General features: G+C 47.9%; 2 protein-coding genes across 3 annotated transcripts; both read left to right on the top strand.

Moving 5' to 3' along the window:
- Positions 1-6,331: 6,331 nt before the first annotated feature.
- On the top strand, positions 6,332-19,012 carry NPM1 (nucleophosmin 1). 2 transcript variants are annotated; one of them, XM_057415116.1, is made up of 11 exons: positions 6,332-6,490; positions 7,169-7,248; positions 9,815-9,934; positions 10,690-10,783; positions 11,529-11,632; positions 11,947-12,008; positions 12,507-12,561; positions 14,105-14,194; positions 15,064-15,165; positions 17,615-17,689; positions 18,651-19,012. In XM_057415116.1, exons 1-11 carry the CDS (start codon positions 6,427-6,429, stop codon positions 18,687-18,689), a joined length of 885 nt encoding a protein of 294 aa, XP_057271099.1. In that variant the 5' UTR covers positions 6,332-6,426; the 3' UTR covers positions 18,690-19,012. The 2 variants fall into 2 exon arrangements, with proteins under 2 accessions (XP_057271099.1, XP_057271100.1); XM_057415117.1 differs by lacking the exons at positions 11,947-12,008; positions 12,507-12,561.
- A 13,670-nt stretch (positions 19,013-32,682) lies between these two features.
- Positions 32,683-103,572, top strand: FGF18 (fibroblast growth factor 18). Its single transcript, XM_057415120.1, has 5 exons — positions 32,683-33,153; positions 33,422-33,458; positions 60,226-60,406; positions 85,286-85,392; positions 102,501-103,572. The coding sequence occupies exons 1-5, from the start codon at positions 33,122-33,124 to the stop codon at positions 102,765-102,767; spliced, it is 624 nt and encodes a 207-aa protein (XP_057271103.1). The 5' UTR covers positions 32,683-33,121; the 3' UTR covers positions 102,768-103,572.
- Positions 103,573-115,103: the final 11,531 nt, after the last annotated feature.

The raw sequence follows: 115,103 nt of genomic DNA, 5'->3' as shown, positions 1-115,103 counted from the left end.
CTTGTCTGTCCTTCCTCCCTTTTAGGGATGAACATCTGCAGTTGGGCCCTAACATGTGAATGACCCCTTGAAAGCTATATGCAAGAATACAGAAGAGGTGCAGCAGCACCAGCATGTGCCGCCACCAGCACACAAGCAAGGCTGTCAGCCTCCTTTGGCTCCGCTGCCAGCATGCAGCTTTCTCCAGTGCTGAAGGATCTCCTGATGCAGACCTTCACACAGCTCTGCATAAATAATGTGTTACAGGCAAAGTTGGGGATGGGACAGAACATTAAAGAAGGATGATGAGGAAAACTTCTAGTGTCCACCCATGGTAGCATCAGCAGGCTGCAGGTAAGAAAGAAGGCAGCCACATCTCCCTGTCCTGAGCTGGCTGCAAACCCACCTGAAGTGGAGAGAAATTACAACCCCAAGGACAAGTCTTCTCACAGCAGCCCCACAGGGCAGCACAGCTCTCACCTGTGTTGTACCTCTGTGTTTCAGGCTGACACTGTGCAGGACAGCTCTGTCCTTGCTGCCACTGCAATGCTGGAACAGCAAATGGCACATTCATGACAACAGCTAGTGCTTCCCCTGTGCTGCCCCGCATGATGGTTGCAGCCACAGAATCCCAGACTGGTTTGGGTTGGATGGGACCTTAAAGCTCCTCCAGCTCCAGCCCCTGCCACAGGCAGGGACACCTTCCACTAGAGCAGCTTGCTCCAAGCCCCTGTGTCCAACCTGGCCTTGAACACTGCCAGGGATGGGGCAGCCACAGCTTCTCTGGGCACCCTGTGTCAGCGCCTCAGCATCCTCACAGGGAAGAGCTTCTGCCTAAGAGCTCATCCCAGTCTCCCCTCTGGCAGGTTAAAGCCATTCCCCTTGGCCTGTCCCTACAGGCCCTTGTCCAAAGCTTCTCTCCAGGTTTCTTGTTAGCCCTTTTAGTTACCGGAAGCTGCTCTAAGGTCTCCCTGAAGCCTTATCTTTTCCAGGCTAAGCAGTTCAGATTAAACTGAAATATCTGGATTTCTGAGCTTGCCAGTGGTGGCTTTGAAACCAAGGAAGGGTAAGTGTTTCGATGCCACTTAAGATTTTGGCCCTGAGTTTGTTGGGGCAGAAACTATTGAGCAGTGAAAAGGAAGGGGAGCCCAATGAAGAGGTTATGTGACAGCCATGGGGCAACGCAGCTGAAAGCTGTGTCATTATGTCAGAATGCAAATTAGGATTACATAGGAAATCTTTATTGTGTCTGTAGCTTCTGATTGCTTGCCTACAACTATGTGCTTTAACCGTGTTTAGAATGCCATTTCCTAAGTTTTCTAAAAGCTTACTAAAAAGAGAATTCCATTAAGGGAAACCATGTTGACTCAGATTCCTTCCTCAGTTCTCCCTGTACAGCTATTTCTAAATCACTTGTATGCTCTTGGAGCTATGCTGAGTATTACATAGCATAGAGTTGAACAGAGTAAAATGATCGATATTGTAATGGACTTCTTCTCCTAGAACATGACAGAAATAATAAATGTCGTGATATATGGAGCCCTATGGAGCCAAACAAGACGCGGTAAGCATGTATCTCCTACTTCCTACCCTTGTTTTGCTTCTCTGTGTCTGTCCTTTGTTTCCTCCCACATTTATTTCCACAGTAATGGAAGACTGTAATTGAATTAAAAGCAACTCTGTACGCACATGAAAATGCTGTGGTGGCACTGCTCCCCTTCCACAGGCCTGGGTGGATGTCTGTAACCACAGGCTGCTTTGTGAACTGCTCAGTGCCACAAGGAGCAGGTTTTGGATGGTTTTGACCAGTAGCCATGTACTCCTGTGGCATTACACCAGATGAATGTCCATGCAAACAGCTGCAGCCTCTTTCTCTGTTACTGTGCAGTATTCAGCTCCCAGCTCCAGTCTGTTTGTCATTCAGGTCATGCCAAAACGTCATTTTAAATTATGATACTGGTTGCCATTTTCAAGCCAAATCAAAGGTTTTATCTGCATCTGCAGGGCTCTTCTTGGCTGATCAGTTAATGATGCTATTCTTCTGCCAGTGACACCAGCCACTGCGCATGGTGGGTTTTCCTGCCTCTGCTGCTTCACAAATCCCTGTGCCCACATTAAGGGCCACCCTTAGAAGTAACTGCTTCTTAAAGATACCAAGAGATGAATGAAACCAAAGATTAGTAAATGAAATAAACCTGTTCCTTCTCAGGTTTTCTAGGGAGATTTTAAGCAGAATAAATGGGAAGAGTGGTTCATCAAGTTTATGTGATCGCCCTGCTCTCCCCTTTTTTTGACTTTGGCATCCACAGGGTGTTATTTCTACACGAACAAGCAATGCACAGGTCGTAAATTAGCAGTGTCTATTGTTAATTTGCATCCTACCTATAGGATGCAAAGGAAGAATAAAAAAAAAGATTGTTAGTTTTTCTGGTTTTGCTTAAATACTCCTGTCACATACAAGTGTGTCACCCTATATTTCTGTAAAGAGAACGGCTGGCATGAAGATGAGCAGGGAAATAGGAAAAACACCACTAATTTTAACCCCTACCAGCATTTCCAAATCAGCTGTCATCAGTACTGGGTAGTTAGTGCACCACCATAGCCCAGACAAACCGCAGACACCTAGCCCTGACAGCATGACCCACATTGGTGCTGCAGTGAGCAGGGTGCCGTATCCAAGGTGCCTTCCAGCTGAAATCATCCCGTGGCTCTAGAAGAGAGCTCTCACAGCAGCCACGTCCCAGTCCTCACTCACGTGGTACACTGCACTGCTGTTTATTAACAGTATACTGTTCATACTGTTCATTATATTTATAATATTATTATACTTTTATTATTACACTGTATTGTTTTCACACACAACTCAATTTTATTATCATTGTATTTTAGTGAGCCTGTGGCAACCCGCTCGATAACACCTCAGCAGATGATCTGCTTTAATGTTAACAAGAGTCTACACAATCGTATCCTGCTGAACCCATGGCTCAGGTAACCTTGTATTTGGAAAACTAGTTGTGTCTTGCTAATCGGAGACGTTACATCTGAAAATAAGATAAATTAGATGTACTTGCTGTTTTTAAAGGGGTGAGCTTTGTGGAAGACTGAGAAAGAAGGTGAATGCCACGTTTTGACAGGTAAGATTCGCTTTACTGTTGTGTCAGTTGTCTTATTTTCAGCTTCCGAACTTGATGTTCTTCCTTTAAGAATGCAGGTGTAAGGAGTTAAACATTTCAGAGAGACATGAGCACTAAGAGGTTATATACCATTATTTTTGAAGAATGAGCGCTCAGCTAAAAGTGATCTTGAGATTAGCTAACTTAGAGCACCCAAGCAACACTTTCACAGATCACCCCTGGCCATGAGGGCAGCCTGTAACAGAAACCCAAAGATATGCCCTGCTGTCCTGGGTTTAGCAGTCGCAGTCAATTTTTCTCCTTCTTGGTAGCTGGTGCAGCGTTGTGTTTTGACTTTCAGCCTGGGAACAGTGCTGATAACACCGATGTTTTCCGTTGTTGCTAAGTGATGTTTACCCTGACCAAGGATTTTGTGAGGCTCATGCTCTGCCAGGGAGGAGGGGATGGCCATGCCACTTCAGGCCATCGGGGCAGAGATGCAACATATAGATGGGCCCGTGATCGAGGGGTGGACTTAACAATGGACACTATTGCCCAGGTTATTCATGAGTAGGAAATGTGCTGCAATCAAACAAGCCAAACGGTTAAAGCTTCTTTGGTATAGAGGACGATGGTTGAAGTATAAACATGGGGAGGCCTGGCAGATTGACTGTATCACACTGCCATCAACCCGCCAAGGCAAGCGCCATGTGCTTACCATGGTGGAAGCAACCACCGGGTGGCTGGAAACATACGCTGTGCCCCATGCCACTGCCCGGAACACTATCCTGGGCCTTGAGAAACAGATTTTGTGGTGACACGGCACCCCAGAGAGAATTGAGTCAGACAATGGGACTCATTTCCGGAATAACCTTATAGATATTTGGGCCAAAGAGCATGGCGTTGAGTGGGTATATCACATCCCCTACCATGCACCAGCCTCTGGGAAAATCCAACGGTACAATGGGCTGTTAAAAACTACACTGAGAGCAATGGGTGGGGGAACTTTCAAGCATTGGGATACACACTTACCAAAGGCCACCTGGTTGGTCAACACCAGAGGATCTGCCAACAGGGCTGGCCCAGCCCAGTCAGAACTTTTACATATTGTAGAGGGGGACAAAGTTCCCGTGGTGCATATGAAGAATTTGCTGGGGAAGACAGTCTGGGTTATTCCTGCTTCAGGTAAAGGCAAACCCACTCGTGGGGTTGCTTTTGCTCAGGGACCTGGATATACTTGGTGGGTAATGCGGGAAGATGGGGAAGTCCGATGTATACCTCAAGGGGATCTGATTTTGGGGAAAACAGCCAATGAACTTAATTGTATGCTGTTGCCTGCTGTGTAATACTATTATAGCCCATCAACTAGATGTCTCCAGGTCACCAGCGACTGGCCCTGACTTCCCTCCAACCATCATCCCAACAGAGAATGAAATTTGATAGAACCAGACAAGTTCTGCAGTAAAGGAATGATCAGCATCAGCAGGCAACAATCCAATACTGCACACAGCCTTTCCTGCCCTGAAACATTTACAAGAGATGGAACCTGACATCATGGACTGAATGGACTCGGCAGCATTATAGGGATTGGTCCATGCACTAAGAAAACGATCTCTTTCTCTTGGTCTGTGCATATGGAGGTATATACCTGTGGGAGTGATGGTATATTGAAAATGTGAAATCTGAGCATGATGTGAATGATATGGAATAAGGGGTGGATAATGTCTTGGGTTTAGCAGTAGCAGTCAATTTTTCTCCTTCTTGGTAGCTGGTGCAGCGTTGTGTTTTGACTTTCAGCCTGGGAACAGTGCTGATAACACCGATGTTTTTGGTTGTTGCTAAGTGATGTTTACCCTGACCAAGGATTTTGTGAGGCTCATGCTCTGCCAGGGAGGAGGGGAAGCTGGGAGGAAGCAGAGACAGGACACCTGACCCAAGCTAGCCAAAGAGGTATTCCATACCACAGCACATCATGCCCCAGGGGGTAACTGGGAGTTACCTGGAAGGACACGGGGTCTTCTGGGTCGGACTCGTTTTTCGGTGGGTGGTATCATGTTCTCTTCCCTTGTTATTTTCTCTTATCATTGTTGTCGGTGGTGGTAGCGGTGGTGATTTGTGTTGTACATTGGTTGCTGGACTGTTCTTGTCTCAACCTGTGGGAGTTGCATTCTTTCGATTCTCCTCCCCATCCCTCCGGGAGTGGGGGAGAGCCCCCAAGGGGGGCAGACGCAGGCCTCGACTGCTTCCAGCCCAGCACCACTCACTGGGAGTGAGTGAACAAGCTGGCTGGCTGGGTTTAAACCACGACACCTGCCCAGGGTCACTGACAGTCTACATGGGCTAATGCATACACAAGCCTTTTCAGAGCTTGTGGCTCTCAATCTGACTGAATTCTATTGTGAGAGACGTCCTCATGTGTCCATTCACGTCAAAAAAGTAGTTAACTCCCATCGCACACCAGTCGGAAGGGGGGTTCCCAAAATACTGCTGCTCCCTGGTCCTCAAGAGCGCAGTGGCCCAGGGAGCAGCAGCTCCTCCTAACAGGTATGCAGACAGGAAAAAGGATGTTCTATTTCATTAGAGCCGAGAGGAGCCGACTGCACATGGCTCACTCAGCGCACCAATACCAAGCGTTTCCCTGCAGCAGGAGCGCTGCCAGCCGCAGCTCCAGGCTCGCTGTGACTCGGGCCTGGCAGCCGCATGGCTGTACCCGCGCTCGCCGGTGGGGCTGGCCGCTTTGCCCGCAGCGTTAAACCATTCGGGTCTTTGCTGCCGCTGCGAGCAGCTCTGAGTCCCACCTACGGCCGCTTCCCCTCGGCAGCACAGCCCGGTCCACCGGCAGAGGGGAGGGCACCTGAAGCGAGAATCGGGTCGAGGCTGCCCCTGTGCCGCAGCACGCCCGGTGCCGGCCCCTTGCCGCCCACCGACAGCCATTTCGCGGCGCCGCGGGGCCGGTGCCTGCGGGCTAACCGCGACAAGCGGCCACGTGCCCGGCCGGCACTCGCCCCGCACGCCTGAGGAGTACCCGGGGGAAGGGAAGGGTCGGGTCCCGGCCGGGGGCACCCCGCGGGCCCGCAGCCGCTGCGCTGTGGCGCGGAGCCGCCTCCATCTTGTGATGGGCGAGGCCGCGCGCCCCCGACCTGCGCTCGCGACCACCCATCCGCTGGCGGCGCGTGCGCAGAGGCGGCTCGGGGGGGGCGTGCCGCGGCGCGTGGGTCTCGCGAGAGCGCCCGGGCTATATCTGGGAGTGGGCGGGCACGGGGCTTCCTTTAGTGCGCGTCCGCCCGCAGCGCCGCAGCACGTCGTGGTCACCCTGCGCGAGCAGGCCGAGAACATGGAGGATAGCGCCATGGATATGGAGAGCATGGGCCCCCTGCGCCCTCAGACCTTCCTGTTCGGTAACGGCTCGCACCGGCTCCGCGCTCCCCATCGGCACCGCCGCTCCCTTCCCTCAGGCCTTGGGGCCGGGCGGTGGGGCCGGTGTGGGGCGGCAGCGGCTCGTGCGGGCCTCGGGCCGCACCTCAGTGGGTTGGGGGTGGGGGAGGGAGAGGCGGGAAGGGCTTTGTCGGGGGAGGGGGCGCACGGGGGGGGGTACGGCCGCTTTCGGCGCGCGCACACCACGTGGCGCGCCGCTCGCACGTGGCGCGGCCCGGCCCGGCCCCGTCCCGCTTTTGTTAACGGCGCTGCCGCCCGCCCGTTCCTAAGGACACGGCCGCGCTCGGAGCTCCGGGCGCTGCGCGAGCACATGGCGGGGTGTGGGAGCACGTGGAGGGTGGTCGGCCCGTGGCGCGTCGCGCTTGCCGCCTGCTCCCGGGGATGGCGCTTCTCGGGCAGCGATGGACGGGAGTGGGCTTCGAAGCACCGCGTTAGGAGCTGCGCTGTCGCAGCAGGCCGCGGGCGCGCCGGGGGTTTTCCGCACCCCGCGTGTTGCTCTGCTCGGATGTTACGAGCGCCTTTAGTGGGTTTTCTGTGCAAGTACAAAGCCTCGAAGCCGCGTGATGTAAAATACTGAGCGGGTAGCAAATACCCTTGTCAAAGTAAAACCGCAGGCATGTAAGTAAATGTTCTTTTCATAGGTTGCGAGCTTAAAGCAGATAAGGATTATCAGTTCAAAGTAGATGATGAAGAAAATGAGCATCAGTTGTCTCTGAGAACGGCAAGTATCATTTGGTTTTTAAGCTCTTATTTAGTGGCACGCAGAAGTTTCTTTTTAACATGGAGGTATTAAAAGTTTTAAGATATGCACTGATGTTTTATTGCTTACAGCAACGAATGCAAGGCTGGAAGAGTTTAAAAATGAATTCACAGTAGGTTAATAAAAGTATACTAAACGTAATTAAAGGCCAAAATTTATACTCTGATATCTCAAATGCAATAGTTCAGATGCTACAGTAGCAAGGGACGGAGGGTACATTTATAAGAATAATATATGGCCATGTCTTATTACACTTTATTATAAACTTTATTTTGACCATATATTTCCAGACAGAATTCCAGTGGTGTTTTTTAGTAAGCACCTAATAACTAAATGTAAATGAGGGAGGGACATTTGTGTTTTAATTTGTTGTCACTGGTTTTGTCCTCTGCAGTTGTAACTGGGAAGTAACTGTCTTGTCATACAGATAATTCATCTAAGACTCCCTGCTGAGCAGGGTACTCCTGGTAATCAGGATTTGTACACTCGGAGTTAAATGTGTTGGGGTGTCTAATCTTTCTGCTGCTACGCAAGACACAATATTTCAAGGCCTTTGTTCTGGGCTGAGCACATAGCAGGAAGATAATATATCCCAACTTCACAGGCAAGGAATTTGAGTTGTAGCATCTCTACTTCATGGCTTGTTATTTGGTTTTATTTAAATACAAAGAGATACCTTAGATACAGAGAGATACCAAAAAGATGGTATTTGGTTTTATTTAAATACAAAGATTTCCTAGATACTGGGAAACAAGAATCTTGTAATTGGATTATTTCATGCAGCAGAATTGTTTCCTACAGGAGACTTGCATAATAACACTCTCCAAACATTCTCATAGTGATACCTATAACACTTTGAATTGTAGGCATTATGGTTTTGTGAATCATGTGTCTTCAGTCCTTAAATTTTATGGAAATTGCAGCCTGGGTTTGACAATTAACTAATTAGTTCTTAATTGGAATTTCTTTTGTGGGAAGAATATAGGGGTAAAGCATGTATAGGATAAGTTCATATGACTTGTTCTCATATGTGAATGTTTTTAAAGACATGATATACAGGAGGAATGGCGATTGAAATAACAATTGGCAAGCTAGAAATGTCCCAAGAGACTTGGAAGGTCTTAGACATAGCTACAAACAGAAAACGTGTTGGCCAGTGTGGAAGATAAAGTGTGAAGGTGGCAAATGCCTGGTGACTGGTCTGTACACCTGATAGAAAGCTAGCTATGTAAAGACTGACTGATACAGTTAAGGTACAGATGTGGTGATGGACTTGGGTATGAGGTACAGGAGGTGGGGATATTAAAGTGAAAGGGGAGGAGGATTGATGCATGTAGAGTTAAAAGGGGTATGAGGCTTTCTGCAGATGTCCTACTAGTGATAGCTGAGAACATAGAGGGATGGTCATTGCTTCATTACCTATTTATTGCCAGTGTGCATTCCTCCATTGCAGAAATTAAAGCACAGGAATGGATGCTTGCCAGACAGAGTAAATAACTTACTAGTAACTGCTCTACTATTGCTTAAACTGATGCAAGTTATAGGAGTAACTGCGGGTGGAGGGCATGTTCCTAAATTCTTGTCCCAGTGGGTAGTCACACTAGCTGCATGATTTGGTGATGTTGCTAACCCATTTGAGATGTGAGACATGGGCAGCAGTTTCACCTCTTTAAATTTACAGTAACAAATCTTGTTGGGAATAGTGAATCCTGTATCCCATTTCTCAGTCTTTGGTCTGATACATTAGTTGTGGATCATAATATATAGCCTGCCTTAAACTTAGCTCTTGGAGAATGGAAATCAAAGTTGTATGCTTCTGACTGGAGTGTTTATACCCACATACTCCACAGAGGGCTGAAAGCTTTCTTTTTCTGGGGCACTGGTCTTGGGGAATAATTGTTGTACTTCAAGGTTCTTGGTTTTCACATCTCTTTCATGTAACCCTGGTGCAGATGCCAGAGGTTCACAGAACTGGAATTTCAGGCTTGTCCCATGTCTCACTAATTTGCCTCCCTGCAGCTATGATTTTTGACTTGTACTCTTATGTAAGGAATCCAGGCACTTGAGTTCTGAAATGCTCTGGGAGAGCAGTTGTCAGTCTTTGGTGCAGACGCATATGCATAAATGACAGTACTGAACTGAGCAGTTAAGATCTAACTCCCCATTGAATGTCAAGAAAGCAATATAGTGTGAAGTGAAGCAATTGGCAGATGAAACATGGCAGGAAGGATAAAGGCTGTGATTCTGTAATAGTGGTTACAGTTGTTTCCCTTCCTCTAGGCATGTGGTTGTACTTCTTGCTTTGGGCCAGCTTCAGTGTGCTGAGTAGACTTGTCACTGACCCCATTTCAGGCAGTAATCTAGTAGCAGAAGGTTACTTTCAACCCTCCTCAGAACATTTGCCTTAAGTTGCACCTTGCAAGTGCTGGTCTTAATATGGAAAGAGGATAAACAGCGAGTAGAGTTTTAGAGGACTTCAGAATACTTTGTAGGATTCTCAGAATGTATGCTGTTCTTTATTTCACAGGTTACTTTAGGGGCCGGAGCCAAAGATGAATTGCATGTTGTAGAAGCAGAAGCATTGGATTATGAGGGCAATCCTATTAAAGTAGTACTGGCATCTCTGAAAATGTCAGTGCAGCCCACGGTAAGTACAGGAATGTGGAAAAATCTCATAAAATTGGTCTCAGGTGAGGAAGACCGGTTAGAAAAGGTTTTGGTTGGCTGAGTTCACTAAACATGGGGGGGGTATGCCTAGTAAACTTAGTCTAGTCATCTGGAGATGACAGGCTTTTGTTCAAATCACGCTGCTTTTAAGGAACTGGCAGTCATTACACACATCATCTCTATATATACAAATGTATGCATTTGCAAGCAGGTTACGTCTATAGCCTGTGTTTCTTTCTTTGAGCCTGGGATAAGAAAAATCTAGTTTTTATTCAGGTGCCAAGCTCTTACGGTATTCTAAGGTGACTGCTACCCTTCCTTGATTTTTAAGGGCCTGCTTGTTATTCCTGCCATCTGGAATGTAATTTGAATCAGTGTTGCTGATGTTGTACAAATGGAACTGCACAGTGTTGGGGGCAGGTGTGAGGGATAATGTTTAAATTGGTATTGCTGCCAAGTGGAGTAGAAAAAATTGTGGATTGGTCTGGATTTGAAAGGTGGGCTTTAATTTACGGTAAGAGATGAGAGTGTAATGAACCGTGTTGTGGCTTACCCTGATTTTTTTACTCTAAGCAGTTCTGGAATATTCTGACAGATAGAAATATGGAGTAAGTGTATTTGCCTTGGAATTTACAGGTGTTAGTGCTCTTGGTTCCATTTGATTGATTGTCTGTAAGAACACTTTGCCTTTAATGTTTGAATAAAAAAATGCCTTTTTTTTTATTATTCCTTTAGGTTTCGTTAGGTGGCTTTGAGATCACGCCACCAGTGGTCTTGAGGTTGAAATGTGGTTCAGGGCCTGTTTATGTCAGTGGACAGCATCTCGTAGGTATGTATTGCTCTGGTTACTAATCTGTGACCTTGCTACCTCTCAACACAGACAGAACTTGTATCTGGTGTCTGAAGCACTGCGCTTTCTAATACTGACCCTGTGAATCTTTAATTCACTGTCCTCAGGCATGAAGTAATGGTAGGGCCACAGAGTTCAGAGAGATGCTTGCATACCTCTTCTTGCCTCTGGTTTTGTATGCATAAGGGTTGCTTGTCAGCCTTGCAATCGAGTTCTAATTTCCCTCCTTAGAAGTGGGTGTTAGTGTCTCACAGCAGAAAGCTGTGAGCTTTCTGCTTACCACTTCAGAATGTGAGAAGACTGCCCATGAAATAGTTTTGAGTTCATACTAAAAACTACACCAGGACTACCCTTCTTCACAGAATTGTCTTTAAAAGTGATCTTTCTCTCCAGAAATTATGCTAAATGTGTCTCAGAAATGGAGACGATCTTACTCTTTCTATGGCTTTTCTCTGAGGAGGGTTAATAGGCAGTGTATGTATGGTTATTCACACATTTGGATTTCAGTGCAGCAGTATCTATATATAGTCAACTAAAAAATATTTTGACCTCAGTGGTTCAGATCACTGCTAGAAAGCTTCCTCCTATCACTCATTTCAGCACCTCAGGAAGGCTGTGCCAATTTAATTGACAGCGGTACTCTTCTGCTTGTTTCTTACTAGCAATTTTGCTTTAACTGTTGTTAAATGGGTGAGGTTTTTATGCATTGCCATAATTTTATCAGCATTAGAGGAAGAACCAGAATCAGACGATGAGGAAGACGATACAAAAATCGTGAACACTTCGACAAAGAGACCAGCAAGTGGAGGAGGAGCTAAAACACCACAGGTATGTGCATCTATGTGTGTGCATATAAACACATACACACTTTCAGTCAGCTTGTCTGAAGAATTTTCTTTTGGTTTGGTATTATTGCTGCCTGTAGGAGTAAGCTGTGTGCCACAAGAGGGTTGAAAGGTTCATGTGCTTAGAGCGTGCTGCAAATTTGTCAGTAGCTTTTGACTTGGTGTCTGTAACATGTTGGGTTTTACCTAAATTGATAGAAGATAGTTTTGTGCCTATGCCCCAAATTGTTTTGCATCGAGATTGCTGTTTATTAAGGCAGTGGTACTGATATGTAAACATATTTGATCTTTTCAAAGAAAAAAGCAAAATTATCAGAAGATGATGAGGATGACGATGAAGATGAGGATGATGATGATGAGTATGTATTTTTGTTTTGAAAATGTATTGTGAAATACGGGGTTAACTGCTTTGGATTGGTTTGTGTGACTGTGCATGTTAAGTGGACAAGCTGCTTTCTTTTATCTTGGCTGCAAAAAAGCCGAATTGTCTCAAATTTGTCTCTTCGCTGCAATTTTAATTAGTTATTCAAATATGCAAAACTGGGTTATAAAATTCAGTATTATATAGTTTATTAACCTCAAAGTGAATAGAGGATTGCTTTAGTAGTGCAAGTCCTGAGATACACACCTTTGGTATTCAAGCAGAAGGTAGTGAATGCATTTAACATCTTGAACAGTAGATTTTGGCCGAACCTTGCCATGTGTTTAATGCAAGGTATAAGGTAGACTTTGGGACGTTACTTGCTTCCTTCATGAGTAAAACATTTTATTGGGAAGGAGGGGGAAGTCTAATTCCCAAAGTGGTTAAAGCTGTGAGTATGAATTTTCAGTTACGGTGACTGCCTTTCTAATTCTAGTGATGAGGATGACTTAGAGGATGATGAGGAAGAAATGAAAACACCAATGAAGAAAGTAAGTGGTGCATATGTATATATATATATATACACACATGCAAGCACACTGTGACCCTCCTCACCCATGAAGAAATAAGCAGCCTGTTTAATGAATTTGAAAGGTAGTGATAACACTAGGTGTACTTACTGTTTGCTGCTAAGTTTGTTCAGACAGCAAGAGCTTAACTTACTGCTGGGTGCTAATTAACTGTCCTGATGGAGTCACCTTCAAGGATTCATATGAAGACCCCTAAAGCAGAAGGGAGGGAGGGGAAGATATGTATGTTTGACAGTTAACTGTTCAGGTTTGAATTCTGTGTTTGTTGTAATGCAGAAGCTAATTGATGTGTACTCCTTTGTGCAGTGTTCTGTTTAATAACGGACTACGTATCAATACAAGAGATGATGGAAATGAGGCAGATGGCTCTTTAAATCAATGAGTTTAAGCACAGCTATTTGGAATGTGTGAATGGAATGCTTTTGTGCTTTAGTTTAGGGTGTATATTTTCCTTAGAAATTTTGGTAAGGCTTTAGAGCACTTCATTGTGAGTGTTACATTCACTTGATGGTAGCTGTTGAACAGTAAACAATCCTGTTCACATGTGGGTTGGGCTTTGCCATTTCAGTTAGTCCTGCATACTGTGAGAAGGTTCTTTTTAGCAACCTAACTTTAAATAATAAAAGGATGTAAATGTGTGAGCCTGCTGCAAAAGGTTCACCTCAGGCAAGCAAGTAGGAGAATGTGAAATTTAATCAGCCCTGGAGTGCCATCTGGTGGCAAAATGAACTGTAAGGCAACCTGGCAACTGCAAGGTTTGACTTCATGCTTTGGCTTCAGTTTGCATGTTCATACCTGCTGTTTGGAAACAAATTTAACATTTTACTTCATTATATGCTCCTTTCTTCTAACAAATTTTATAGGTGACATTGCCACAATAGTTTAAGACTTGGTAAAGACAAGTCTGAACTGCAGATTTCCTGCTGCCTTACCAAATACAGTGTGGCTAAATGAAATGGTCCCTCTATTTATATAGAAATAGAAGAATCAATACTTAAATATATATGTAGCACTGCCAACACATCCTGGATGTTTCTGTATGAAATGCCAAATGAAGTAATGGTTGTGGTACAAAAAGCAAATAGCACTGAGTCAGATTGTTAACTGCAGTGCCATCTAGAATTAGTCTTAATGTGATATCTGTCCCCAAAAGTAATACATGTGTATTACATATGCACGTATATAATTCTGTGTAATACAAGTATACATGCTAATGTATAAGTAAAGATGTAACAAAGAAAATGTAGTGGAGGTCCCACATAACAAAACTTGATCTTGGTTATGTTGTATATTGTGCTGTGCCCACAGTTTTTTGAGTTACTGTAGTGTATGTGCTTTTTGCCTAAATAATGGATGCTGATCATGTTGCACGGGCAATGAGAATGCTTTTTTGTTTGAGGCTAAATAATACTTGCATTGTCACTAGGTCCTGATTGGTATTTTACCAAGCTAACGTACACTAGCGGTTTTTCATGGCCAGTGAACCTACATGCTTTCTTTTCAGCCTGTCCGTGAGGCTCCAGGAAAAAATATGCAGAAAGCAAAGCAAAATGGAAAAGACTCTAAGCCGTCCACACCAGCATCTAAGTCAAAAGTGAGTGAAGACAAACGAGTAAAATAAATGTATCTTCTAGTGTGGAAGCTAGTTCTCTTGTCTAATGGTAAATTAATATACTAATGGTAAGTTAGGTTTTATTGAATCTTAATATGAAACATGCTGGGGATACTGTTCATTGTGTCGTATTCCTCTGTGAAACTCTTCAGTGATCAATATAGAACTACAACAGCCAAGATTAGAAATCAGGCATGCTGTCTCTTGTTGAGTATTGGAGATCCCATAATATAAAATATTGTACCTCCTGCTTGTACAAGAGGATCACTGCCAACTGTGTTGCTGCTGCAGTACAACACAAGGAGGCTACTGCTAATAAGAGACTAAATTGATACATTTTAGAACTAATCTTTGTAGTTGTTGAGCTTCCTTGCACGGCTTTGTCCTGCTGTGTGTACACAGGTATGCATGCCAGGAAAGTAGATGCAGAAACTTGTGTGGGGTGGATGACAGGACAGCATCTGGAAAACAGTGCAGATTTCTGCCTTTTTTTAAAGCATGACCTAGTCTAGCTGCAGTTATGGAGGAAACTCAAAGTGACTGAATGCTTGGGCTATTTTTTGTTTCATTTCTGTTGGGAGGAGCTGTGCAGGCATCAGCCCAGAAGCATAAGATGCTAGCTGTGCTAACTGTATTAACTTCAGAATGAATGTTCTTGTCTCCGAGAAGTGTGATGGGAAACACAAATTTAACTTCTGTGACTTCTTGAAGCTATCTGAAGTATCTGTGGTGGTTGGTTGTCCTATTCCATATAATTTCTACAGTAGCTTTTAACACTCTTATTGGAAAACTTGATCTTGTATACTGAGTAGCTTTACTTGCAAGTTCCTAACAAAATGAATAATTTTCAGACTCCAGATTCCAAGAAGGATAAATCTCTAACTCCAAAAACACCAAAAGTCCCTCTGTCGTTAGAGGAGATTAAAGCAAAAATGCAAGCGTCTGTAGACAAGGTGAGTTTTTGGAAACTTCAGGCTTCCCAGCCTTACTTTTTGCGCTCCACAGATGAGAAAAATTGGATGTTTTTATATAGAGTATTTTGATGTTGATCTCAGAGAAATGAAAACTCATGAAGGACAGAAGTCTCTGCACTCAAAACAAAACCATGTTGTTTTTGCATTCCTCCAGTAGTGGTGATGGGTAATTTGGTGTTTTTTAGGGAACTGTCTTGGTTAAACTTTGGAGGGGGGGGGAAAGCCCAAACAACCAAAAAATCAAAGCAATAAGTCTTAGGGGGCAACATTTGTTCTAATGGTGACTTAACTAGTGTATGCATTTTATTTTAGGCAACTAGAGTAAAGCAGTTGTTCATGTGCCTGCAATAATAGCATGATGTTGAAGTAATACCCAGCTTGCCTGTCCAGATGCTTGTAAGGCTGTATAACTTCCAGAAGGGGGAGATAGGTGCTCATGATATGCATTAATGAATCAATGAAGAACTGAAAGCATTTGCTCTCTGATCTGGAGTTATAGGGCTAATTGAGCCTCCCTTCAATGGATGTTTCACCTTTTGAAGGTCACAAAGGCAGTTGCTTGGCTTCTTCTGGTTATCAGCTTGAACTAGCACTTCTTGGTTATGCATATGAGTTCTCTTCTTACAAAAGTTACTGAAATATAAAATGAAAGTTGTGTTTTAGTTACAGGCTGGTTTGGTAAAATGTGTAGCAGGCAATAGCAATTCTTTCCCCTTTAGCCAAGTCTGGAAACCTTTGTGCTAGGAGCACAGTGGAATACACATCTACTGCAGAATAGGTGGTAGTGAGGACCTGACATCCAGACTACCAGTTCTGGTTTTACTTCACCTAGCTCAGGAATGTGCTTACAGATCATAATTTCATTTGTGACTGAACCAGATTCTTTACTGGAGACTTTTGTAGCTCATGTCAGTGCTGTGAAGAATTCTGGCTCGCTGTTTGGTCTGAGATCAGCTTTTCTCCCATACAGTGGCAATTAAGTAATCTAAAAAACTAGACTTGTTTTAGATTATACTTAGATTCTTAATGTTTTGTGGCAGTTTTGACCTAGGAATGCAAAATAACACAGTGTTTCAGTACAGAGTGGATGTAGAGTGAGCAATGACAGATTGTGATCTGGATCGAAATGCATATCCCTGAATTACAAGCCTGACAGTGATGGATAGTATTGTTCTGTTAGGTCAGGCTAACCTCTTGGATCTAGTGGATGCTAGGGTGGATTTTTGTGACTTGGAGGAGCCACAGTTAGTGTTTCTGCAGTATAAGCAGAAGTGGCTGAGCTGCTCACAGTAGACTGATGTCCCTATGGAGGGAATTGCAGCCCAGATAACTGGCAAGTAGCTTTAGATATACTTTCTGTTGTTGAAGAGTGTTTTTACAGGAAAGTGTTTTGTAAGCACAAATATGTAGAAGCAATAGCAAGCAGCTTAATTCAGTGTTTACAAAGATGGTTCTGTGGCATACCTTAGTAAGGTGAAAGGTTTGTGTGTTGCCATATACAGTAGCACTGCTAGCTGCCAGCCAGCAAGTTAGCAGCAGTAGAGTGAAACTGCTGTATTATGTACTAAGCAGATATCAACAAGCTAATATAAAAGCATAAGTACATAAGATTCCAGAGGTAAGACATTGTCCAAATCCAAGCTTTTTGGTTGCAGCTTCAAGTATTTCCAATATAGCTTTGTTTACATTTGAATATAAAAAAGCTGTTTTCTTCAACGTACCAAGTAGTAGCCAAGTGTTGTATTATAGTTGGCTAGGTGTATTTCAACTGATGCACCTGGAAAATGGGAAAAAAATACTTCTCATGGGCCATGTGAAACAAAAACAGTGCCTCTTAAAAGAGAGTGCTGTCATTTTGCCTGGGTACATGAGATCTGAAGATAAGCTTAGTAGGTCCATGAATCATTACTGAACCATACTCTTTGAGTATGTACAAAGACAGTTTCAGAGGTGGAGGCAAATGTCTCTAGAGCAGTTCTTTTAATTCATAGGACTTATTATTAGTCTTAAAAGGTAGGTGGGAAATTGCTTTATGTTCTACTTTAAAGAGCTGAAGTCAAAAACCAACCTGTGAAGGGTAGTGGTATCTTAAGTTGCTGTGGTAGGAATCCATAAATATGGAATTTGTTCTAGTTTATCTGAATAGCATATGCATGTTGACTATACAAACAAGGTTAATTTAAGTGGTGAATGCTGGAGCATGAGCAAAGATGCTTGTTACAGCCATTTTAGTGTGTAGGCACTCACTACATCTTACTCTGAGAGATAACTGGGTACTGTAAAGAATCAAATTTCTTAAAGTGGATTACAGGCAGGTTGATTGGAAACGTTGCAAGGTGAATTCAGTAAAATCCCATGTGCATTGCAGTGGGTTTAAGCTTCAGGATGACCTGCATATGCTAAAGCTTCTGTGTATTTTTCAAAATAGGGTACTACCCTTCCCAAGCTGGAACCCAAATTTGCCAACTATGTGAAGAATTGCTTCAGGACAGAGGACCAGAAGGTAACTGCATTTATTGGAACTTGATAAAGTCCAAAAACTTTTATAACCTTAGGGATTCTTTTCCACTTCTTAATCTTTACAAGCCTTGGACTGCTTCAAAGGGTTATAAACCACGAACAATACTTCAGATTAAATAAATGGGAATGGTTTTAAGGGTTTAGTTGGCCAAGATGGGAAAGCTAATATTTTATTACATTTTTCCAGCTTTTATATGGTTGGTAAATTATCTCTTGCTTACTAAACCCACAGAATTTTCCTTCTGGCACCCAATTGGCTAAGGAAATGAGCTGTGGTTTTCCTTGCTGCTGAATTTGGCCACCTAGGCCAGTCTGCTGTTCAGCCTTTTGTTAGGCAGGGTGTCTGGGAGGGGGAACTGTTTTGCGATTGAGATTATGGCTTTCTTGCTTCTTTTCCTCCCAAAGTCAACTCTTGTAAGAGGGCAAGCCAAAAGGTGGTATCAGGAAGCAAGTTTCTGAATTAGTTATTACTCAACATATACTAGGCTAAAATGTGTCTTGGATTTCCCCTATCAAAATTCCTGTAAGTTAAAACTTTCTTCCAGTGACAGAATTCCTTATGCTTTCCTGCTTCCCTCAGTGGTTCAGAGTAAACTTGTCTGTTAGACAAATTGATAGGTTCTTGAAAGAATGTTTCAAAGCATTTTGCCTCAGCTACTGGAGCTGCTCTGACATTCACCAGGGTAGGCAGAGTTCAGCCAATATTTGCCTAGCTGGTCCACACCCATCCTCTCGCTTACCTTTGCTGAATTCAGACTAAGGTGACTTGCAGTGAATAACGGTCTTGTAGCAGAAGGACCTAACATCTTGCTTTCAACTTGATTTTTCTCTGAAAGGAGTGCATTTTGTTGTAATTTAATGCCAGTGTTTTGTGGAGTAAGTGGAGATAGTAAACTGAAAATAATAAGAAAAATGGATTTAAATTTCTTTCTGTGCACTTCCAGGTCATTCAAGCTCTCTGGCAGTGGAGACAGACTCTGTAAGAAAAGAAAACAGTTTTAACAGTTCATTAAAATCTGCAGTCTTACTCCTGTAACCGTTATTTGGCTGTTCTTTTTACAAATGCTCAAAGAGCTTTCCCTACTGTGTCTGATAAATGTCATCCAGATTACCTTGCCAAGAATGTGTTGTCCAAAATGCCTGTTTAGTTTTTCAAGATGGGACTCCACCCTCAGCTTCATGTTAAGTATGTATGGAATGTTTTGATAAGGCATGGTGGTGGTGGTGGTGGTCAGACAAATGGAAGTGGTGGGGAGACTAAATGTATGTGGAAAATTAAATAAAATTTTAGTATTTTAATAAAGTACTATCGTTTCTTTTTTTATGGGCTGGGGGCAGGCTGCACACTGAACCCAGAAGATAACAGGGCTTTAAAGTTCTCATAGGAACCACTGCTAAGTAGCTGAGCTACTGCTTTTTACCAGGTACACATCAGATATTCTAATTTATGTTGTCAACTTCGAAAACAGCTCCAGTTCCATGAGCTTTACAACTACAGAGCAGATGATTGGTGAGAAGACATAAGTGGTGAGTTGGGCTTTATTGTTGTCTGGAAGTGACCACTAATTGTATAATTGCCTAAACCAGCCTTTCCTGCATCTCAGTTTCTGACCAGCATCATTGCTCTTTAGTTTATGGTTTCTCTTTTAACAAGTGAGTTTGTGGGGCTTGTGAGTCCGCTTGTAAAATGTAATACTGCTGATTTGTGAGTTGCTGGCTGTGCTGTTCCTCTGAGGGGCTGCAGTCTGAGGTTCCCGCTTAATGGCTCCTGTGAGTGTTTTGTGAAGGAGAGAATCAGCTTGAGTGGTGTAGGGTGTGCCTGAAGAGCTTGCTGAGGAAGACCTGTGCCAAGGGATAAATTCCTGGGAATGAGGAGGAACTAAACAGCAAATCCCAAAAGCATAGATGGGTAGGTAGTCCTGTCTCAGTTCCTTTGGTCTTTATTGCCTACCAGTGATAAAAAGAGTTGAAACAAGTGTTTGGATCATTTTGGTTGTTATACATAGTTTAGATGGTTTGGTTGTCATACAGAGTAGATGACTAAGGTATTAAGGGCTCATCCAGAGGAGGAGGAAGGGTGCATGTCATGCCTGGTAGTGAACCAGCCTCAAGGCTCTTTTCTAAATGCCATATCATTTCAAGTGCTTGAATGCCATATCTGCTTAGTGACTGCAGTAATGGGGTGACAAAGAATACTTAACATGAAAAAATTTAAGTGGTTGTATGGTAAAACTACCTGTTTCTATAGTTGAGATTCTGGGCATGATGGAATCACATGCAAGTCTCCAGAAATAAATACATTTTGGAAAAATAAAGCCAAAGTGCATGGTGAAGTAAAACACAGTGCAAGTAGTCTAGTGTCAAAGATTAATTTTAACTTGAGTATAATTGCAGCATGTGGAATGGCTGAATATCAGGGTTTGAAACGCCTATTTCTGTGGGGTTATGTCAATACATGATGTCATATGTACAAGTGAGAGCAAATTTCCCTGGTGAAATAGAGCTAACAGCACAGACAGACTTATTTAAGCAAAATTGCCCTCAATTTTGGCTGAAACAAGTGAAAATTGTACAGTAATTTCAGTAAGAGGCTGTCCAGCCAATGAAGTATTCTGAGTATTAGACTTTTAGGAAAAGCAGGGCTGTTGTCTGTCTGTGGGTCACTGACCAAAGTGGGCCTCTGGGGCACAGCTGCCCTTGGCATAAGCCTTGCAGAGGGAAGGTGGAGCCTGTAAGGGGCAGTTCTAAAGAAAAGGGTTCCTGTGCTGTAGCCAAGACATTATCATAGAATCCCAGATTGGTTTGGGTTGAAGGGACCTTAAAGCTCATCCAGCTCCAACCCCTGCCACGGGCAGGGACACCTTCCACTGGAGCAGCTTGCTCCAAGGCCCTGTGTCCAACCTGGCCTTGAACACTGCCAGGGATGGGGCAGCCGCAGCTTCTCTGGGCACCCTGTGCCAGCGCCTCAGCATCCTCACAGGGAAGAGCTTCTGCCTAAGAGCTCATCTCAGTCTCCCCTCTGGCAGGTTAAAGCCATTCCCCCTGTCCTGTCCCTACAGGCCCTTGTCCAAAGCCCCTCTCCAGGTTTCCTGTAGCCCCTTTAGGCACTGGAGCTGCTCTAAGGTCTCCCTGGAGCCTTGTTCAGGCTAAACAACCCTAGCTCTCAGCCTGTCAAGTGCAAGTCAAAATTGTCAGGGTGCTGTAAAGCATGAGGCATCTTTGAGGTGTCTGCATCATGGCATTAGAATAACTCTTGGTCCTGGCTAGCTTGCTGTGTTTTCTGGTTTTCATTCGTGGAGCTGTGAGAAGCGATCTGTGTGTTGATCCGCTGCCCTGCTCTCAGCACTGTGGTGGTCTGCCCGTCCCTCCTGGGGTCAACCTCGCTGCCTCTGCCAGTCATGTCACCAAACACTTTGCTCCTGTTGGTGCTGATGACTTCATGGGGCTGCTGGGCTATGCAGCCACATCCTTAGGCTACATCTGCCAATTCTTCTGCTTCTTTGAATAGAATGTAAAAGGTTGAATTAAAAAAGTTCTGTTAAAGCTCAGATGTGAAAATACCTGTTGAGGATCCCAAATACCAGTGCTCATCATTGAAGGACTGTTCTTGATGTTCTACAGAGCTGAAATATATTTCTATGCCAGTAATGGTGTGATTGCAATAAAGCTGTAATGTTTGATAGGTATATTAGGGGTTAGAAGCCTCTGTTGTGCTGGTCTTTGAGGATGGCTTAGAGATCATGGAGGTACGTAATCACATGCATTGATGCAAATACAGGCTTTCTCAATCTACCTTCCCTTTGCAGGAGGGTAAAACCTCTCCATGTTTCTGTCCATTGACTTGCCATTTCCCCATGAATTTCCCCTGCTGCCTGTCTTGTTGCAGGACCCTTCTGTTCCTTCCTTTTCCATGCTTTGTTTCCTCCATGCTTTGTTTCCTTCAGTATTTTGTGGTGCCCACAACAGAGAGAAGGCTACAGCTGAGCAGGGCTGCACCGGGTGTGCAGCAGCACTGTCCTCTGCTGCGCTGCACTGACTGCTTCCATATGGATCTACTTAGTTTCCAGGTTTTTGGGTTCAGAGGAGGTGATAAACAGGAGGATACTGTCCTGCAGGAAAAGAAGCTTTTCCAGCTTCAGGTCTTGGTCTGGGGCTTATTCCTTGAGTGTTAAAGAGAAGTGCTTCTGGTCACCTTGGGCCTGTCTCAGGGTTCTGTTCGCTTCTGCGAATCAAACCAGCTTGCTAAAATGGTGTCTGAGCCCAAGCAAGCACTATGATGAGTATGGCGCTGCGTTGTTTTGCCTGTGCTCAGCAATTGTTGCAGCCTTTGGAGGGGAACCACTGGAGCACAGCTGGCAGGAGAGCGAAAGGGAGTGTGTGTGGGCTGAGGTAATGGAAAACAGGGCCAGGATGGGTGGCGGTTCTGGGCTTCTTGCCACCCAGACAGTCCCTCAGGGTCTAGGTTCATGCTGGAACATGCTCTCTGTCCTCTCCTTCTCTAGTAACCTTGCCCAGATACCCAAAGCTATGTCCTGTCTCCTTCCCGTGTGCCGTTACTAATGGCCAAACTCTTCCAACCTTTCCTTCCCTCTTTCTATGTGGAGCAAGCACATAGATCCTTATTCCTCTTGCCGTTTACCCAAAGGGGAATTAAAGACTGGATCCTACTTACAAAATGTCATAGAAAAGGCTGCAAATGAATTAGTTTGGAGCAAAGTGTTGGATGGGGCACCTTTATTCCCTGGCCTTGTCTCATGGGCAGTAGGTCCTGGCAAGCAGCAGCAAGTGCAATGGGTTGTGTTGGGTGAGGCTTGGAGGTTTTGTGATTTGGCATTTATTAAGGGTTGCTTTCTCTGCGTCCTGCCTCTCGTAAGCTGGATGAGGAGAGCAGAGCTTGGGCCCAGGAGAAGCAGTGCAGGACTTTGAGCTGTGTCCTTCCCTTTGCAGACAGTGGAGGAGATCCCCCTGCTCTTGGCTTCCTGGTGGTTTCTTTTGTATACGTTCCCAAGTCCGGGAGCAATTCCGTGTTGTGTCGGATCAGCTCTTCAGTGACTGTTGGGTTGTCTTATGCAAGTGGAATTTAAGTCACGCCTAATTGAGACCAAATAAATTGATGGAGTATATCAAATGTTAAGATGATAGAAGTGCAGTGGAGATCACTGGGCTATTCTAATTGTATGGCTGCATGGCCTGTGGTCAGTTGTATGGAGATGACTTTTGCTCTGCTCTTTAATTTCTACAGAAACCTTTTCTTCTTCCCTCCCACCACTTCTGTCAGCTCTCCCTAACCAAGCTACAAGAGCCTTTATAGGAAAAGGATCTTGGGAGAAAACAACATGAATGAATAGAAAGAAGATATAAAGGTGTTTGAGGGTCAAAAGTGAGAATGAGAAAAATGGTGATGCTCAGCAGGGGACCTCTAAGAGTGCCCAGCATGAGGGCAGTGATGTGCTGCTGCCCGGAGGCTTGGCCAGCCAAGGGGATGGAGACGGGCATACTTAGAACAGCAAATGGCAAAAGGAGGGGACATAATTAGGCCACTCAGAGTTGATGTGCCTGGTTCATCTTAGACTGTTTGGTTCGTGCTGGTAGTAGAAACAGTCTTTTTCTTAAGGCAATTTAGTTAAAAGGCCCTGCAGTTGTACTCACCTAATTGCTGGGGCCCGAAGCCTGCCGAGCCCCATCCAGTTCTATTGAATTCTCTGGTATTTAAGAGAAAATACGTTCCTCTTGGATGAGGATAGACATTTTCAAATGGAGCCCTAGGGCTTTTAACTGATGGGTTTTTTTAATGAGAAATAACTGCAGAGAGCTGAAGGTGTATTGTAACTTGTCGAGGTACTTGGCATTTCACTGCTGTAGCCACCTTTATCCCTGCCTGGTTTGGGTAACTTCTCCCATTACTCCTTACATTTGTCCCGAAGCTTGTAATTGTGGTATTTTCCCAAGAACATCCTTGATGAGATGTTTCTGGTGACACAGATCGTGATATACTGAGGCAGTACATATTATCCCAGCATTGCTTTGAGTGTTGCTTCCCAAAGTACCTGCTGCTTTAGCTGTTCCCTGTGTGTAAATCCGTGTGTGTGGATGCTGAGAACAGTAGACAGCTACAGCTAGTAGGTGAAGCTCTTAATGCAGTTGTAAGGCCTCCTCTGCCTTTTAGGCCATCCTTCCCTGTCCCTTAACTCTTTTTCCCATAGTTCTAAGCATTTCCTTCAAATTTTCCACATGGAAATAGGTTTTAACTAAATGACCTCCCCATAGCTGAGGGCAATAGTGTGTTATGGGATCACCATACTGAAGGGGCATGGCCCTGGTGATCTCCAGAGACCAAAGGACAGGGAGATTTGGGATCTTGGTTTCTTTTTCAGGGTCTCAAACTAGGAAAGATACTAGGAAAGATGCTTCTGCTTGTTCCCATGAGCTTTATAATTCTGGATGGTCCCTTCCAATCCCTTCCTAGTTTTGTATCTTGCCACAGCCTTCTCCTTGTTAATTTGGTCCTTTACTACTTCTCTGTGTTCTGACCCTTAGTTCCTCGTCCAGGCTTTTCTCCCCAGTGCTGTGGTGAGCAGTCTGTACTCTTGGTCTCTAGAAAAGGTTTGGATACCGTGGTGCTCCTGCATGAATCCTTTTGTGTTGCTTGGCAAAGTGTCCCTGGAGCCCATCAGAGGCTGGTGCCCTCACTTGGATCACAGTGGAGAATGCTGCTGATAAAAAACCCAGCCCTGCTGCTGTACAACCCTGCTGCCAGAGTACCCAGAGCAAGGCAGGAGCCCACAGCAGTGCTGTGGGAAGGGATCAGACATCTCAGAGAGGAGGAGGCTCCACAGACAGGGGTTGAGATGGTGGCTTACAGGAGACCTCAGTCAAAGAGGTTTATGTTTAAGAGCTGTTGAGCTGAAAAGCCCCAAGTTAAGGAAATACTGACTTCTGAAGATTAACAGCTCGGATTTTTATTTTATTTTATTTTTTTTTAGGTAAAGATGAAACCATGGAGGAATGCAAATCCAAGAAGCCAAGCCCTAGGATTTAATGCAGTGCAAAGGCTGCGAAGTGGAATGTCCCACTGGTTTGTGTAGGGTTGACTGCAGAGGTCTGCCTCTTGCCTTGATTGAGGAGCATTCAAGCAGCAGCTGCCATGTGATTTCCAAGGGGAGCTGCTGGGTGGTAGGACCAAGGAAAGCCCGTGGGCATCCTCCCTGTGCAGGACACCAGGGCAGGGGTGGCCAGGCCAGGGGACGTGGGGTGGCAGCACACGCTGGCTGAGGGGCCTTGGGCTACCCAGCAGAACGACATGCTGAACTAGGCCCATCGATTTCTTCTTTAGCTTAAGATGTCCATCATTTTCAGGGATTTCATTTTCCTTGTTCCTCTGCTGATAAAGTGCTGAGATTTGTTCAGTGAGCATGCTGTCAGAGGAATCAGAGGTTTCAGTTCCTGAACCCCACTGAAATTCAGGCAGTGTTTCAGTGGAGAAAAACCTTTGCAAACCCTGAAATCCTGGCTGCTGGATAGGAGGCTTTGTTAGCTGTTGGGGTTTTCCCCTTACAAGTAATGATTCACATCAGAGTATGGGCTGTATGCTGAGTTCTCCCTTTGTATGGGGCTGTGAGATGTTCCTCTGCTCTGGAGCTGGAAGAGACACTGCTCTTGCCTCTGTTCCTGAGGAGCTGGGGAAGGGCTGTTGGCTGCAGAAGCTCTTGGGAGCATCCCTGCTCTCTGGAGCTGGGACAGTCTCTTGCAGTGCTGTGCTGGCTGTAGGGGGTTTTGGGGTTTCCCAGCTCCCTCTGTCTTCCCAAGGCATGGTGCTCTTCCTTGCCCCAGCTCCCTCCCAGTCAGCAGAAGGCTGTCCCAGTTTGTTACCCCTGTAAATGCTACAGCATGCAAGCTGCGGTGCTTGATAGCCTATTATCTGTATTTCTTACTTTATAGCATTCCATTATTCTGACAGTTTATGTTTGGTTGTATTTGACATGCATTATGTGCTGCTTTGCTCTTCATTCTCCAAGGCAGGAGTTCCTGGTGGCCAAAAGAAGCCTCCCCTGGGTCATGGCAGGGAAAACTCCAGCAGAGATGGACTGATCATGCATCCAGATGTATGCTCTCACCATTGAGGGGCTTCAGTTTATTCCTCACAGCTATCCTCTCCTTAATGCTGGACAGCAGATGTATTGTCTTTATCCAGGCTCCAGAGACCTTCACCTCTTTCCACTTTGGGTTTCTTAGCAGATATTAAATAGCAAATACTTCTTGCTGAAAAGAAGTCACCGCAGGAACTGGTGCTTCTCTATTTGCAGGATTAACATCTCTAATTCTTTGTGCCATCCCCACTGGCTGCCATGACGTGGTGTGCCAGTCATGTTCCAGGTTGGCATCTGATTTGTAGGGCTTATAAAGCCAGCTCAACAGTCACAAGTGAAAAACTCAGTGAGCATAGGGCACCCAGCAGCAAAAGCACTGGTTTGGGTTTTCCTTTTGGTTTGTTGGAGGAAGGCTGTTATGCATGTTCTGATTCAATGTTCCAAATGCTTGGTGTGGGAATTTGGCATTTCAGCTTTCACTGTATTTATGCCTTTGTTAAGGATTTCAGTTCATTTCTTCTTCCTCCATGTGTTGTCAAAGTCCAGGCAACCAGCAGGGCAATTGCAGACGCATCTTGGGGCTCTGCTGATCTCCCTGGCTTTTCATCTGTCTCAGGCTTGGTGAAATCCCCGTGTAAAAGCTTGCAATGTATGGTTTGGGTTGCTTTTGTTCCTCCTCATATGGTTTGGTTATGTCCAGGGGGAAATTTCAGCCAGCTAAAACCTAAATTCCATCTGAAGGTAACCGATAAGTGAGCCTTCCCTGTGCTTTTAGTATGCAGTGACATCTGTGAGCTTCAGGGGCTGAGCACCAGCACCCAGCACCTTTCCAGCCTTGAAGCTGCTGTGTGATGCCCTGTAGTGAAGCAGTGTGCTGGGGACCAACCATGGCTGCAAAGCACCAAATGGCTAAACACTAAGTCATTGCATGCTGCTCTTGCCTTCAGACCACGCTGATGGAGAAGGATGGAGCTGCTGCCTTCTGCTGCTGCCTGGGCAAGGCAGGGCGAGCACTGCAGGGTGGTTTGCCCTGTGGGGGGCTGCAGAGGGCTTGCAAAGTGCTTGCAGGATTTTCATTCGATTTAAATATACAAATATCTAAATATGTGTGCTTTGTGATTCCAGCACTTCAAACCAGGCCTTTAGCCTGGAGTTTTGTGGCTGGCTGATTCCGAATCCTGACTGTGCTCCTCATGTTCCTTCTGCAAGGTTGTGGCTGAATGTCATAGTGCTAAGGCTTAACTGCTCTCCTCCCAGGTATCAGTTCAGGGTGGTTTTAAGGTGGCTCTTCGGGCAAACAGCAGTAACTGCAAAGCATCCCCTCCCTCCCTGCTGGTCCAGGCTAATGGCAAAGTCTTTCTAAAATCCCTTCTGACCTTGGGATGGAGTTGCCTTTTTGTGTGTAATCTGGATAAGGTCAAAATACATCACAGCCCTTCTGAAAGCTGAAATGTAGAAATCTTCTTACATTAATTTTCAGTAAGAGCTGCCTATGAAAACAACCCAAGGATGGAGATTCAGAAGATGACAAGAGCAAACAGCACACCGGTTTGGCTGAGATGTAGAGCTGAACTTTGTAAAATGTCAGCCCAGGTTTTTTCTTGTTCTTTAAATCTGAGTTCCAAAGCAGAAGGGGCCCTGGTGGCATGGTGTGCTAGATGCAGTGGGGTTGGATGCTGTGCTGGCCTTTGCTGCCAGCTTCTCATTCACATCCCAAAGCGACATCCAGTGGGTGGAAAGGTTTCCTGCTTAAGCATGCTGCTAAGTCCTTGGGCCCTGTGAATGGGTTTCATGCTCTGTGAAATAGCCTTTCATTGAGTGCTATGAACTGCTGGAGAAGGGCAAGGGAAACCCGTTGCACCACGGGCACCTTCACAGCCCCACAAGTGAAATCTGGCGCTGCTCAGGCTTTGATTTGAGCTGCTGAAGAGCTATCACTAATCCAACAAGCCACCGAGGCACTGTCTTAATAACATGATCTTAATTCAGGCATTTGCATGGGTGAGTGAATGGTAGTAGTAACCTTGGGACAGCCCAAGGAGCACCCAGCACTGCAGAGACATTACCTGTCCTGTGTATTGCTTAATAAAATGTCATGAACATCAGGCTTTGGGGCCCATGCTGTCCTGGTCGTCAGGCCCAGAGCTGTGTGAAAAATAAACAGCTTAAAATCAGGTGCTCATTTTCCAGTGGGAGTTAGCTGTGCTGGCTGGGTTTATATACCTGCTGCCCAGTTTCTATACTGGCCATGACGTGCTGTGGTATGGAATACCCCTTTGGCTAGTTTGGGTCAGGTGTCGTGGCTCTGCTTCCTCCTGGCTTCTTGTGCCCCTCCTCACTGGCAGAGCATGAGATGGAAAAGTCCTTGATCAGAGTAAGCATTACTTAGCAATAACTAAAAACATGAGTGTGTTATCAGGGTATACTGTGCATCAGTATCCACTATAGCCTTATACTTCTGTGGGACTGATGGGCCAGGCCATCTGATCCACACAGTCCAGTAAACCCGATTGTGCCTCTCCTCCATCTGGCTGGAGGCAGGGCCCCTCTAGTAGTGGTCATAAGATCACTGGGAATCTGGTCAAATAGCAGAGTTCAGCAGAGAAGCAATAGGCATGGATGAACAGTTGTTAATGCTATGTATACATGTATATTCGTAACACTATGCAGCTAAGAGTTATTTCTATTTTCCCACAGGCATGTGTGAGCTGCCGCACCTATTTTCTGTGCTCAGCTGTGTTCTTCAAGGCTGATAGCCTGAGAGTCACTTAATATTGGTATTATTCTCTGGGTAACTCTTGTGGTTTTAAAGATCAAAGGGCTTTGTCAGGCTATCGAGGCACAAACCGTGGATCTAGTTTAACAAAAGAGCTCGTGTGCGATTGCAAGTGAAATGTTTTCAGCACTGGGAAAAGGAAAACCCAACCTGCCCTCTTTAAGCCCCTCCCTGGCAATTCTCCCCATCTGGATGCCTTTTCCTGAGTGCAGATCCTGTCCCTTTGGAGCTGGAGGATGTGCTGCCGGCACATGGCACAGCCAGGGCCAGCATTGCCTGTGGGGAGTTTGTCCATGCGTAGCTCACAGCTCTGCTGTAGCTGCTGTAATTGTCCCTGCTGTTGGGGAACTGAAGTGACAAGTGTTCGCAGCAGCTTCACAAATCACTTCTCTCCCAGGCCCTGCAGTCCTGGGCCAGCTCAGGTGTTGGACGATGCCATCAGTTGCTATCTAGGAGCCTTTACTTGGAGGTGGGTGACGGGGCTTCCGTGATGCAAAGCCCTGAAGTGGTGGGACAGGTGCTTGTGGACACTGTAGGGGTTTCCATCCCTTCCCCGGTGCATCGCCAATGGCACTTTTTATAAGAGCAAGTAATGACAGGCCAAGGGGAATGGCTTTAACCTGCCAGAGGGGAGACTGAGATGAGCTCTTAGGCAGAAGCTCTTCCCTGTGAGGGTGCTGAGGCGCTGGCACAGGGTGCCCAGAGAAGCTGTGGCTGCCCCATCCCTGGCAGTGTTCAAGGCCAGGTTGGACCCTGGGGCTTGGAGCAAGCTGCTCCAGTGGAAGGTGTCCCTGCCCGTGGCAGGGGTTGAAACTAGATCAGCTTTGAGGTCCCTTCCAGCCCAAACTGTTCTAGAGTTCTGTGATGGTTCTATGATTCCTACATCAGGCTGGTCCTATGAAGGACCACAGTAGAAAAGCCCTTCAGATATTGTTTGCATCACTGGGGTGCATGGGTATAAAACATGGTCATACTTAAAGACTCTAAGGTCCCTGGGGCCAGACCAAATGTTGGTAACATAAGGCAGCTGGTGAGCTCAGGGTGTTGAAGGCTCTGCTCATGTGGAAGAGAGGGGCAGGTTGTCTGTGGGATGCTTTGGATTTGAAAACCTCACCAGAACATCCTGACTTCTGTATTATGGTTGCTGAGTGTTGTCTGTTCTTGTGGAAAGGGAAAAATTGATGCTTTAAACTGGCAGTGTCACGGGTATGAGAGGCTGAGCTTCGTGGCTTGGCAGGATGAACCTAACGGTAACAGAGCAGCAGGTTGGCATCATCGCAGCCAGTTCCAGGTACCCGCTTTTTGCATGGATCCTGCTTCCTCAAGGAGCAGGGATGGGGACAGGAAGAGAGAAAGGTGACATGGGCTGTTGGTGGGGCAGGAGAAATCTGCTTTCAGCTGAGGACGTTCTTGGTCTGGTGTGGTCCAGCATGCACTGCCTGCCTGTGGGAGGCTTGATGGCCTTTCTAGGAGCTCACGCGACCTTCCCACAGCCAACCTCTGCCACCCCAGTCAGCACATGGCTTACGGCAGTTTGATTTTACAGCCCTGCATCTGCATCTAAAGAAGGGGTAAAGTGAGAAAAAAAAGTACCTGAGGAAGGCTAGAGAAACCCATCAGGGCCCTGCTCCTGTGCTGGGGACATTCCTGAGGCAGCTCAGGTGAATTGTCTGATTGCTCTGAGTTTCAGTGGTCAGGAGAGGTGAGAAGGAGCAATCAAAGCCCATGCTTGCAGATGGCTACGAGCAGCCGTGAGTGTTAGGGAGGAATTATTGCATTCTGGCTTTGCAGAGGTTCTGTGTGCATTGTGCAGGGTCTCCTCAGCTGGCAGACACTGGGCTATATTGGACTATACTGGTGCTTTTCCTGTGGGTGACTGAGCAGCGCCCAACAGCATGAGCTGTTCCTGGCGTAGGCTGGGTTCCTCCCCACCCACCCTGCTTTGAGGAAGAGAGCCATTGGTGGTGAGTAGGAATATATTGAATGTTTTCACATCTAAGCTAAACGCTCTCATCCTCCAAGTTCCCAAATTCTGTTGGTACTGATTCTATGCAGGTGTCTGGGTGAGCTCAACTTGTAGGGCTCAGGGTGGTGGCTCTTGGCCATCCTTGGAAGCCACTTTCAGCTGTGGCATGGTGCCATGGGACCGCTGTGACAACAGAGATATGTGGTGCCAGTGGTGGCAGTGGCCTCGGCAATGGACAGCGGCTTAGAGTTCTTTTTTTCACAGAATCATAGAATCAGCTAGGTTGGAAAAGACCTTTAAGGTCATCAAATCCAATCTTTACCAAGGCTTTTGACTTGTGGATCCATAAGCCCTGAAGTGTGAAGTCATAGAATCATAGAATAGTTAGGGTTGGAAAGGACCTTAAGATCATCCAGTTCCAACCTCCCTGCCATGGGCAGGGACACCTCACGCTAAACCATCTCACCCAAGGCCTCATCCAACCTGGTCTTGAACACTGCCAGGGATGGAGCATTCACAACCTCCCTGGGCAACCCATTCCAGTGCCTCACCACCCTCACAGTAAAGAACTTCTTCCTTAGATCCAATCTAAACTTCCCCTGTTTAAGTTTTAACCCGTTACCCCTTGTCCTGTCACTACAGTCCCTAATGAAGAGTCCCTCCCCAGCATCCCTATAGGCCCCCTTCAGATACTGGAAGGCTGCTCTGAGGTCTCCACGCAGCCTTCTCTTCTCCAGGCTGAACAGCCCCAACTTCCTCAGCCTGTCTCCATACAGGAGGTGCTCCAGTCCCCTGATCATCCTCGTGGCCTCCTCTGGACTTGTTCCAACAGTTCCATGTTCTTTTTATGTTGAGGACACCAGAACTGCACACAATACTCCAGGTGAGGTCTCACAAGAGCAGAGTAGAGGGGCAGGATCACCTCCTTCGACCTGCTGGTCATGCTCCTTTTGATGCAGGCCAGGATGCAGTTGGTTTCTGGGCTGTGAGTGCACACTGAAGCCGGCTCATGTTCATTTTCTCATCGACCAACACCCCCAAGTCCTTCTCTGCAGGGCTGCTCTGAATCTCTTCTGTTGTATATCAGTATCTTCTTTGTGTATATCAGTATATTGAGGTTTTATGAGAACTTGCCTTGGTCACTTGTTTTTCAAACTTCTTAATGTTTCTGTGCCTCTTGGGCCTGAAACTGAGGCCTGAAACCCACTGTGATTTGGTGCCTGAAGGGTCCCCAGTGCTGAACCCGAGGGATTAAAGATTGCTGTGCGATTTGTGCCTGGGAGCGAGTGTGGAGCAGCAGGGCCCAAACCCTCCATTATTCGAATGGAGAATTGGGAAAGCTTGGAGTTATGAGCTGTGGTTATGCTCTCACTTAATAAGGTGTTAACTGACATTAGGCTCTCTTCGGAGTTAGGCTATGCGTGGAGGTTAGCAGTGCCTGGCGTTTTGTCTGCTCTAAACCAGCTCTCGGAGACGGGGCAGGAGTCACGGCGCGCTCCCAGCGTGTGAATGTTTGCCTCTGCCTGAAAAATGAACCGAGACCTGGGCAGGGGAACCCGCTCCGCTTCCGCGGGCTGCCCGAGCGCCCGGCCCCGCCGAGCCCAGCCCAGCCCAGCCCAGCCGGGGTGCGCGGCGGCGGCGCGGCCGCTGGAGGGCAGGCGAGCCGTGCCGGAGCGGGCAGCGCCGCCGGGGAAGCAACGGGTACCTGACCCCGGTGTCAATATCCCGCCGTGGGAGCGCTGCCGGGCTCATGGACCCGGACGGGCGCGGCCCGGCCCTGCCCGAGGGTGCCCCGACCCGGAGGGGGGCACAGCCGGGGCTGGCGGGACCCCGCTGCCGCCCGCCTGGAACGCGCCGGGGACTGGACGTGCTCCTGCCCCTCGGAGGTAAGAGAGCAGCGGAGCGGTCGCTGGCACGGAGCGGGCAGGGGCAGAGCGGCAGCGGCCGGTGTGTTGTGTGGGGGCGATGTGTGTGTGTGTGTTTCCCTTGGCGCTGCGGGCGGCAGCGGCACTGCCCGCTCCGTCGCGGCTCCCCCCCCCCGCGCCCCCCGCCTTATTCTTTATTCTCTCGCTGTTTCACAAGCCCCGCTGCCGCTCGCCCTGCGCTCCCGCCCATCCCTCCGCGCAGCCGGTGCCCGCCCCGTCCCGCCTCCCGCTCCGCGCCCCGCGCATCGCCATGCCGCCCGCGCGGAGCGGCGGGGCGCGGAGCGGGCGCGGGGCCGCCGAGACGCTTCATCCGCCTCGCAGGGCCGGGCCGGGGGGGCGGCGGGGGGGGGGGCACTTGCTGATGGTCGGAAGTTACTGACAATAAGCACCTTCATCCCCCCCAAAGGCGGAGAGAGAGAGAGAGGGAGAGGAGGAGGAGGAGGAGAGACAGGGGGAGAGGAGAGCTGATGCCTAAGCGAGTCACTCGGAGGAGGCAAAGCGGGCGGTACCACAACTTCTCGGCGGCGCGGAGCTGCGCGGAACGGCGAGGAGCAGCGCGGAGCGGAGCTCGCCGGCCGGATCGCTCCCATGTCAGGGCGGCGGTGGGGGACTGCACTCCGCTAGCGTGAAGCCACTGACCTCCCCCTCTCCTCGCCCAGCGATGTATTCACTGCTCTCCGCCTGCACTTGCCTGTAAGGATTATGGCATATTTTGAAATATTTTTTTATTATTTTTTATTGCTTTTATTTTTTTATTAAACTCTCATTTTGGCGGCTCCGGTTGCGTTTTCCTTGCAATCAGGTGGTAATGGGGACTCGAGCCTTTCTATAAGCAGAGCATCGCTTTGCACCCTTTAAAACATTGCAAACAAAAACAAAGCTTAAAAAAAAAAATCAACTTTAACCATTTTACCGCATCATTTGATCTTTTGTTGCCTTTTTTGTTTTTTCTCCTCTCCAGATGTTTACATTTCCTGCTGCTGTGCTTTCAGGTACAGGTACGTGTCCTTTCTGTCCTCTTTCGCTTTTGGTTATAAAATAGAAACAAAGGCGGCGTGCTGACCTCGGAGTGCCAGCCAGGTTTTTGCGAGGGCTTTCACTTGTTTCCCTCTCTAGTTTTTATAGCCGTATTAAACCGATCCCCGCGGCAGATGCTGGAGCGTCGAGCGGGGCTGCCCGTCTCGCCTTGCGGCCGCTGGGTGCCCGCTTGTGCCGAGGCACCGCTGCGGGCCGCGGGCTGGGGCGCAGCCGGGTGCGACCGGTAGTGGGATCCTCTGGAGTGCATTAGCCTGGCTAATGATGTGCGAGGGAGTGCTGGACTCTCCTCCTTGCACAATGTTGATTGATGCACTTGCCTTGGAAGAGCAGGCGCTCTCCTGCTCGCCCTCTTTTTTCCCCTTTGCTTTCTTTTTCTCATTTTTTCCCCCCTTTCCTAGGGAACTTACTCCCAAAAACTGATACTTTGAAAAACACGAGTTTCCTAAGCCAGGAGAAGCAGGCTGCATGCTTCCCTCCCTATTATTCAGTAGAAAGCCGTCCAAGTCAGCTCCTGCCTTTGATCCTGCCTCGGCAGGAATGAAGCCGTTGGAGGAACACCCTGAGCGGTGAGGCTCTGCAGCCCCGGCGCCTGCCGGACGGGGACGGTGTCTGGTGGTGCAGGGTGGACGCTGTCTCCTGACACCTCCTGGGATGCGGGTTTTAGCCGGGTCTCCTGGAGCAGACCCACCTGCAGGGCCGGGCAGAGCAGGTGCTGCTGCTCCAGGGGCTCCTGCCCATCATCCATCCCATGGGGCTGGGGACCTCTCATGCACCCCTCAGCCCCATGCTGTGCTTTGGCTGCGGTTGCACCTGCTCGTCCCTGCAGAAACCCAACAGAAGTGAGGGATGGTGCTGGGTGAGCATCAGCAGCACAGCCTGGGCAAGTGCAGCCGCAGCCTCCAAGGGGGCTCCCGTTGCTCTGGCCAGGGTAAATCCCAAACCAGCCCCATCCCCAGCTCTTCCACCCCTTAAAAAGAATAAATCCCTGGTCACAGCCTTTTTTTCATCCCCTCTGAAAACTGTAGCTGGAACCTAGCACCAGCAGAGCCTCCTCACGAGGAGAGGATCCACAGCTGTAAATTACCCTGCGGTTGGAAGGTGTTTGCTCTGTTTCTCCGGTGCGTTTTCAGTTGGGTGTTTTGGGGTTTTCTGTGGGTTTTTTCCAAGCCCAAGGAATCCCAGGCTGCGCCGGGCTCGCAGCGACGGCACCTTTGCAGCAGGGAGACATTTTTGTGCGCTTGTGCGGTAACTGAAGTTAATCAGCCTCCAGCCCCCTCCCTCTCCCCCTCCCTTTGGTGCTTTTAGTGAATCAGAAAAAGTTTGGCTGGCTGCCTGGAAAGCACTTGCTAAAATCTGATCTCTTACTTCAGCAGCCTTAAAACAAAGTTATTGGCATTTATACAGTTGGAGCTTGCAGGCTTCCAAAGCAATAAAATAATAAGAAAGGGGGGGAAGAAAAGCTCTGCTCTCTGGTGCTATTAGAACCATACTTGCTCCATTCCGTGCTGATCTTGCAGCGTTTGGCGGAGTGTGAGGCAGGGATTCGCTGCAGGATTGTGTCCTGGGCCGTGGTGGATCTCGCTGGGTGTCACACCGAGAGGCGAGCTCTGTCGGCGATTAGAGTTGGGAGCCAAAACATTAGATTAGTCATACTCAAGGGCCTTCGAGTGAGTGTTTACAGTATTAATGGTAGATGAAAAGATGTGAATGCTGTAAGTTTTTATTGCCCGTTTTGTTACACTTTCTTTCTGGATTTATTCACAGGATTACATGTTTTGAGCCTGAATGGGAGCGAGGGATTATAGGATTTCTTTTATAATGATCAGTTTGGGTAGGAGTTAGCCTTTGGTGAACTGGAGTAAATTAATGCATCACTTAGGTTTAATATTTATTTAGGCTAAAGGAAGTTGTTTAGTTTTGCTTAAAGGGCTCTGTGTTGTATTGGGGAGATTTAAGAGTGCCTGTAATGGATTATATTCTAAGGCTGCCTTTCGCCCTCCCGTGCAAGCCATGATCAGCGGTCGTCCCACATGTAGCCTTAGAATTGCACTCCTCTGCAGCTGACTGTTACCCTGTGGCTCAGCATGCAAAGGTAGAAACCCCTCCAGCCTGCACTGGGCTGGAGATATTCTGGGGCAAAATACCATAGCTCGGGCATTTTGGGTAACTTCTGTGAGTTACTCATGGTTGAAGGCTGCCCTGCGTTGATGTGGAGCTGCCTGCAGTTAGGTGGTGCAGAGGCTCTGCTGCTGGCTAGAAGCTTTCTTGTAGACCCCGAGCCCCCCTCTGCAGGTGACCCGGTTGGGTGCAGCATCACCTGTAGAGAAGGCTGTGGATGAGGTGATCTCCTCCAGGGACTTGCCATGGGGTGAGATTTCCACTGAGGGATACCAGCAGGAACAGCGTGTGGCAGGTCGGAGGGAAGCGCTGCTGGAGCACTGGCAGCTGCGTGCTGGCATGGCCATGAGAGCAGCCCTGAGGAGGACAGCTCCTTCTCTGGTCCCTTCCCCTGTGTCCCCAAATCGTTTCCTTCTCTTGTATCTTGGGAAGTTCTGCTGCTGCCTGGGGCTGCTGCAGTCCCGAAGGCAGCAGGGGCGCTGGATATCTTTGGGGACACTAGAGGGATTGTTTGCACAGGTTGTTCTTAGCAATGCTTTTTGCTCGCTAGTAATCTCTCCTCTATCGCTGATCTTGAACATCCTTCAGTTTAATTCTCCCACTGCCTTTTCACACTTCTGGAAGGAATCTGCCCTCTTGCTTTTTCTCTCTTGGTGTCCCAGAGCGGTTTCAGGTTTGCCTTTGGAGTCAGTCTTCACATGGGCAAGAAACCTCATGGGCAAGCACCTTTTGTGGATGGTGTGGATTTCCCTCCCTGTGCCATCTCTGGCAGCCCCCATGGCCCTTAGGACATTGGGGTCAGGAGCATGGGACCTCAGGAGCTCAGAGGTCCCTCTTTGCTGGGGCTGGAGGCAGCTTTGGTGTAGGCTGAGCAGTAGGATGCACGGGTTGGGGTGCTGCCATGGTTGGCAGGAGCTTCCAGCTCTTCTGCCCAGGGCTACCTCCAGCGCATCATGAGCTGGGCTATGGGGTGATGCTGACATGGGCTGCCCCAGCCCACTATAGAGTGGAGGTTGATGCTGCCTCAGCCTCTTCTCTGCCCTGATAAACTTCAACGTTTTCTTCTACATGAAGTGCATCTGTCTTAGATTATGAAGAGGTCCCTGACAGGGCCAAATCCTTTGCTTTTATGGCTCTTGTAGGTTAAGATCCAGCTTTGGAATCTGATCTAGAAGCAAACAGGAGGTCAGAAGAGCGCACAAAGCAGCACGGGGCTATTTTCACATCTGCCGGTGTTGTGTAAGAGGCAGGCTGCTGCGCGCCGTGCCAATAGCAACTTGTGTTTCTCCTAAGCTCCTGTGCAGCGACAGACAGTTATTGTTTGGGGCTTTGTAAAGTGAGACACAGAGCAGCGTTGCTTCCACGTGCTCAGTGAGCCAGAGCCCACGGTCTGGCGAGGCAGCGCGCAGCACACATCGGAGGCGTGAGCCTGCTGAGCGCTCCCTCCCACTCCCCATCTGCTCCTCTGCAGCCTCCCCGGGGCCACTGGACGGGGGCACCGTGGTGGAGAAGCCGGAGCATGGCCCTCACCACGGCTGGCTCCTGGCTGCCTGTAGTGTGGGTGCGAGGCGGTGCTGGAGCCCAGGGCTCCCTGCTCGCCCTGCCCTCGCCCTCCTGGCAGTGGTGCTGGTGGCTGGTGCCCAAGGCATGGTGGATCGCATGGCCCCAGCAGGGTTATTCTCATGCTTACCCTCCCTGCAGATGGGCATCCTCCTGCCTTCACCCTCCTTGGGTGTCACATCTGACCTGAGGTGGTGGCCAAAGCTGCGTCTGCTGCCAGGGATGGAGGTTCTGAGGCTTAAGCATTGCTGCATCACTTCTAAAGCCTGTGCCGTGGGATGTGGCAGGGCTACTTCGATGTGATGTGCTGCTCCTCATGGCAAAGCCCTGCATGCTGAGGCTCAGTGGGGTCCCTGTGACCTGCAGCTCCCAGGCTGGGAGATATCCTATGTTTGGCATCTCCACTCAGCCTGGACTGGGACCACCCTCTGGCTCCACGAAGGTGTCTGAGCCCCGTCCTCCATGACAACATCCCAAGTGAGTTCCACTTTCCAGCCTTGTCTCGCTGTGGTTCCTGCAGTGCTGCCATGCCTGCCTGAGCTTACCCACCCTGCGCTTGTGTGGGGTTGTGAGCGCACAAGGTGTGGGAGTGATGCTGTGAAGGACAAAATGTGGCAAAGGTGACCTGGGAAAGGCTTGAGGAGTTTTCTGCTGATTTTTCCCATCACAGCCAACTCTTTACTATTAGGCAGTGAGAAGATAAGAGAAACTGCATAAGCAAAGCCTGATTTAATTAGAGGAGGAGGAGCTCAGTGGTGTTGATGAAGTGCATAACCCTATCACGGGCTGGAGTTGATGAGCTGGTCCATGGCTCTGGGTCTGTGCTGCTGCTGGATTTGCTGTGGTGGAGGCAGTGCCTGCTTGCATGGCTCCGCAGGGGCTTGGTTGAGCTTAAAGTCACTTGTTCCTGTTTCAACCCCTCTTGCTCTCCAGAGCAATCATGCTGCTTGCCACGAGGGAGTTTTATTCCCCCCCTGATAACTCATTGCTCCAGTGTGTGAAGTGTTGTGTCCTGAAGCTGCCCTCACTCCCTGCTTCTGTCTCCTGGTCTTTGGAGAGCTCAGGCTCATGGAGGAAGAGGAGGCACGTTGGAGCGGTTGTCTGGATGGGGAAGTGGCACCGGCCTGGCGCTCGTGCTGATGCGCAGTCTGGTTCTCCTATGGGAGAAGTGAGACTGAGGTTAGCACAGGGTGAGTGCAAGTGTGGGTCTGCCTGCCAGGGATGGGGTGCACAGCCCGTGCCCCCCGCAGCGTCTGTCCCTGCCTGTCCTGGGCACATGCTGCCTGTGCTTCCCACGGTCCCCAGCTCTTGAACACGCCGTGCCAGGCCCGCTGCCAGGAAACCCCTCCAACACGTGTTTAGCAGGAAGATTTGCAGGGACAAAGCTGGTTTCCAGATTCCCATCCCAGCGAGGCAGAAACAAACATGAACTCCTTTGGCATTTGGGGGCTTGGCGTTTTCGGGGTGTGCTGTGGCAATGGGCAGCAGAGCAGAGCTGCTGCTTGGAGGCTTCGATCCACATGTATTGCAGTTTGCCTTTTCAAAGCTCTGGAGATGTGCAAGATGCTTCAGAGAAGCAGAGAGGAACTTGGGTGTTGTTGAGGAGAGCATGCAGAAGGGCACAGTGGGTGCAGGGCTCAGATTTCCCCTGTTTTAGATAGCTGGATGCATCGTGGGGTTTACATGTAATTACTGTTTTGCTTTCCTTCTTGCCCATGGCACGTCCAAGCCTGGATGGAGGCGGGTGATGCTGGGTTTGGAGCAGTGCTGCCCGCTCAAACCCTATTTGTTTTTGCTTGTGGAGCAGCTTGGCTGTAGCACACTGAGGTGGGAAAGAGAAGAGCACAAAGCATGAAGGGTTGATGCTTCCATAGCCCTGTGGGTGCGTTTAGGACATGGTGATGCAGCTGATGGTGGGCCCTTTGTTGAGGGGCCACTTGGGGCTCAGGGAAGAGGAACGGTGTCAGGGGGGACTTGGGTGGCCACTCAGAGGATCTGATTTTGCTGTAAGTTGATAGCGCGGAGCTGGGCAGCCTCCAGTGGATCCCTCCCTCTGCTGCGGGGGCCTGAGCTCGAGAGAAAGACTCCCCTGGGGCTGCAAATCATGTTTTTGGATCTGTGAGGCTGCTTCCGGGATCCTTGGGAGGACTTTTAGGGGTCTCTTCCTTTCCTTAAGCGCTGGGAAAACCCCTGTCACGCTTTCCCTCCCTCCTCGCTGAGATTTCACTTTGTTTTTTCCCAGATGTGGACATTTTAGGTACCAGTTGTGATAAGAGAGGTGAAAAATGGGTTCAGTGTGATATAAACAGGGAAAAAAATAAAGGAGTGGCTGCTGCTGGTGCCCGGGCAGAGCTGTGTGAGGATGGATACCTGCTGCCAGGGCCTTTGCTTAGAGCAAACTGCTCCTGTCCTTGAAGGCTGGGGTTGGTCACAATATGGGTGCTGGGGGGGTGGAAGCCTTGGGCACAGGGGGACACCTAAATACCCTCCTGCCTGTGGGTGGGTGAGCATGAGCCCCAAATGCTTTTGAGAGAGATGCTCTGCTGCATAGCATGATCTTCCTGTGCTCTGCTACTGCGACCGGGGGGGGCTTCCAAGTGGGGATCCATGGCCAGAGAAGGTCTGAACCCATTTTTTGTGTTTCCTTCCCTGGGGTTTTGTGTTTTGTTCCCTGCGGTGCCATAGTAGCAGGTACAAGCAGAATTATGCAGAGCTGTGCATTCCGCTGCCTACCTGGTATGTCTCTTCTGTGTGCTGGTACCTCTCCAGATGTCCATGGAGGATTAAGCATCCAGCGAAGCAGCTGGAGGGAGAGGAAGAAAAAAAAGAAACCTCGAAATAGAAAAGACTGTCTGGCTCTGCCAAAGTATTTTCCTATTGGCATTCAGCAGCCTCGCCATAGCATGAAGAGAAAGAAAGGGGAACAGAGAGAGGAAGGAGGAGGCTTAGCCTGTCATGGTCTGCGTGTTTCCCTTTGTGCTTGCTCCTCGCCGCGCTGGGGGCTGCGGTGGGTGGGAGCCGATGTGCCAATCTTCCCAGCTTGGCCAGGGCAGGCAGGGGGCTTGTGCCCCTGCGCTGGGCTCTCCCGCTTGCTGGGACACGGGGCCGGGCTCCTCGGGCAGCGCTTCCGCACCTCCCTGCCTCTTTGCCCGCACAAACAGCTGGATTTCAGGCTAAACCACAGGGCAATGCTTTCCACGTAGCAGCGGCGCATCCTCCCCAGGCACAGCACCGCGCCCTTTGCCAAACTCCACTTACCCCCTGCTCGCAGCACGCAGTTGGTTTTTCATGAGGTTATCAGCTTTATTCCGCTGCAGCCAGTGGAAAAGGGGCCGTGCTGCTGGGAAATCCGAAATGCCTTTAGCATCCTGACCTTAGGGTGCAGTACCGGCGGCTGACAGCACCCTCCGGCGTGCAGCTCCTGTCTCAGTGTGGTGCTCCTGCTTCATGGCCGTGTTTGGGTGCGTGCCCGCTGGCCACGCTGGCTGCTTTGGAGGCAAGCTGGGAAGCAAGGGGGAGGATCTGAGGTGGTGGCGTTGGGAGATCACAGCTCCTGCCTTGGGGGGGCAGAAGAAATGGGATAAAACCTGGGCGGTGAGGAACAGGTCCTGCTCACCTGTGGTGGTGGGAGGTGAGGCAGAGCCCAGCCCTTGGGGTGGAAGTGCTCTCCCAGGTTCAGCAGGGCAGACATGGGGTGGTGGGCCACAGTCATGACCAGGCTGCAGGGCTGGATCCTGCATTCAGTGGTGGGGCAGCACCAAGGGGAAGCAGAGTGGCGAGGGGCCGGGTGTGCCCTGTGATTCCTCTGTTAATGTTCCATCATCCGAATCACACTGGGACTTACGAATCCTAAACCTCACCGAAGGTCCCAGGGAACTGCATATTGCATGGATACACAGCAATTAGTAACGGGTTGCTCTTCCTACAAGGTATTTCCAGTATTCCTTATTCCTCCCAGTTCCTTCTTCTCCTGCTGCGTATTTCAGATCCCTTTTTTTCCTGCTAAAATACTATCTTTGGCAACAGTTTTAAGGACAGCTTGTTAAAAAGCTGTTGTATCTTTTGGAATACCCTGAGCTACTCTTCTGCAGCAATCCAGAATGAACAGAAAGCGCAGAGCAGTGGCAAGCCTGGTACATAACTGGCCTTGCAGCATGTGTGCTGAGGGCCCATGGGCATGGCTGGCGGGATATGAAGCCCCAGGAGTGTACCTTAGAAAATGGGATGAAGGATAATATTGATAGAAGGGCATTTTGCTGCTGCTTTGTTAATGCATTTGAAGAGAGGGATGGTCTGGAAAGCTGGCACAGCAGTACTGCGATGGCATGGGTTCCCTCATTGCAGGTGGGACTGGGGTCACCAACCCTAATGCGCTGCTCCTTGGGCTTCTCCAGTCACATCTGAACTGACAGCAGTATTTCTTCTCCCAAGCTCGATTCAACCCATAGGCAGAATTTGATCCAGTTGTCCAAAGGCACAAGCTAACAGCAAGCGCGATGCGTACTCTACTTCCAGCCATGATTTCCAACTATAAACTAAAAGCTGATTTTGACCCCCTTAAGCTGCCAAGCCCTAAGGTTACAACCCTGTCTGAGTAGCGTCAGTCCCTCGGTGTGGGGCTGTACTGTAAGATTGCATGGTGCAGCGCAGTATTGATTATCTGTGAAATAAATTGTGATGTATGTAGTGCAGGTTTCTGACCCTATGGTCGCGACCTTGCTGTGATTGGGGAGATTTCCGACCAGCTGAGATCAGAATAGCAAACAGCCCCCCAGCAATCAATAGAGAAACCAGCAGGTCTGGTGGCTGGGGCCTTTTACAGGAGTAATGTTTGATCCCACATACCCACAGCGTTTTTATCCTGGGGAACAGGCAGTTCTACAAACTCCCCATGAAATTAGATATGAGACTGTGTTGGGTGCTCAGCTGTGCAGCAAGCCAGCCTGAGCATGGGGCAGCCAGGGACAAATAACTTTGCAGTGCAAAAGGGGGTGAGCACGTTGTCGTGTTGGGGTTTTCAATGGTCAGCAGAGCTGGTACACCTCGAGTGGAAGGGAGGAGTGAGGGCAGCATGGCCAGCCCAGCACTGTCTGCAGGGCAGGCACTGAGGGTCCACCCTGGTTCTGTTGTGTATATATTATGAGTTCAAAATAACATTATCTCAGCCCCCACAAGAGAACTCTTGCGCCTGTAAGCCAAACTGACTCATCTGTGGCAAAACTCATAGCTAGGTTGGAGGGCTGAGTGATTGGAGGTGTGCAGATGCCTGCAGATGTGGATCTGGTGAGCCCCAGTGCTTTACCGCAGTTATCCCCCTAAACCTGCCACCAAAGCACTGCCAAAGTGGGGGTTGATGGGACTGGGCTTCTCTGAGGCACCCAGAGAGCATCATCCTCACCCTGACCCTGCTGGTGTGGGCATCGTGGGGGTGCCTCCAGCTCCTGGGTCGGCTGCGCTGCATTTGCCAGTTTGGAGAGGGTGCAAATAAATGGGAATAGCGTGCCAGGGAGGCAGAGGGCTTGCTCTTGTGCTGTTTATGTTGAAGGAGTAGGTAATATGAATTTAATTGCACTTTGAATTTAGCAAACAAGAAAATGGAATTTATTTGCTCAGTTTTCATTTCTTTCTGGGAGCCTGATTTCCCCAGCATGCACCATCACCGTGCGTGCCAAGAAGCTGAAGAACACCAGGTTAAGTTGTGGGGTTTCGCTGAGGAAGAAAATCTGTGCTGACTCTGACACAGGGCCAGCAAGGCAGAGCTTTCAAAGCTGCTCTGTTAGCTAGGTGGTGGGGAGCTACAGCCATTCCCACACCAAACAGGGAACTGTTCCTACTGTTTCATGGGCACTGTTTGTGTGCTGGGGCCTCTGACTTGCTCTAACAGGTCCCTTGCGAAAGGATGCTCAGAGAGCAGGGGGTGGGGAGCCACAGTGCTTTACAGCATCCCAGTGCTGTAGGCATGAATGCCCGTGGTTCAAAGAAGGGGCTGTTGGCTGCATGTCACGAGCTCTCCTGTCCGTGTTTGCCCACAGCTGGCCCGAATTTCCCCCAGCAGCATTTTTTCCTACTGATGGTGCATGGTGATGGATGCAGCAAAGCGTGTCGGGCTCCCCCTGGTACCCACAAGCAGCACAGGGATGCAGCAGCCACACCTCGGAAGGTGCCTTTGCGATTGTAACGCCTCTTTTTCTTTTTCTTTTTCCTCCTCTATTTAAAAAGTTTCAAAAAGGATTCATCTTCCAACACTTGAAAATTGTTCCCTGCAAATGGAATTAAATCCAGCTTTCCCCTAACTCAACAAAGCAGAAAGATAAGAAATCCTATTTGTTCTGCATTTGCAGCATAAAGATTTCCAGGCAGAAGCACAGCTAGGAGAGATCAGTACAAATGTTCTATTAGAAAGCAAACCGTGCTTGTCATTTCTGGCCCTGGGCTCGCATGTTTGTTGTATCGGATCCTGAAGGCAGATTGACAGTTTGGTTTGGATTAAATTCAACACACGGTTTATGCCATACTTTTGATAAGGCTCAATATTAATCTGATTCTTTTTTTGTGTGCGGTCTTCAGTGCACGAGCAGCAGAATTGTCTGTTCCTAGGGGTGTTTTTACAGTGAAACCATCGAGGAATTTATTTCTGGAGGGAAGATGAAATTACTGATTTAAAAACCTCTCAAGGTGGCAAGTAAAGTTGAAATCCATTGACTGCCGGCAGTCAACTTGACATGACCTGGGCAGGTTTTGAGCTATTTCATTAACTGGTACAAGGTTTTCTCTAAATATCTTTGCAAAGGCAGCAGAGGAGGAGACCGGCTCGTGCAGAGGGACCAGAGCAGGTTCCTCTTTCCATCAGCATCAGCTCACAGTTCTGGTCAGCTGGGAATGGAGGTGATCACCGTTTGCACTTGTACACGCTTGGGTTTCCTCATGGGAGTAGTGGGCATTGCCACTGTCTGCTGGTTCTCTCAACAACCTCTTTTGGTGTGTCCCAGAGATGAGCTTTTAGGTACATTAGCCCATGAGGTACAGACAGTTATCTGTATAGTATATATTTATTCTGTTTATCAATGGGCTTCACTCTCCAGACTGGTGTCTTTTGTCACTGCTCTGTTCCCTAGAAAGCAAGCAGGGAAAAAAGGTGGAAGAACTGAGAACGGGGAGGACCAAAGGAGAAGAGCAAAGGAGGAATTACTTGTTGCCTTTGAACTCTGTGGCTCAGCAGTTGTGCTCCCGGAAACCTGGCTGCAAGGGTTTGCTGTAGGATGCAGTGATCTGTTGTGGCTAATGTTGGGGCTACATCCACCTCCAATGCAAATGTGGTTGTTTCATCAGGGGTGAAGTTGGTCTCAAAGCTTATCTTTGGTGCTTGAAGGTAACCAGTGCTGGCAGGACCTGTTGGGTGCTTGTACGTTGCTGGAATAGGGTGCTGGAGAAGCTCTGACTTGACGGTGATGCTGAAAGCAGATGAGATCCTTATCCCAACTACGTATTAACTTCATAGAGAATGAAGTTAATGGAGCTGGAGATAAACATTGCCTGGGTCTGCATTCATTTGAAGCTACCTCCAGCAGGAAGTCGCACCCAGTGAGGTGCTTAAGCAAGCTCTCCTCTGAGTGATGGAGCTCCTGGGGCATGTGTCTTGGGGTGAAGCCCTTGGGTTCTCAGCAAGACGTTCCCTGCATCCATCCGTGCTGGGTGAGCCTCAAACGGAAAACGTGTGTTTGCACAATTAGCGTGGCCCCTTCCTTCCCTGGCAGCAGAATGGTTTATTGATTTCTTTGGCCCGCTCACCCTCACCCATTCAGCAATAATGACCCTTCCACCCCAACCCTAAATCATCCCAGCCTGCCTCGCCCGTAAGCCCTCTAATCTTTTTGGGTTGTTGTTGGTATTTATGCTCGTGGAGGTTTATGATCTGTCGGCGCTGGCTGCTGAAATGCTTTATTTATCCATGCGCTGGGCCACACAGGGAGCGTCCTTATTCTGGTATCATGTTCAGGATGCTGTAGTTAAGGTTTGTGTCAGCACTTCCATGCACAAACCTTGTTATTCAGGGGTTTTGCAACTCTGTGGAAAAGAAAACCAGCGACCTGGCACGGCAAGGGGAGGCTCGGAGGCACAACATGAAAGCCCAGCAACCCACTGCCCATTTAGGGATTATTAGGTGGGCAACCTCTCTGCTGGAGGAAAACAGCCAGAAACATCTGCCTCCTTTGGTTTGATTTTATAAGAAGAAAAGCCCTCTTTTGTGGGCTTGTATTGGTGTCAGATGGGGAAAGCACAGTGAGGTAGGACACAGGCTGGAATCCTCTCTGGATACTTGAAAAATAAACATCTGGAGCAAAACTGCCTTCTGCTCTGAAGAAATGGTGTGGAGGGTTTGGGGAGGGCAGTGGCTGCTCCCTGCCGCCTCACTTCACCCGGCCGGCCCGGCACCGAACAGTAGGCAATGGGGTATATAAACCTGATTTATTGCCCTGTTAGTGCAGGAGCTTGTGGGCTTATAAATTACTTGGAGATTTCTCGATAATAGAGGGAGTGTGGTATAAACAGGGGAGATAATAGGGCTTGAGAATGTATTTCAAAGAACTTTGAGGGAAGGGAAGGTTTCGTGGCTGTTGGCAGGTACGGGATGATGGCTGGCTGTGGTGGAGGACAAACCTTTACAGACCAGCTCAGCTGGGATGCTTTGTTATTGCTCCCTCTTAATGGCTGATGGGTTTTGTGGGTGCTCCGTGGAGCAGCCTGGAGCAGAGTTGATAAGTCAGTGAAAATGCCCACAGAGCCCGTTAGCCTAACACAGCAGGGTTTGCATCTGGGCAGCTTGTTTAAGCAGGATTGATCAGCCCCTTGTGTCTGCAAGCAGGAACAGGCAGAGGTGAAGCACTCTCCAGCTCCCCTGGAAAGGGGACAGTGTGGCAGCAGGGTTTTTGCAAAGGGAAACAGGCAGTGCCACATAAATGCTCGACCCTTCTGTTAGCAGGTACCAAGCCTGTGTGACTGACAGCCCTAAATCACTGCTCCAAAACCATTCTTCCCATCTCCAGGATGGAGCTGGCAGGTCTCGCAGCTTCTCTGCGGACTTGTGAGAGTGCCAGGCTTGATGAGGAGCATCTCGACACCCTTGGCGGTGTTGCAGCTGGCAACATGTTTTCTTCAGTAAATGTGAACTTTTAAGCCATTTAACATCTTGGTCTTACTTGGGGATGTCTTTGGGGTGAAATCCTGCTTTACCGATTGCTCCTGGAAGCTCTGCAGCGTGTTACTGTGCAGCATCTCAGACTGTGGCTCTGAGGTGGGGCCACCCTGGAGATAAGATAGGAAGCAGAAAAGGTTGCTTTTAACAAGACTTAAATTGAGTTTTGCTAAATAAAAGTAGGTCTTCCCAGGTAAGTAAGTAAGCGGGACGCTTTCAAATAGAAATGGGCTCTGTCCACGTCCCACATCAGCAGGGCTCCTGTGGTGATGTATGTGGGGTTCGGAGGATGTCCAGGGAACTCCATCCTGCCTTATAATTCATTAAACAGTTTTTTCAAGGCAAGCAAAACAGAAGGCAAGATCACCAAAAAATGCCTCCCTTGCAGAGACGAAGGAAATTTTGCACCTTATCTTTCAAATAACTGATCAGATTACTGACGGAAATCATCTCTGGAAAGCCCTGTTCCAGAAATAACTTGCAAGGCTTTTGTAAACAAAGATGTTTCTCATGTACGTGGGAAGAAACTATGTGGGAGCAACTCTTAACACTGCAGGTGCTCGGTCCTGGTTGCTTGGGGAGAAGAAAAGGAAACTTGTCAGCAATGTGTTGGCGAAGTCTGCAACCGAAATGGGGAAAAGCTGCTTGAAGGACAAGTGGTGCCCATCTCCATGGCTGTGGTTTCACAGTTGCCATTTGTTTCTAGGTAGTTTGCTGGCCTACTCCGCTTCTCACCCAGGCTGCTCTTCCTCGGTGCTGTTGGGCTTTGTCTTTACCAAGTCCCAGTGGGTTCGGAGAGCTTGGTGGCTTGCTCCTGGGAGCTGGTCTCCTGCTGGGTTGTGCTGTGCTCTTGTACTGGTTCCCTGCTCTCTCCTCCTCAGGAGCCTCCAACATCATTTCCAAACCTAAGCCTTTCTTGTGACACAGCGATGCTGGGCATCTCTGAACCTCTGAGCGAACAGGGCAGACAAATCTTACATCCCCTCTCTTCCTTTTCTGTGAATTCTGGGGTTTGATGCAGCTCTGTACATTGCTCTTTAAACAGTGCTTTTTTCCTGGCTTTTCCGACAGCAACCTAAGTCAGCTTGTCTGATAGACCATTTGGATATGGTGGGTGAAGCCCAAGGACAGAGAACATGTCGTTGCATATTACCAGCATCATGGACAAGAGGGAAATGGAAGGAGAAAATTGATGCCCTGTGGTGGTTGGTATTTTATCGGGGGTTTAGACCTGAGGAGAAGTCCCTGTCTCTGGACCATAGGCTGAAGTTTGCAGAGGTCTTCATATGCAGCTCCTTTTCCTGTTCAGACACTAAAAGCTTTGGATCAGCCTGGCTGTTGGGGCAGGTCTGTAGTGACCCCTCGCAGTGCTGCCGTGTGCCAGCCACATTCAGCACCACCAGCCCTGCTGCCTTTATTTCACTGGGTGAGGATGAAGGGCCCAGGAAGGCCGTCCCCAGGCATCCCCATCGAGTGTTGTAATTAGGCTCTGACAAAGAGATCAGTCCAGAGAGACAGGAGTTCTCCCTCTCAGTAACTGATACTCACAGGCTGGCATTCAGGAGACAGGAAACCATTGAGGCTGCTGTGTATTTACCAGTTTCCAGTGATACTTTGGTAGTTTCTGTAACATGGATTTCATACTTGCCCTGAACCTGCAAACGTCTCCCTTCAGAGTGGTGCTACTGGAGATGGTGGGAGTAAAGAAGATGCTCAGCTGAATGATGGAGAAGACAAACTTTAAATGTAGGAGGAGAAGGTGCAAGGCATGGGAGGTATTTTGGGTGTCAATCTGCTAATGTCAGGTAGTCCTAAAAACAAGCATGAAAAAACTGGAGGCAGACTAGAGGGAAAGAACACCAAGCAGAAGTGAGGTACCGGCAGTGCAAACATTCCCAGTGGAATGACTCCTGCAATTTCAGTAAATCCCCTGATTGGCCTCCAGTTACTGTTAGATGGACTAACTTCCCTGTCCTGGGTCACAACCATTTTCTTATATCCCAGCACTGTGCAGAGGCTGCCAAACCAAGGGATGAGCGAGCAGTGACACCTGATGAGGGCCCTGTCTCCTTGGCACCATTCCTGGGTAGGGTCACCAGGTGTTATCTTGCCAGAATAAGGAGTGGGACCGTTTGGAACTTAGTAAAAGGTTTCCAGAGAGGAAACTATAGAGGAAAAGTGGCACAGGATAATTCAATAGGGTCTCCAGGCAGCTCTGCTGAACCAGCTGTGTGCTTCTGGAGAAGCCACCTTTCACATCAGATCAGTGCTTGGGAGCTGCTGTCCAGGGAGGCAGTTGTTGAGCCACATCTGTGTCTTCAATGCCGATGCAATGGAAAAAGGTGTTTTGGAAATCGTGTCCTGAACTCGTGTGTGCTGCTCGGCAGTTGCCATGTTTTACCCTAGAGGGAGTTGCTTTTCTGCAGTGGGAGCAGGGATCTGTGTGTTCCTTGGACGAAGTCAGGGGACCGGGATGAAAGGAGCTACCAGGGTAAACATCGGATCACTGCTGCGGTGCTGCCGGTGCAGATGTTTATTTCTCTTATGGGGAGATTGGTCTCTGATCTTCTGTCTCCTCCTGACAGCGGTGTTTTCGTGGGTATCACTTGGGTTTCCCATGTCTTGTGCTTTTGCTTCTGTTTTTACGGAGGTCCCAGCTGGGCTGGTATCAAGAAGAGGAGCCAGAGATGTCACCTGAGAGATGATGGGCCCGTGCTTTAAAACCAGCACTGTAAATCCTAGGGCTGAACGACTGCCTTTTCCCAGGGTTTGGAAAACGCCTGACTGGTTTCAGTGGAGTGGCCTTGGGGTTTCTGCTCTGCCCCGGTGCCGTGGCCAAACGGGTCTGCAGCTGGAGCATCTGCCCTGGGAGGAAGCTGCTGCTGTGGAGGGAAGGAGAGAAAAGCTCCGGAGTGCTCTGAACCTGGCAGGTGTTCCAGTGATCGGGCTCAGGTCTCATTTGAAGAGACCAACAAATTGCTGGGAAGTATTTTTAGTGGGGTGCTGCAGCTTTCTTCCCAAGAGCACCCCGCTGGGACAACTGCCCTGGTCTCTGCTGAGACCCCGCTGGGGTGGCCAGGCTGGGCTCCTCCACCACTGCGTGTGAAACAGGGTAATGGGGACGAGCCATGGGCTCAGCCGTATCCCACAACGAGTGGGGCAGGGGAGGGGGAGCCCCTCACCCTTGTTTGTCACCCTTGCAGGTCTCCCTGTGCTTTGTGCAAAGGCTTTTACGTTGTTCTAGGAGCATGTTGGAGGATGCTGCTGGGTCTGCTTTGAAAGGGGTGTACTCTGCAGCTCACTGTGCAGAGGATGTGAGTTCACACACGGGTTACTGTGCCGCTGCCTGGTCCAGGACCAGGCTTGCTCTTCATATGTTTTGGGTTGGAGAGACTTTACGGTTTCCTCTGGAGGTTTTGTTTCTTGAATGCCTGTTTCAGCTGCTCAAAAACTAATCAACAACTACTTACAGCCGTTTGAATTGCTGAATGGTTTTAATTCCTGTGCATCAGGGCAGTTTGTTTCAGAAGGAGCATTTTCCCCATTAAGAAAAGCTATTTGGTTAAGGAGGTAGAGACAATTGCAGCGTGCTGAACTCCCCGAATCCAACTGCTGGCTTTGTGATCCATGGTCCCAGAGAGGTTGGTTGGGGCTGTTCTCTTTGAAGCAATACCTGTGCTGCGAGGAGGGACGCAGGCATGGAACTACTTCTGAAAACTGCTTATGTCCTGGTGCTAGCAAGAGGGAGTCGTGCTGGGGGCACGGAGCCATGCAGGGATCCTGGGCCACGCATGGCCCCAGTGAAGCCTGAATGTTGCCACTGGTCAGCAGAGCACATGGGGAATTAATGAATACTGAAACCTCCCCCTGAGCAGGGAGTGCACCCCTCGGGAATGGGGCAGTTATTTTAGGCTTTGTTTTACCCTCGTTGAACTCGATGGTGTCAGAAATAACTATGGTGAAGCGGTAACTATGGGAGCGTAGCTCTTCCCCAGCAAAACCACTTGGGGAGAAGCCATGGCAGGAGATTTCAGCCATAACGGGGAGTATTTTGGAAAGCTTAGGCTTATGGAAGCAGTGATTTTTGTAGCTCAGGACTGTTGTGAAAGCAATTGTAGTGTAACACATCCTCCAGAGCCGACCCTGTCTTCTCCCCGTGGGTTACGTGTCTCGGGATGGGTTTGATCTGTGTGGTAGGATGTGTCCAGAGCAATGTACAGTTCGGTCTCAGTCCTGGGGAGATACGAGGGTTTCTGCTGGCACCAAGGTTTGGGTTGCTGTGATCACAAGCTGTCCGGGTGGTTACAAGGTGATGCTGTTCAGGCGGTATTTGGCACCAAAGAGGATGAGACCTGAGCCGGGGTTGGGAAGTGGCAGATGGGGCAGTGCCTGGAGGGGATGTGGGAGCTTCATCCTGTCCCTGGATGACTCCACCATGATCTCAGGTGAGTGGCAGAGCTAAATGAGCTGTTGGGTGACACGTGATCAGCTTATTCCTACATTTCTTCCAGTAAAATTAGTGCAGAAGTAAATGGAACATCGTACATGTTGGAGAAGCAGGTGCTGAACATGGGAACAAATTTGGAGCCCTGAAACCCAGACTGTCCAGCTTCTGTCTGGGAGTTTATTTACAGCTATGGCATTAACCCTTGCAAATTCCTGCAGCCCAGGCTGCACAAAGATGCCCCATGGAAGCCTAAGGTGGCCTCATGAACACCATGGAACTGTGTTTCAGTAAGCAAGGGAGGAATCTGTTTGTTGAGCTGTTTGGTTTTAGTTAAATATCCTCTTTTTTTTTTCCTCTAACTTCTCTTTTTGAAACTCTTTATTCTGGAATCATTATGCTATTTCCTAAAAATATGGTTTCACTAAGATAGAGTTGAATATTCTGAAATGGATAAGCAGTGGGTCTTGTGGGACAGAGGTGTAGCACTCAAACAAAGCTAACTGCTTTGCATGAGCGTGGGCTCCAAGTCTCCCTGCGTCCGTATGTCTTCCTGAGACACAGTCAGATAGATAAACAGCAACTTTGAGTCAGGATTGCTGAGGTCAGCTTAAACTGGTGTCATGGATGTCCCATGAGACGTTTTAAAGCTCTGCCCAGATGTTGTGTCCCAGTTTGGGAACAGCAGAAAGTCCAACCACAGTTAAGGGACAAATGTGCATTTCAGCGCGTCCATCTGCTACATGGAGGATCTCAGTTTTCCCCCTGAGACCTCAGTCAACGGATGGTGGTCAGCCAATGGCTGGAGCTGCAGAACCAAGCACCCGCAGACCCCTTTGAGTGCGTGAGGACATGCAGCGACCCTTCAAAATGATCCTGGGGAAATGAGGTGCCAACGCTGGAGTGGTCACATCTGCGTGGTGTCGGGTCGGACCTTCCTTCCAGCTCTGACCTCCCTCACAAGCCCTGGCAGCAGCTTTGGAAGGCAGCGTTTTGCCAGTCACAGTGGAAGTCAGAAGGACCACCCAGTTCTGATAAGGGCAATTGAGAAAGGAAGGGGAAGATTGTGAAAAGAGGGGCAAAGGGGCACAAAGGGAAGAAAAAAACCCCACTGCTGAACAAAAATGAAGATCAAGACCGCTGTTAAACACGCTGCCTGCGAGGGAGGTCTCCACCGTGCCTTTTCTAATCTAGAGCCAGCAAGGATTGTATTAACAGCTTCAACGCAATGGAACAAATTAATCCCTGATGTAATTGAAATCGGTGAGGTCTCACAATAGGTGAGTTTGACCCAGTGGGATAGAAATAGAACAAGTATTGGAATGAAGGAGTGAAATGAAGTCACACTGTTCAGCCATTGGTATTTCATTCCTAGAAACAAAGGCCAGACAAATGCAGAGAATACATGGCTCTGCTGGGCATGGTTGAAAGCTGCTCAATAATATCAAGCTTTGAAGGGGTATTTCTGTGTGGAGAGGAAGTATATAGCAGAGATATAACAAGCATTAAAAAGAAAGACAAAGAAAGAAAGGAAGAAAGAAAAAGCCCTGCTTGCTCGTTGCCTGATTGATAGCTGTGGTAACAAATGCCAGCCCTGAGTTTAAAAATAACAACATATCACAACTGGGGAAAAATATGAAAAATAGTTAAAGTCTGAACTGTATTTCTGGAGAATCAAAACTGTCAAGAGCTCGTGGCAAGAGGGAGCATCCTGCAGATACCCCTGCATTGGAGATGCATGGGGCTGGTTTGCTTTGGTTAGTACAGGTAGCAGGAGCTCGTCCCATGGGGAGATGGTGCCTTATGGCACTGGGAGGTGGCTCGTCTTGGCTGCTACATCCCTGCTGCACCAGGGCACAACGCAGGCTCCTGTGGGAGGAAGGTGATGGCACAGGGGTGGGCTCCCCTTGCTGCTCTCACTCGTGGTAATTGTATTAATAACGTGACCTGGGGGCTGCAGCCAGTGACCTTGCTCTGAATCAGTGAGAAGAGGCAGATGCAGGTGGAGATGTGGCGGACAGGGTGTTGGAGCTGCTCAGGAGAGCTGCACTGCAGCACCTCAGCATCATGCTCATGCTGGGCTCTGCACCGGCTGGAGCACTCACTGCATGCGCCTGCATGTGAGCATGGCTGGGCCTTTAAAAGTCATTAATGAAGGCTGAAACCCTGCTCTTCCCCAGACTGAGCCGTTTCCCAGGGTGGAACAAGTTTAAAATGTCACCATCTCACAAACGGTGCGTTTTCACAGTTCTGGCTATGGCTCACTCCATCATCAAAAGGAGAAACTGGGTTTTCTCGAAGGTGGCATCATCTTTCTCTAGAAAATGGCCAAATACTGACTGATGGGCCATAAAACATTCGTTTCCTCAAGCTCTCAGGTTCCAGGTTTTTGGCACTCGCTCCTGTCTTCCTTGTGGTTTCATACCAGGCTCAGTAACGCTGCTGTCTGCCATCCGAGGGTTGATGGACTCGTTGCGTTAGGGGAGCTGGATAGCAGTGGTACCTGGCTTGGAAAGCTGGTGGGATCTCGAGGAGGTGCTGGGCAGTTTAACTGAGCACTAGCTGTATTCCACAGGGGTTTCAGAGGGAATGGATGTCTAGGGCTGCCCAAGGAGGTTTAATGTGTGGCCTCTCTGAATGCAGCAGGCAGCTCTCTGGACAAGAGGAGGCTTCGCTTGCAGAGCAGCTTTTGGATCCAAGTATGTGTCACCTCGCTGAGCTGTATGTCCCCTTTTCCAAGCCCTGGAAATGGTCTTCTCTTTGGGTCTTGTTTAACATTTCTGAAATCCAAAGGGATGGGCAGGCTCGACCCCCTCATCACCCCGTTTCCTTCTTTCCAGCTCCATCCCTACACGCACTTCACTTAGAGTGCATTTAACAAAGAGCAAACATCCTTGAATTTCACATACTGCAGCAACTTGAAAGAGCTCAAGCCAAAGAAGTGAGTGGTTCAGTTTCAGAGCATATCTGTGCAGGAGTGTGGGGAGCTCTGGGTTTCTCTCCAGGATGGGCTGATGTCTCCATGCCAAGGCACAGCTTGGCACCCATCCTTGGTGTGGGCAGGAGCAACTCTGCGATGAGGGCAGATGCAAGAGGGGAGGTGGAGGTGGTCTGGTGCTTGGCTTTCTTTCTTTCCCAGCATGGTGAAACGGATGTTGGGAAGAGAGCAGAGAAAGGAAATAGCCTGAATGCATTGCAAGGAAAAGCACACAGAGGAAAAGTATTCAAGCTGAAAGACATTGTTGGTACATGAACAAATGAAGGTAAACTGGATGTAAATATATGAGGTAGAAAATTAGGGAAGTGTTTCTGAAACAGTCTTTTTCTAAGGAAGCAAAGACAAAAGGTGGTTCATGACTCAATTTATGAATGGGCTATAAAGTGCTACAGCTCTCATGGAGCAAGATCTTTTGGCATCTGGGTTTTAAATAGGACATTTGTGCTTCTCTGATGAAATATTTTTTTCCCACTGAAAAAAAAAACCAACCCAAACGCCCCAAACCCCAAAAAGCATTTAAAGTGAAACACTTCATAAATGCCGTTTATGGAGTCTCAGGCCTACATCGTTTTGAAGAACTGCTTCCATGGAGCACCCACTGCATTGCCCTTTCTCACAGTGCATCCTGGAGGATACAGAGTCATCATCCAAGGTGTTGCTTCCCAAGGACTGAGAGTGCAACTTAGCTTTTTGGATATTTATTTTTTAAGAAAAAAAACCAACAGTTTCTGTTGATTGCAAGAAGAAACAAACCCCAAAGAAAAGGTCTAAGTTCTGTTATTTTCAAAGGCTTAGTTACACTTGTGCAGTTCTGGCACTGCCATGCCGTAGACTCTCTCCAGTTGGATGCACAGAGATTCATTCCAAAGTGCCCTCTCCCTTCTCTCCAGGTTCCTGCTGTGCATCTGAATATGGAGGCACTTTGTGTTAGGTACATTTCCAAATGTGCTTCTGAGCCCAAAGAAGTGAATACGTCAGAGCAGTGTGCATACACTTTAATCTGGCTTCGAACTAGGCTCTGTAACCTGAACGTAACAGTATCCTGGCAATGGATTCACTTTGCAGTTAAGAGGAGGAAAAAGCAGCAAGTAAGGAATGCATTGTGTTTCACAGTATGTCGAGGATGGCTGTCATGGTGAGCTAGCAAATCCTGCTGTAATTGGCATAGAGGAATTTTGCCAAAGTCATGGAAGCAAAGTGGTTTGTTACTTGCCTTTGCGGACTTGAGAGAGATCTGTCTTGGATATCCTCTTGTTGACCTTATTGAGTTAACTTTCATGTGTTTAGAAGGTCATGGAGAAAATCATTAATATTAGGTTGATTTGATGGCTGAAAGGTAATAAGTATTTCCTGCTTATCAGATGGGGTTTGAAAGGACTTTGAATAGCTTGATTTGTTTATCTTATGCAATTGTTACGGCCCTCAGCGAGAGGGATTTTGTATTCCGAGTTCAGTTTGGGGAATGACATATGGTTTGCTCTCTGATGAGGCTTGGAGGCTCTGTAGGATAAATAGCAAAAAAATCAGGAAATTCTGAAGTCCAGCTCCCAGCTAACTTGGCCATGCTGTGGGCCTTGGACATCTCATGCTGTAACGCTTTATGACATGAACAATAACAGATTAACATCCCCTTTTACTGGAAAACTTAAAATAGAAGAGTTGAAGTGCTTAGAGGCGGGTTGGATGGAAAGCCAAATCCCATAAACGTGGCTTGGCACCATGAGGGTTTCATTGACCTTAGGGAGGTGTGATTGCTTTCCGTTCACAACAAGGCATCGGTGTTTGCAGAGATGTGGCACAAGCTTGGGTAGGACTAACATCGCAGTGCTGCTGTCAGAGGCTTTTGCTGTTCTTGAGCGTTTCTTGGATTACTTAATGGTGAAGCCTTAGGCTGCATCAGCAAAATGGTCTTTCCCTTGCTCTCCACCTGGGTTTGCACAAATAGCAGAGTTGTTCTTTAAGATGAAGGGTTGCTGTAAAGACGTTTAGAATGAAATCCACTCATTGTTTCAGAATCATTCAGCAAAAAAAAGCACTTGAAAATCTTCCAGTATGGGCTGTGTCTGAAGACAGATGTCATTTCTGGTTTCTGTGGCTGTTTGGAAAGGAGGTAGGACTAAATGCTCCTACCTTGGATGATTGGGCAAGTACAACAGGGGGATGGGAGAGCTGTTTCTTCTCAGGAGTGAGGCATTTCTGATGCTTTAGCTGCTTGAGGTGCTGGTTGTTTTTAAAAGGGGTTTTGTTCGCTCCCTTGCCTAGATCTGTATTGACACCTGTATATGTATGATGTCTGTACAGCTGTATGTTATCACTGAAGGACATAGTGACAAATAAGTAAAAGGGTGAGGAACTGATTGGAAACGAAAAAAGCACAAAAATAAAAATGAAACCAAATTTGATGCTCTGTTTTAACAATTGGGATTTTGCAGACCATAGACTGCTGGCAAAGAATGAGATGGAGTTACATGAGACCTACTATCCTGAGATGTGGAAGTTGTCCTGCATAGAGGGTGACCCATACCAGTTGGATGTATTTGCAAAATAGTCCACAGTATAACCCCAAATCCCACCAAAATGCTGGAGGAGATAGGGTGATGCAGGAAATCCTTTTCCTATCCCTGGGGAGCATCCCACAGGGTGTGTTGCTGGTTCGGAGCTAGAAGGTGCAAGCTGCTGTTCATGTCAGGGACCTGTTGTGCTGAACTCTGGATCCAGGATCTTTAGGTTTTGCTACGTCCAGTATGGACGTGTGGATGATCAGAATGAAAGGCCAAAAAAACCCAGGTTGTCATTTTGTGTATCATGTTTTTATATGCAGTAATAATATATTAATAGTGAGAAAAAAGAGATTTCCTATTACTTTGGTGAACAGAAGTGGAAGCCTTGAAGTTTTCACGGGGGAATGGGACTAAAGACATCTCTGCATTCATTTTTGTGTGGTTGTGATTGTTATGGAAATGCATTTGGGGGTGGAATGACTTGGTTTTAGGTGACCTTCTTCAGTGAGTGTTACCAAAGGAGGCATATGTTACCAATTTTTCTTGAGATTTCTGAAAGAGAGTCTCTCTTATGGTATATACAACTGGACTTTCTTATCTCAGCAAAGTTAACTGCTTGAGGGAATATACTCTTTAGGGCAGGGATACTGTGAGAATGGATTTCAACGATGATCAAATAGGTTTTATCTCATGAAATCGACACTGCATGAAATTTTATTTTAGAGTATTGATGCTCTGCTGTGGGCCAGATGCAGCCCAGGCTGCACCACCTTGGCCACACTCCAGCAGAGCATCCTGTTTCAGCAGAGTGGTTAAGTCTGAGCTTATCTTTAAGCAGCAGCTAAATCCTGGTGGTTTCACTTGTGCTCTGGACCAAGGGACGGGTCAGCTGCAAGAGCCTGTAGCACGTTGCCCTTCAGGGTTTCTTTCCCTGGGTTAGAGCTGGGCCTGTTGCTGGGGAAGTGATGGAGTGGTACACGCTTGGGCTGACTTTATTTGTGGGGTTTGTGCTCCCTCTGATCCCTGCATATCCAATTACTGCTGGGCTTGGACAAGGTGCTGGGGTTGTAGGCGATGCTGCCTGGGCAGGAGGAGATGTCATTCCTCTGGGCTGCAGTGTGCCCTGCTTGAGCAGGTAGGACATGTTTAATTAGCTGATTTGGGGTAGGAGAACTGTGACAAATGCGTGCAGGCATGTTTGTGCCATGCTGGGAGCAGATCACAGTACAGGATGGCTCCATGGGTGCTGCAAGGTCCACCCGAGCACTGCGGCTGGGGCCTCTGTGGTGTGAGTGCTCAAGAGACAACTAAAATAGAGAATTAAAACATGTTTTGGAAAACAGATTGCCTGTTCTGTTTGAAGTTTCCAGGAAAGCAAAGCAACCTGCCCTTCCCCCCGCTTCAGATCCCACCTGTTTTGTCTTTTTTTTTCCCTTTCCTAGAAAAATGTGAAATTCATTAACATGTGGTGAAAGCAATGTAGCGACGTCATCTTGATTTAAAATCTGTTTTAAATCTTAAAATGATGGAGCCAGAATCTTAACTGCAAATAGCCTTGCTTTTGTGGGTACGAGGCAGGCTGTCAACGTTTTACTTGAACATCTCTGCTTTTAGTAATTTAGCATCCTTTGCAATAATATAGTTTGAAAAGAAAGCGAGAAAATCTGTAGAAAGAAGAAATTAATATTATTCATGTCTAAAGCTGAGTCCTTGCTGTGCTCTGACACAGCCGCGGTGCCTGGGGAGAGGAAGGCAAGCAGAGCTTGGCTTAGGGACAGGGATGAGCTTGGTGAGCATCCCATGGTGCCCTCCTGCAGGTACCAAGGCTGCTTTTCCACATGCGTCCTCAGTGTTGGGCCACAGCTTCTTGGTGCCCTGAGAGGGGCACCCCTTGGTTTCCTGAGAGGGGAAGTATCACTCCCATTAATTGTGCAGTTCTTGTCTGTCACCTCTGTCATCACCTCCAATGTCTGGTTAGACCCTGAATTTCCTTTTCTCAGCCCATGCATTTAGCTCCTGCAGTCTCCTTCTGACTTCTGACCATAAAATGGGAGAGTTAAATCTCTTTCCCTTCTAGGACTTGGGATTCAAATAGCATAATCCCAGCATTTCATAAAGGCAGCAACATCCCTGTGAACCTCATTGCTGTTGCCACTGTGTTGAATATAATGTTTTTGTTTGGGTTGCTTAGTGAAGGTCGGGTGCTAAGCAGCACTGCCTGCCCAAAGTTTTCCTCCTGCAGCTGATCTGTGTGTCTACTCGATAACTGGAAACGCTAAAAAGTTCTGTTTGAGGTTTTGACTTTCAGGGAGTATTTGGCTTCAGGATATTTGCTGGTATGGTATGAGATGACATATGCAGGAGACTGAAGTGGGGTTGTTTTGTGTGCTGTGGCCACTTGCTCTTATGTGTTTTAGCCTGGAACAGACCTGAATGAGGATTTATTGACCGTTTCTCATTTGTATTGCCAGCTCCATCCTCGCACCAATATATCAGAATACTAGGTTGGGAGGACAAGTGTGCTGTAATGGGAATACGTTAGGAGGAGAAGTAGTAACCCTGCTAGGAGTAAATGCTGGTACTCTGCCAGTCCCAAAGCTAGGTGTCATTAAACTCCCATGTGATTCTTATTTTGTGGTGGGTTTTGTCTCTTACATGCAAGTGGTACCCAGCTTTATAGCTTACCAACAATGGATAGACTTTGACTGGTCTTTGTCTTGGTCAAATTAAATATTGCCTATCGTGTGGTGTGTGTGCCACTAGATAACCTTTTGCTTTTGGTTTCCAATTGATTTATTGTCCTGTGAAGGGGGTCTGCCACCAAAATATTGTCCATCTGGGAGTTTGGCAGCATGGATGTTGTGGTGCAGATGCCTGTGGGGACAGATCATGAAGCCATTTCTGGGCTTTCATGTTGTTTGGGAGTTAAGTGCTTCTGGGGGTATGTGCTGCCCAGCCTCCCCTGAGAAGGTCTGGGTTGTCTGGTCCTCTAACCTTGGGCAAGGCAGGATGAGTCTCTGGAAGCAAAAGCAGGAATCCTGTTCTGCTGTTTCTTGGGAGCACTTAAGATAAGAAACAAGATCTCCAGAGAAGTGTCAGAGAAAGTTTCTGGTAATACTTTAAGGCTGTGTTGAACTAAGGTTAATTTAATCCATTGGCAGAAAAAGGAGATGCAATGGCTCAAGCGAGCAGACCCCTGCTGATACTGGCCTCATGTCCGGACGTGCTGGTTTGGCTCTCGCTGGTCCTTGTGATCTCACCCCAGGCCATGGCCCTGTTGAGGTGGAAAGAGGCGTATCCATGGATGGTCACCAGTGAGTTGGCTTCACTGAAAAGCAGAGCTGGCAAAAAGTTATGCAGGAGAGTGCTCACGTACGGATGACACTTTGATTGTAGTAGATTTTATGCCTGTGCAAAGCTAGAGTCCAGTCTGCTAATGTCAGCATAAATAGTTTTTTTTTCCCTTGACTTTGTACCTGCAGTTAATCGGGGAATTAATGCAGCTGGTGAAGGTGAAGCACAAAATCTCTGAAATGGAGTTGTCCATCCCCTTTCTCCCATACGTGACCGTGTATCCTGGTAGAACCTATGCCTATGCAATGGAGAGCCTAATTTACGGCCAGCGTGACTGACCAGGATTAAATCAAAGCAGGACGGAGCAGAAGTTTTTACTCAAGAAAAGACCTACAATTTGATTGTAAAACCCCAGGTATGGCTTTCTGTGGAGAGCCAGATCTGGTTAGAGTTACATGTTGAGTGCCTCACACTGCAGCCGTCAAGGGAAGGGCAGCCAAATTAGAGTCCTCTTGTGCCATGTGCCTGTCGGCAGGTTGATATGTGATCTTTCTGTCCAAGATGCTTGTTTTGTCTCATGGTCTGTTCTGTTTTCTCCTCTCTCCCCATTCGCTCCCAGATGTTTGCTGCCGAGGAGAATGTAGATTTTCGGATACATGTGGAGAACCAGACGCGAGCGAGGGACGACGTGAGCAGGAAGCAGCTTCGGCTCTATCAGCTCTACAGCAGGACAAGTGGGAAACACATCCAAGTGCTCGGCAGGAGGATCAGTGCCAAAGGAGAAGATGGAGATAAATATGGTAAGAATATTTATTGGGATCCCCCAGCCTGCAGGTCAAAGGCTTTAGTCCTGGATGTTGGGCTGAGAACCTCTTGGGAGAAAAATAAGAAGAGCAATAAAAGAACAGGATAAAAGGGGAAAAAACCTTTCCAGGTTAAGAACATTTGTTGTGTCGGAGCAGGCTGTCAGCCCAGCTCCCAGCTGCAGGCAGTTCCCACAGTCATGTCATGCTCCAATTTATTAGTGTATGATGGTGCTTGAAGGGAAAAATCTTTTTCTGCCCAATGGATGAGCTCGGTGTTGTCAACTGTAATCCATGCATGGTACCCCGGCTGGTGATTGGGGATGTTCTTGCCCCATGAACTCTGAGTTGGGTGAATCTAGTGCTTCAGTAAAGCACTCTCATCTTTCTGGATGGAGGGATATTGGGTTTGAACTGGAATTAAGCAGACGTCGGAACTTTGAGAGTACCCCAGAGGAGAAGTTGAATCTCAGGGCATGTGGATCCTGCAGGAACTTGAATAATCGAACCATTGCCTGGTTCAAGCACCCTGTTCCACTACTCTCAATGTGATTTGCACACAAGCAACATGCTACAAATGCTGCTAGCAGGCTGAATTATGAAAGACCTCTGTAATTCTGGTACGTTTCAGGAAGGTTGTGGCAGGGATGCTTTTGCTCAGGTTGGTTGCTGGAAGGATTTTAGGTTTGTTCAGAAAACTGGTTCTTTTTCTCTTATGGATGTACAGCCTGTGTGTTCACACGTTGCTGCAGAGATGTGTGTGTGTGTGCATTAGCTGGCATCACGTTCACGTGAGGCAGTGGTGAGGTGGCGGTGGGCTACGATAATGGCAGGTCAAACTGTGGGAATGGTTGTTCCCTCGGGGAGCTCCAGGCAGGATGAGGTACACAACTGTGCTTGGCATGGGGGCAGCTGCTGCCAGCGTGATGCCACGGGAGGTGACAGCAGAGACAGCACCTGGCTGGTGTGAAATGAACCCCCACGGCTGTTGTGGAGGGTTATTGTTGTGTGCGGTTACCCCGTCTCTCAGAGAAAGCCCTGCCCTGAGGTCTCATCAACTTTGTCTTTTGTCATGCCCAAATTTCCAGATAAAACAAGAGTGGAAAGTGCCACTTGGCTGCTAATTATTGTGTCATTTTATTGCATTCATCCTCTTAAGGTTTGATATGTAAACCAGTCTCTGTGTGCTGGCTGCTGGCTTCCCAGGAAACGCTCCTGCCCACAGTGACTGTCAGGTAACGAGATGTCGTTTTTCCTCTCCATAAAAGAAGGCAGCATTTACAGTGGGGTGCAGCAGGGAAGTGTGCCCGTGAGCAGCTGACAAGTGCTAATTTATGTGTCAAAGCCCATCTTGTCCCCTTCATACATATGCAATCGTGTCTGAACAACAAATCCTCACACAGGAGCGTGCTTGCTCGTGACCGCTGGTGATGCTGCACAATTGCAGAGCCTCAGATTGCCCGTCTCGGGAGCTCCCCGGTGCCCGTGTCTCTTCTTGCCACCAAATCCTCTCCGCTCCTGGTTGCTGGCATCCTCGGAACAACTCAGAGTGCTCTGCTCATTTGCTGACACCCCGCCTGCTCCCTCCCCTGCGCCTCCTAATAAAACTCCTTGAGGCGTCAAGCTGCAAAGCCTTCCCATCCCTATCCGTGCTGAAAGGTTATGGAAATCTGTTGTGCATCGTCTTGCTTGGCACGGGAACACGTAGAGCATGATAATCGGGGAGACAGTGAGGTGGGACACGGAGGTCCAGGATGTGACCACGCAGAGCTCCTAGCTGTGATAATGAAGGGGGGAGAGATGTCGGAGTTACTGAAGTGAGAACCATCTGTGTTACAGCCAAAACTGGATACAAAGGCAATGACACAGGATTCATTATGTGCTGGGAACCCCTCCCCCCGCGGCATTATTATGGAGTAACCTTTGATCAAGACCAGAGAGAGGCTTAAACCAGGTCTGGGGATCTCAACAGTTGCAAACTTTTGATCCACATCTCTGTCTTGCTGGTCGGATTCTCCTCCGGCGCAGGACACCTTTCCTCTCAGGCGGCAGATGGCTGCCTTTCCTCCTGCCCTTTCTCTCTTCTCCCCTCTTCTAGTGCCTATGCTGGCACGGTGGGTCAGAGCCATGCTCAGCACTGGGCAGTGCCACATAGCCCCACTGCTTCTCCACTGTTTTAACCCTGTCCCCACCGGCAGAGGAGATGATGCTGGAGGTGATGTGGATTGATGTCCTAAGGATTGCAGCCTGGGGGATTGAGCAAGAGCCAATGTCCGAGAAAAGAGATGCGGGGAAAGGTGCCCATGAGCTGGCTCCAGCCCCGAATTCTCCCAACAACTCAGTCCCATTAAGAGAAGGTAACATTAGACAAGGGTGACACAAAGTCACTCTTAATGGGGGACGCTTTGTGTGGCTGGAGTCCACAGCGCTCATCACCAGCAATTAGCACCAGCGAATTGTAAGGATGAGTGAGCTAATAACATTTTAGCACCTCTTTCCCCTCTCCTCCCGTACATTCACAACTGGTTAAAGAACAGTGTCCAAGTGAAGAGGTGCTTTTTTCTCTCTTTCTTTTCTTTTCTTTTTCTTTTTTGCACATATACAGCTTCCAAATGGCTGGCGTGGGAGGGTTGCCCTGCCTTTGAAGGGAGGTTAGTTTTATTGCAAGGTTTTATTGACTTCTGTAAAACTTCTCACCTCTTGGTAGAAGAGAATGTCCAGAAAAGAGGGGAGGTGGCAGCTCTCAGGCAGTGAATTGCTCATTTCCAGGCAGCCACCCTGAGTGCAGCACAATGACCTGCCAGCCCTGGTTTGTGGGGAGAAGGCTGCGGGAATCGGCTCTAAGGAAACCCCTGGAATGTTTTACCCGGGTTTGCAAATGCCATGTGCAAGGAAAAACGCGTGTGCCGCAATGCATAGTTCTGTTGGCATAATAATTCCTGCATGTAATTTTTGGTTTATGTGCTCTTCAGGGCCAAGATCTGGCCCCATGTGTCGAATTATTAAATAGCAAATTAAGTCAGTTAATAGAATTAATTGAATCGATGTAATTCTTTTAATCAGATGGGTTTGAGCCCTTCTCAGATGAATTAGAATCCCTTAATAGATAAGTCAATTATTGGACTAAATTAAATCTAATAATAATGCTCACAACAATGCTAATTAATCTAAATACACTTACCTATCTCCCAAGGTTGGGGCTTTTTTTTTAGGCGTAATTGATGTTCCTAAAATGCTGAGATCTTCAGATAACAGATGATCTATGTGAGCAAAATATTATCTCTTAACACACTATAAACTAATTAAAGGACTGATCTATTTACAGATTGCATTTTTACTTTAATCTCTTCAACCTATTCAGAAAGAGTTTGCACTGGCCCAGAGAAACAATATTCCTGGTGTAAGCTTATTATTACTTTACAGGTTCCTAAGTGGTCCTTTCATTCAGAAAATGAAAGGGGGAAGGGGAAAAAACAACCATTAAAGTGCGGACAAAAAAAAAAGAAAAGGACCTGGAACCTTTATATTCTACCTCTGATAAATGGTACAGATAGGGAAGAGAGGGATCAGTGACCTGAAACCTTAGATCCTTTCATTTATTTTCATTTCACAAAAGGCAGAAGACATCCTATCCTGTTTGCTCACGATCTTTGAATGCGGCGCAGTTGGGGAGACAGAGCTCTCTTGGTTGGGTGAAGGCATTTCTTGCCTCATTTGTATTTCACAGCCACGTGATTTTTGTTTTAGTTTATCCCCAGCTACTGCTGTCCTGTGGGGCAATGAGAAGTGATAGCCATCAGGAGAGGCGAGGGGGGCCTGAGGGGGCTTTGGGCTTGCCCTCTCTGTGGAGGTAGCTTATCGTGGCAAGTGCTTGGGTGTCCTGAAGGCTGGGGCACGGTACACGTAGGTATATTGTTAGCCTGTATGTTCCAGGTGGCTATCCGGTGGTATTTTGCCCATAGACCTACTCTATCACAGTTTAAACAGAACCTCTTGGATCCCCTAGAAGGTTGTAAACCCTCAGTTTTATAGAGCTTCTTGTCTGCAGCATGGCAGGCTTTGTTTGCAGCCACCCTGGGTGAGGGGCAGCACACAGGTATGACATTGCTCCTTCTCATTGTCTTCAGTCTCCCAGGGGATGGACCCTGAGCCAGCCAAGTCCACTTGAAGACTCCCCCTTGAGACCAGTAGGGTTTAGCTCAGGACTGAAGATGTGCTCCTGATCCGGGAGGTTAACAAAGCATGGGTTTGCTAGCGGGGTGTCAACAAATATGGGATCAGGCACACTGAGGAGGAAAGCAAATTCAAGAGGTGGTGTGCATGCAGCATCCAGGCATTACCTCTGCGTCCTATGGGTGTTCCTGGTGCAGGATATCACACCCTGAACAGATGGGCAAGGAACTTGGGGAGACGGATGGCTTCTTCCTGGGGCCACCCCAGCCTGGGTGATGCACTCCACAGCTTGCAGTCCCGCCTGCTGTTCTAGCAGGAGCTTCCCAGAGATGCCAGTGGACAAGCCCATGGAGAGCCCATTACGGCTGTCTAGACATCAGCCACACTGCAGCCCGCCAGAGATTTCATTTGTGGTAGAAGTGGGCTCTGTTCCATGAAGAGGTGTAATATGTGTGGAAAATATTATAGTGAAATAGCCTCCTTTAATTGACTCTAAACTTTACAGGATTCCTTCCTAGGTTTGGGTAATCCTGTGCTCTCCAGAGTTAATGGCTGACATAGCACTTCTTGGGGCTTGGCAGCCTGACAGCTAATTTAGAACTCCCTAAACTCATTTCACTAATGACTCCCATTTGTTCTATCTCAAAGCCTGGAAACAAATGCAAAATACCAGTGCCATTGTCCCATCTTTAGCAAGTCATTCTTTCCCCTTGGTATTTCTGGCACCTTAACAGCAAGCAGCCTTGGGAAACCTGATTAACCCTTTCCTTTCCTAGAATAGTTAAAAATCAATTTTGATCCCCCTCTTGGGAAGAGTGGGAATTAAAAACTAAACTCACTGTGGCTAGAAGGTGCAGAACTAACCTGTAAGAAAGGCAGGAGATGTGGCCTAAGTGTGATTTGGTTAAATATAGCTGTATTTCCGCAGGCTGGATGTTCAGAAAACTACTTTTCTTCCCAGGAACCAGGTACGTCCAAAGGGGCTGTCCTGCTCAGCCCTATACCAGGCACGAACTGTGATTTGCTTTGTAATTTATTCCGCTGAACCATCAGGATGGCTGTTTCCTATTTAAAGGACCTATCGCTGCCTCCAGTCTCTTCCCATTACAGTTTTGACATGACAACATGACAAATAATTTTTTTAAAAGACCTTTTATCTTCTCAACCATTTATTTTCACTTACTTAGCCCGGGGGCAGAGCTGACCTCAGCGCAAGGGATGATCATTCACCATGGCAGCTGTACAGTCATATGGGTCCTGGGGACTGGCCTGAGCCGGAGAAGCCTGCGCCGTCCAGCTGCTGTGTTGTGGCTCTGTTTTTTCCCTTCTTGCCCAACATCCCCTGCTTGCTTTATTTTATTTTGATTTCATTTTTATTCCTTAAAATGTCTCCTGTTCTCGTCTGCAGCAGGGCAGTGGTGCGGGAGTGGGGATAAACTGATGTGCTGCGCCGGCTCCTGCTTTGTTGAACCAGAGCTGGAGCTCTGGGGCTGTACTGGGCAGCGAGGAGCCTGGGCTGCCCTCACCTTCCAGGCCACTGTGAAAGGCGCAGCAGCTGTTTGAATTGGCATTTAAGACACTTTTGGTTTTGATTCTGCTGTACCGTGTGCCTGTGCTGGGGCAGGGGAAAACTCTGCTTAGGTGGGATGAAAAGCTTGGGAGGAAAAATCCGTGCCTTTTGCTTTTTGATTTGCGACAAACCTATTTCAAACAATGCATTTGTTGCCAATTTCCTTTACTTTTGGTTTTGATAACTGCTAATCCAAACTCCCACTGTGGCCAGCTTCACATCTGAAGTTCAGCTCTTTCTGCAGCAGTCCCTGTTTTGTACCTGTAGCAGCAGCAGAAGCTGTTTATTTTCCCTCTGACGCTATAGTGACTTTTTTATATCCCTATTTCTGGACCTTGAGATAGCTTAAAGAGCCTTGACTTTCATAGGGGAAAAACCATCATCACCTTTTAGCTCTGCGTCCAAACTTCAAGTCTCCGCAATCACTAATGAGGGTTTGGAAAACATAGGCCTGTCTGTCAGTAAATATTAGGGGCCCAGAAATAATGAGGAGAAGTAATTTTGAGGTCTGCTGATAATTTGTCATTTTTGATTTCTGTGCGGAGTGGGAAGTGAGCTACAAAGTGAAAAATCTTTATTTTCATGCAAGTCATAAAAAGGTTTTTGTTAACAGTTTGTGCGTGTACATAATTCTGGGCTGTGATTTAAGTGTTCCCATTAGAAATGCAGAATAGGAAATAGGATCCCATCTGTGAGCAATTTAAGAGGAAGTGAGACAATGGAGTCGATTGCTGCTTCAGTTTAGATAATCAATACAAATATTATTAGTATAGTGATTTATCTTCCAAGACACTTTATGAAAATGTGAATGCCAGACCCTGAAGACAGGTCAATATGATATTATCTGTTCCTGCCTTGCTGTGATAAAGCTTTTTTCCCATGTAGCTCAAGCAGCTGCTTCACTAAATGCTCTTCCTTGGCCTTGATGAAATAACACAGAAACAAAGTTAAGGCTTCTCTTCCTCTTCCATAGCTCTGAAAATGCATCGTGCATATTGGTGCAAAGATTGCTTCTATCTGAAATTTGTACCTGGGGTGGATACTAGGAGATGATCCTTAAGGTCCCTTCCAACCCAAACCATTCTGTGATTCTATAGTGAAGCTCTGGAAGAAGTTTGCATCATGTTAAATGTATTTCCGGGCCATGAGTGATTCTGTGCACAAATACTGGGAAAGCTGCTTTGAGTTTCTTGCACTTGTTTTATGTTAGTGTCTATTATCAAGCCTTGCATTGTGGTGTTTGAGGTTTTCCCATATCTAAGCATTAGGCCAGTCATGAATTCAAGTCTGGATGCAATTAAAAGTACCCTGTGAATGGGATAGTCTTAATTTCTGAAAGGTTTTTAAAATTGCTTTTATTTTGAAAAGGGAAAAGTAAAATTTCATCAACTGTCCTGTAAATTTTGGCTTTGGTGTACATTGCCATGCATGTTTGTCAAGTGGCCACTGAGATCTGGCCTTCGTAAGAATGTCAATAACACTGTTAAGAACATGCTTAATTAAAGACAGGATGAGAAATTCGGAACTTGGTGTGCAAAGAGCACCCTTTTGCTTTAAGATAACATGGGATCTCACAAGGTTGCATTTGAGACCTGAAGTCAGTAGCTTGCTTTGCAGGAGACTTAATGCTGGTGGTGTTGGCCAAGTCACTCAGCTGGAGCATCCCAGTTTAGGTGGCGGGACACTGAGGCTGGGCTCTCTAGGCAGTGGAGAGAAGGACCTTTGCTCTTACCAAACAACAAAGTAGTATGAATTTCATCTTCTCAATGTCCTGATGTGTCCTTCCTTCAGCTCCAAACCAAGGGTTTGCACCATTTCCTCACCTCTTAGGTTTGCTGTCAGGATAAAAGCATTGCGAATGGAAAGATGCTGAAGAGACGGTGGTAATGGAGACCACATCGGTACCTTGGTTAGAAGTAATTACTTGGTGATTTTAGATGCTGTGAGACCATTCCCGTTTCCAGGTTGGGCTTTCCTCAAGAAAGGTGTTAGACTTTCTAAAACACTAAGGCACTTCAATCGCTCAGATTTCACCTTGGCTCTTGTAAAAACCAGATAGTCAGGAATTTCCGCAGCTGCGAGGTGGAGCACAGCAAACATTAACAACACCAGGAGCATTGCGTGGCCGTCTGGAAGAGGAGGGAACAGCCTGGTCCTCTTCAAAACTACACTGAGCCTCAGGCTCAGCAGAAAGGTGAAAATAATGAAGCCCCTAACAGGAGAAATTGCGGGTGCATGACACTTGGAAATGTGGAAGAGTCCAAAAAGGGAGCTGAAAATACCCCCCAAAAATGACTATCTGTGGCTTGAATGAAATAGTGTCCGATCAGCATTCAGAAACCGCTGAATTCAGGCCGTTCCAATACTGGCATTTTCCAGACTGCCTGCCAGTCGGATGCAGAGGAGAACACGTGTAGAGCGTCTGCGGTCTCAGCGCTCGCTACAGGGGGAAGGCAAGCTGGAAGTGAAGGGAGGCAGAAGGCCCAGTGAAAAATAAACCCTTATTTTTCCTTACTGTCAGGAAGAGAGGGGCTATTGGGGTTGGAGGGAGATGGTCCCGTGGCTGCGCTCTGTGAGCATCCCTTTTAATGAGCTGTGCCACCAGTAAGTAGTGCATGCATCGGTCCCTGATGGATTTTAAGTTTCTTCTGAATGCCCATAGCAGATTCATGCTTTTATGGTGACACAGGAGCTGCGGCCTTCTAAATGTCCCCTGAGCTTTGTGTCCCTGACTTGTGCTGTAGCCACGGTGGGGGTATGCCTGTCCTTTGCTGGTGCTGCTTGGAGTGGTTGAGCTTAAGGAATCACTGGGTAGTGCTCAGATTTAGTTTGCTCTCATATCCGAGAGCTGAAATGAATGCCTAAAAGGCCTTCTCCTCCTCTGCATTCACAACTGCCAAAAAGGGCACCTTTCTTCCCAAAGCAAGAAGAAAAACATCCAGCCATCTGCCACGACCCTGCCTTCTTCTAGCTGCAAAGCGTTATGGGTCTTCTCCAACAAGCAGTTTCCCTGCCATCATGACTGGATGGCAGCAGTGCTGGCTGGAGGGAGCCAGCCCCAGGTAGGGCTGTGGAGAGGAGTCCTCCTTCTCTGATGCTGCTTGGTGGCTTCTGATCCTCATCCAAGAGCTGGGCTGCTGGGATGGAGAAGGAGCAGATGTTGCGCCTAAGTAGCGCGATGGTGACGCAAGTCACTGATATTTGGTAGGTGATGTAGGCTTGGGGTCCTGGCTTCTAGTTGGCAGGGCTGGTATGGTTTGGTTTATACCTGATGTTCTTGGGGGGACAAGCAGGAGAGGAAAGGGGTGGTGGGATGTGCAAGGGGAGCTTCAGCAGCAGGGGACATCACCCACAGCTGCTGGCAATGGTGAAGACCTCAGTGTGTAGGGAAGGGCTAAGAATAGGATTGCATGTAAACACCAGATAAATATAAAAATATAATGTTCAAATGGCCCCAGTGCTTGGCCAGGGACAGTCATGAGACTCACGGTGTGTCCATGGGTATGGGTTTGAGTGGTATCCTGACCACAAAACCCCTGTTACTGCTCTGGCAGCGTTTTGCAGGGGTGAGTGCCGAAGCAGCATGATGGGTGCTTTGGGTTCCTAGTTTCAAATCACACAATGTGGAGATGCAGAGGGTGAACCTCACAGCTGCTGAAAGCTGGTCTTGTCCTGTTGGGATCAGCGATGTCCCATGCTCCAGCAGCAAAGGTGCTTGCCTAAAGGCAACTTCAGTATAAATCCCAAATAACATTTCTGCTGGTTGCATGGAGGGATCACAGGGCTAGGTCTCTGTTAGAACTGAGGCCTGATTATCCTCTTCCATACACTCATGAAACTCCACCGCCTTCAGCAGAGCCATTCCTGGAGCTCCTGTGTGAGACTGAAAGGAGATTAAGTGCCCAGCAGTGCTTCCCATTCCTCCTGTGTCTTGCACCTTTGTTAAGACCTTGCATTTCAAACCATTTTAGCCAGTGGGAGGCAAATCAAAGCTGTTAGGTTTTAGCTGGTGACAATGGTCCTGTGCTGCGTGGTGTGCCCAGCCCCTTGCCTTTGTGCAGCGTTTGCTCAGCAGTGATTCTGGCCTTTATTTCATTTGCTTCTGCATCTGCATTTGTAACCGTTCTTTTTTCAAGTTAAGTTTCTGACTGGTGACTCATTAGGAGCAAATAGGCAAAAGGATATTGACTTTACACCTACTAATTTGGGGGTGCTAACAAGCAAACGTAAGAGCTCTATAGTTACCGGGTGAATTCTTCCACCTGGGAAGACTGGAGGAGGGGAGGTAAAAAGCATTGCAAAGAAACCGTGCTTTTGTTACCAGCTATCAGCCTTGGCTGTTCGTGCAACCATGAGTTCAGGTGAACGTTTGGCGATCACTGTTGCTGTAACCTGTTCTGAGCTTTGCCAGGATTTTCTCATGCTGGAACTATCAAGCCTGTGTGGGCACAAGAAGAAGCTAAGATCCTAATAAGAAGATGCTAAATATGTTCACTCAGAAATGAGGTGCCCTTTACACAGCTGGTGGAACAAACCCTGCAGCATCTGTGAGTGCAGGCTGGTGGGTGAGTCAGGATGCACGTTGCTGCTGGTGCTGGTGTGCTGTGTACTGCACTCAGAATGGAAGTAAGAGGTATACATTAGCTTTAATAACTAGTATAGGTACTAACAGCAGCACACATCAGCAGAGTGGGATGCCCACTGAGTCAGTGTGAGTCAGTGTGGCTCTGTGGACCACGGCTGCAGGGACAACAGAGGCTCATGGTCATGGCCATGGGCAGCTCACTCCTGCTGAAGTCTGCTCTCTGTTTCACTGGTGCTGGGGCCCAAGTCAGCTGCAGATGTGTCTGTCCCTCTCCAGCCCCATGTCTGACAGTGAAGTGCACCCTTAGGTGCAAGACAAAGATATTGTTTGTCTTAGGAAGGGCACCCTGTTGCAGGGGAGCTGGAGCACAGCTAAGGAGCCCTGATGGTCCTGCCTGGGGTAGAGGGTTGAACTGGATGAATTCTGGAGAGCCTCCCCAGCCTACATAATTTTGTGAGCATCTTTCAACGCAGGTTGTCAGAACAGAACTGGCAGATAAAGCCATCAGTGGTGCATTGCTTTGAAGGCAGTGGTTCTCCTTCCGGATGCGTTCAGAGGGACCCTTAGGAAGTGGCTTTTTGTGGTTTGTCCCTCCTTTTTCACCTTGTGATTGCTGTATTGAAATGTAAAGAATTTGTATTATTTAAAAAATCAGATGTAGGCAAAGTTTTCTGTTCTACCACTTTGGTCCTTTTGCTCTTTCCCTCAGCTTGGCGTGACCAACTTACATATGTAAAGACAATACCATCTGCAGAGGGGTATATAAACTGTAGTTTATCTTAAAAGGTGCATGCTGTGGAGAGGAGAGGCACACTTTGTACTGGTGCAATAGCCAGTTACCATCTCAACTCCTTTCTGGACACAAATCTGGCTTACTGTGTACTTTGAGTGGAAGGAAGGAGTCCCAGTCCTGCTGAATCCCATGTCAGGCTCCCTTTCACAGGCTCGCACTCTGCGCTGTGACTGCCAGCCTCACTCCTCCTCCTCCTCAGTGCCTGACCTGTCTGCAGCCAATATCTGTCTCTCAGCAGGAGGAATCTGAGGAAACGCAGCAAACTTCAGCTCCTGGGGCTAAATTGTTGTGCTTTGTAACAGCAAACTGTGTTGAACTAATTGACAACCAGCTTTAAACGTACCACGATCAAGCAAATACATTGATTTATTTTTTCCTCTCTAACCGAGTGTTAAGCGGCTTCCAGCTTGGTTTCCTCCCCAAGAAGTGGATAACTCATCTATTGTGTAGTAAAACTGATGGGCAGTTTTGACCTCTAAACAGTCCTTTCAGTGTGTTGCAGGAGGAAGGAGTTTCTTATACTTGTATGAATGTTTGACCACTTAAAAAAGGCGAAACAACAAAAGCCCAACCCAAACCACACACAACAACAAAAGATGATCCATTTTCTCTGGATGTCTTTGAAAGAAGCTTAGTTTAGAGACAGACTGGAGAGAAAGGCTATTGATTTTGTTTGACCTCCAAACAGACTGCGGTCAGTATATTTTCCCTGTTGGAAGCGGTTCAGGGCTCTGAATTTCCGTGTCAGCGTTTGTATTCTGGAGTGCATCGGAGCTTTTGCTGCTTCTTCAATAAATAGCAAGCTGTAGGGGAAGGTAGTGCTGGTATAGATGTGTATTTCTCTCTGGATCTGCCCTTCCTTTTTTCTTCTCTGTATAACTCGGTCATACTGCTGATCAAGCATTTACAAGTTGTTTCCACAGGAGTCAGGCAGGTTAATGGCTTAAACTGAGACTACAAGCAACAGTTTTGTAATCCCTGTCTTGCTTTTTCCAGTGCTGAGCCCAGGCCCTTTCACAGCCTCTTGCCTGCACCCATTGCTGTACCTGGTGTGAGGAGAGAAATGCCTTTGTGTACGCACTAATAAACCCTCTAAAAGATACCATCCCCTCTTCTACCCTTATTATTCTCAAGCTTCACGTTGAAAGCTTTCCCGATTCGCACTTGGTCTTTTGCAATGAAACAGAATGTTCTGTTTGGTGACCCCTGTAGTACTGGAATGCTCTGCTCAGTACTGGTTTGCATAGTTTTGTAGATGTTCTTCTGAAATGGCTCATGACAAGTGACGTGCCCTTTCTCTAGCAGTTGTCTGTCAAAGAGTGGCTTCAAGGGATAGAAGTACCTGTAGGATATATTGATTGTCAGGTTTCTAAATGAACATGTCAGAGCTCCTTTGAGATGAGCAGTACCACTCGACATCTCTCCATGCTGAGGTGTTGATTGTGTTATCTCCTCTGAATTTCATAATAATGCTCCACATTGGTTTGTACGCTTCTGCTGCTTTATGGTGAATTCAACACAGCAACTTTGCTGTTGTTGGCACATCAAGGGGAGCTGATGTTGGATACTGATTGCTGAGCTCCCCTTTTGGCTTTGGCAGCATGAGCTTTATCTTTAACCCACACGGACAGGTGCTTCTCTTGGTCCTAATGGTAACTTCCTCTTCAGAGAAAGGGCCACTCTTATTGCCACTGCCAGCCTCACGTCTGCTTCTAGCTGCATTATGGGTCAGGGTGGAGGCTGCTGGTACAGATGCGTGAGAGCCTGCGGTGTATGAGGTCTGCTGACAATTATACAGCATCAGTTTCTAACTGAAGCGCTTAATTTCCCAGACAGTAATAGCCCACTGCATCCCTAAAAAGCAATGAATGGTGGAAGATGTATTTGCACAGCCCGTGCCAAGTCAAGCTGAGGTTGCAGCCTGAGTTGTGTGTGTAACTCTAGTGACTCCCTGGAGCAGGACTTTAAGGGTTCCCTCGAACCTCTTCTTGCTCTCTTTAGCCCAAACCCCCCTCTCCCTACATCTGAATGTTCAATTACATTAACCCTTTGCAAATGGCTCAGCAAACACCTCAGAGTGGTGAGAGGGACCAGTAACTGTTAAACATCTGCACAAACAGGAAAGCAAGGAGCCGATGGGGGGAGATTGTGGGAGGTGATGGACGTATCCCCATGGCTGGAGCTGCTGGAGGTGGGCCCTATGGATGCTGCCTCCCTGGCTGCCTAGCCACACTGGCTGCTCACCTCTACCCTGGGTTCTGGTGCTGGCAATTATTCCTTGGCTCCAGTTCCCAGGGCTGGTGTGCTGAGTGGTGATCCCAGTTTGTACTGGGCCATTGGGCAGAATAGGGCAATGCAGAGGTGCTGCCATGCCGTCTGGGATGACACATCTCTGGCAGCGTTCAAGGCCAGGCTGGACGGGGCTTGGAGCAACCTGCTCTTGTGGAAGGTGTCCCTGCCCATGGCAGGGGATTAGAAATGGATGAGCTTTAAGGTCCCTTCCCACTCAAACCATTCTGTGATACAGCTATAGGGTTCATCAGCCTTCTGCTTGTCTCAGGAGTAAGCAGTCACAGGATTGCAGCCTGAGCATAGACTGGTTTGTTTAGGTGCTACCCCCCCAAGGTCATCATGAAGCTTTGTTAATTAATAAGCAGGAGTTTTGCCAGAGCCCTGAGTGGCAGGTGATGTATCAGTAAAACATGTAATTGGAAACATAGGGAAAACAGCAAAGCTGTATGCTATCCTATTGCAATAGCTCCTATAGGTGGTCTCCAGTCCGCTGTGGTGGTGGATCAGGAATATGACAGTTTCTTGTTAATGATCTAAATCAAAAACTAAGCACTCGTAGAGAAGCAAAGGTGTCCTTGTGTTTTAAGTGCCTGTAATCTGTTTCTAAGAGCTGGGTACCAAAATATCCCTTTGATTCTCAAAGGTAATTGTACCTCTTAATTAGCTGGAGGAAAAAAAAAACCCACCAGCCTGAGATTTTGCTATATAAATTATAATTAACCCCTTGGCACTGGAAGTTGAGATTTCCTGCCCCCGAGCACAAATGCAAAACGCATTAGCAGCACTTAACGTCAGGCACTCTCGCCCACCGCAGCCGAGGGGTCAGCTTGCTACCCCATAAATACTGCCGCGTTCCGAGCCCGGGAGGAAAATGGCAGGGAAGCCGCGGGAAGCGGAGGGGAAGCGCTAAACGCACCATTCGGGGATGTTTGACCTGCTTTTTTGTCAGAGCCGCGAATGCCCCAGCGGGAAGGAATAAAACCCCAGCCCTCGGTGAGGAGATGGGAGCAAGGAGAGGGACGCTTCCCGGCGAGCGGCTTTGTTGCCGGCATGGCTGGTTGCCTCGCCGGGAGAATGGCTCTCAGCGCTGCCGCCTCACACACCTCCAGCGAAAATAATTGTCTGGTGCCAGACACACTTGGCTGTGCCTGTTGTGTGCGGAGCGCCGGCCACCCACTGCTGGCATTCACCAACATCCTGCTTTTTTGTCTCCTTTTCATCCGGGCCTGCTGGGGGATGAGCTTTAACTCTTCACACCGGAGGTGGACCTGCGGTGGGACACCGGGGAGCTGGAGGCTGGCCCGAGCCTGCCTGTGCGCAGGATCTCTGCTCACTTCACCTCCTCAGTGGAGGGCCAGGCCTGGTGGGCACCAGGATTTAGGGAAAACCATCTGCGTCCCCCACCGGGAGCTTGCACAGAAGCTCCTTAGCTCAAGTCAGCAGGTTCCTTTGCTCCTTTGGTGCCTGGGTGAAGAAGTGAGCCTCTTATGTGATGGGTCAGTGCCCGAGTGGCTGCAGCTCTGTGCTGGGCTCTTGCAGATAAGGTGGTGTTTGCCAAAGGCTGTTTCTTGCCCCATGGGTTCTGTGGTGTGTCCTCAGGCTCCTTCATGTGATGATGGGTGTCATGGGCATTGGCAGCTCCTGCAGTGGCAGCAGTGGCTCTCAGCTGGGGTGGTGGCAGCAGGTGTGGGGTAACTTGGCCACAGGCAGGGACACCTTCCACTAGAGAAGGATGCTCCAAGTCCCTGTGTCCAACCTGGCCTTGAACACTGCCAGGGATGGGGCAGCCACAGCTTCTCTGGGCACCCTGTGCCGGTGTCCTGGCGGGAGGAGGGATGTGCTCACTGGTGTGGGGTAGCGAGTGCTGGAAAGAGGGCTTGTGCCTTGGGTCTTATCCTTTGTCTGTGTGCCTGGAGGTTTCTGCAGTGAATGACACGCTGATTACAGAGCTGTCTGAAGAGCCCTCCAAGATGAACATCATCTGTTCACATTGGGACAGGTATAGGCTGGACACCAGCAGCAGCAGTGTCACCTGCAAGCATGGCACTCACTGCCGCAAGAGACTGTTGCCTCTGCAGGTCCCCAGGGCCACCCCCTCTGGTGTGGGGAGAGGAGAGGAGGATGCTCCAGTGCAGGGAGGAGAGAAAAGGGCTGAAAAAAATGGGTTGAAAACAGGGCTGAGTCTGAGCTTTATAGGTGACCTGGGTCTCTACATAAACTAAAACTGGGATAAGTAACAATAATACAGCTCAGATTTTACATTGCTAATGCTGATTCTTTAAACCCAGAATACCCCCAAATAAGGCCAAATAATACCCCAAAATTAGAGATACTGCCTTTTTCCTTTGCTGCTCTTGGTTATAACACCACAGATGAGGACTGGCTTAGCACTGCACTTGATTTACTTTTTATATAAAAATCTAACATGGGATCTCCTTTTCTTAATCCAAACACTTATGGTTTGAATGCAGGATTGTATTTGAGATTTTTAAAGTGCCTTTATTAAAACATAAAACTAATTTTACAGTTCTGAGAGGTCTTATTGAAGTACCCAGTGCCAGATGCTTTTTGTCCCAAATGACTCTAGGAAAAAAAAAAAAAGCCCCAAACATTTAAAACTTCTCATGCAATTAAAATGCAGTAAAAAGCAAGTAAATAATCTTACCAATGGGGGGGTAATAGTTTAAGAAAAGCCCTGTGATTAATGTGTTTCCAAAAATAACTATATAGAACCAAAGGTGCTAAGGGAAAGTTAATGGGATATCTGACTTTTTGTTGTTATTTCTGTTGCTGCTGCTCTGAGAATAGTTGGAAGAATTGTGCTGTGTCTGCTAGGGAGAGACCTCTTCGAAGGGGCACTGCAACAAGGTGCTTCACCCAAGGGATTTGCTTTGCAGTTTGCTCCAGAGGATGTTTGTCCCCAAACAAGCTCAGTACTTGTCCATCTCTTTCAAGCCATGCCCCAAAATAGTCATGCTCTTACCTAACAATGACAATTTTCTCTGTTTCATTTAAGAATATGTCAGATATCTTTGAGATTCTGTTGCATCCATTGTAAGAGCAAAGCCTGTTTAGAATCTTAAAATATAGAGGAATTTTCCCCTTGGGCCAGCATGCTTTTTTCTGGTAGGTTGTGCTGCTGCCTCTGCTCCTCTGGGTTCCAGAGCCACAAGCATCCCACTGAAAATACTGGAGCATCCTGCAACTTTATTGTCAGCATATTATGTTAGTTACTGGAAGAAGGGAAAGTTCCAATGAGCCCCTCGCTTATATTCCTGTCCATAAAATTAATTTCCACAATTTCAACTCTTAATGGCACAGAATAGGAAACCTTGGTGGAACTTAACATCTTTGTATATAAGGAATGGCTGATAATCTAAATTCAAGTAGCACTGCAAATGCTTCACACATTTCTCCTGATTAGCCCCGTTTTGGAGCACTCACAAATACAACAATGGAACCTGGATGGGACTAACTTTTGGAGCGTATGAAACCATCATGGTGTTGGCATACAGGAGGGATTTATGTGTTTGGGACTCCTTGATAAGAGGATATGGTGGTGGTAACATCACACCTACTCCATTGCTCAGGATGAGTAGCCAACCACTGCGTTGCCCAAGAGAGGTGGGTGAGTGCTTCAGAGGAAGTGTGGTCTGTCCCGTGCTTCTGGCCTCAAATGAAGTGGCTTTGGAGAAGCAAGAGTACGTGGGGCTCCCATAGTTGTCATTCTCTGCTTATTGTTATTTTTGTGTGCATCACTATTTTCATTGGGTTCAGCTGAGACTGGGAACACGAGAGTCAAAATAACTTGAGCAGGGTTTGTTCTTGTGGTAATCCTAACCCTCCGCGGGACACAGGAAGGTTCACGTTATTTCCAGACCCAAGAGACTCCAGTGCTTTGGACGCGTTTCAGCTGGGCGCTCAGGGCCAGGTCCTGAAGTCCTTGTCTGTTGGGCTTGACTGTGTCAGTAGCAGTTTATTCAAATGAGAATGATCAAAGACATGAGGGTTTGGCCCCTTATTTTTCATTTTAGGTGCTTTTTCAAGCATAACAGAGCTTCTGAACTTTTTCTGAGGCTCATCCTTCACTAATTCCAGACTCAGAGCCTGGCAGCTTGTCAAGCAGTTTTCCTGCCTCTGTAGAAATGCTGTCCACTTGAGCTGTGTTTGGAGGCTGCAAGACACCCTGGTGAGATAGAGGAATTTCTGTGCTAACATTTTAAACGTCTCTCTTTCCAGGCCTACTTAGTCATTGAGAGTTTGCAGGTGGCAAAGTTCAGGGCAGAAGTTGTTCACTTCTGCTCCCCGCCCAGGGGTTTTTAAAGCACACAACCTATCGCCTCCAATTTTACTGAATCTTGTCTAAATAAGCTTATTCACCATCATGGAAGCAACTGCCAAAATATTTTTCGTGTCTCTCATGGTGAATTATGTATAAAACATCTGCAAGAGGCCAAGTCTGATTCCCCACTGCTTAATCCTGTTTTCTTACATCTACAAATGGGTGCGAATGGCTCCGTGTCAGAATGACAGTATTTTACACTCATTTTTCACGTGGGTAAATGATGACTGGCCACTGGGTAGTGCAGGCTTGGGCTGGTAATATGGTACTGATAACGTCCACTTTGTCCTCAGATGTTTTATTTTTCATAGAATCACAGATGCAGGGATTTATTAAGCTTGTTTTTAGGTTGGGCAAAATCTCTAGGGCCTGCCTTGGTATTTATTCTGGTCTTAGGTCAGCTAAACTGTCAAGCAATTTTTATATGCATGGACTGATAAAAGACCTCAAATTAGCAAATTTTCATATGAGCTTCTCCCAGGATGTGGTGAGTAGAGTTAGTTTATAGGGACTGTGTCTGGAAGCTTTGTCATCCTTTAGGAACCTGGCAGTCCTCTCCAGGCTTCCTGCAGCCCCTTTAGGCACTGGAGCTGCTCTGAGGTCTCCCCTTCAGGAGCCTTCTCTTGTCCAGGCTGACCCAGCCCAGCTCTCTCAGCCTGGCTCCAGAGCAGAGCTGCTCCAGCCCTCGCAGCATCTCCATGGCCTCCTCTGGACTCTCCAACAGCTCCACATCCCTCTTGTGCTGCTGCCCCAGAGCTGGATCAGGACTGCAGGGGAGGTCTCCCCAGAGCACAGTACAGGGGGAGAATCCCCTCCCTCGACTGCTGCTCACGCTCTGGGGGTGCAGCCCAGCACGTGGAGGGGTTCTGGGCTCAAGCACACACTGAAGCTGGGTCATGGGGAGCTCTTCATCAACCAGCACCTGAAGTCCTTCTCCTCAGGGTGTAGTGGTGTGACACGTTTAAATAGCAGAGGCTTCACTAGAGTGCATGTGGTATTTTATTACTCTAATATCCTGGCCTGTGCACCCTACGGGGTTAACTGCTGCGGCAGCGTGTCATGCCTGCACATCTGTCCTGGGCTGGGTGCTCAGGCTGGTGTGGTTGGCACCAGTGTGGAGATTTCTGCATGTCTTGGCCTCGTGTCGTGCAGACGTGCCCAGTGAGCACTGAGGGGATAGCTCAGCATCCTGGCAATGGGACAGGATGGTGGTTTGCAGATGGGAGAGCCTGAAAGCATCTCCCAGAGACTGAAGCTCTTATCGGTAGTGCAGAGGTGAAACCCAGAGAGGGGTGCTCCTCAGAGGGGAACAGTAGCCCTTGTTTCTCTGTTGAAAGTGCTGTGATCCTGCACTTGTCTCCATCACGTCGATGGATGTGCTCCATGGAGCGATTGCAGGTAGTCAGGACAAGAAGATAGCCCTGCACAGGGCTGGGGAGGAGGGGAGCTTAGGACTGTGTCCAAAGCTGTGTTCCCAGCATGTCCAACCATGCAGCTGGTGGCAGGGGCGGGAAGCTGAAGCAAAGAAGGGGTCTTTATCAGCACTCCAGACTTCCGATGTGTGTGAAGTCCTTTGTGTGAAAGTATTTGCAGGATCAGGTTGCTGCAGTGTGAGTGCCTTTGAGGTCTTTGCTGCATTATAGATTTTCTTCTGATGTCTCCCATGCAAATATTTAACCTGTCTGGTTCCTGAGAGCTACTAAGACTGTTACATGGGTGGCAGGTTGTCTTTGCAGTCATTCCTTTGTTCACACAGAGCCCTTGGTCCTGTTCCCCTTCCCAACCCAAAATCTGGCAAGAAGTACAGTGAGACTTGCCACTTGGTGTATATTGAAGTGTTGATGCTCTGAGGGACTCATGCACTCTAAATGATGCCTTTTCCCTCACTGCATCAGCTGACTGAGCAAAAGATATGATGTTTAATGGAAAATCTCATTTAGGGAAACAGCACTCTGGGGTACGACTGGGTGTGCTGCTCCCGGTGCTGTCCCCCTGCTCCAACACCTGGTTGTTCCCTTGCTTGTGCAAAGTGGTGCCTTAAAAAAGTAAATATCTGGAGCCTGGATCTTGGAGCTGCTCTCAGTCCTCCTCCCCTCAACCATCCCTTTTAATAATTTGACATACATATCCTATGCTCGCTGAAGACAGACTGGATGAGCTAATTGCAGTGGTATGTGGGTCAGAGCTCTGCCCTCCTGAGCACCAGCCTTATTGATTTTGGTGGTTACTCCTGATTGGCACTGAATAATTGAGAAGGCAATCGGGTTGTATGAGTTGTAACTGTCTAAAATGGTACAGTTTGGAGGAATATACAAGTATGCAAACAGAACTGGAGGATGCAGCCTACATTCCCTCACTCGTTCATAGCCTGTGGGCTTTATGAGACCCTCCAGACTTTACCTAATTTTGAAGTTATTGCCTCGTCATTACGTCAGGAATGGGAAGTGGAGACAGGGTCATTCTCTCCTATGTTGTGGTCACGTAAGGGACTCACATGGTTTTGGTAGGGGGTAGGCTGTGTTTGAACAGGTTTCAACTATTTTAAGAACCCTTGGCCATGCTGGGGTTCAGTCTTAGCAGAGAGTAAACTTTACTCTCCCATCAGATACAGTGTATGCTGTGAGCTATGGAAACGTGCTTGTCTGGGTTCATAGCACCACAGCCACTAAACTGGAAAGCCTTCCTCCATCACAGGTCCCAGCCTTGGGGTATCTGTACATCCTCTTTCTTCATTAATTGGAAATGGTTTTAAGGGCTGAGAGTGGCTTCCACAACTTCATAATTGCATCAAAGGCAACAAAATCTTGGTCTTCTCTAAGCACCCTTGACCCAGGAAATCTGTGATCTCTGACCTGCTGCAAGATGCCAGTGGGCAGCGTAAGCGGAGGCACTTTATTTCTGTAAAACATGTTTATTTTGTAAAAAAATGAATGGTGAATAGACTGAAAGTATCCAGTCCTTCTGCACCTTCCTTGTTTTCCCCTTTATCTCTTTATTTATCTGAAACTGGCTGGTGCTAAGGATTTTGTGATAGGTACATGTAAACCTTGCTCTTCTTAGGTGCCCTCTTTCTCTTTTCTTTGTCCGTGCTTTTCTGGCTCCCGTCCTCCCACTCCCAGGATATATTTGAAAGATGATTTGGCATATTTTCTGCCACCTTCACATATCTCCCTGACTTCATGTTTTCTTAGCTGGAAGATAGCTTTTCAGCATATATATGTAATCCTTTTCACCTAGACTTGTGAGGAATTCCAGTCTCTTCCAGTGGGAGTTTTCAGGAAGGTTTAGGTTAAATGGGCCAATAAGGCAAAAGCATGTAGCAGAAGATCTCACCCTCTAAAGACATCTTTTCTCTTTTGCTCTTTCTTTCCCCCTTTGGAAAATATATCAGAATATCTAGCTGTCAAAGAATTTAAACAATAATACCTGATCTGAAGGCTGGAGTGCAGGGCTGTTGAAAATAAAGATTGTAATCTCTCTGATGTATCCAGGGACTAATGGAGCTGGGAGTCAGGTGTCTGGAGCAGCAGACTGCTGTGGGGACACTGGCCTGGCTTGGTGGGACCTATTTTACCTGAGTCTCAATGGAAATTCCCTTTGATTTTCCCTAATGCTTTAGTTGTGGCTGTAGACTATCATGGAGACCAGACATCAAGCCAAGTTTATGTGAACTTAACTCCTGTTGGTGGTGACTGAGCTTTTCCCTTACCATGTGTGAGTGCGGTGGGAGACCTCAGCGGCCCCTTCTGCTGGGCCAGCTTCCATTCCCCAGGACCTCCTGCGGCAGTGTTCAGGGCTGGGGTTCACCTGACTAGATGTGCTGCCCGAGGTCTGGCTCCTGAGGGCATTTAGGGAGATGCCTGTTGTAAAAAGGAGAAATCAACTGTAAGAGATGACTTAGGCTGGAAGCCACCTGGGTTCTGAACCTCACCCTAAAGCCACACTGATCTATCTTGTAGGAAAGAAGGTCAAGGATCCCTAGAAATAAGAACACATTCCCAGCATCTTTAGACTCAGAGTTTTCAGAAGCGGGTCCCTACGGGTGCCCTTGGCCTGTATTTTGGCAACCAGGGTCACAGCGGGGAGCAGACAGTGTCAGCTGAACCTCCTTCCTCTGCTTCCCACTCCTAGGCGTTGGGTGCAGGATGACTCCCGGGGCTCGCAAGCCCCCCTCAGGGTACTGGGGAATGTGTTTACTGGGGTGGATGTCACCCTGGATGCTGACCCATTCGCTCCTGCTTGGTCCGTGCTGTTCATTAGCGCAGGAGGGATCTCAGCGCTGGTGTAACCTCTGCAGCTCGCAGGAAAGGTGACTTCCATTTAGTTTTAAATTATGACATTATTTTTATTAGCTCTTTAAACTTTATTTAAATTCTTTATTTAAAAACAAGGGGGAGGAAGGTATCATATTTTAATTAGTAGCGGTGCCAAAGGAGACCTAGATTAATTATTTGAAATCACTCCATCCAGATGGTTTTAATTTTCACAGCAGGGAACCGGCATCTTTTTAAGGTGATATTTTTCAAATTAAAATCAGCTTGGATATTACTCACACTGGCTGCAGAGGGAGAGGGTTTGTCCGTCTGAGCGCAGGCTGCCATGGGGACCTGCCTTGGAGAGATGCAGGGTACCGACTGTCCATCACAGCTCAAGGCTCTCACTTTGGAGCGTTTGATCAATGTTAGCTCCTGCTTGGGCTGGCCACAACCCGTATCTAATGTGCAGCATTATGCTTGGCAGCTTTAGTCACAGCACTGAGACTGGAATGGACAAGGAATGCCTTGCAGCCTGCTGGGGAACTTGCTGTGTCCTCTTCTTGCTTGTGCAAGCTGTGGAGCCGTCACCAGACCCCTTTGGTGGGGGGCTCGGGGTCCATTTGCTGCCTGGCTGGATTCAACCCTGTAGATCTGTGAGTGACTCCTTGGTGCTGTGGGTGGTGGCCATGGTTCCTGGGCCAACCTCTGGGACCTCTTCCCCTGTGTGCAGGCTGCTGCTCTTCCCCTCTGAGGCTGACCATTAGCCCTTTGCTTGCATGTGGGGAAGACCTTTCACAGTCACCTCTTTAAAGATTGTCAAGGGCAGGCTGGAGAGGGCTTGGAGCAAGCTGCTCTAGTGGAAGGTGTCCCTGCCTATGACAGGGGTTTGGAGCTGGACGAGCTTTGAGGTCCCTTCCAACCCAAATCAATCTAGGATTCTGTACCTTTGCCTATTCCCTTGCCTATTAATGCTGTGTTGCATCTGAGCAGCCTCACAGGACTTCTTGGAGCAGTCAGCATTCACCAAGTTATATACCAATATTGGTCAGTCTCCCCTTGAAGACCTGTCTTTGGCCTTGTGCCATCCTTCCCCATCCTGGCTTGGCTTATCTTGATATCCTTAAAATATATTTCTGGTTCAGATGGCTCTTCCACACTTAAGTGGTTGCTGGTTCAGTTCCCCCTTGGCAGGTGTGGAGAGAAAAGCCTGCAGCACCCAGTTGTCACCTGCAAGCTGCTTTCTGTCACAGACACCCCAAAACCATGGTACAATTCTGAAAGACTTCGATAAATTTCCATATTTATGCTTGATTGCAAGTAATGTTCTGCTGTAATAAAGGCGTTATCCCATCTGCTGTCAGAAACAAGCTTTAAATATATCCCCCTCGATTACGGGTTTAACAAATACATCTAAGTAAATGTAAGTAGCTAGTAACTGGAAAACCGTGACCTTGCCTATATGACTGAGCTGCAAAGGGAAAACTCTGTTTAGGGCCCTTGTGAGTTAAAGGTTTGTGATATTTGCACTGCTGCAGAAGCCAGAAGCTGACTTTACAAGTGGGAAAAATATTAATGTGTTTAAATGAAACAAACTCCTATTTCTATCCCCATGGTAAATCCTTACAGTGAACGTATTTGCTCTTAGAGAGTTTTGAAGTTTGAAATATGAATGCCGAAAAGAATGTGACTTTTTGCAGCGCAGATCAAACATTCTCCAGAGTTTGGCAAAGGCTCTGTTTCTACGGTACAGCTCAGGTCTTACAAGCGTGAGTATTTCCAGAGCAGGACCATGGATTTGTGCTTGCTGACACTTACACATTCTTGCATTGTGTTTCGACCATGTCTCCTTTCTCCCCCTCCATATCGGAGGTGGATCTGAACCAAAATGTCCAGTCTGCCTATTCCTTCCTCTCCAGGGAAATTCCTGGAATCCGAACCTTGAGCATGACTGGAATGTGTGTTTAGATCAGAGGTGGAATAAAACACTGAATTTGGCCGTGTCCAGATTTTTGAGATGATGATGGCATGGTGCATACACATCTGGGTGGCAGCTTGGCACCTCTGCAAATACAGTTGTGTCAGGGCAGGTGGTTTATGAAGATGCAGCAGAGATCTGTCCTCTACCACGGCTCCTGGCAGTGCTGCAAACCAGCTCTGGCCTCAATAACCATGTGAGGCACTATGAGATTGTCCATATTTCTCTTAGCTAGAGAAGGAGTCATGGACCTGGACTGCCAGAAGGCAGTTGGTGACCTCTGGGGAACGTGGCTAGACACACAGAGGATGTCTGCAGGGCAGGGGTTCATCAGACAGAACAAGCAGCACTGAATTTCTCCCCTGTTAGCTGTAGTGGTGACCTTCAGGAGATCACTGTGATGTTTTGTGCCACGAGTGTGTGGCTGGACCACTTCTGTGCAGTGTTTGAGGGCTGCTGGCTGTGGGGAAAGGGTTTTTATTCTTGTCATGCTAACCTCTTTTCTTCATGAGGATAAAATCCATGTTCTTACCCTCTGAAAACCCTCCTGTAGTATGAAGGAGAACGCTAGCATTGAGCTTTGTGTTGCTGATGGGGAAGTGGGGTTGGTGTAGATAGATGGAGCACACGTGTATGTGCACACTCTGTGCTAAACAGGCATTTAACCCAGAGCATCCATACAGGGGTCAGTGAAGATATGCTGTGTCTGCACCTCTGCCCGAGCCTGGGGCTCAGCCCTGGGTGGTTCCTTGGGTTGGTCACTTGCAGAGCATCCCAGTGTGGTGTGGTTCAAGTGGAGGTAATGGGACAATGTGCTGATGGGCTTTGCATGCTCTGACTTAATTGGACCACATTGGTAAATGCTTTTCTTTCTCTTCTTCCTTTACAAGCCCAGCTTCTAGTGGAAACAGACACTTTTGGCAGTCAAGTCCGGATCAAAGGGAAGGAGACAGACTTCTACCTTTGCATGAACAGGAAAGGCAAGCTAGTGGGGAAGGTAAGTGTTTCCTATTAATTCATTTGTAACATGAGTGTTACCTTTAGCAGCCTCCTCAAGGCTGTAATGATGTGTCCGAGCTTTGCCTGTCAGCCTCAAATGAGAAGCAGGACGGAGGGGATGTGGGGTTTGAGAGGCAGCCCATGCTCTTCTGTAGCCCCCCCCCCCCCCTAATATTTTGCTCTGCAGCCAGCCCTGGGATTCCCCTTTGGATATGGATGGGTTTGTGCTTTCCCATTGTGTTGACGTGAGATGTCATCTTGGCATCCCACTGTTGTGGCTGCCTCCGCGGTAACTTCATTACTTGAACCTTCTTTGGAGGGGAATTCAAAAGAAAAGGACAAGCAGAGGGCTGTGCAGGGAGGTCAGCACCAGGGAGGTAGGCACATAAGGCTCCTTCCAGTGGTGAGCCAATGGATGCTGTGGCAGGGCTCTTACTGGAATCCAAACATCACACTGGGGCTGGGCCTCACGGTTCTAGCATTACAGGAACATTTTATTACTTTGGATCCCTGCACCGTGGAAGCATGCAACAAATTACAGCTATTCACCCATCTAGCTTAACTCCTTTGCTGAAGTCATACTTTTTTGTCTATTAACTTGGTTTTGTAACTTAGGCAGCTCTTCTGTATTGGCGAACCTAGGAGCTTGCTAACCAGGCAGGAGCTTGCTCAAAGCTAAACTATCACCAGAAAGTACATGTAAAATAGAAGATCTCAAAGGCCCCTCTCCTCCACTGCCTGCACTTTACACCCCAGGAATTAAAATCTGGCATCTCTGTGGCTGTTAAAAGGGGAAGCTGAGTTTTGTTTTGAGTCAATGCAGTGAAAGCCGCGCTCCCTAACAGAAACCAGAAACCAGGTTGCTCTGATGAAGCAGTATTTACTTCTGTGGTCCTGAGAGTGACACCTGCGGGACAAGTGCCTTCCCCTCCTGTCCCTGTGCATGGTGTGGATGCTCCTAAGCCCGGATCTCTCGCAGCAGCCACCGGCTGAGGCAGCCAGCTCCTGCCTGCTGCAGAGCTGCTTGGCAAAGTAGGCAGCATCCAGGATGCTGCTTCAGATTGGTAGGGACTTGGGAATTGATGCTGCGGGAGGGCTGGACTGAAGCAGTCGGTTCTCTCTGCTTCCTGCTCTTCTGTGGTGCAATTAGGCTCTGGATGAGACACTGTTGTTTGATCTTGGACAGGGAAACTTCGTTTTTAACTGGATTTAGCCCTCTCAGGACACACGTGGGTGCTTTTAAAGATTGCACTGAACACAAACCTTGCCTTTTGATTTTGATTTATTTTTGTGCTCTGATTTTCCACCCTTTAAATGGGATAATAGAGTTTTGCCCTGAAACATTGTAAGGACAATTTTGTTAACGTTTATGAGGTGCTGATACCACAGTAATGGAGACCTTAGAAGCATTCAAACTAGGCATGGTAAAATGAGAATGAAATCTTACCTTTTTCTTCAATTGACCTTAGCCCAGGATGGATCAGCAGTGGTGCGCCGTGCAACCCACATCCTTTTCTGGTCTAATCCGAGTGTCCAGGAGCATCTTGGCAAAGTCAGAGGCTGTTTTCCAAAACGTATGGTATATTTTGGCAAGATTCATCCCTTGATTGGGCCCACTGGGCGCCAAGGCAGGAGAGTTCTTTAGCTTGTCACCTTTCGTGCAGCATCGAGGTGCTGTGGTTTGTCTTCTTGATGTGCTTTTCATAAGGTTAAGCTGGCAAATGGGTTGTTGTTAAAAACAGAACTAAACCTGTGCTTGGCAGTACGAGCCTTCCCACCCCAGACTGCTGACAAGTTCGCAAACCAGCCGACCTGAGCAGGAGGGGGTATAGAGCATGGAGTTTGAGAGGAAAATGTTCCAGACGCGTTGCCCGTATTAACAGCTTCTCATGAGCAAAAGGAGAAAATAATAGCATGGCTTCTTGATACCAAGGAGTGTGGTTTTAATTAGTATCATGGTTTCAGCTCTTTTTGTGGCAAGAGTCTGAGGGAATGCTTTTTAGCTCGAATGCTCGAAACATCCAGTAAACCCCAAGGAAAACGTTAGATAAAAGTTATGCCTGGGCTTATACAAATATTTAAGTTCAGTCTCGGGGTGGAGGGGAATGAGACCCATAAACTGATTGTTTCATGGTCACCCTGGTATGTTCATTTGGCAAGAGAGGAGCCATGGGACCAACCCGGGTCTTTTTCTCTGCTCATTTCCTATTGCCTTACACTGCACAATCCCTAACAATACCAGCATATGCCATCTGGCTTTGTCCTCCTCCTCAGTCAGCAGTTTTGGACACCCCCCCCCACACTTGAAAACCTGCTTTGAATTTAGTCCTTTTTGTTTCCCATAATCACCTACAAAGGGTACTGCAGGCCGGAGCAGGTTGTTGTTCTCAGCTGGAGTGAGTGATGAATGCAAGAGCTGCAGAGATGGGGCTTGCTCCCCACTTCAGAGCCAGTTGTGCTGCAGGCAAACAGACTAACCTACAGGCTGAGAAGAGCAGCCTTGTGTCTTTTCATTCATTCATCAGAAATTGCACCCATGACAGCATTTCTGAGCGGGAGCCATCTGATGGAGCTTTCTCAGGAGCCCCAAACCTGGTGTTTTCTCCCTTGCTTAGTTGCTACTGCATGTGTGTTTGTGACCAATGGGGACCAAAGGAGTTGTTGTGGGTTTCTAACCCAAATAACGTTTCTAACTTTATTTATTGTCATAGCATGCAACTGCGAGGTCACTGATGCTCTATGTGCTGCTTATGAAAACTGGAGACAGGGCAAGTGTACAGGGAGTGACTTTTCTGTTAAACATGACCAGCACCAGGAGAAAACAAATGTGATTGTGTTTTTCCATTGATCCTTGGTGTTATGTTGAAGAAGGCCCAAGAAACGTTTCATTTCATGTTTTTTTTTCCTTTTGACCATATATATATATATATATATTTTGCCTGTGGGTTTCTGGTGCCTCTATGTAGAAATCGCAGGTCCTAAGTTTTATGATTTTGCTGAAGTTTTTTGTGGACCACTGAACTTTATCATAGCGTCATAGAATAGTTTGGGTTGGGAGAGACCTTTAAATATGATGTAGTTCAACCCCTCTGCAGTGGGCAGGGACACCTTCCACTAGATCAGGTTGCTCAAAGCCCCTTTCAAGTTGGGCTTGAGTGTTTCCAGGGATGGGGCATCTACGACTGTTCTGGGCAACCTGTACCAGTGTTTCACCACCCTCATTGTAAAAAATTTCTTCCTTATGTCTAGTCTAAATCTCTTTCAGTTTGAAACCATCCCCCTTTGTCCTATCACAGCGGGCTCTGCTAAAAGGTTTACTTCCATCTTTCTTGGAAGCCCCCTTTTGGTGCTGAAAGGCTGATCTAAGGTCTCCCCAGAGACTTCTCTTCTCCAGGCTTTATGGTGGAGTTATATTACAAGGAGAGAGGTTAAAATATGAAAACTCAGAACAGAAATGTTAGGTGCTTTACTAGAAAACCTTTACAATTATTATTTCTGTGTATTTATCTCAGGCTCCTTACAACCATGGGGGAGAAGGGGACTGAGAGGTTCAGCTCCTCTTCCACAGAGAGGAGCAATGTGACTTGTCCACTTGTGACAAGGCACAACATGCCTGGCCACCTGGAACTCAAGAACTCAAGAACAGGGATGCTGTAGAGATTTCCCTTCCCTACCCTGTCCCAGCCCCCTGGTCAGGAGAGCATTTGCAAGTGGTCAGAGATATCTCTGAGGCTTAAATGGATCTGTTGGCTCCATTACAGGGTGATCAAAGCTTCTCCCTTTCCCAGTGCTGGGGCTGGTGGCTGAGACGTGGTGGTCAGAGCATCTAATCCCAGGCACTGTCACCAGGGAATTCTGATGGTTCTGTACCAGCCACCTGTGGGATCACACAGTCTGGTTGACACTAGGAGACTATAAAGGGAGAGAGTAGGCCTGGTTTTCTGGACTGGCCAAGGGGCAGAGGAGAATGGACCTTGGCTTCCTCCAGAGCTACAAAGTGGGAGGAAAGGGTGCTTATTGCAGACTGTGGCAAGGGAGACATCGGGTTTGAGAGCAAGGTATAGAAGTAGGGAATGCCAGTAATGACTGGAAGGAATCCAGGAGATTGGAGAAGAATGGGGAAAAAACTAAGCACATCTTTGATCCAGAAGTTTCTTCCAAAGATGCTCTAAGTAATCCCACTAATGTTCTTCCATGGCATTAAGTAGATTAAGTCTTTTCCAGATTCAGCAGCAATATTGTTCCCTGTTGGTTTCATTTTGAGAATAGTTCTGTTAGTGCATTAAATCACTCCTTGAAGTCTTCTAAGGAAGGAGATGCAGGTGGCGGGTGCTGGAGCTGTTGTCTCGGGGTGGGATGGGACTCAGCATGCAGGTGGGGTTGGTAGAGCATGGTGGCTGTCAGTTGTGTGCTGTGCCCCTATGTGATGCTGCTCCATGTATTATGGCTGTAATCTTGATGCTGTGAGCCTGTAGGAAGCTCCCACACCACTGTAAATGGGGTGAATCCTCCTGAGATAGGATGTGGCTAAGGAGATTGCAGAAATAGGGGCAGAGTTAGAAAAGTGATAGACAGGATGGGGTCTATGACAGGTATCATCCCTGCCAGCTCTACAGAAGGTGAGAGCAGTAAAGTCGTATCCCAAGAAGTCCCAGTTCATTGCCTCAGTTCAGCTCTTCCTATGAATTCAGGCCTGAGAGTGCACAATACTATAAAATGGGTGATTTCCCACCAAATCCACATGCTGGCTTTCATCATCTCTCTGGGTTTCTTTCATAAATCCTCAGTGAGCTGGCATATACACATTCAGAAAATCATTATATACACGTTATTCTTGAAAAAGCATCATATAGGTGCATTATTTTTGGAAAAAGCAATTTAATGAGTTTGGGTTTATTCCTCCATTCTCCATGCTTAATGTGAACAGTGGGGAAAAGCTGTTTGGTGAAAGGTAGGAACCCCCCCGGCCAGTCAGGGTGGCTGCACACTGCTTCAGATCAATGCCAGGTATGTGGGGTGCTTTCTGGGGACAGCTTTGCTGATGTAGCACAAAGCACAGACAAGCAGTGCTGAGCTTGTGCCCTCAAGCACAGTCCAGCCTATGAAGCAAAGCTGTGCCAGCCAAAGCGTGGCTGTGCCAAGGGCTGCAGTGGCATGGCTCTGCTGACCAGCGCTGCCTCCACCCAGCACCAGCACCAGCACCAGCACCAGCACCGTGCTGACACTGCTTACAGCAGAGACCTGCCCCTCAGATGTAAGATTTTTGTCTGCTGTGATAATTGTTTTCCAAGCCAATATATTTCTGAATGTTACCAGAAAGTTGCTAATACCATATGGCAAGGCTCTCTGTATTTTTGCAGGACAACAAACAAATTGTTGCTAGATGCCAGACTGCTCTGGCAGAGCTTTATCACTGATGCCTGCCAGCAGGACCCTTTAGGGGATAGTAATAATTTGGGGTTGTTTACATTACAGCTTTAAAATAGGGGTTTTCTTGAAGCATGTGTGTGTTTAGTCGGGAAAGTTGGCTAAAAAACCTCTGACAGCATCAAAAAGTGAAGGCACTCACTATGGCCAATGCATAGGATACCTCTGGCTCTACAGAAGGTTGTTATGTCACAGGAGCTCCAGGTGGTTCAGTGGGAGCCATGCTTTGTAAGACAAGGAGATTTACCTGAGTAGGAGACACAAGGTTGGTTCCCCAAAGCCTTATCCGTGCACCTGGACCAGCTTTTTCATCAGTTGACCTTCGCTCAAGGCTGAGGTTGAGCTTCCTTGAGAAGCTACCTTTGAAACACCGGTGAAGGGAAAACAGTGCCTTGCTGTAAGGTCAATGGTCTGTGTTAGCCTGAGACAAGGAGACTCAGGGATGAGCTCCAAGCCTCAGGCCTGCTGCTTACCCCAGTCCTGTCCCAGTTCCTGCTGGGGTCTGTCCTGACAGCCAAATGCGCTGCGGAGATGCTGGGAGGTGAGGGGCAAGCTCAAGGGGCACTCAGAGGTTTGCAGCTTGAAACTGATGCAGCAAATGAGGTGTTTGCCCTCTTCAGCTTGTATATTGAAACCCACGCCTAACTGCAGCCTGGATTTGGGGCAGAACTCTGCGTTTCCCAGGGTTTTGATGCTTATCCAGGATTTTTCCCGGAGTTACGCAGTATTTGGGCTGCTTGAAAGGGGCTTGTAAAACCTAACATTTTCTGTGACTGAATGCTGAATTTGCAACAAAAACATGACCAGAATTAGTGGGGTTTCGGGTTTAATAGCGTGCATTTTGTGGGAGTCTCTGTGACATGTTCAGCTGTAAACTGTTCTGACTTGGCATCTCACGTGGAAGCAAAACTTGACATGGCTGTTGCTGGATCTTGCTCAGATCTCATTGTAACTGCAGTCTGGTTCTTCATATAGGGTGGGATTGGTCCTTTTGTGAAGTGAATTCTTCCCAGGCTTTTGCTCCTCTGTGAGTCTGTTTTACTTTAGGTCATCTGAATAAATGACTTCAGTGGAAGATGGAGCCAAGCAGCCTTGGACGCTGTCATACTTTGAACAGGGACCTGGTCTGAAACCAGCCTCAAATGTCAAAGAATCTTGAATCTGAGCCTGCAGGATTGCAAATGTCTTAAAGCAATGAGATGACAAAACCAGTTTTCTTTCAGTTGAGCTGTTAGGATCTTCTGTATTCATCTCATCAGGCTTTTTCCTGCATCCAGTGCAACAAAAAAAACACCTGAATTATTGGTCTGAAAACTTAGAAGCTGAAATTCTCAATGACGTAAAAGCAGAAGTGGATGCTAAAATCAGCAATCATGCTCCTCCATTCTCCAAATATTAAGAGGCTTTTGGTAACACTGCAACCTCTCATAGCTGCTCCTTTCCTATTACTGGGTGATCTGAAGCATCCCATCCAAACTTTGGTGGATGCTGGTGGAATTTCCATTGTCTGGTTCCTTTACTTCAGTTTCAAATCTCTACAGTGCTGGAAATGTCAGAAGAATTCCCAAGGAGGGGTTGGTAGATGTTATAGCAGGGGTGCTGTTACCCTGCAGGCTCAGGGTGTGTGGACACAATAATCGTTGTGTTACCTCTTAGTAGGTGTAATGTGCTAAAACCTGGCCAGAGCCCACTGTGCACCTTCCCTGAGGGGCTGCAGTGGCTCTGCACACCGTGATGAGGCTGTAGGTGGCACAGGCATGGGGTGTCACTACCTGAGGTGAGTACTGTTGTGCTGGGTTCCAGCCCCACTGGAACAGCTCCTGCCCTTGAGCAGATGCAGCCATCAGAACTCGAGTGTTACCTGCCTTTTCCAGGAATCCTTGCTCTGGATGGCACACCAAGTAATGATTCCCAAGAAGCCATTTATGGTTGAGCCCAGTGAAACTACTTTCCAGTGTTTATTGCATTGAGGCTGCCTTGGCACAAGAGTGGATGGGTTCCGGTGCTGCCGTGGTTCCTTCAAAGTGGTAGCAGTTTGTGTGAGCTCACTGGACCTTTGCAGCCTTAATGTTTGCTATGAGCAATGGGCCTTGTCCTGGTGCTGTAGCTGTGGTGATCTGTTTACAGCAGTGTTTTGCTCTGAAGTTTCTCTGGAGGTTGTGGGAAGGAGAGGGGAAATGATGTGAATGTGGGTAATGGTTTTTTGTGGAAGAAGCTGAGCTGTTCTGTAGTGGTGTGGGATAGCAGGGAGAGGAGAGGGGTCCTTTGGAAGCTCTGTGTGCAGAAGAGGGAGAGCAGTTTGGTGCATACTGCTAAATACTGAGCAGCTGCAAGGCTTGGGAAGGAGACATGGGGGAGTTTGCAGAGGGAATGGGGTAGCTGGGGAACGCTGGCAGTGCTTGGGCTCACGTGGCACAAGAAGTTGAGGAGGTGGAAGAAACATACTGGTATGGGGAAGACCCCTTTGTTTCATAAATGGTTAAAACTGCATCAGTTCTTAACAGAGTCTGTGTGAGCACATAAGCTTGGATGCCAAAGCCCTGAAAGCTGTCTGAGCCAGAAGACTGTGGTATTCATGGCACTGAATGAAGAGAGCGGCTTATGCCACCACACAGGCATTTGTCTTCCCTTTGCTGACCAGTTGTTAGTGCTGCGTGTTCATTTTACCTGCACGGTCTGATGGATTTAGGTCATGGGTTTCAGAAATGGAGAGCATCATTAGGCTCATTTATGTCCACAGTGTGCTGCTGGGGTTGGATTTAGCTGCTTTGCCAGGCAGAACATGGACAGTGTTGGCTGGACATCACCTAAGAACTTGTAAGAGTAATGTGAATATTTAAGATCTATGTGAAGTCCTTCTGTACTACCTTCATTTCTTGCAGTTTCCTGAGCAGCCCGGATGGATGCTGCTCCTCTCAGGCTGAGCAAGGACAGGAGGTTTTGCTTTAACCAAACTGTGGGTAGAGGAGCTGTGCATAGCTTGAACTGTGAATCCTATGAGTCAGGCTTCCTTGGATGGTAGTGGGAACATCCAAGATGGGACCAGTACTTAATACATTCACTTCCTGGGCCAGTCCGTGTGGTCAAGAGGCTGTTGCAATAATGTTTTAGCTGTACATGAGCATCTTCAGTTAACTTAGGCTTCTTAGCACAGACACAATGCTCTAAGGGTTGGCTCTAAAATAAAGCTAAAGGTCCTTTTATTTTAAAACCAGATTTCTTCATTATATTGGTTTTATGCTAGAGAGTCACAGTTGCTCAGCCGAGGATGTGAGTGCTGGTCCAGGCTGTCACACTGCAGACCAGACTTGCAAGCTTGACCTTACATCTTTTTCCTATTCCATGGCTGGTAGCTGTATATCCCCTGCCAGGTTAAAAATACCACTTTCTTGAAAGCTCCGTGATAATTTAATTTAATCTTTTCTGTGTTCAGGGAGCAAGTGTCGCCATAAAGCTGCTAACGTCCTGTCCCCTGTGGTTCTTGGTGGCTGCAGCTGTGTGTCATGTTGGAATATTTCAGTTCCCTAAGGTTAAATGTTAATTAAAATTATTGAGAGGGGATCCCTGAGCCCTGGTCATGCCTCAGCCTCTTTTGGTGGGGAGGGTATGCTGTATGCATCTTGTGCTGGCAAGTATCAAGCTGAATTTAATTGCTTCCCTCAGAGCATCTTATCTGCCAATTGCAATTTTTCTTGGTCTTGAGCATCTCTAGGATGAGGGTGATGTTTCTTCTAAACTTTACTTTGCAAATATGCTGATGTATTTAACTTGCAACAAGGAACAAAGCAATGCAGCCTTGTCCTCAAGTGGATGCAGCTGAGATGCACATTCAGGTGGATCCTGCTCTTCAAGGACTGTTCTACTTGACTCTCAATTTGCTTTTGGAGATGAAGTGAGAACAGAGGCTGATTTTGAGATAGAGAATAAAACCTATGCTCCAAGAGTAGCAAGAGTCCATTTGATACGGTCATTACAATGCTAATGAAGGTCAAAGAAAAGTAGGTCTTGCTTAAACACATTTTTGTTCTTGACATTTTCTGTCATTGTCTTTTGGGTACTTAAAGATACTAAGTTTTCCTAAGGGAGGCTAAATATGGAAAGCCTTGCATTTGTTTTATACGGATAGAAGCTGGTCATTCACAGGCTGGAACAATTCTGCGTGATCATTTTTATGGATGCCACTTGATTTGATCATGGATTTCTCTTATTTCTTAGTAATGTAATTTGGCATGAAGAGAACTAATGCCATCCTACAGACAATCAGTGACCTTTCTTGGACCTGAATTCCACTGATTTAAACTTGCCCCAGGGAAACTGGTGTCACTCCCAGAATGTCATCTGAATGAGATTGCACTCATTTGAGATGATAACTTAGAAAGTCGGTGTGTATGCTTGTTTTAATGTGGATAAATTCGGGATTTACCAGACCTGCTATGGGGTCAGCAATTGTTCTAGTCCCGTGTTCTTGCTCCATTCATCTTCTAGACCTGGTGTTTTAAACAAATTTAAAAATCCCCAAACCCTATGGTGGCATAGGTCCCTATATAATGAATTTATGCTTACCCAAAATATGCTGGCTTCTAGAGAAAGTTCAGGACTAGCCTGTGGAGCTAAAATGTCTGCTCAAAAAGGAAACACAGCAAACGCCACCAGTGCATTTAACCCACAGGTTGTACGTGGCATGGATGGGTAAAAATGCTTTCCCAGCTCTTACCATACTTAGCACCTAGAAGCACCTAAAAGCATATGTGTAACTGAATCAGTAGGCACGGGTAACAGTAGATGCCATAGATCTGCTCAGATGTCATGCCTGAAACTTGCCCCTGGTTTCATATCTCCTGAAGCAGTAGCTTCCTATTGCAGGAAACCCACTGCTTTGACTCAGGTTAGGTTTTCCTATATTTTTCTATTGGTTTCATAAAGTTCCTTTTAAAAGTGGGGGATGTTTCTCATCACTAATAGTAAGTACATGTAGCTATGTACTGGGAATTTCTATTAAGCCAATGTGCATCTTCCCAGATGATGCCAGCCTCGTTTGCTCTAATAGTGGTGTGTGCTGTCCTGATGTACTGTTGGCAATAAATGTGCCTGTGATGGAAGGAGCAGGTTAGAAGGCATGTCCTGGAGTAACCTCAGCCTTGCTTGCTTCTTCCTTCCAAACACTCCTTTCAACTCTGTTTCCTCCTCTTATCCTGTGACAAAATGCTCTTCCAGGGCAGTGTGGGGGTTACTGAACAAGCATTAGTTAGAAATACTGGAAATAGTGGAAATAGAAAAAGTGGAATTTCTGAATGAAAGGTAGAAGAAAAAAAATAAATTAAGCCAGTATCTTCCTTCCTTGGTGCTTGCAGCTTGTGTCTGGCACAAAGAGGGCCAGGGCTCTGCAAAGCCTGCAGGTGCTGCCCCATGCATGCACAACCATGCCCATGTTGGTGTGCTTTCAGGAGAGGGGGATGTACCCCCAGTGCACTTGGGTGCAAACCTGGGCGATGCCACTTTGCAACTGGGCCTCTGGCTGGAGATGTGCCCTCTTTGGAGAGTCTCCTCTGCGTGGGTTTTGTGTTACTTCCCCTGCTCCATGAATGCACTTAGATGTCCTGTACACATAATTAACCTCTCCACTGCTCTGGCAGACTCTTTTATTGAACTGCCCATCACGACTCCTAAGTATTTTCCTCAGAGGATTGTGCAGGTTCAGAGGCCAGAGAGCTGGAGGAAGCGCGCATGAAGCTGAGTAACTCTTGGCAGTTATAGATGCAGCTTCCCTGATTTACAGCCCCGTCTAGGAGCAAGAATGTGCATTTGGGTCAAGAGGTGTCTCTGTGGTCAGGATGCCTTGTAAATCCAGGATGCTGAGCATCAGGATACATATGATGGATCTGTTCTGATAATGCCCTCAAAGTGCATGAGGATGGTTGGGTCCAGCTTACCAGCAGCCAGAGCACTCAGATTTGCTGGTTGTATCTCCCACAGCATTGCTGGATCTGGCAGCCACTGTACCCACCTCTCTGTCATGCTTTCTGACCTACCTTTAAAAGGTGCTCGTGTGAAGGGGGAGAGGTGGCAGTGCTAAGGTCTGCAACATTAACACAGCTCCTGCTTTACCTTCTTCCGCTCGGGATTTTCCAAGCCACATGGAGTGGGTCTGGAGGAGGCTCTGAGCGTTGCCTGTCTGACTGTGTGCATAACCAGAGAAATAATGTTTCCTGAAAATCATATATCACTAGGAGCATGTTGTGGAAACAGCTCTGGGGCTTCAGAGGGTTTACCAGTGTTGCCGGGTGTACTGGCCCTTGGCCTTTATCTGGGGATGCTTCAGGAGTGGTTTACTGCACGTCTCCCTAAAAACCCTACTGTCACCACACTGAAATTTAGGGAATAGAGGGCAGGATTTCTTCCGGATACCCCAGCATGTGAATGTAACAGTGCCAGCGTGCGAGGGGAATTTTACCAGCCCTTTGCAGTAATTGCAAAGCTCAGTGGGTGAACCTTGCGCCTGGGGGTGGTGTGAGATCCAGCATGGCAGGGTACCGCTCCTCGGGAACCCCCCTGTCTGTCTGTATGGTGGTGGAGGGGTAGGAAGGGATGCAGAAAGGGTCTGTTTTCAAGGGTTTTCCTTGGAAAAAACCCTAGGTGCTCTTGGAAACCTTTTGCTCAAGCATGCTCCAGGGGTTTTAGGAAGAAGGGGTTTGCTTTGCTTGCTGAGGGAAGTGGTCCCTCTTGTATGGAGGGCTGGTATCGCCACAATTTGATTTCCAGCCTGGGGGGCTGAACTTGCAGTAAGGTGATAATTAGAGAGGAGAGCCCCCCTCCTCTCACTTGAAAGGTGGAGTCTCGCTGTGCCCTGTGCCCAGCCGGCATTCCCGGGTCGTCACAGCCACGTTCCACGCGGTTTGGTGTTTGTTATTATTTGCAGCACATCATCAGCACATTCAGTTGCCTTTACCCAGAGAGCTTCTAATTGCGGCACCGTTTGAGGAGGGGGGAAGTGTTTTAACATCAGCTTAGCTAACAACAGCTTAACACAGCCTAGCTCATAGGGCTTAATTCATGCCCTGATCTTTGCAAACAGAGAAACCTTTCAGTCTTGGAGGCATCTCTCCCGCACCGCGGTGTTACCGGAGCCGCTTGCGTGAGCTTATTGTTGCCGTAAAAGCCGAGTGAAGTTTGGATTTGCCGGTGCCCACTGAGCCAGATTTGTGAAGCACAAATGAGAAAACCTGCCCTGGCCTCCCTTTCCCATAAAAAGCTGCTCAGGTGGCTTAGTGTGGCAGGCTAATGGGGAGGAGGCGGCTGCTGCACCTGCTAATGCTTTGGCTCAGGCTGGTGGCACAGAGGCAGCCGTGAATTCCCCCTGAGCAGCAAGCTGTTAGTGGCAGGAATGCCTCGCTCCGAGGAGCGCTCCTGCTACGACAACAAAGAGCCCTTTGATCCTTTCCATTTGGAGAACTTAAAACGAGAAAGCCAAACTACAATAAGACCAAGTTGGGTCATAAAAAGGAGAGCAGGAGCACCAAAGCGCTCCAGAGTGTAATTGTAGAAGCAGCAAATGCTTTGGCACTTAATTCTGCTTTAGTGTCAGTTCAATGTGTTTCACGTTTAATACCGGAGAGCCTGTCGCCAAATGCTCTGCACAAACAATCCGGTGCTGCTCCTTGGTAAGCTCAGGGCACTTGGAGCTGGTTCCCAGCTATTATTTAGAGGAGATGCTCTGCTGGAGCCCGTGCTTCATGCTGCCTGGGCTATGCGAGTTCCTGGTGTCCCTTGCCTCTGCCTGGACCTGGGTGATGCCCTAGGGGTTTCTGTGGAAGGCGTCATTTAGAGCAGGCACTTTATAAGGCATTTATCCGGAGCCTGGCTAACGGGTACCACACCTTCCCATGGCTGCCCGGGGTGTGCTCAAACAAAAAGTGCTCTGAATTACCTCTGCAAAGAGCTCAGCTGCAAGGTGTCACCTCCGCGGTGGCATGGCTTTGTCGCAGGGTCAGGCAGCTGCTCCTGGGGGCAAAACTGGCCATTTGGGGGTGGCTTGTGACAGGTATAAGGAGGATCTCACCCCGCTCTGAGCAGGGAGCTCGGCTGGAGATGCTGCCCGTGGGGTGGTGGTGAGTGAAATGCAGGAGCAGCTCATCTGCCACGCACATGTGGAACACCGTGATGTGGGGCTGGTGGGGATGCGGGGCTGGGTGTGGGTCCTTCTCACTGTGTGGCTGTGGCATCACACCAGGCCAGGCAATTCCTGCACAGCTCCCAGGCTTTCAAGAGCTCTTCTTTATTTAAAACACCAGTTCAAACCAAGCCTCCATGTTTTGAAGGGTGAGTGCTCTGCAAGGTGCATCCTGACAGCTAAGTATGTATGAAATGTGGCTTGGCAGCACCTCCCGGCTGATGCTGCAGTGGAGGGTGCAGCCCCATAGCAGCAACATTTGCACTGGGAGCTCTTGGGAAAGGGTAAGCACGGGGAGATGCTCACCCAGAGCTGTCTCCGTTTTCCATCCTCCCCTTTTTGGAGGGGCAAGGGAATGTGTGACAGACCCAATGAATGTTTTACTGCCCTTTAAACAGGGACATGATAAGACCTGATGTGATGGTCACTGATGAAAACAAAGTGACACTTAAAGGTCATTGAAAACCCTTAGAAACCCTTTCCCCCTAATGGAGCTCCAGCTCTCCATGGTGTAGGTAACATGTGCGAGCGATTTATTCTATTGGGAATTACACCAGATGCTGTAAAATCGTCTTGTGAGTATCTGAAAATCATTTGTCTGCCTCTGACGTGTCTTAGCACGTACAGGAATGCTCTGTTTGGGGAAGTCAGGTCCTTATCCTGATTTATCTCAAGGTACTTGTAAATGTTACTGTAATTCCGTGTTATCAAATCATTTAGCTCTTCCTCTTCCAGAAGCAAGTTATTTTATCTCATGCACCTTGTTTACTTCAAATTAGCCCTGAGGTTGGCCTGAAGTTGCACCTTGTTATTCCTCCACCTCCTGTCTCCGTCTTAGGCTCTGTCGGCAGATTTGGAGGTATAAGTAAATACTTTTTTGTTATTAATAGAATAACTCCCCCCTCCTACACACACGTTTTCTTTTCATTCCAGCCTTGGTTTTCCATGAGAAACTGACATTGCAGTACAAGCGGAAACCTCCCAAATGGCACAAAATAAAAAGCCTTAATTCTCCTAGCAACAAGGTCAGGGCTCAAATCCAGGACCTTTCCACGAGTGTGCGGGAAACAGCCCTTCCAATTACCTGCTCCCCCTGCGGTACGGATCCGGTCGGCTCATCAGCACCTGGGTTGGGTGGATTTGAAACTCAGCCATGGTATTGTTTAAGAATTCGCCATTCACCGGGGAAGGGTTTGTAGTGGGCTGAGCCCTGAGAAACCTGGGGCTGGTTTTATGGCTTCCCATTGAAACCTGGTGGAACCCCATGGTGTCGACTGATTTCCCCCTTCCCCACTCATGTGGCTTTGATCAAACCAGGGCTCAGAGACAACCCCCCCCCCCCCAGGGACTGGAACCACTGAGCTTTACCCAGTTCTGCCATTCATTAAAGCATCTGTGAGCTTCCAGTTGTAGATGATAAAATGAGGACCTTTGTGCCTAGCCAGGGATGAAGAATGCTGGTCCTGTGGCAGAGCTGGTTTTGCCCTGTACAGGGGGCATGTATAGGGAACACAGACCTTGGATTAGTCTGTGTGATGCAGAAGTTGCTGTGATCCTCCTGTGCCCTCTTAACGAGACCTGCCCGTGGAAATGAGACCCTTTGGGCAGGATGGTACATTCATGATTTTAGAGTAAGCATCGCATATTGTTGCATGGATTGAATAGAAGCTCTGCTGAAGGTATTAAGGGATGGCGGGTCCTGGAGGCTGGTGATGGCAAAGCTTTCCCTCTCTTGCTGCCTGTGTGACTCCAGCTTGGGTTGTTGTGCCTGATGGTTCCCATCTCACAGATCCTTTTGTAGCTTGTACATGGCTGTCTGGGAATCCGAGGTGCAAGCATAGACCTGAGGTACTGAAAAACTCATTATTTTACTTCAGTGGAGAGCTGGTTTGGGCTAGTACTATGATGAAAATCTTTCATTTGGCTTTCTTGAGCATTAGATTAGGTTCTGTATGATGCTCCATGCTGTGCTTATCCTTGTCTGGGTTCCATAAAACACCCAGGGCTAAAGTGAGCCTGTATCTACTCTGTAATATCTTTTGATGCATAAAACAAAGTGTACACAACATATGACATTCTAGGTGCAGCACCAGTATCTCAGCAGTTAAAGGGCAAAACATATTTTTTTGCAGAATATTATATGTGAAAAGAATTTTCTTTGTGCTGAAGGACTTAAAGATGCTGCTGAGTGTTGCTGCAACTCTCTCCAGTGCCGTGTAAAGCCAGAGGTCCATGTGCTGCTGCATTCAAAGTCCAGTTCTGGGTCTGTTGGTCTAGATCACCAAGATGAGCTGAGCCCTGTTTGCCAACATCTCAGTCCAGTGGCTGCACTGGGAAAGGAGTCAGTCCCAGCAGTATGGGTGGTTGGGGAGCCGCACTCGTCCTCAGGAGCTTTTGGCCTCCAGTTCTGTGCTAATCCTAGCTCCTCTGCACGGAGGAAGGTAATTTAGGGGCATGCCTTGCTAAGCCAGGTCCCTGAGCTTTGTGTGGCTGCTTTTAGGCTGAGATTGAAAGGTTGGGAAAGGGGAAGGACCGTGTCCCCTTTGCCACCAGAAACGAAACCCCCTTCCAAACCAAAGCCTACTCTGAGACACGGTGTAAAACCAGGAGCTTGGGTCACCCACTCTGGCAGTGAAGCTGTGGTGGGACTGGTGGCTGAGAAAACTGCTGCACACCGTCCTGTAGCTGCAATCCGATCAGGGTGCTGGTGGGATGCTGTTTCATCCGAGCAGTCGCTCTGCCATGGGAACAGCCCTTTCCACTACTGTTGTAACAACACCAGCATCAGGGATGCGAGTTGGAGCTGAGCCTGGGGTGTGCAGTGTGGCTGGGAAATAACTGCTGGCTTCGGTGCTCTGCAGGGTCCCAAGGAGTGGAGTGGGGTCAGGGGTTTCAACACCTCCTGCACCCCGCTGGCTCATGCCTGGAGTTCCACATGAGGTTCATTTGCCAGGTATCATGTCCAGGATGCTGCCAAGGGATTGTTTTCAAAGCACTGGGAAGACTTTTAGACTAAGGCTTGTAATGATTTTAGTGGGATTTGGGTAGTACGGATGCGAGTCCATAAGATTTTTCATAAAACATAGCAAAATGGTAGAAGGGGAAACACTGTTGTTTGGCCTAGATAAAATTCTGATTTGTTTTTTTTTTTCTGACGAAGGATGATGTTTTCCTGGCACAAGCTCAATTCATCCTCCTTTCCTAGTGGAAAAAGCAAAGCTAAATATCTTGCTTTCCTTGGAATTGAAGGAGCTGGACTGGATAAACTCAACTGTCTTTGAAACATCTTTCTGTCCTTGGATAGCAGTGTTTAAGAAATGAAATGATGATCTCATGCTTTTATACTTTTTATTCATTTTTATTTCAGCTGATGCTCGTTACGGCTCCTATTAACAATGTTTGAACCCAAAACAAGGTCCAGATGTGATGATTTTATTTATGCCAAGTCGGGTTTTGGTCACTGGGCTTGCATTTGGATAATGAATGTTTTCCTCCTTTTTTCCCTTTTTCAGCCCGATGGCACCAGCAAGGAGTGTGTCTTCATCGAGAAAGTCCTAGAAAACAACTACACGGCACTGATGTCAGCAAAATATTCAGGCTGGTATGTTGGATTCACCAAAAAAGGGAGGCCACGGAAAGGGCCCAAGACCCGGGAAAACCAGCAAGATGTACATTTCATGAAGAGGTACCCAAAGGGGCAAGTGGAGATACAGAAACCTTTCAAGTACACAACAGTCACCAAGAGGACTAAGAGAATACGACCCACCAACCCCAGTTAAAAATAGACAAAAAACAAACAGTGTCACAGTAATAAACCACGAAAAAGAAAAAAAAAAAAAAAACTGCACCAGAGGAATATTTTTACATTAAAAATAAGGAAGAAGCTCTATTTTTGTACATTGTGTTTAAAAAAAAATAAAAATAAAAAAAAGGAATAAAGACTAGATGGCAAACGCTGGGGAAAAGCTGTTAGGGATTTATTGTGACTTGAAAAACAAACCGAACTGCTCTATTTAAACTGACTTCTTGTTGTTGATGACACACAGGTGCTTATTTTGCTTTTTTTTTTTTTTGGAAAGGACAACTTTTCAAGCAGATCCCCAGAGGAGGAAAAGAAAAACAAACCAACCAACCAAGTGATTATTAAAGATAAGGAAATAAAAAACCAAAGAAAACCAAAGTTCTTTCCCAAAGTTACTGAGACCCTGCCCCGAAAAGTGCCGGTTTTTGCAGTAATCTATTTATTGTCTGCTGCCCGCCGGCCCAAGACAAGATGGTGTGTGCTGCAGTGAGTGAGTTTCCGTGGAGTTCTCGACGCATCGATCTTCTGTAACCTTTCTGACGACATAAGGTGTCACGGCTCCGTGATCCTGCATTATGCTCAGTTCTGGAGAATGCTGCTAACTACATTCAAGTGACTACAAGATGACCTAGTACACCAATGATAAGGGAATATTTTAAAACCAGCTATATTATATATATTATATATATATAAGCTATTTATTTCACCTCTCTGTATATTGCAGTTCCATGAACCAAGTATTACTGCCTCAACAATTAAAAAAATTATTTAAAACACGTGTACATACTTTTGCTGTTCACACTTCTTTCCCCTCCCCGAGTAGTGGGGTTTTTAATGCATATTTATCTTTCATGTGAGGTCAGCAGGATATGTTTGGGGTAGCTTCCCCACTATAATCTTCATTGTTAATTCTGCAATTCCTCCTTTTCCTCAGTGCTGTCTTCTTCCCTTGGTGTTCCCACAAGGGAGAAATCCCGCATGGGTGATGATGGGCTGAGAGTGGGAGAATCCTCAACTCCACACTGGTATTTTTCAAGAGCCAGAGTTGTATTTGATCCCTTTCAGCCCAACAAGTATTTCCTGAAGCTTTGGCCAAGCAGAAGGTAAACTGGAAAATCAGCGCCTGACTCAATTCACACATACTGACGTATGGCTTGTGCTTCCTTCACCAGAGGTTTTGAGAGGGGCTGTTTGTTTCAGCTATTTAATCCAATACTGTATCTTTCAAACCTTGCCCTCGGTGGGGCAAATCCCTCTCCCTTCCCTGTGTAGTTCTCCCAGCCTGTCAGTAACTTGCTTTCCGGGTTGGTCCAGCCAGCTTTGCCTGGTGTTTTGCAGATGATGTGGATGATGTAAAGCCACATATAAATGCAAGGTGTGAACCTGTATCCACAGACTGACCCATGCAGTCGGTGTGGAACAGCAAGGGGGCAAAAGAAGTAAGATGAACTAACTGACCTCAGATTTTAGTGAAAATGAGAACTGAGCCCAAGTGAAGCTTCAAGGAGAAGCTCGTTTGACTTCTTCCTTCTCTCTGTGTGCAGACATGGCTACACTCACTGATGCCAGCCAGGCCTGAAAATGCTCAAAGCCACTAAGAAAGCTTTTTCTTGTTAATCAGAAGAACGACTCTCCCCGGAACAAGCTTTCTCAAGATAACTTTGAGAGCTGCAGCCAACTCCTGCAGATCAAAGCTGTTTGGGAGATGGTGCAGATAAGCATGCAAGCTTGAGGATGCTTATCTGAAACAATCTCCAAACCTTGCAAGCCTAGAGAAAAATGAACAGTGCTAAGCAGGGTCACTCCAATGCTGCTCCACGAAAAGCTGGGCAGCCTTACAGGTGATGGCTTCACCCCAGGTACGCATGGGTGGTCACTTGAGTAGCTCCTCTCCCAGTGAATATACTGGGAGCTGCTTTCCTGGTGCACCTGGAGACCAGCACGGAAGCGGGACCTGATGGCACAGTGGTGGAATTGGTTGGTGGCGGCTGGAAGGCTTGGCCAGCTTTGCCTTCAGATTGATTCATGTGGGAGAGATTTGGGGGAAGTTCAGAGGAGCGCTGGGGGTGGAGGATTGGGAGCGGCTGGAGATTTGCTGTGTTAGTACCTCCAAGAGGAGAAACCCAGTTAATTTCCAGAGCAAGAAAGGATTTATGGGTGCCTTTTTTCTCCTTGAAATATCGCCATGGCCCATGGCACTGATGGTTTCACAGTCGGAACGACAGGGTTGGTTTGCCATTGGGGAAATTGAAGGGGTGGAGGCAGTAAATGCTGGAGGAGGCTGGGTAGAAGGGATCTCTGTGAGCAACCAGGGAGGATCTGCTCCCTCTTCCACAGTGCCCACCGGTTTTGGAGACCAGCACATTGGAAATAGGGGTCATGCAACTGGCAGCAGGGGCTTCTGGCACTTGTGTTGATGAGTTATAAGAGTATTTCCTGGACAGCAGTAAGGTGAAAAAGTGAAAAGTCAGTGTGGTGAGGAGATAGGATGCTCACCTGGGTTAGGTGCCACTGGAGAGATGTTGGCTGAGGATGGTGTGCATCAAGTATTTGTGTTTGAACGTCTGCTCTTCAGGCTTTCTTAACAGCAACAAAAACAGGGGCAAAGACAAGAAGAATTCATACCCCTCAGAGTACCTTCACACTGGGCAAAAGTGTGCTCTGGGGATGAGGGGCTCAAGAAATGAACCGGAACGTGGGAAATCCACCACGTGCCAAGTGATGGGCGTTGTGTTTGTTGCCACCAGGCACATGGTGTTTCTGTGCTTCGGTCGTGCTTGGTGGCTAGGACAGAGGTTGCAAGTGGCTGTTGACAGGTCGCTCTGCTGACCTCCAGACTCTGGAGAAGCAGCTTGTCTGTGGTGTTTACCATGCCTTCCTTTAAAGTGTTCAGGCTCCCTGAATACGAGCTGAGATTCCCCGTGTAGGCTATTACATTTGATTTACTTTATAATTGAAAATTGTTAATGAGGATTTAATTACTATGGTGGAAACAACCTCAAGAGCGAGGGGTGTAACATTAGGTGATTGCTTGAAGCAACTGGTGGAATGAATGTGTGTGGAGCCCTGGGTGGGCACACTTTAAAACAAATACATTACTTAATTGGATTTAATAAGAGTATATTGTAGCTTCTGTTTCAGAAATGCTGCTAGATTTGTAGCAGTGTTTTCATAGCTGAGATCAGATAGTGGCACGCTCTGATAACGCTGTGGTGGGGTTTGTCATGAAGCCGCTGGGCATGCCGCAATGGGAGTCCATCCCAGGAGGGAAGCTTTGTAGGTCCAGGGAGGTTTTTGTCAATACGTTGAGCACGTTGCCCAAACCAGACTGCTGTTCGGTGAGACCTTCCGGGTGGTGGGTCTCCTGTGCTGTTCCTTGATGGTGAAGGATGGGTGGTCAAAGCTCAGCTATGCTCTGTGTCTAGTTCAGGTTAGGCAGACCCTTCAGCACAGCATCGTCTTGCCCTGCCTGAGGCTCACCACTGGCTGAAAAGACAAAGTGTCCTGGTCCCTGTGCAAGGTTTCTTCCAGCTCCCTGCAACTTCTCCTGGACCACAGAGCTGTTGGGAGCGGTTGATCACGTTTGACATCCCTGCAGCTGGTGCCCCGAAGGTGGTGTGGTCTTTCCTGCTTGACAGCCAAGTAGTTTTGCTCTGCCTCTGCCTTGTTGATGAAGATGTAGGTGCCATTGCAGGCTCTGGGCTGCAAAGCCAAGTGGTTGCTGCGCCTCATTTGCCCTGTTTGAGCCTGATCTATCCCTCTTGCCAGCAGCTGGCTTTTGGCAATGTATCCTTTGGGAGCATGTGAAACTTGGTACTGCTTTTTCTCCTCTGTCCTTGCAGTTGTCTTTAGCTCAGGATCATCCCCATAGCTCTGCTTCACAGACTCTCAGTTAGAGATGAGCTTTTGCAGATGTGAAGCAGCAGAGAAGCCTCTTCCAGGAGCACAGCTGCAGTTTTAGCTGTGCCCTTCTGCAGGTGGGAGGTTATGGCACCTGCACAAAGGTGTAGCCTACCTTTGAAAGGGAACTGATCGCTTCAACTACATCACTTACACAGCAGTATGTACAATATCTATACAATTAATACGAGCTTCTGGGTGTGTAGCTGATAGACTCCAATAAATGTCTCTGGGTGGGACAAAGTAAGAAAGAAGCAACTGGGGCAAAAATAATGAAGTCTGGGGAAGGAATGTTGCCCTAATGCTTGAGTGATAAGAAGACGCAGTTTTTAGGTCCATGACTTGTGGAGTTTATGCCATAGCTTAAATGAGCTGGGTGCTGTAGTGCCCGTGAACCCGTTGTGTCTACAGGGAGATGCGTGTGGGAGTGGAGCAGAGCTTGGGAAGGATCCTGGAAAGCACCATGAGGCCTGAGCTCAGCAAACCCCTGCCATCTGCACTGCCTCAAACTGTCTTGGTCTTTGCAATAGCTTATTTACCCTGGCTCATGGAAAGACAACAACGTAGAAGTTAGGTTTGGTTTAAACAACCCTTTGAGCCCAGCCTGCTCCAGCTCTTGGTGCAAGGCTTCACTAGTGTGTAGTGCTAGGAACAGTGTTTTGCCCCATGGACGTCCATCAACTTTCCTGGATTCACTGAGAGTTTTGGTGCCTCCATGGTTTTGCAAAAGCAGTGGGATGAGATTACAGCCAGGACCTCAGGCTCTGGATAGAGAATATGGTCTAGCAGTTTGTCTTGTCTAGGTGAGTTTGTCCACCAAGCATGATCTGATTGAGCAAACGGAGTTGTGTCTTGGTGGGATAGGTTGGGTAATGGAAAACATGTGACTTTGACTAAAAGAGCATGCTATGTTACCATACCTGCCTTTGAGGTTGTCCTATGTGGAAAGGTGTGTGTGTGGAGCGGTGATTGTACTTTGTAGGGCATTTCAGTGCCCCAGAAAATGCAGGTGTATGCCAATGAAGGAGGAGAAGGTGTGTGTATATTCATCTATCTGCAAGGGTTGCCCTCAGAGCCCTTTGCCTGATATGGCACAGCCCGGAGTCCCGTTTGGTCCCACTCATCCCACCTAGAAGAAAAAATCAGACAAAGCCCGGTTGTCCTCTAGGGAAAAAACTTTTGTCTCCTGTCCACTCCCAACGTTAAACCCATATTGTGTTAAACATCGTGATTTTGGTCTGCTGCAAGGAAAAGCAGGTAAATTCCTATGCATAATTTCCTGGTGTAGTGCCAAAGGGTGGAAGTTTATACTTAAGATTCACAACAGCTGTTTCAAGTGCCTATGTCTCGTGCCAGCCATACCACCTGAATGGCCAAGGGATATATATAAAACTTCAATTATTTTTTGACTGTTCGTTGTTATTCATTTGGAGATGGATGAGAGGAGATTCCTCACGGATGATGTAACCTACACAGACTCTGTTATTTCCAACGGTGTGAGCTGAAAAATTGGGGAGGAAAAATCAGGTCAAACTGAAACTTCTTTTTAAGTGAGACAAAGTACAGGGTGGAGAGGTTTGGGTTTACCAAAGACATTTAATTCACTGCATTTAACAATCTATTTCATTTATTTATATATAGGGGACTTTAAAGGGGGGAAAGAGAAATCAGAAGCTTCACTTTGGATTCAAAAGCAGTATTTGATGTGTAAAAAAATCTCCTCCGCCTGTTCTCAGTGGAGTCTGTTTTCAATGTCCCTGAATAGATTTGAGCACTCTCTAAAACTCCATTTCTGTGGCAGTTTACTGCTTCTTTAGCAAATCCCACCTTGCTCCACTGGATGAGACCATGGCTGGTAACTCCCACCACCATTCCACAGAGCCTGCTGAGGGTTCCATACACCAAACCTTCCCTGGTTTGGCCCTGTCTTACTTATTTCTGCTGAACCCCACCGGCTGCCACCCCCTTTTCTCCAGAGGCTGACTTCTGGCTGATGGGAAAAAAGCTCATAACCCATTTCCTTCCTCCCACGGCATTTTAAGCTTGCAACACCTGTGTTAGGATGCCAACCCAAGGAGACCTAGTCCACGAGCATCCCCTCTGGTGCGTCACCTGCAGCATCCCTGTCCCATGGCAAGGTTTGTCAGTCAAGACCTGTGGATTTAGTGATTACCCTCAGATACTGGTGGCAACCACTGCCGTACCTGACCCTGTTTGTTTTGGGTGGGACTTGTTTCTATTCAGTTATGGAAAGTTATAGTCCAAAGGTGGCTGACACCTGCCCGGGCAAGAGCCTGTTTCCAGTTTTGTGGCAGACAACAGGGTAACTGTCTGCACATCCCCAGTCTGCCAGGCTGGGGGACCCTTGGCTGAGCCACAGGAAGTGTAATTGGGTTATGCCAGGCTTGGGAAACGACCGCTTGAGTTTCCCAAGCCACATCAAACCCATCTGAAGAGAGATGAATTGGTCTGCTCGGGCCTAAAGGATAGAAAACACTGCCTTTGTTATGAAAAAAACAACCACGGCGGCCAGGAATAACAGAAGATGTAACCGCATTGGAGCCTCTAATGGGAGTTTCTTCCTTGGTTAAGCAGCACAAGTGTCATGAGATTCCTGGTGTGTTTTGAGGGGTGTCCTGGGTGAAGGGCAGTATGGCCTGGCCAGGGGAAGCACCGTAGGTGATGCTGCAGTTCCCTCTTTCCAGACAGGCACTGAGGACCGACTCCTCCTCTGGGTTGTGGTTTCACCAGCTTGTGCAGTCCAGGCTTGTAAGGGCCAATTTTTTTTCCCAAAAGAGGCAATTCCAAACCTGCTTCCACCCTGAGTAAATGAAAAGAGCTATGGAAGCGTTGGGAGAAATCTGTAATTGGGAGATTCCACCCCAAAACCTCAGAGCCAGGGGATCTGGAGACACGTGCCCGTTGTGGGGTACATCACCTCTCCATCGGTAGCTGGGAGAGATGGACCACAAGAAACCCTGGCACGCGGAGCAGAAAGGGCACAAGGGAAGGCTCTGTGAGGGTGAGTGAGGCTGTGTGCAGAGGTGGCTGGAAGCAGACCCCATCCTAGCTCAGAGCCAGCTGTCTGCTTGAGGGATGTTGTGTGCAGGGACAGGAGGAAGCAGCGTCAGGAACAAGGAGGGAAAGCGATGGTGTGAGATAGGCCATGGCCGGCGGCACGCCAACGATTAGTGCATTAGTTCCTGGGAGGTAGCACATGTTACTTTGATCAGATGATCGTATTTGCATGAATCAGAATGTAAAAATCTTGGCTGGGGTTTACAAAGGAGCCTAGAGGAGAGAGCTGCCTATCTATCTATGTATCTGACACGAGCACAGAGTGAAAACCCTTCCACTCCTTCCTGGGACTATTTTCCAAGGAGAGACAGCTATGTGGAGCTTAAATGTCGTTTACAGCCATGGCAGGCTTTAGGGCTGTGATCATCTCTGCCCAAGAGCTTTCAAAAGGATAAAACGAGCCTCCTATTATAAGGACTGAAAATGATCCTAAATGAATAACACACATGCAGCCTTCACAGGCACACATTTCTGAGCCATTGGAAATGTTGGCACATGCAAACAAACAAAAACACATGTCTGGGGTCTCTGGTTTTCATAGATTTCTGCATGCCATGACATTTTGAGGGTTGGCATTGCCAAGAGCTAATGAACCAGATTCCCAAGTTTGGCTCACAGAGCTGGCTCGGGGTTGCAGGGACTAAGAGAGGAGGCCTTTGGGCTGTGGACAGGTTCTGGGGATCACAGCACCCTGGGCAGAGCTTTCGAGGGGTGCCTGCCTGCAGGAGGATAGGGCAATGGGGAAGGTTGCTGCTTCTAGAGCAAGGTTTGCAGTCAGGAGGATCTGGAGCAAGGTTTGCAATCGGGAGGCTCTCTGCAGGCAGTGAGAGACCCAATATCTGCACCCATCTCTGTTTGAAGGCAAAGAGGTGGTGGAGAGCAATTGCTCTTCAACTCACAGCCAGTGGCTGTGCTCAAAACACTCCCGGGAGAGAAAGTCTGAGCTAGCTGCGTATGTACAGCTCCATCTGATCCTAGGGTCACAATGACAGCAACATCGGTGATCGTCACCGGACCCCGCATCACCCTTGGGGACCCCAGGGCTGAGTGTGGGGGACAGGGACCCTCCATCTGCCTGGGGCCCCTGGAAAGCAGGGCTTGTCCAGGCTGTGCCCCGCAGAGCAGCTGGTGGGACCCAGGCTCTTGTGTGAGCTCCATCGTCTGCCTGTCTGCCTGTCTGGGTTGCTTGGGAAAGGTAAAACGCCGCGTCCTGCGGGGTCAGATATTTTGGAGGGGGAAGAAAGCAATTTGTGGCTGTGTTGTCTGCCTGATCAAAAGTGTTACCGGACTCGGCTACACAATGTGTGCTTTAAACCAGTCCCAATTAGCCCTTCTTGCTAATGCTGCGTTTCATTCCTGGGAGACTGCACTCGGAGAGCTGTTATGACTTTGTGATTGTGCACATACCTTTATGTGCTTTCATTCTTAATCCCCTTTTTGCAGAAGCCAAAAGGTCTTCCAGCCAAAAAGGAAATCAAAACCTTTTGTTGGCTGCTTCATAAGAATTAAGGGTGGGATGAAGGTTGTAGCAGGATCTTAATTAGCCATTGTAAATAACAAGAGCGGCAGTGCCTGCAACCATATACCACCTTGGGTTGAGATATTGTCAGACCACACAAAGCTAGGTGAATGGGCAGCACAATGGCAGATAAAATTCACCCCTGACAACTGCAAGGCAAGGCACGGTGATGAATAATTCGAGCTACACATGCATGTTGTCGGGCTCCAAGTTAATTGTAATCATTTATGCTTTTATTGAGCTATCCACAGAGACTCGGGGGTCTTTTTTTCCTTTTTGCTGTTGGGAAAGTAAAAGAAAATATGAGGATGGTTGAAGAGAGGAATGTAAAATGTTCCCGAAAGCCTGCCTGTTCACAGCAGAGATCCGGAGGAGACCCTGGCTAACATGCCGAGCTCCTCTCTGGATATCTGATCTCAAAAGGGGATATAGGGGAAATAATAAGTGTTCAGAGGCTGACAATGAAAATGATTAGAGGCCTGGTGAGGGAATGCTTTATGGAGGTATTGAAAGGACTGCGCCTGCTTCATTTAGAGACAGGAAAGTAATGAATAGTCTAGACTGCAGGGAAAGTAAATTGGGATCTCCCGCTCACCTGCTCTCCTAACGCAGGCGGGGAAGTTCAATGAAAAGCAGCAAACTACAAAACTGGTGAAAAAGAGAGGTTCTTGACTTGGGGGAAATTAACATGTGGCCTGGTGATTAGCCTTGGGTTCAGACTATGGGAGCCTGGAGATCGGCCTCGGGAGGGCAGGGCGGTGGGCAGCATATTCCCTTATGGACAGGTGCTTCTTCCATCCCACGCAGTGAAAGCCGGGGTGGTTCAACCTTGTTTTGTCCATGTTAAACAGCTTTAAACAGAGCACAAGATACCTCCAGGTGTGCTTTGGGCCTTTGTCTGTCCTGTCACATAGGCCTGGCATTTCTCACAGTCCTTTGCTGCCTGAAGGAGCAGCAAAGACACTCCATGGTGGCTTTGAAGTACCCTTTTAGGGGTCCATCCTATCTCTGGTATTTCCATCCTCACAGGAAGCTCCACAGGAGACCATTGCCCAGGTGGCAGCCACCCTGCTTGCAAACCTTAGTTTGCATTCTGTCTTGGTGCTTTTTGGATCCAGAAGTTCTTCCCATGTCACTCAGGTAGCATCCCATTTGCGCACCATTAAGACAGTGCCCACACTGGCACGAGGCAGTGCTGTATGGCCACCCTCACCAGCTGGTTGGCATTGCAGAGAAGAAGTATCAGCCTCTGCCTCCATAGGGTCACCCAGGTATTCTTCAGCCCTTGCTGCCTTTCACACCAGCCACACAGAGCAGCTAAAAGTGCAAATGGTCCCAGTCTGGGGGTGGAGAGGTTGAGATTACTCGTTTCGTCTTGAACATGGCAAGTTTTGAGCTTAGCGTTTCACAGCCTGATTGTACAAGCTCCTCGCATACATTTGGGCTGAGATCTTTCGTCGCCCGGAGGATTTGGGTGTTCAAGTCCCATCCATCTGGCAAGTTGCAGCCAGATTTCTCCTGTGATTTCAGGAGAAGATCCATGCACAGGGCAGGATGCTAAACTGCAGGAACCCAAAGAGGTACATGATCTGCTGGGAAGCATCAAATATAGCTGCTGGGCAGGAGGTGAGTCTGGCTCCAAAAGCTCCAGGGTACTGCAGAGGAACTGGGTGTCCTCTCCATCGTCTGCACAGGGAGCAGGTTTGGCCTGGCCAGCTCAGCAGTGGGGTGCTGCTGTCAGACGTCGCAGTAGGTGGTCTGAACCAGACCCAAAGTGTTCTAATCTATGATCTACTGCAGCCGCCAAGTGATTCAGGGCTGGATGTTTGCTTCTTCAAGGTGTGAACTGAGATCATGTGCTCAAGAAGACAATGAAAACAGACCCTCATCCTCTGCAGCTGGCTTCTCCAGGCAGACAGCAGCTCCACTGGGGTGGTGGGACTGACCCAACTGTTGCCAGCTCAGCCACAAGTCCTGGAGAAACCTTTTCCCTCCCCAAGGCATTGTTTTCCATATGCATGGGACAAGGTAGATACCAGCTCACAGCCACCTTGGGAGGCAAGGGGATCACCTTCAAAAAGTGACTGACTTGGGGAATAAACCAAGTCAGTCCGCATTAATTCCTGCCCTTAGGTGGCATTAATGACACCAACATTTATTAGGTGGCTTCTGTATAGTGCCACATTGCAAGGGAGCTGGGAGCGGGACTTTGCGATGGGGTGCATATCCTTACAGTATGTGCTCCATTAAACACCTTTCCACCCAAGCCAAGTGCTTCGTACGCCAGAACAGCAATCAAAGCCTTTCCTGGCTTTTCACAGCCAGAGCAAAAAGAGCCACACTGTCCCTTGGGATGTGGAGAAAAAGCTCCAGGGAAGCAGAGGGGAGCATTGGCACCCAGAACAGCCCTGCTGCAAGAGCCTGTCCTGTGCACAGGGTCACCTGTGCAGGCAAATGGCAAAGCACATCGGTCCAGGAGAAACTATCCCAAGGTTCTTGAAAATGGCAGCGGTGGAGGAAAGGAAAACGGATCAAAGGAGCATGCAGAGATGAAAGATTAGCAAAAGTTATTTGGTCTGGAAGCTTCCAGAGGAGCGGTGGTGGGTGCAAGTGAAAATGTGGCTGGAGGTGGAGAACCAAGAGAGGGCTGTGCCTGTGTCTGCTGGCAAGTACCTGACCTGGAGGATTTCATTCCATTATCTGCTTTCTGGGGTTTTATTTTTGGCTTCACAGCTGTCCTGCAAGTTCTCCTCTGCTGTTTGAAGGGTGTTACTAGTTCCAGACCAGGAATAGCTGCGTCTTCCCGCAGGGCACAGGGATACCTGTTAGGGATGTTGAGCCTAATGTGCTGGGAAGATGGAAAGGAAAATGAGCACCCACCTGCATGGGGAGAAGGCTGTGTCTCCAGCGGGGTCCCTTGCTCTGGCTCTGCTGTATTTTATCTCATACATGTGCGGGTGCCCTGCACCTATGTCAGGGGTAAATTGAGTCAGTTATCTCCCACCATCTCTGTTGAAAGTGGTACTTAATCCTTTCCTCTAAACCTTTTATCTGACATTAAATGGTCATTAGTTTAAAAGAAAAAGTTAAGCTGACTCACTTTCCAGCTGGAAAAACCTTTATAATTGCAGTAAAAATGCACTGAGGGCATGTACTGATAACATTGGTTTACAGAACAAACAAAAGCCACATCAGTTTTGCATCAATTATTTTTTGGGCAAATGAATTAAACCAACAGGACCCCTGATTTGTGACTCGTGGGCACATTACTGTGTTTGCTGTTTGACCTTCCTGGAAATTTCCTGAGTTAGAAAAAACATTAAATTATGACCAGCTCCACGTTTCTGGTGGGAATCGTTCCCAACCATAAATAATAAAGAACTGTTTGGGCTGATGAGAAGGAATTCAGATTCATCTCCCCAGTGTTTCCAGTCAAAATCAGGAATCCAAGACCCTGCTGCTCTCAGGTGGGGAGGGATGCCAGTGGGGAGCGCTGGGGTTGATAATGGGATGAGTTGGCACCCATTCCGCTGGTGACCATGGCATGACCCTGGACTAGGATAGGAGTCCATGCCCCGGAGCAGCCCCTGGCACCATGTGCACCCAGTGACCAGCCCAAGGTCACATAGTGACACCCTGGTGCTGGCACCCAACTCAGCCACAGCTGAACATGGGATTGGACTGGGACAATTAAACAAAGACTAAACATTAAATCAGGAATCAGCTAGGGGTTCAGGGAAATATGGCTAGGAATTCTGTCCTTTTTGCCTTGAAAAGTACAGCTGAAGGATTAAGTTCTGATTTTTTTTAACCAGA

The sequence above is a fragment of the Pezoporus wallicus genome, unplaced genomic scaffold (assembly GCF_028554395.1).
Source record: "Pezoporus wallicus isolate ANWC-B61680 ecotype Strahan unplaced genomic scaffold, APGP_CSIRO_Pwel_v1 contig_4161, whole genome shotgun sequence".
Lineage (NCBI taxonomy): Eukaryota > Metazoa > Chordata > Aves > Psittaciformes > Psittacidae > Pezoporus > Pezoporus wallicus.
This window is presented reverse-complemented; position numbering and strand designations above follow the sequence as displayed.

Excerpts from the sequence above, each read along its gene's own strand:
- NPM1 (XM_057415116.1), top strand. The coding sequence starts at position 6,427 with ATGGAGGATAGCGCCATGGATATGGAGAGCATGGGCCCCCTGCGCCCT. Across the intron at positions 6,491-7,168 it reads CCCTCAGACCTTCCTGTTCG|GTTGCGAGCTTAAAGCAGAT; the intron begins GTAACGGCTCGC and ends TTCTTTTCATAG. Across the intron at positions 9,935-10,689 it reads AAATGTCAGTGCAGCCCACG|GTTTCGTTAGGTGGCTTTGA; the intron begins GTAAGTACAGGA and ends TTATTCCTTTAG.
- FGF18 (XM_057415120.1), top strand. The coding sequence starts at position 33,122 with ATGTATTCACTGCTCTCCGCCTGCACTTGCCT. Across the intron at positions 33,154-33,421 it reads CTCTCCGCCTGCACTTGCCT|ATGTTTACATTTCCTGCTGC; the intron begins GTAAGGATTATG and ends TCTCCTCTCCAG. Across the intron at positions 60,407-85,285 it reads AGAAGATGGAGATAAATATG|CCCAGCTTCTAGTGGAAACA; the intron begins GTAAGAATATTT and ends TTCCTTTACAAG.